This window comes from Scyliorhinus canicula, chromosome 7 (assembly GCF_902713615.1).
Source record: "Scyliorhinus canicula chromosome 7, sScyCan1.1, whole genome shotgun sequence".
In the NCBI taxonomy this organism is placed as follows: domain Eukaryota; kingdom Metazoa; phylum Chordata; class Chondrichthyes; order Carcharhiniformes; family Scyliorhinidae; genus Scyliorhinus; species Scyliorhinus canicula.
The window spans coordinates 92,881,500-93,008,507 of NC_052152.1; the positions used below are offsets into that span (position 1 = coordinate 92,881,500).

Below are 127,008 nucleotides of genomic sequence, written 5' to 3' on the forward strand. Positions count from 1 at the left end.
ATAGGCAGGAACAATGACATTATTTTCTGAGGGAATGCCCATAATGCGGCATAGTTTCCAGGGCTTGCTAACAGTTGGACACCATTTATAGAATTCCGCTCAGCTGACAAGTCAATGATGTCTCCTCTGAGGTACAGGGACTTCATCATGGGATGACCAACTTCTCAAATGGGCCTTTCTGAAGGTTCGCTTTTCATCTGCACCTGAGTCTCCCAACCTGCGCTGGGCTCGCCTCCAACTCCTCACTACTTCTGAGATAGTCCACCCCAATTCCTAATATAGCCCGCCCACCCGGGACCAAAAATCTGGCATTGTCAGATATTTTTAGCAGCCTGACTCATGGCAGCAGGAACTCTCCTGACTCCGCACGCCCAAAGCGCAGGATAAAAATCTTGGCCTCAATGTTTTATGCAATTTACTTTTCATGTGTCACACAAATACAGTGATTTCACACCATGTGAAGCATGTCAATGATGAGCCAGAAACAAAATGCCATTTTTGTGAAACTAAATACAAAATGGCGCTTCTCGAGCAGCACCAGTTTAACCCCGCACCTGCCCCTCCCCCGTGTACTATTTAAGCACAAATATTGATAACCGCCATTGGCCTTCCTGTTATTTTGATCGGGCGTTGTGGCCTAATGTTTTGCTTACGCAGTATCCAACCTTGCCGCTGATACCTGACACTAAAATGAAACTGTGTGCATGTGAAAATCGCTTATTGTCACGAGTAGACTTCAATGAAGTTACTGTGAAAAGCCCCTAGTCGCCACATTCCGGCGCCTGTCTGGGGAGGCTGGTACGGGAATTGAACCGTGCTGCTGGCCTGCTTTAAAAGCCAGCGATTTAGCCGAGTGAGCTAAACCAGCCCCTAGTAGTGACCACTTGAGATGGGAATTAGCAACTCAAAAATCAAATGAGGAGCTACATCTTTTAGTAAACAGTAATCCCTTCCCAAGTCCCTCTTAATAAGTGTCTGATTTGGGAACTCTAATGCACAATAGTCACTTGTTCCCACTAGCTTGTTTGATGTCACAAAGCAGGCATGAATCTTCCATTATAGTGTAATCTGAAAAGTCCTGGCAATTAGTGCACAAAAACTGCATGGCTCAATACAAAGGAAAGGCCATTTCTATATTTATATTCATTAACTGGTCAGTTTTACTCAATTCAAGGCAGCTGAGTGTGATGCTGAAAAATCGTTAATCAATCTTTAATGTATTTTCCCTTTGTCAATTATGAGAGATTATTCAGCCTGCCTCATTAATGGAATCTCTACCAGCAGATGGGTCATTAAGAGTTGATGTTTTCCCACTTATCTCCAGATAACCCTGAAAAGCAATGGCAATAACAAAGGAAAGAACAATCGAACCCCATCACATTAATAACGTATGCACTTATGCCAACAGACATTGTGGAAGGTTATAAAATTCAGAAAAGGGTTCTGATGTCATGGCTGTACAACAGAATTTTGCTTATTTGGCCTTAATTTCAATAAATGAAAAGAAATTGATTATTTATTGGAGTCATAAACTCTGGCTGATATTTTTCCCTATACAGCCTATAGGAGAGTGAAGCTAATTGAAGCATGCCTGCAGATCCCTGGCTAATTTCAGACAATTAAGCATTGAAAAGAGGTCAAATATATCCATCTTTACCTGTATCTCCATGTGTCACAGGTTATATACATCTTCCCCTGCATCTCCATGTGTCACAGGTTATATACATCTTCCCCTGCATCTCCATGTGTCACAGGTTATATACATCTTCCCCTGCATCTCCATGTGTCACAGGTTATATACATCTTCCCCTGCATCTCCATGTGTCACAGGTGATATACATCTTCCCCTGTATCTCCATGTGTCACAGGTTATATACATCTTCCCCTGCATCTCCATGTGTCACAGGTTATATATATCGTCATTGTTTCTCCGTGTATCACGGTTATATACATCTTCCCCTGCATCTCCATGTGTCACAGGTGATATACATCTTCCCCTGCATCTCCATGTGTCACAGGTTATATACATCTTCCCCTGCATCTCCATGTGTCACAGGTTATATACATCTTCCCCTGCATCTCCATGTGTCACAGGTGATATACATCTTCCCCTGCATCTCCATGTGTCACAGGTTATATACATCTTCCCCTGCATCTCCATGTGTCACAGGTTATATACATCTTCCCCTGCATCTCCATGTGTCACAGGTGATATACATCTTCCCCTGTATCTCCATGTGTCACAGGTTATATACATCTTCCCCTGCATCTCCATGTGTCACAGGTTATATACATCTTCCCCTGCATCTCCATGTGTCACAGTTTATATACATCTTCCCCTGCATCTCCATGTGTCACAGGTTATATACATCTTCCCCTGCATCTCCATGTGTCACAGGTTATATACATTTTCCCCTGCATCTCCATGTGTCACAGGTTATATACAATTTCCCCTGCATCTCCATGTGTCACAGTTTATATACATCTGCCCCTGCATCTCCATGTGTCACAGTTTATATACATCTTCCCCTGCATCTCCATGTGTCACAGGTTATATACATCTTTACCTGTATCCCCATGTGTCACAGGTTATATACATTTTCCCCTGCATCTCCATGTGTCACAGGTTATATACATCTTTACCTTATCTCCATGTGTCACAGGTTATATACAATTTCCCCTGCATCTCCATGTGTCACAGTTTATATACATCTTCCCCTGCATCTCCATGTGTCACAGTTTATATACATCTTTACCATATCTCCATGTGTCACAGGTTATATACAATTTCCCCTGTGTCTCCATGTGTCACAGGTGATATACATCTTCCCCTGCATCTCCATGTGTCACAGGTTATATACATCTTTGCCTGTATCCCCATGTGTCACAGGTTATATACATTTTCCCCTGTATCCCCATGTGTCACAGGTTATATACATTTTCCCCTGCATCTCCATGTGTCACAGGTTATATCCATCTTCCCCTGCATCTCCATGTGTCACAGTTTATATACATTTTCCCCTGTATCCCCATGTGTCACAGGTTATATACATTTTCCCCTGTATCCCCATGTGTCACAGGTTATATACATTTTCCCCTGCATCTCCATGTGTCACAGGTTATATACGTCTTCCCCTGCATCTCCATGTGTCACAGGTTATATACATCTTCCCCTGCATCTCCATGTGTCACAGGTTATATCCATCTTCCCCTGCATCTCCATGTGTCACAGTTTATATACATCTTCCCCTGCATCTCCATGTGTCACAGTTTATATACATCTTTACCATATCTCCATGTGTCACAGGTTAAATACATTTTCACCTGTATCTCCATGTGTCACAGGTTATATATATCGTCATTGTTTCTCCGTGTATCACGGTTACATACAACTTCACTTGTATCTCCATGTGTCACAGGTTATATACATCTTCATTGAGTCTCCATGTGTCACAGGTTATATACATCTTCATTGAGTCTCCATGTGTCACAGGTTATATACATCTTCATTGAGTCTCCATGTGTCACAGGTTATATACATCTTCATTGAGTCTCCGCGTGTCACAGGTTATATACATCTTCATTGAGTCTCCGTGTGTCACAGGTTATATACATCTTCATTGAGTCTACGTGTGTCGCAGGTTATATACATCTTCACCTGTAACCCAATCTCTCACAGGTTATATATATCTTCATTGAGTCTTCGTCTGTCACAGGTTATATACAACTTCATCTGTATCTTCATGTCTGAACAGGTTATATCCATCTTCCCCTGCTTCTCCATGTGTCACAGGTTATATACATCTTCCCCTGCATCTCCATGTGTCACAGTTTATATACATCTTCACCTGTATCTCCATATGTCATAGGTTAAATACATTTTCACCTGCATCTCCATGTGTCACAGGTTATATCCATCTTTACCTGTATCTCCATGTGTCACAGGCTATATACATTTTCACCTGCATCTCCATGTGTCACAGGTTATATCCATCTTCCCCTGCATCTCCATGTGTCACAGGCTATATACATCTTCCCCTGCATCTCCATGTGTCACAGTTTATATACATCTTTACCATATCTCCATGTGTCACAGGTTAAATACATTTTCACCTGTATCTCCATGTGTCACAGGTTATATATATCGTCATTGTTTCTCCGTGTATCACGGTTACATACAACTTCACTTGTATCTCCATGTGTCACAGGTTATATACATCTTCATTGAGTCTCCATGTGTCACAGGTTATATACATCTTCATTGAGTCTCCGTGTGTCACAGGTTATATACATCTTCATTGAGTCTCTGTGTGTCACAGGTTATATACATCTTCATTGAGTCTACGTGTGTCGCAGGTTATATACATCTTCACCTGTAACCCAATCTCTCACAGGTTATATATATCTTCATTGAGTCTTCGTCTGTCACAGGTTATATACAACTTCATCTGTATCTTCATGTCTGAACAGGTTATATCCATCTTCACCTGCTTCTCCATGTGTCACAGGTTATATACATCTTCACCTGTATCTCCATATTTCACAGGTTATATACATCTTTACCTGTATCTCCATGTGTCACAGGTTATATACATTTTCCCCTGCATCTCCATGTGTCACAGTTTATATACATCTTTACCTGTATCTTCATGTGTCACAGGTTATATACACCTTCCCCTGCATCTCCATGTGTCACAGGTTATATACACCTTCCCCTGTATCTCCATGTGTCACAGGTTATATACATCTTCCCCTGTATCTCCATGTGTCACAGGTTATATCCATCTTCCCCTGCATCTCCATATGTCACAGGTTATATACATCTTCCCCTGCATCTCCATGTGTCACAGGTTATATACATCTTCCCCTGCATCTCCATGTGTCACAGGTTATATACATCTTCCCCTGCATCTCCATGTGTCACAGTTATATACATCTTCCCCTGCATCTCCATGTGTCACAGTTTATATACATCTTTACCATATCTCCATGTGTCACAGGTTATATACAATTTCCCCTGTGTCTCCATGTGTCACAGGTGATATACATCTTCCCCTGCATCTCCATGTGTCACAGGTTATATACATCTTTGCCTGTATCCCCATGTGTCACAGGTTATATACATTTTCCCCTGTATCCCCATGTGTCACAGGTTATATACATTTTCCCCTGCATCTCCATGTGTCACAGGTTATATCCATCTTCCCCTGCATCTCCATGTGTCACAGTTTATATACATTTTCCCCTGTATCCCCATGTGTCACAGGTTATATACATTTTCCCCTGTATCCCCATGTGTCACAGGTTATATACATTTTCCCCTGCATCTCCATGTGTCACAGGTTATATACGTCTTCCCCTGCATCTCCATGTGTCACAGGTTATATACATCTTCCCCTGCATCTCCATGTGTCACAGGTTATATCCATCTTCCCCTGCATCTCCATGTGTCACAGTTTATATACATCTTCCCCTGCATCTCCATGTGTCACAGTTTATATACATCTTTACCATATCTCCATGTGTCACAGGTTAAATACATTTTCACCTGTATCTCCATGTGTCACAGGTTATATATATCGTCATTGTTTCTCCGTGTATCACGGTTACATACAACTTCACTTGTATCTCCATGTGTCACAGGTTATATACATCTTCATTGAGTCTCCATGTGTCACAGGTTATATACATCTTCATTGAGTCTCCATGTGTCACAGGTTATATACATCTTCATTGAGTCTCCATGTGTCACAGGTTATATACATCTTCATTGAGTCTCCGCGTGTCACAGGTTATATACATCTTCATTGAGTCTCCGTGTGTCACAGGTTATATACATCTTCATTGAGTCTACGTGTGTCGCAGGTTATATACATCTTCACCTGTAACCCAATCTCTCACAGGTTATATATATCTTCATTGAGTCTTCGTCTGTCACAGGTTATATACAACTTCATCTGTATCTTCATGTCTGAACAGGTTATATCCATCTTCCCCTGCTTCTCCATGTGTCACAGGTTATATACATCTTCCCCTGCATCTCCATGTGTCACAGTTTATATACATCTTCACCTGTATCTCCATATGTCACAGGTTAAATACATTTTCACCTGCATCTCCATGTGTCACAGGTTATATCCATCTTACCTGTATCTCCATGTGTCACAGGCTATATACATTTTCACCTGCATCTCCATGTGTCACAGGTTATATCCATCTTCCCCTGCATCTCCATGTGTCACAGGCTATATACATCTTCCCCTGCATCTCCATGTGTCACAGTTTATATACATCTTTACCATATCTCCATGTGTCACAGGTTAAATACATTTTCACCTGTATCTCCATGTGTCACAGGTTATATATATCGTCATTGTTTCTCCGTGTATCACGGTTACATACAACTTCACTTGTATCTCCATGTGTCACAGGTTATATACATCTTCATTGAGTCTCCATGTGTCACAGGTTATATACATCTTCATTGAGTCTCCGTGTGTCACAGGTTATATACATCTTCATTGAGTCTCCGTGTGTCACAGGTTATATACATCTTCATTGAGTCTACGTGTGTCGCAGGTTATATACATCTTCACCTGTAACCCAATCTCTCACAGGTTATATATATCTTCATTGAGTCTTCGTCTGTCACAGGTTATATACAACTTCATCTGTATCTTCATGTCTGAACAGGTTATATCCATCTTCACCTGCTTCTCCATGTGTCACAGGTTATATACATCTTCACCTGTATCTCCATATTTCACAGGTTATATACATCTTTACCTGTATCTCCATGTGTCACAGGTTATATACATTTTCCCCTGCATCTCCATGTGTCACAGTTTATATACATCTTTACCTGTATCTTCATGTGTCACAGGTTATATACACCTTCCCCTGCATCTCCATGTGTCACAGGTTATATACACCTTCCCCTGTATCTCCATGTGTCACAGGTTATATACATCTTCCCCTGTATCTCCATGTGTCACAGGTTATATCCATCTTCCCCTGCATCTCCATATGTCACAGGTTATATACATCTTCCCCTGCATCTCCATGTGTCACAGGTTATATACATCTTCCCCTGCATCTCCATGTGTCACAGGTTATATACATCTTCCCCTGTATCTCCATGTGTCACAGGTTATATCCATTTTCCCCTGCATCTCCATGTGTCACAGGTTATATACATCTTTACCTGTATCTTCATGTGTCACAGGTTATATACATCTTCCCCTGCATCTCCATGTGTCACAGGTTATATACATCTTCCCCTGCATCTCCATGTGTCACAGGTTATATACATCTTCCCCTGCATCTCCATGTGTCACAGGTTATATACATCTTCCCCTGCATCTCCATGTGTCACAGGTTATATACATCTTCCCCTGCATCTCCATGTGTCACAGTTTATATACATCTTTACCATATCTCCATGTGTCACAGGTTAAATACATTTTCACCTGTATCTCCATGTGTCACAGGTTATATATATCGTCATTGTTTCTCCGTGTATCACGGTTACATACAACTTCACTTGTATCTCCATGTGTCACAGGTTATATACATCTTCATTGAGTCTCCATGTGTCACAGGTTATATACATCTTCATTGAGTCTCCGTGTGTCACATGTTATATACATCTTCATTGAGTCTCCGTGTGTCACATGTTATATACATCTTCATTGAGTCTCCGTGTGTCACAGGTTATATACATCTTCACCTGTAACCCAATCTCTCACAGGTTATATACATCTTCATTGAGTCTCCGTGTATCACATGTTATATACAACTTCATCTGTATCTTCATGTCTGAACAGGTTATATCCATCTTCACCTGCTTCTCCGTGTGTCACAGGTTATATACATCTTCACCTGTAACCCAATCTCTCACAGGTTATATACATCTTCATTGAGTCTCCGTGTATCACATGTTATATACAACTTCATCTGTATCTTCATGTCTGAACAGGTTATATCCATCTTTACCTGCTTCTCCATGTGTCACAGGTTATATACATCTTCACCTGTAACCCAATCTCTCACAGGTTATATACATCTTCATTGAGTCTCCGTGTATCACATGTTATATACAACTTCATCTGTATCTTCATGTCTGAACAGGTTATATACATCTTCACCTGTATCTCCATGTGTAACATGCTGTATAGATCTTTACCTTTATCTCCATGTGTCACAGGTTATATACATCTTCATTGAGTCTCCATGTGTCACAGGTTATATACATCTTCATTGAGTCTCCGTGTGTCACATGTTATATACATCTTCATTGAGTCTCCGTGTGTCACATGTTATATACATCTTCATTGAGTCTCCGTGTGTCACAGGTTATATACATCTTCACCTGTAACCCAATCTCTCACAGGTTATATACATCTTCATTGAGTCTCCGTGTATCACATGTTATATACAACTTCATCTGTATCTTCATGTCTGAACAGGTTATATCCATCTTCACCTGCTTCTCCGTGTGTCACAGGTTATATACATCTTCACCTGTAACCCAATCTCTCACAGGTTATATACATCTTCATTGAGTCTCCGTGTATCACATGTTATATACAACTTCATCTGTATCTTCATGTCTGAACAGGTTATATCCATCTTTACCTGCTTCTCCATGTGTCACAGGTTATATACATCTTCACCTGTAACCCAATCTCTCACAGGTTATATACATCTTCATTGAGTCTCCGTGTATCACATGTTATATACAACTTCATCTGTATCTTCATGTCTGAACAGGTTATATACATCTTCACCTGTATCTCCATGTGTAACATGCTGTATAGATCTTTACCTTTATCTCCATGTGTCACAGGTTATATACATCTTCCCCTGCATCTCCATGCGTCATAGGTTATATACATTTTCACCTGTCTCGCCATGTGTCACAGGTTATATACATCGTCATTGTTTCTCCGTGTATCACGGTTATATACACCTTCACCTGTATCTCCATGTGTCACAGGTTATATACATCTTCCCCTGCATCTCCATGTGTCACAGGTTATATACATCTTCACCTGTATCCCCATGTGTCACAGGTTATATACATCTTCCCCTGCATCTCCATGTGTCACAGTTTATATACATCCTCACCTGGGTCTTCATGTCTCACAGGTTATATACATCTTCACCTGTAACTCCATGTGTCACATGTTATATCCTCCTCTATTCAGCCCTGTACCAATGCTACATATATAATTGTGGCAAATATTGACTGAACAAATATAAAACTTTGCCAATGGTAACAGATCTGAACAAATTATGAACTAAGCCAAAAAATATCTTTCACTAAAATAGATATGATACCATTCCTAAGGAGACCACTGCCACCCTTAACAAGGCTCTTTTGAATCCTTCAATAACCAAGTCAACCTCATGTCTTTATCTGTGTAATAATCCCCACGAGGTCCCAAGTATACCCGGATTAGTCACCCGTGGGACTGGTGGTATTTGAGCTTGGGGCTAGTTTAGCCCATTGGGCTAAACAGCTGGCTTGTAATGCAGAAGAAGGCCAGCAGCGCGCGTTCAATTCCTGTACCTGTCTTCCTGAACAGGTGCTGGAATGTGGCGACTAGGGGCTTTTCACAGTAACTTCATTGAAGCCTACTTGTGACAATAAGTGATTATTATTATTTCCCGCTAGTGGGCAGTGGCCAGTATAATATAGTATAAAGGCCGGCCAGACAGAGGCCAGAATGCTGGTTGTCCCAACATGACTTTTACTGTGTGTGTCGAGGACTGACAGAATTGATTTCTCCTGACTACCTGCAGGGCCCCAAACTTCAGCATAATTTAAAGCCTTATTTAAGCGGCTGCTTCAGATTCAACATTTTTTGACGAATTGTTGAAGTAGGCGTCTAACCATTATGACCCAAAACCGTCCATGATTATACACTGTTATCGATTTAATCCAGCTCTGCGGTCTCTGGGGGGAGTCAATTACCGATTTCTTAACTCGATGCCGAAGGCTGACTGAGCATTGCCAGTTTGGTTCACCCTTTCAAAGATGTTAAGGACCGACTGGTGTGCGGAATTAATAACATGGCCCTCTCATGTTGGTAGAGCCTACCCTTGATTTGAAGAGACCCATTGAACTAGTACTGTCCCATGAGAATGAGGAGAAGGGGGTTCAGGAACTCCAAGATTCCATGGACTACTGTCCCCCCTTGACCCCCATACTGGAATCCAGCACCCTCTCAGGGCAACGTTCGAAGGACAAGATCACCGCCAAAACAGTAACCAGCTGTGCAACACTGCGTCCGGTCTCCAAGGTCAAGGGCCACACCAGACCAGCCTCTCACCTCCCCAGAGGACAACTTGGAGTACCAACGGCATTGCCAAGCCTGCGGGTGTAGAACGCATATCAATCAAGGCTGCCAGAATGAGCAGAGAACACGCAGATATGGACAGACGATGATATTACCTCGAGCCAGGGCCCAGCATGTGGCCCACTCTGAGGAGGATGGTATAGTGCAATTGAACTGCATCACAGCACTTTAGTAGGCATCGATTTGGATCAAACTGCAGGTAAATGGATAATCCCTAGATGACACAAGGGCTGCCACCTCCATCATTGTTCAGCAGACCTTTCACTGGCTTCGCAGGAGAATCCTGACATTAACCCAGCACAATACTAAAGCCAGATTAACGATGTACACTGGGGAACCGCTGTGCATTATTGGAACCATTGTGACCCCAGTGACCCATGGGCATCAGGCAGTCTGACTGCCGCTAATAGTGGTACAGGGGCCAGGACCCAATCTATTGGCCCGTGATTGGCTGCAAACACTTTGCTTTGATTGGCAGCAGATTTTCGGTAGGCACCGGAAACCTATACAAGGTCCTAGGGAAATATCCAGAGGTATTTCAGGAAAACCTAGGCAAAATAAAATAATCCATGGTATGAATTTATGTCTACCCCGAGACCAGCCCAGGTACTTCAGAGCATGATCAGTCCCCTACACCTTACTCACAAAGGTGGACACTGAGTTACCATGCCTGAAGAATTTGGGCATTATGCGCCCAGTGTGATTTGCGGAGTGGGCCACACCAGTGGTCCCGGTGATGAAGCCAGATAAACTGACCGTAAACAGAGCATCCCACCTGGACTGCACCTGGACAATCTAGAAGAGGTCCTCAGACGATTCTCCCAAGTAAGCGTCCGCCTGAGGAGAGGCAAATGCATCTTTCAGGCAAAGGCAGTAACATACTTGAGTTGCCGCGTTGTCGAAGATGGCTTGCACCTTGAGGAGGAAAAGGTCCAGCAGATAAATTGAGCCCCAACTCCACAAAACGCAACAGAATTGAAATTGTTTTTGGGACTCAGTAATTTTACTGGAAGTTTATTCCGAATTTGGCCACCTTGCTGGCATTTCTTCACGGACTTGGTAAAAAAACAACAGTGGACTTGGGGGGCTCCACAAGAAGAGCCAGGGTGAGCCAGAGCTGTTATCCTCCAAGCTGCTGTCCCATTACGATCCTTTCTGGCTGCTCGTTCTCACGTTCGTCCTCCCCATAGGGCATCAGAGCAGTGCTATTGCGTACTTTTCCAGAAGATGCCCACATTGAAAAAGGCTAGGCTATATATACGCAGTAAATGAATCACCACAATATGTCGATGGACGCCATTTTCTCATTATCACAGACCGTAAGCCACGACTGGGTTTATTTTGATAAATTTAGAGTACCCAATTCATTTTTTCCAATTAAGGAGCAATAGCTCCTGGATTAGCGTGGCCAATCTACCTACCCTGCACATCTTTGGGTTGTGGGGGCGAAACCCACGCAAACATGGGGAGAATGTGCAAACTCCACACAGACAGTGACCCAGAGCCGGGATCAAACCTGGGGCCTCGACGCCGTGAGGCAGCAGTGCTAACCACTAGACTGTTTTTGTTTAAGGAGGACATGAGGATTCCTCCATAGCTTTGGTCCAAATTCAGTGCTGGTCTTTATTACTCGGGGTGTACGAATATACCTTTCAGCATCGCTCATGGGTACAAATAACAGATGCCGATGCCCTCAGCTGACTTCCATTGTCCGTGAGCCCTCCCTCTCCTCCAGCGGTGGATGAAGTTGTGTCGCCTTTAATTTCATGGATACTCTGCCAGTAACAGCCTTACAGATTTGAACATAGATGCAGAGAGATCCCACATTGGTGAGGCTTTGCCACATTATACTACATGGCGGATCACAGGGGACATGTCTAAACTAAAACCTTCTACACTTCAAGGGTGTGTATCCTTCTGTTCCCATTCTATTCGTATTCACTCGTTGAGATGCTTCTTAAACATCACTATCGTATCTGCTTCCATCACCTCACCCAGCAGGGCATTCCAGGCACTCACCAGCCTCTATGTAAAAAAATTGCCTTGAACATCTCCTCTAAACTTTCACCCTCGTACCTTAAACCTCTGTCCCCTAGTAGTTGACATTTTCATCCTGGGAAAAAGTGTCTGACTATCCACTCTGTCCATGCCACTCATAATTTTGTAAACCTCTATCAGGCCACCCCTCAACCTAATTCATTCCAGTGAAAACAATCTGAGTTTATCCAACCTCTCCTCATAGCTAATGCCCTCCAGACCAGTCAACCATCCTGGTAAACCGCTTCTGTCCCGTCTCCAGAGCATCCACATCCTTCTGGTAGTGTGGCAACCAGAATTGTCAGCAATATTCCAAATATGGCCTAACTAATGTTCTGTACAGCTGCAGCATGATTTGCCAATTTTTATACTGAATGCCCCGGCCAATGAAAGCAAGCTTGCCAAATGCCTTCTTGACCACCTTATCCACATGCGTTGCCACTTTCAGTGACCTGTGGACCTATACACTCAGATCTCTCTCTCTGCCTGTCAATACTCTTAAGGGTTTTACCATTTACTGTATAATTCCCACCTGTATTAGACCTTCCAAAATGCATTACTTCACATTTGTCCAGATTAAATTCCATCTGCCATTTCTCCACCAAGTTTCCACCGATCTATATCCTGCTGTATTCTCTGTCAATCCTCTTCACTATCCGTAATTCCACCAACCTTTGTGTCATCCGCAAACTTACTAATCAGTCCAGTTACAATTTGTTCCAAATCATTTTTATTTACTACGAAGAACAAAGGTCCCAGCACTGATCCCTGCGGAACACCACTAGTCACAGCCTTCCATTCAGAAAAGCACCCTTCCACCGCAACTCTCTGTTATCTATGACCGAGCCAGTTCTGTATCCATCTTGCCAGCTCTCCTCTGATCCCATGTGACTTCACATTTTGTACCAGTCAGCCATGAGGGACATTGTCAATGGCTTTATTGAAGTCCATGTAGACAACATCCACCGCCCTTCCTTCATCAATCATCTTAGTCACTTCCTCAAAAAGCTCAATCAAGTTAGGGAGACACCACCTCCCCTTAACAAACCATGCTGCCTATCACTAATATGCCCAGTTGTTTCCAAACGTGAGTCAATCCTGTCCTGAAGAATCTTTTTCAATAAGTTCCCTACCACTGACGTAAGGCTCAAAAACCTATAAATTCCTGGATTATCCCTGCTATCCTTATTAAATAAAGGAATAACATTGACTATTCTTCAATCCTCTGAGACCTCACCTGTAGCGAAGGCGAATACAAAGATTTCAGTCAAGGCCCCAGCAATTTCTTCCCTTGCCTCCCTTAATATTCTGGGGTAGATCCCATCAGGCCCTGGGGACTGATCTACTTTAATGCTTTTTAAAAAATAAATTTAGAGTACCCAATTATTTATTTTTCCAATTAAGGGGCAATTTAACATGGCCAATCCACCAAACCTGCACGTCTTTGGGTTGTAGGGATGAAACCCACGCAGACACAGGGAGAATGTGCAAACTCCACACGGACAGTGACCCAGGGCTGGGATTCAAACCCGGGTCCTCAGCGCCGTAGTCCCAGTGCTAACCACTGCGCCACCATGCTGCGCTTACCTTAATGCTTTTTAAGATGCCCAACACCTCTTCCTTTTTGATATCGACATGACCCAGAATATCTACACACCCTTCCCCTGACTCATCATACACCAAGTCTTTCTCTTTGGTGAATACTGATGCAAAGTACTCATTTAGTACCTCGGCCACTTCCTGTGGCTCCACACATAGATTCCCTCCTCTGTCCTTGAGTGGGCCAACCCTTTCCTTGGCTACCCTCTTGCTCTTTGCATACGTATAAAATGCCTTGGGATTCTCCTTACTTCGGCCTCACTTCACCCTTGGGAATGGCCAGGGCACCCCTGGGTCCCGTTACATGGTGACATTGCAGGACCTTTTATGGGGTCTATGTTTTTGATCCTTGTGGATGTCCATTCTAAGTGACTAGATGTACACAGGATGACCTCTGCCACCTCGAGAGCCACTATTTGAAAAATTGAGATGCTCATTTAGTACCCATGGAATATCAGAGGTACTGGTAACAGATAATGGGATCCCGTACACAAGTGAGGAATTATTAGTGTTTGTGTGCACAAATGGGGTAAGACACATTCGCACCACCCCATACCACACGTCCTCAAATGGTTTGGCAGAGTGAGTGGAACAAATGTTTAAGGAAGGCATGCAGAAGCAAGGCATGGCTTCCTGCACTCATGACAGATGAGATTCCTCTTTCAATATAGGGCCATGTCACGTGTCACAACAGGGGCAGCACCTGTGGAGCTGCTGATGGACCGGCACCTCTGAACCCACTTAAGCCTGACTTTCCCAAGTTTGGGAAGAAAGGTTGAACTATAACAAGATAATCAAAAGAAGCATCATGAGCCCATGAAGCCTGGGAGATGTTTTTACTTGAGGGATACTCTTTATGTCTGGAATTTTGGAGAAGTCACGCTTTGGTTAACAATGGATCGTGTTGGAGAAAACAGAGCCTGTATCCTACACGGTCAGAAATCAAGGGAAGACCTTGAGTAAACATATCCACCACCTTAAAAGAAGAATGCTCACTCCGGAGGCAGCTGCGCCAGGGATGTCGGTACCTCGACCGCCCCTTGGTTCACTCCTTAGCCAAGGCGCGCAGCCCACCAGGGTCCAAGGCCCGGACTGTCAAGATGATGAAGACTTAGGCTCGGAGATGGACACCAAAGCGTCCACGCACATGGAAATGTTGTGTCTGGAACCGAACCCCCGGCATTGTCGCTCTGGCAGTCACCTCAAAAAAGGTGATTGACAAATCGCTATTCATCACCCAACAGGCCCACCGATAACCACATGCAAAGTAGCGTGGAAAGCCACCTTATACAGTTGCAGAGGGAACTTTCTGACATGGGAAGGGGAGGGGTGTAATGACCCCCAAAAGGTCCATAGTGATACCCTAATTGATATCCCTGAGGATCCAATGGGATATGAGCTTCCCCGCTAGTGGACTTAGGCCCACCCAGCCGGGGCTGATAATAATCCAGCATAACAGCCGGCCCGGACAGGGACCGGCATGTTGGTTGTCCCAATGGGACTCTTACTGTGGGCATTTACTGCTTTAAGCAGATTTCTTATCACAGCGAATAAACCAGCGTTCAGCCTCCTGGGTCTTTATAATCGGATTGTATTTTCTAACTAGTGCTTCCACTACTGCCTGTCATTATTTACAGCACATTTTTATCCGTGTACACTTTCAGAAACCAAGACTTAACAGGAGATACAACACGATTGTTTCTTCCTCTCCCCGTCTTGTCAGCAGCCATATTGAACTGCTGAAAGCATTTGATGAGGAAGTTGGGACAAATGTAAGGTTCAAATGGATAGTTTCTCTGCGCAGTGTTGATCTTTGAAGCTGAGCCAATGGAAAGAAAATATTTAAGTTATGATCATGCTGTCAGCCAGGTTATTATAATAGTATCACTTTCTACTTCACTCGAGGGCGACATAGGGGTATAGCAGTTTCTCAGATGGATTAGTACCCTTTTGCCTGATTGGCTTGTTTTCTGGTGTTTGATCAGCATACAGCAGCGAGAGCAGACTGATGCCACCTTCAGGCGTAGTAAATGCAAGGGCATAAAAGTAAACGTATCCTGTGATTCAGCCACATTCTGTTGCATTCACATGTTGCAATGCAGTCCTCTGGTGGCAGGGTCCTCACATAACAGATAGACTAGCAAATACATAAGATAAAAGCAAACCTTTGTGTTCTTGTTGGCCACAGGTGAGATCCCAGAGGATTGGAGGATAGCCAATGTTGTACAGTTATTTATGAAGGGTTGCAGGGATAATCGGGATAATTATAGGCCAGTGAACGCGACGTCAATGATAGTGAAATTGTTGGAAAAGATTCTCAGAGATAGGGGGCGGGATTCTCCAAGCCCCCGCCGGGTCGGAGAATTGGTGGAGGGGGCGCACGCAAATCCCACCCCCGCCGCTCCGACACCAGGCCGCCAATTCTTCGGCGACCGCAGAATCGGCGGCAACCGTGCTAGCGCGGTCGCTGCGGTCACCGCGGATGCTGAAAGCGGCCCCGCCGGTGATTCTCCGGGTTCGACGGGCTGAGTGCCCGCCGAGTTCTGCCGAGTCCCGCCAGCGTCATTCACGTATGGTCCTACCAGGTGGGACCTCAGCGTTCTGGCTGTGGAGGCTGTCATGGTGGGGGGGGGGGGGGGAGCCGACTCCAGGGGGGCCGCCACGATGGCCAGGCCCGCGATCGGGGGCTACCGATCGGCGGGCACGCTCATTCCGGGGTGGGGGGCCTATGTTCCTCCATGACGGCCCCTGGGCAACATAGCGGAGCTCGACAGGGGCCCGGTGTGGAGACAGCTGTGGCACGCATGCGCGGACTCACACCTGCCGTGTAGAGCCGGCTTTCGGTGCCAGAGCTGCGCAAAGCACTCCACCGTCATTCTAGCCCCCGAGGAAGGGGAGAATGACTGGGCCTGGAGACCCGCTGACGCCAAAACTGGCGCGAGCGATGCCGGCGTCAACTGTCCTCCAGGCCCAGTCATTCTCCGGCACAACACAGAGGAGCACAGGTCACTCCCCGGAATGGGTGCGCCCGCCGATCAGTAGCCCCCAATCGCGGGCCTGGCCATCGTGGAGTCCCCCCTGGAGTCGGCTTCCCCCGCCCCCCCCCCCCACCAGGACAGCCCCGCAGCCAGAACGCCGAGGTCCCACCGGGTAGGACACTATGGGTAGGATCTATGCACATTTGGAAGTGAATGGTCTTATTAGTGACAGACAGCATGGTTTTATATGAGGGAGGTCATGTCTCACTAATTTAACTGAATTGTTTGAGGAGGTGACAAAAATGATTGACGAGAGAAGTGCTGTGGATGGGTCTACATGGACTTTAGTAAAGCATTTGATAAGATCCCTCATGGCAGGCTGAAGGGCAGCACGGTGGCCTAGTGGTTAGCACAACCGCCTCACGGCGCTGAGGTCCCAGGTTCGATCCCGGCTCTGGGTCACTGTCCGTGTGGAGTTTGCACATTCTCCCCGTGTCTGCGTGGGTTTCGCCCCCACAACCCAAAAAAAAATGTGCAGAGTAGGTGGATTGGCCACGCTAAATTGCCCCTTAATTGGAAAAAATAATTGGGTAATCTAAAATTTAAAAAAAAAAAAAAAAAAATGGCAGGCTGATGCAAAAGATTAGATCGCATGGGGTTCGGGGTAAACTAGCTGGATGGATCCAGAACTGGCTTGGCCATAGAAGACACAGGGTAGCAGTGGAAGGGTGTTTTTCCGAATGGAAGTCTATAACTAGTGGTGTTCCGCAGGGATCAGTACTGGGACCTCTGCTCTTTGTAATATATACAAATGACTTGGAAGAAAACGTATCAGGTCTGTTTAGCAAGTTTGAGGATGATACTAAGATTACAGGAGTTGCAGATAGTGATGACGATTGTCAGAGAATACAGCAGCATATAGATAGGCTGCAAAATTGGGCGGAGAAATGGCAGATGGAATTTAACCTGGACAAATGCGAGGTGATGCATTTTGGTAGATCCAATTCAGGTGGGAGCTAGAAAATAAATGGCAGAACGATCAGGAGCACAGAGACACAGAGAGATCTGGGTGTGCAGGTCCACGATCCTTAAAAGTGGCAGCACAGGTGGAAATGGTGGTAAAGAAAGCATGTGGCATGCTTGTCTTCATAGGACGGGGTATCGAGTCTAAAAGCTCAAAAATTATGTTACAGTTATATAGAACATTGGTAAGGCCACATTTGGAATATTATGTCCAATTCTGATCACCACACTTCCAGAAGGATGTGGAGGCTTTGGAGAGAGTACAGAAAAGGTTTACCAGGATGTTACCTGGTATGGAGGGTATTAGCTACGAGGAGAGATTGAATAAACTAGGATTGTTATCCCTAGAGAGAAGGAGGCTGAGGGGCGACCTGATAGTTTATTAAATTATTAGGGGTATAGACAGGGTGAACAGTTGGATGCTTTTTTCCAGGGTGAAAATGTCAATTACAAAGGGGTACAAATTCCAGATAAGGGAGGAAGGGTGGGGAGAGAAGGGAGCTAACGTTTCGAGTCTGGATGACTCTATGTCAAAGCTGGAGAGGACTGGAAATAGGGTCAGATTTATACTGTTGTGTGTGTGGCTGATAGAGGACCAGTGATAGGTGGAGATTGGGAAAGATGCCATGGACAAAAAAATAAAGGGAATGTAAATGGTTGTGATCATAGCTAAGAAGGGTGCTGATTGTGGCACATTCAGAGATCAGAATGTGTTAATGGTCAAAACAGAGGTATGCAGTGTGTCAAAGGGCAACTTGGAACAAAAACAGATTGTCCTAGTGGGGTGGGGTGGGGGAGGGGAGTCAATGATGAGTCAAAACGGACCAATGGGAGCAATGAAAATAAATTGACAGAACTAAAAATTGATTGGAAAAAATGGCATCCATTCTGCAAGGTTCCAGATGACCATGAGGATTAAAGTATGCATCTCACTTGGGAAATGCTTCAATTACTAATGCAGAACCGTTGTCAATAAAATGACATACGTCTTGTCTTTCGACTTGCCCCCTTTACTTGCCCCAAATATTTGTAAATTTTAAGGAGAAAATAACTTTCGGTGTGTCTTGTGTAAAAATAAATTGCAGCAGCTGAATACAAAGCAAACATATGTCAATTTTGGCAATATATCAAATTATCACTTTAACAACCACATAAAAAAAGGCTGCAACTACCAAATAGAGAAGAAGTAATAGCAGTACACCAATTACCTGTCAACCACCAGGCCAATGGAGTATTCCATTTGTCATAATAATTAAAGAAAAATACCCAATGACATCTGCAAATATTGAACTACAAAGAACACCTGCGAGGTTTAAAAAAAAATGGATACAAGCTAAAGAGAGCAAGAATGTAAAGTCAGTGTGGTGAACCACGTATTGCTCCTATATATATATATATTTACCGTTATTCGTCCTACTGTTATCCACCATTGTATATATGTTCACTGTTGTTCTTATTCACTGTTACTTACTGTTGTGTTGATGCTTCTGTTGGCTCTGCCTGTGGCTCCGCCCCTCGGGGGAGGTATATAATTGGCAGACCTGTGGCCAACTCTCAGTGCGGGAGCAGCAGCAGGCTGGTATACTTCTTAGCTTATTAAAACCACTGTTCTCTTCTACAACTCGACTCATGTGAATTGATGGTCCATCAGTCAGTCTCTGGCTGAATAATAATAATAATCGCTTATTGTCACAAGTAGGCTTCAATGAAGTTACTGTTAAAAGTCCCTAGTCACCACATTCCGGCGCCTTTTCGGGGAGGCTGGTACGGGAATTGAACCAGCGCTGCTGGCCTTGTTCTGCATTACAAGCCAGCTGTTTAGATACTCAGAGAGACAGTGGAACCCTGTTAGCAAACAAGGATACTTCTGAAGCATACGGATACTAATTGCCATCTCTGGTGGAGGCAATGGGACATAATGGGAGGTGAGTGTCACCTCATCAAAAAATATCCAATTTGTAATGTCCAGACGGATTTCGCCCTCCTGGGTGATCTCGTGCATGTGTGTATGTATTGTGTACCGGCTATTCATCTGTTAAAATCAGCATTACTGCAATCTCGAAACTGACTATTCACCCGTTGAAGTCAATGACATTGGAATCTCAAATCGCAATGTCCGCAACGCTCAATTATCTACTCTCCATAAATCAAGCACTGTTTTGTATACTTTAAAAAAAACTTATTTACTTTAGCCTCAATTCTCACTTCTAATCTGTATATTCATACATTTTATCATTTTCTTGACTTTAGATGTTAATAAATTCACTCTATCGCTAACTGAAGATGGCCTGGTTAAAATGGCTCCTTTTAGGCCTTCCAAGATGGCGCCGAAGCGAGGCGACTCTCTGCAAGCTCTCCCCAACAGATTCACTCTTAACTTAACTTATACTCGTTCTAATCTTTTAAAAATTAATTCTAAAGCTCCCTATTATGTATTTTCTTGTATTTTCTTGAATTGTGTTTAATTCCCTTTTCTTCCATGTACTGAATGATCTGTTGAGCTGCTTGCAGAAAAATACTTTTCACTGTACCTCGGTACACGTGACAATAAACAAATCCAATCCAATCCAATCCAATTCAAAACGTAGATAGTGGGACTGGCGGAAAGTATCCATGAAGGGAGGGTTCCTTTCGTTTTAGATTAATCTTGTGACCAGCAGAGGGGGCTGAATAAAGATAAAGAGCCAGTTCATCCTCCTCTCCCAGGGCATAAAGGTGAAAATTTGGGGAACCTCACCAGGAGACTAGTCACAACAAATTGGGGAGCTCTTCCTGCAAGGGGCAGCAAGGTAGCATAGTGCTTACCACAGTTGCTTCACAGCTCCAGGGTCCCAGGTTCGAATCCCAACTTGGGTCACTATCTGTGTGGAGTCTGCACGTTATCCCCGTGTGTGCGTGGGTTTCCCCCAGGTGCTCCGTTTTCTTCCCCCAGTCCAAAGATGTGCGGGTTAGGTGGATTGGCCATGCTAAATTGCCCTTTGTGTCCAAAAAGGTTAATTGGGGTTACTGGATTAAGGGATGGGCTGGAAGAGGTGTGTGCTTGAGTGGGGTGCTCTTTCCAAGGGACACGATGGGCTGCACTGTAAATTCTATGATTCTAATAAACTGGGGGCTGGCGATCCTGGATTTGTTCCCCCAGAGGATAGATAGATAGATAGATAGATAGATAGATAGAACAATACAGCACAGAACAGGCCCTTCGGCCCTCGATGTTGTGCCGAGCAATGATCACCCTACTCAAACTCACGTATCCACCCTATACCCGTAACCCAACAACTCCCCCTTAACCTTACGTTTTTTTAGGACACTACGGGCAATTTAGCATGGCCAATCCACCTAACCCGCACATCTTTGGACTGTGGGAGGAAACTGGAGCACCCGGAGGAAACCCACGCACACACGGGGAGGACGTGCAGACTCCGCACAGACAGTGACCCAAGCCGGAATCGAACCTGGGACCCTGGAGCTGTGAAGCATTTATGCTAACCACTATGCTACCGTGCTGCCCTATGAGTAGAATGTATATGTAGAATATGAGTAGAATTGGTAGAATATGAGTAGAAATGAGTAGTAATTAAAATGTCAGTCACACAGGCCGGGATTCTTCATCCAACATCCACTTTGCCACTTGCGAATTCACCATAGCCCCATGCATCCTGACTGACAAATTTGCAGATACTTTCAAAACTCAATTCTGCCTCTCTGCTCTCCCTCAAACCACAAGAGAGCACTTGGCCCTCTCGAGCATTCCAGCTGTGGAGAATGTGTTGACGCCTCTCAGCATGTGAAGCAGGGGGAGCTGAGCCTCCCACAAGGCTGAACTAACTCTCACAAGCTCTAGCTCAGATATTGCTGCAATATGGATTTTAGAAGCCAAATTAGAGGCCTGTGCACCAACTTGCAGAAGAAGAAAGTAAGCCACAGGTGCTAGCCTGCGATATGTAGATGTGCCTCAAGAGGGCAGCATCAGCCTGTGCTGGTGAGCAGCCATAATCATACAGATGGTTCATGATTTTAGGAATGTCATTCACCTTGGTTCCAGCCCCAAGACTATTCTTTAATTGATTCAAAGTCTGGTCGCAGCATGAGGTTTCAAAAAAAGAACACCGATCAGTCAGTGTCTGTTATTCAAATAACTAGCTTGAGACTGTCTGGGGTCACTGTGTCTGTGTTTTCTTTATAATGTCATTCTCTGATTTTCAGACAGGGCAGAGGCTTGTCTGAACCATGATTTTCAATACCTCGACTGATTTTGTAAACCTAAGTCCAAGGGATCCAGAATGGTGCTTTCATATACACACACAGAGCAATGTGTGTATGTTCAGGAAAACTCGCAACAGCAGGGCAATGGCAGATTAAGCTTTCAAATGCCTGACAGGAATATGAATAAGCACAAAATGGGGGAAGGGGGTGGTGGACATGGGTGGGTTATATTCATCCCTTTTCTTTTTCTTTAAATTCTTTTTATTGGCATTTTCCACATTATGTACATTGACGTTCATATTTATTTATTGTACAGTGTAACGCAGAAAGGCTTTGTCTTACTTAACTTTATTTTCAGATTTCTACCGTCTAGTTCGGCGTGTCCTCCCCCCACCCTGCACCCCCCCCCCCACCCCCCTTTCCCTCACCCCTCCCCGCCTCACCCTCCCACTCCCCTTGCTATCTTCCTTGGGCGATGTGGGGATTTCCCCTTCTTTTTTGGTGGATGAGTGAAGGGGGGGGGGTGGTTTGAGGTGGTTGGGGGTGGGGTTCCCCACCCTCCCCGTGTTGTCCCTCTTTGCATGTCTCTGACTCTCTACCTCCTTCCCCCCTCTCCCTCCTGGGCTGTGTGTCCCTGGTGTTGCTCCTTGTATTTTTATCCCCCTCTCTACTTCCAGTCCTCCCTCTATTCGTTGTTGCTGGCCTAAACCAGGTTTTGGAACAGGCCGATAAATTTCCCCCATGCAGTAAGGAAGTCTTCCTCCGACCCTCGGATGGTGTATTTGATCTTCTGCAGGTGGAGCAATTTCGAAAGGTCTGCTAGACAGTCTGCAGCTGTGGATGGTGCTGCTGATCGCCAGCCGAGCAGGATTCTCTGGCGTGCGATTAAGGAAGTGAAAGCTAGGGTGTCGGCCCTCTTCCCCATATGTATCTCTGGCTGCTCTGATACCCCGAAGACTGCCACTATTGGGCATGGCTTCACCCTCACCCCCACACCCATGGACATTTCCTCGGAGAAGGCTGTCCAGAACCCAGCAAGCTTGGGACAAGCCCAGAACATGTGGGTGTGGTTGGCTGGGCCCCTCTGGCACTGTTCACATTTGTCTTCCACCTCCGGGAAGAACCTGCTCATTCGGGTTCTGGTCAGGTGCACCACTTTGAACTGCATGGGGCTGAGCCTTGGGCAGGAGGAAGTGGAGTTCACCCTGCACAGTGCTTTGCTCCAGAGTCCCCAACCCACTTCTGTCCCCAGTTCGTCCTCCCATTTCCATCTGGTCTCGTCCAATGGTGTTTCAACTCTGTCCAGTATCTCTCCGTGTATTTTCCCACAGAGTCCCCCCTCCTTACTGTCTGTGGTTATCAGGTCCTCATACACCTAGTCTCCGGGACCCTGGGGTATCCTATTGTCTCTTTGTGGAGGAAATGTTTAATTTGTGAGTGTCTCATTTCCTGTCCTGTCAGCAATTCCCATTCCTCCGTAAGTTTGTTCAGCGACACTAGTCTGTGCCCTACGTAGAAGTCCCTGACTGTCAGCATTCCCCGTCCTGTCTCCATTTTAAAAACGTTGCGTCTAGCATGGCTGACAGGAACCTGTGGTTATTGCAGATGGGGGCCATGGGGATACCCCGGTTAGCCCAAAATGCTGTCTTAGTTGGCCCCACGTTGTCAGTGTGGCCATTACCACTGGGCTTGACGTGTATTTCGCCGAGGGGGATGGGGTGCTGCTTTGGCCAGGGCTCGGAAGGTCGTTGCCTTGCAAGAGGCCTCCTCCACCTGTACCCACTCTGAGTTGGGCTTGTGCACCCACCCCCTCACCCTTTCCACTGTAGCTGCCCAGTGATAGTATTGCAGGTTTGGTAGTGCCAGGTCTCCCTTAATTTTCCTCCTTTGTAGTGTTGATTAGGGGACTCTTGCATTCTACCCCCCCCCCCCCCCCCCCCCCCCCCCCCCCCCCCACCTCGGCAGCATGTTCATCTTGATCGCGTGCACTCTCCACGTGAGGGAGAGTGGGAGTGCGTCCCATCTCTGTACGTCCTTTTTGACTTCCTCCACCAGGCTGGTCAGATTCCACTTGTGGATCTGTGTCCAGTCTCTGGCTATTTGGATCCCCAATATCGGAATCTGTTTTGGGCTTTTTTGAACGGGAGTCCCTCCAGCTCTGTCCCTCCTCCGGTTGGGTTCATTGGGAATGCCTCACATTTGCCCAGGTTGGGTTAGTAACCTGAGAGGGTTCCGAACTCTTTCAGGATCCGCATGATTGCTTTCAGTCCCTCCTGTGGCTTTGAGACGTACAGGAGCAGGTCATCTACATAGAGCGAAACTCTGTGCTCTCTGTCTCCTCTTTGGTTGCCCCTCCAGCTTTTCACGTCCCGCAAGGCTATCGCCAGAGGTGCGATTGCTAGGGCGAACAGGAGCAGGGACAGAGGGCATCCCTGCCTTGTTCCTCTGTGTAGCTGGAAGTATTCAGAGCTGGTGGCGTTAGTTCGGACGCTCGCTTTTGGAGCGTTGTACAGGAGCCTCACCCAGGCAGTGATTCCCGCTCCTAGCCCAAACCGTTCCAGTACCTCGAGGAGGTACTTCCATTCGACTCTGTCGAAGGCCCTTTCTGCATCCAGGGAGACGAGCACCTCTAGTGTTCTCACCCCGGAGGGGATCATTATTACGTTCATCAGCCGCCTGATGTTCGCAGTGAGTTGCCAACCCTTGACAAAGCCTGTCTGGTCTTCAGCAACCACCTCCGGTACGGCGTTCTCCAGCCTTTTGGCCAGGACCTTTGCGAGTATTTTCACATCCACGTTCAGCAGCGAAATGGGTCTGTGTGATCCACATTCCGTCGGGTCTTTGTCTTTTTTGGGTATCAGTGAGATCGTGGCCTGCACTAGCGCTGGAGACAAAGTGCCCCTTGCCAGCCAGTCTGCGAATATGTCCCTTAGATGTGGAACAGGGCTGGTGCAAATTCTTTGTAGAAATCCGCCGGGAACCCGTTGGGTCCCGGTGCCTTCCCCGCCTGCATGGAGCAGATGTGTGTGAGGCCCTGAATTTGGTTAATCGAATATGTATCCCAGAGGATGGATGAATACTGCATATCCCCACAGGACAATAGAGTATGTGCTGTTTGTAAGGATTTGGAAGAAGTCCAGGTGGAGGACGACAAACCAGACAAGGGGACAGAACTGCCGGTGAGCATTAGAACAAGAACAAAGAGCACACAGTGCAGAAGGAGGTCATTCGGCCCATCGAGTCTGCACCGACCCACTTAAGCCCTCACTTCCACCCTATCCCCGTAACCCAATAACCCCTCCTAATATTTTTGGTCACTAAGGGCAAATTAGCATGGCCAATCCACCTAAACTGCATGTCTTTTGACTATGGGAGGACACCGGAGCACCCAGAGGAAATCCATGCAGACACAGAGAGAACGTGCAGACTCCGCACAGACAGTGACCCAGCGGGAATCAAACCTGGGACCCTGGCTCTGTGAAGCCACAGTGCTATCCACTGGTGCTACCGTGCTGCCCTGGTTAACAGTCTTGAAGAAGGTACACAGGCTCAATGGCACGATACGATAACATGACGAGCCTGTATTAAAGCATCTGCAAGATCTGAGTGTTAAATGGAAAGAGCATGGGAAGTCGTGAAGCTTCACTCTGGAGTTTAAGTTCGGGCCTAATGAATATTTCACCAATGAGGTGATTATGAAAGAATATCGGTTGGACTCATAGCCACTGACACCATCGGTTGATGAACTACAGATCAAAACATGCACAGGCTGTAAAATTGATTGGATGGACGATAAAAATGTACCGATGAGAACAATTAAAACCAAACCAAAGCATGAATATCGAGGCACTTGCAGAACAGTTACGAATACTGTACCAAATGAATCATTCTTTAATTTCTTCCGACCTCCCAAAATTCCAGTGTGGAATGTTAAGCCAAGGGTCAGTGGCAAAACTAAAGGCTGACTTTGAGCTTGGCGCCCTGTTTTGTAAGCAAATAATTCCATATGTGAAGTTATATTTTTCAGGCCACATCAGTGCAGACGATGATGCTGAATCCGATGACCACTGCCATGAATATCTGCATGAAGATGTTGAGGATGATGCAGAAAGTGATGACATGGAAGGTGAAACAGATGACAAACACTGTGAGCTGCTTGTACATTTCTTCTCCAGCAGCACAGATGAGGCTCCAGTGGCACAGCTCCGGTGGTCTGCAAGAAATGACGAGGTGGTCACAGGGGACGCCCAGACCGGGCTGGACTCTGTGGAGAGCAAGGGTTTGGAGATGGCGCATGTAAGAAATTGAAGCTGCTGATACAACCGAGGATCAGCGATATTAATAATCTTTATTATTGTCACAAGTTGGCTTACATTAACACTGCAATGAAGTTACTGTGAAAAGCCCCTAGTCACCACACTTGTTCGGGTACACAGAGGGAGAATTCAGAATGTCCAATTCACCTAACAAGCACATCTTTCGGGACTGTGGAGTGCCCAGAGGAAACCCATGCAGATAGAGGGAGAACATGTAGACTCCACACGGACAGTGACCCAAACCGGGAATCGAACCCAGGTCCCTGGCGCTGTGAAGTAACAGTGACACCCACTGTGCTATCGTGCCACCCAAGGAACAGTTGGAGAAGAAGTAGGTTTAAATGTTTCTGTGGTACATGCATATCGGTGATAATATGGAAATGTTATCACAACTGGGTAGGATGTTTATTATTGTGCTTTGTTGTGAGGTATGTCTGCCTTCAATTACCTTGGATGTCCTGGAGAGGTCAGTGAACTTTCAGTATTGAGCAGCCATGCTGTGGTTACTGGTGGTGGCACATACTGCCAAGGCTATCTCACTCTATGGAGCTGAATCAAGCCCTTTGAGGCCTTCCCTCCCTTGGGTGATAAAGCTAGCCCACCTTGGTGAGATTACAGAGGGTGACACTGCAACCAATGAGTCCCAAGATTGTGGACTCAGTGCCCTGAATAAGTGTTTACTCACATAACTCTTTGTCCCTTCAGCTGCTGCAGCAGCTTCACAAGATTTTATATCCCCACACCAGCCTGAAGTACTAGTGAGTTAGAGTCCATCATGTGCATTTAACAACATACACCAAGGAAAAGTAAGATAATGCTTGCCAACATTACGTTCAATTGTGACTCCACTTTGGCAGCTGGTACTCTCCAAGCTAACCCCCCAGTACCCACCCTGTGGTAGAATCCATGGGTGAACTGCCATCAATGGGAGAGCTGCGACAAGCAGCTGAATGAAAAACAACAAATCCTACAGTTCCTATGGTATTCTAGCTAAGGTCTTCAAAGCTGGTGGACTTTTGCCCACATCAAAGTTCTTTGACCTCACCCTATGGATTTAAGGAAAAATGAACTCCTCTCTGACTTCAGGAAGGTGACAATTGTAACGATCTTCAAGAAGGGCAGCACGGTGGCACAGAGGTTAGCATTACTATCTCACAACGCCAGAGACCCGGGTTCAATACCGGCCTTGGTGACTGTGTGGAGTTTGCACATTCTCCTCATGTTTGCGCGGGTTTCCTCCGGGTTCTCCAGTTTCCTCCCATAGTCCAAAGATGTGCAGATTAGGTAGATTGGCCATGTTAAATTGCCCTTAGTGTCTAAAGGTTAGGTGGGTTTATGATAATAGGGTAGGGTGGTGGAGCTAGGTTAGGGTGCTCTTTCAGAGGGTCGGTGCAGACTCGATGACGCAAATGGCCTCCTCCTGCACTGTTGGAATTCTATGGATTCTGGGATGGGAGATAAATCATGCTGTGGAAACTATCGGGATATTGGCCTCTATTATTAGGGAAAACCTGACATGTATCCTCCTGAAAGGCCCAATTCCTCTGTCTGAGGAAATCCTCTCAGAGACACAGTGTGGCTTTTGACCTTTCAGAGGAACCTCTGACATTGTCTTTAGGTCAGAAAAGTCCAAGAAGAATTATGAGAACAGCACAAAGACCTCTTCACTGCATTCATCAACCTGAACAAATGTTTGACTTGGTAAATCACGAGGCACTGTAGATTGTGCTCCAAAGATTTGGATGTCCAAGAAACATCATCATAATCCTAAAATTGCTTCATGATGATTTGACTTTGGTTGTCTTTAGTGAGAGATCTGAAAATGGCATCTCCAAAATCCGGACCAGTGTCAAGCAAGACTGTGTGATAGCCCCCACACTATTTACAATCTACCTGAAAGTGGCTAATAACCTCATCAAAGATCATCTGCCCTCTGGTGTATTACTAAATAATGCCTATACGGAAAATTCTTTAACCTCAGTTGTCTCTGTGCCAAATCCAAACTGACAACTATAAACTTTACAAGTTCCATAGCTTGCAGATGACTGCAGTGTCATTGCCTACTCTGCACCAGATTTATAAGCCACTCTTGATCTCTTCAATTCTGCGTGCAAGAAACTGAGCATAATCTTGCCAAAACAAATGCTGGAACAAAGCTGCGGTCACACCTCTGTGAGGCACCATTCTGCATCAGCACCTTCTGATGCCATTTAGGTTCCTTGTGCAAACCTTGATGCCATCAGAGTATCGAACATGCCACATGGCATTCGATGACCATGCTTGTTTGGTTCCAACATCTGCTGGCTGAGTTTGCTGGATAACTGGTTTGTGATGCAGAGTGAGGCTAACAACGTGGATTCAATTCCCATGTCTGCTGAGGTTATTCATCAAGGCTGCACCTTCTTAACCTTGCCCCTCGCCTGAGGTACGGTGACCGTCAGGTTGAATCACCACCAATCAGCTCTCCCCCTCAAAGCGTAAAGTAGCCTAGAGTCATCTGGGATTATGATGACTTTTACTGTGTTTAAAATAACTGCAGAGACAATCTTTGAGGAAGAATTATTGCAATGTGCGAGCGCAGTTTCTCATCCCTCTTACTAATTGACAGGAAAGAGGATACTGACCAGAACAGATAATTTACTCATCAAGATAGATTGGGGACAATTACTGGGAGCTGTGTGCCAGATTTTCTTTTCTAAATTTTGGGCACAGTGGCTGGCTCCTGAAGCTCTTTTCATTGTGCATGTGCAAATTGTCACCAATCAATCTGTCTTCAAAGCAGTTCTATTCCCATAACCATTTAACAGGCTCTAGTTACATAAAATAAAAGTCATTCTTTTCTTGTAAGAGTATTTGAATAGGACCATTTATATCCAAACTTCAAATGATTAATTTTGGCTTGTGTGCAGATGCAGCATTCCTGTTCCTATTTATCACAATGGTGACCATTGGCAGGAACGGACTGGTTGACAGGACAATTAAAGAATTAGTATGGGAGGCTGGAATCCAGCAGTCGGTTCTCTTTAGAGATAAAGTCTGTTCCTTTTATCAACTTAAATGATCAAAGACTCAATGAAAAGTCTGAGAGTACGTTTTTATGCTTTGCCTTTTCATAATTTATTTTCCATCTTATATTGCTAATCTGCTCCTTCCTCCGTCTTGAAAACATTGGGGTAGATTTCAATCTGCCTCCCTTCTCCCCAGTCACCTCCTTGCCACTCTCCCTGTGGGAGAGGGAGAGTGAAATAAGATGGTGGGGGAGGGTGTTGTTCCTCCTTCCTAGCCTGTTTCTGACCCCCCCACCCCATACACACACACACACACCTCTCACTACCATTTTAATTTCTGTGTTTGGGAGACCTACATGGAGCCAAATCCAACAGCTGAGCCATGACGCAAGCGACAGATAGTCGTAGAAGAGGCCAAGGTAAGTCCTTTCATTTAATTTATCTCTGAAATTGTTGTGGGCAGGTAAGAGCAGAAGTGTTCCCTCGGGGACCAACAAGGAGTCTTTAGGCCTCCACTCTCCTGGCCTTGCCTCTCCCTGATAGCGGCGCACTTCCTCCGTGCTAACGTTATGCTGGGGACAATTCCTTTGGGCCCCAATATCCTCAAGCTCCCAGCCTGATTTCAGCCTTCCATTATTTAAATGAAGCTTATGGAACATACTGGGCCTCATGCTGAGCTTGTGACAAGAATTTCCTCCCACCCTGAACATGTCCCAATTTAAATCAACTACAGTAAATACTTTCCAGAATACAATCCCACAGGCTCCAGTTGCTTCCTCGCAACTCAACTAATCTCCATTTACAAGCATCATTGGGCTATTTAATCATGAGTATCACAGCTGATCTTTATCCTGCCTTCACTCGGCATCTGCACTTGAGGAGGAATTGCAGGATACTGATCGGGAACAAGAAATTTGTTGGTTTATCTCCTTGCCCCCTCCCGTGCCACCATCACTCACTGACCAAGGGCCAACTCTATCTCTTCTACTCCAGTTGGTTGCTTCCAGCCAGTTCAATAGCCTTGGACTACACTTGTGGGGGGACTAGAACTAAGGGCTAGTTTAAGAATAAGGGGTCTCCCTCTCAAGGCAGCGATGAGGAGAAATCTTTTCTCTCAGAGGGTTATTAGTCAATAGCTCTTCCCAAAAAAAGCACTGAAGGCCGGGTCATTGAAGTTATTCAAAGCAGAGTTGGACAGATTTCTGGTAGACAAGGGAGTCAAGGGTTATGGGGGACAGACAGGAAAGTGGAGTTAAGGCCACAATCAGATCAGTCTTATTGATTGATGACGTAGACCCGATGGGCTGAATGGCCTACTTCTCTCCTAAGTCTTATGTCCTTATATAGGCAAAATTCTCTCTCATTCAAAACCCATTCACTTCCACAGAGTTAAGGTTGGGACATCTTGGTTCAGTCAGTCTCTGTATAAAATCCGTGAGCTTTCAGGTAAGCATCATTTTCATTTAGTTCCGTCATTGTAGCTATTTATTTTAATGCAATATCTTGGGGCGCTTGGGTGGTCTTAATGACAGATTGGATGCAGGAAATTAAGTCGAACCATAGTGAAGCAGGCTGCTGAGGCCTTGCATCCGTGGGCTTGGCTTAGATGGCAGGAAGGTGGACTAATGGAAGTCAAGGCAGCGATGGTTCTATTAATGTGAAATCATGACACATCCAAGTCTGAAGGGCAACATTTACCCTACACACCTGGAGAAAGCCAGGAGCAAGACAATTAAAAAAATTGCCAACACTCCTCTCAGTCAGGTTTGAGGTTCTTCAATATAATGAAAAGATTTTTTTAAAACTGAATTCAAATTAAGTGTGAGATTTAAACTCACATTCTTTGGATTACTAGTCCAGTAAAACGATCACTATAACTAACATATCTTATATCCTGTATTATTCATACATGAGTTAGTAACATTTATTTTCATATTTTCAACAGTTTCATGCAGCAGTTGGCAATCTCATTTTCACTAATCCATACAACTTCTAACTCCATTTCTAACCAGATATTTATTTAAGAAAGATACACCCTTAGCTGGTCGTCTACTGCACAAATCCTTGACTCATGGGACAAAGTTCCTTCTAATCCCAAGTCCCGCTTCTGGACCACATGCAGTCTACAACATTATCTGCCTTGTCAGCATTTTAAAAAAACAGATTCTATTCCCATCTAATCTTTTTTCCAATGATGACAAGTTTACTTTTCAGAGTACCTTTTCATAAATTTAAGGCCAGGGCAACTATTATGTGCAAGCTTTTTAACCAACAACTGTTACGCTTGGTGGCACACTGGTTAGCACAACTGTTTCACAGCGCCAGGGACCTGGATTCAATTGCAGCCTTGGGCGTCTGCCTGTGTTGAATTTGTACGTTCTCCCCATGTCTGCGTGTGTTTCCTCCTGCTGCTCCGGTTTCCTCCCACAGTCTAATGATGTGCAGGTTATGAGGGGTTATGGGCATAGGGTGGGAAGTTTTAGAGGGTCAGTGCAGCCTCGATGGGCCAAATGGGCTCCTTCTGCACTATACGAATTCTATGGTGGAATTGATGGCATCGTTGTGGAAAGTGGCACTTTTAGTCCCACCTCCAAGCTGACATGGTGTGAGAGGAAACATGGGCAGAGGATGTACCTATTCCCCTTCCATTGGAATGTTGGAGGCTGATTGGAAAGATCATAGATCATAGATCATAGAATTTAAAGTGCAGAAGGAGGCCATTCAGCCCACCGAGTCTGCACCGGCTCTTGGAAAGAGCACCCTACGCAAGGTCAACAACTCCACCCTATCCCCATAACCCAGTAACCCCACCCAACACTAAGGGCAATTTTGGGACACTAGGGGCAATTAGGTGGCTACTCCACCTAACCTGCACATCTTTGGACTGTGGGAGGAAACCGGAGCACCCGGAGGAAACCCACGCACACACGGGGAGGATGTGCAGACTCCGCACAGACAGTGACCCAAGCCGGAATCGAACCTGGGACCCTGGAGCTGTGAAGCAATTGTGCTATCCACAATGCTACCGTGCTCTCTTTAACAAAACCATGACAATTTCAAGCTCTACATCAGTCTGGAATTTTTAACTTCTAATACTCTGAACCTGGCTTCCCCAATGATTTACGTGCAATGGAATAACTTCACAGAATCACAGGCTGGAGACCATTCGGCTCATCAAGTCTGCACTAGCTCACTGAAAGAGCATTTTACCTAATCCCATGCCCCTCCCGTAATCTTACTTTTCGGACAGCAAGCCAATTCCCACTGGAATCCCTCGATCAAACCTGCCTCCACCACCCTCTTAGGAAGTTCCTTCCAGATCCCAACCACCCTCTGGGTGAATAAAAGTGTCCTCAGATCACGTCTACTCCTTTTGTCAATTACTTTGAACCTGTGCCCTTTAGTTTTTGATGTTCTCTGTGGGAACATTTAGTAGTCACAGAAAAGTCCGGAAAGGAGAGTCAAAATACATAGTTTATTGCCAAAGTAAAGTATATGCAAGTAACAGTCCCTGTCGGGATTACTCTGTATCTCGGCTCCTCACTGGGCCGGATTTAAGGTCTCCGCCCCTCAGCGGAGGACCTCATATTCCACAAGGTTCACGGGAAGATTAATCGGGTCATCCCCTTGGGTCTCGTAGGGGTTATAACAGAACAGTTTCTCACTATTTACCCTGTCCATACCCCTCAGGATCTTGAATACTTCAACCAAGTCTCCTTTCATCTTTCTTTTCTCCAGCGAATACAGTTCCAAACTCTCCATTTCCCCTCATTGCTCCAGTTGTTTATTTCTGGAATAATTCTTGTGTAGCTCCTTTGTATTATCTCCAATACCTTCACATCCTACCTCAATAATGGAGCCCAGAACTGGTGGAAGTACTCTAGATGAGGCCTAACTAGTGCCTCATATAGGTTCAACATGACCACCTTAAACATGCACACAATGCCCCATTAATAAAGTCTAATATACCAAATGCTTTATTAAGTCAACATGCCCTACCATCTTGAATGGCTTATTTACATATACACCAAGGTCGCTTTGTTCCTAGATCTCCTTTAGAGTTTCTCCCTTTGTTTTATATTGTCTCTCTGCATTCTTCCTGCCAAAATGAATCACCTCGCACATCTTTCATTGAACTTCATCTGCCACTTGTCTGCCCAATCTACCAGCATGTCTTTATCCTTTTGAAGTTCAAGATTATCCCCATCACAGTTGACAACATTTCCAATCTTCATATCGTCAGCAAATTTTAAAATTATGCCCTGAACACCACAGTCTCGGTCATGCATATATCAGTGAGAACAAGGATCCCACCACTGACCCTGGGGAACTTCACTACAAACCTTTCTCCAATCTGTAAAACAATCATTTATCACTGTCCTCTGTTTCCAGTTACTCAGTCAATTTCAAGTGCTTACTTTGCATTTTAATTCCATAAACTAGAATTTTGCTCACACGTCTGTGGTGTAGCACTGTATCAAATGCCTTCTGAAAATCCATATGCAGCACATCAACAATACTGTCCTTATCAACCTTCTGTTATTCTCTCAAAAAACTCCAACAAGTTAGTTAAACATGATTTTCCTTTAATGAATCCATACTGTTTTTTCTTAATCATTCTGCACCTAAGTGACTATTGATTTTGACCCAAAAGGGAGTTTCCAGAAGTTTCCCTACCATTGAGGGCAAACTGACTGGTCGGCATTATCCTTGCACCCCTTTTGAACAAGAGTGTAACATTAGCAATTCTCCAGTCCTCTGGCACCAGCCCTGTGTCTAAGGAAGATTAGACGATTATCACTAATACCACTGCAATTTTCACCCTCACTTCCCTCATTACCCTTGGACGCACCTCATCCGATCCTTTATCTTATCAATTTTAAGTAAAGATTGCATCGCTAACACCTCCTCCTTCTCAAATGTAAATTCTACCAATGTACCAGTTACCTCCTTTCTCACCTTCTCCCAACTTACCATAAAATGGCCTAGAGATATATTCCAGATAAATTAGCCTTTGTTTTGGAAAAATGCATAAGACCTCTGAAAATAAGTATGATAATAATTCAAACTGGCAACTGATGTTAGGCGGGTTGGTTTGACGTTGACTGCAACTGGATGCAGGGAAGGTAGAAACAAACGTCTAACACCAGAGATGATCCAACACTGTTTTATTTAAACTATGAACTGCTGTACATGTTGAGCTGTGGGTTGACACTCTACTAATCCTACTGACGACCTCTTACTGGCTCAACCAGACCTACTAGCTACCACATGGCAATAATGCCCACTGACTTGTGCACTCTGACTGTCTCAGTGTTTGGGTCCCGAAAAGAGCGGGAGTCTTAATGCCCTGTGAGCTTTATAGTGGTGGTGTCTTGTCTGGTGATCGGTTGTTCTGTGTTGTGTGTTCATTGGTCATCCTATGTGTCAATCATTATCTGTCTGCATCTCATTATATACATGAGTGGATATTATGACAGCAACATCCATTTTCACGGGAGGCGGTGGAGTGATGGACGGTGAGGCAGATCAATAACAGGGGCAGTTGCCCGATCAGATAATATTTTGTTTGAAGTTTACAAGTTCCGACCTCCCCTGGAACAGGCGAATAGAAATGAAATGGAATCAATGATCAAAGGGTTGGCAGCAGGGAGAGATGTTTAAAATAGTTAACATGTTGTGATTAAAATCTAAATCCCGAGACGACTCAGTCAGATCTGACTGATTTATTTTTTTGGAGAGCAGATAGTAAACATGTTTAAATTGTTGATTGAACTTAAACAGTCGCGAATCCAAAATGAACAAATCTCCTGAAGTAAATGGATTAATAAATGGACATTTTTCCCCAGGGTTTTCGTCAGCTATCCGTCAGTCTACAAAGTTAAAAGATTTTCTGCCTTCACATTAAATTTTAATGATGTGTAGACTCAGCTTGGAACATGTGCTTTCAACACAGAGAACAGAAAGGAAGATGTGTCTTTCATGACCTCCAGGCACTTTGTATATCTAAAAATCTGAAAATACCTGCCAGTTTGTTCTGGCCCTGGCATTTGATCTCAAACACCTCACTCGGTGTTTGGCAGCATGTACAAGAAAGTTGTGTCGCTGTGAAATGAAACTTGTAACGATGTGCAGGGTGGCATGCCTAAGCTGAAATATCAGCCACTCCCTGTAGCAATGCAAGGAATAACGCAAGACAAGACTTTGTCTCCTTTCCGAAGGAGGATGGGTAAATATCGGAAGACTAAAAAGACCAAGGTGGTAGAAATTCATTGAATTTGCATTTTACCCTCAGTATCTTTTAGTGCAAAGCACAAACTGCACACTTTGGTACAAATTTTCCAGTCCCCTTTCCGTGACAATTGTCGCGGTGGGGTGGAAAATTTGATGGTCAATTCATTTCCGGTATTGTGGCAGATGCGATGGAAAATCCCAACCATTGTGTTTAAACGTAGACCAGGGCCATTTCTTGGTCACAACCCCGATGGTTTCTGAGGTCTACCTACATGTGAATTCTTATCGAAGGCGACCAATTTACAGGCTCCCTCCATATTCATCATCCAACTAATAATGGGGACTGGTGTGAGGGCCAAACCCAGCGTCCTAGGATTTGTGTGGGCGGTAGGCCCAATGGGAGAGATGGGCACTGCCGATGTAGGTGGTGGTACCTGAAGGTGTCTCAAGATGGAGGCACTCTGTGGAGACTTCTGAATCTTTATAAATAAAGTGTGGCCACGGCTGCTCGGGCATCATTGTAGAGGGAGACTCCCTCCACAGAGTGGCCTGCAGCTTCAGCTGTGACCCCCTGATCCAGGAGGTTCATGGTTGAGAGACGTTTAGAGGAATCAAAGGCCACCCCACATGAAAAATGAAATGAAAATGAAAACCGCTTATTGTCACGCGTAGGTTTCAATGAAGCTACTGTGAAAAGCCCCTAGTCGCCACATTCCGGCACCTGTTCGGGGAGGCTGGTACGGGAATTGAACCGTGCTGCTGGCATGCCTTGGTCTGCTATAAAAGCCAGTGATTTAGTCCAGTGTCCTACTGTGAGGAGGTCACCTCCAGGTACTTGCCAGGCTTCTGTCCTCCATGATGCCACTTGTCTGCCATCGGGAACATTCCAGTGGGATCACCAGTTTCACCCAAGTGAGCATTTAATAGAATCCAATTGGCTACCTGCTGTGGCTAGGCGGGTAGCCAGTGCTGATAAAATGTCACATCCGGCAAGATGGCTCAGAGGCTGGGATAAATCAGGCAGCTGTCCTGAAGCATGATGGATACGGGCAGCACAGTGGCACAAGTGGATAGCACTGTGGCTTCACAGCGCCAGGGTCCCAGGTTCAATTCCCCGCTGGGTCACTGTCTGTGCGGTGTCTGCACGTTCTCCCCGTGTCTGCGTGGGTTTCTTCTGGGTGCTCCGGTGTCCTCCCACAGTCCAGAGATGTGCAGGTTAGGTGGATTGGCCATGATAAAATTGCCCTTAGTGACCAAAAAACGTTAGGAGGGGTTATTGGGTTTCGGGGTTGGGTGGAAGTGAGGGCTTAAGTGGGTCGGTGCAGACTCGATGGACCGAATGGCCTCCTTCTGCACTATATGTTCTATTTTCTATGTTCTGATCAAGCAGGCTGCTTTGTCCTGAATTGTGTTGAGCTCCTTGAGTGTTGTTGGACCTGCACTCATCCAGGCAAGTGGAGAGTATTCCATCACATTCCTGACTTCTGCCTTGTAGATGGTGGGCAGGCTTTGTGGAGTCAGTCAATGAGTTACGCACTGCAGAATTCCCAGCCTCTGACTTGCTTTTGCCGACATAGCATTTTCTGGCTGGTCCAGTTCATTTTCTGGTCAATGGTAGCCCCCAGGATGCTGTCAACTTGGGGGAATTCAGCAATGATGATGCCATTGAATGTAAAGAGGAGTTGGTTAATTTGCCACTTGTTGGAAAAAAAAAGACCCTCCCATTGGGTCTGCTTCCCACTCACATTCTTGAGCACTGGGATTGGCCCTCCTGTCTGCACATCATTCCCCATTCTTAGTTGGACGATGAATGTGGAAGGGGCCTGTAAATTGGCCACCTCTGGGAAGATTCCACATGTGAGTGGACCTCATAAACCATCAGGGCTATGATCCAAAAATGGTCCTGGCCTCCAGCTAGAGTAGGGAGTTGGCACGCCTGTCTCTGCCCTCTTAGTCTAATTGCCATGTAAAAAGACACCACCATCTCCAGCGGTCACTGTGAGACAGGGGCATTCACAGATATTTCCCATTTAAGAATAATACACTTCAGAAAGAAACTTAAAGATACAGGGGGACAGATGGACAGACAACTCTTTCTTAATAATAAGAGAAGGTAATTAGTCTCTTGATAATGTTTGAAATCGCATTTCCAAAAACAGGAAGAAGCATCAAGATTAAAAAGAATTTAGAAAATAAGCTGGACCCTCACTTGAAGCCTCACAGTCCCACATTCTATCCATTTAGTTTTCTATTTTAGTACAGTATGATGAATAGGACCATTGTGAACTCAACGCTCCAGACAACCAGAGCCATTGTCGTGACCTTTGACCAATTTAAAGAGAGAAAATAATCAAAATGCCTTTTTTACTGAATCTCCAATTAGTCAGACATGAGCTTTCTTGTTAGAATGCTCAAAGTTTTGGCTTTAACTTTTTAAGATGGCTAGGGATCAACCAACAACAAGCCTTTATATAGTGGCTTTAATGAAGAATGTCGCAAGGCACTTCACACACACATAACTTCAAGACAATTTTCAAGCAACTTGGTCAAGCTTGTGGGTTTTAAGAAGGTTCTGTTTGGAGTAGAATTTCACACATGAACTGGAGGCAGTTGAAGTCAATGATGGAACAAATAAGGAGATGCACAAAATGAAATGAAAGATTGGAGGAAGGTATAAGAGCAGAGGAGGTTATGTAGGGAGAGGCAACACCATCATGAGGGTTAAACATGAGGATAAGAATTTTAAATTTGAGGCACTGGGGTCTCAGGAGCCAATGTGGGTCAAGACAGAGAAGTATAACTTTTTTTTTAATTAAAAAAAAAAAAAATTTAGTGTACCCAATCATTTTTCCAATTAAGGGGCAATTTAGCGTGGCCAATCCACCTAGCTTGCACGTTTTTTTGGGTTGTGGGGGCGAAACCCACGCAGACACGGGGAGAATGTGCAAACTCCACACAGACAGTGACCCAGAGCCGGGATCGAACCTGGGACCTCAGCTCCGTGAGGCGGTTGTGCTAACCACTAGGCCACCGTGCTGCCCAGAGAAGTAGAACTTGATGGGGTATAGGACAATGGGAGCAGAGTTTTAGATGAGGTGAGCATCGCTTAACTTACATGGCTGGAGTATGATGTAGAATGGCGCCTATGGCGTGTGTTCAATCCCTGTACTAGCTGTGATAATTCAAGAAGACATGTCTACTCATCTTGTTCCATGTTTGCAGAATGATGCCCCTCGAGTTATTTATAATCGGCTGTCTCTTCCTAATGGAGAGAGGTATGGGGCAGCATGGTAGCATGGTGGTTAGCATCAATGCTTCACAGCTCCAGGGTCCCAGGTTCGGTTCCCGGCTGGGTCACTGTCTGTGCGGAGTCTGCACGTCCTCCCCGTGTGTGCGTGGGTTTCCTCCGGGTGCTCCGGTTTCCTCCCACAGTCCAAAGATGTGCGGGTTAGGCGGATTGGCCATGTTAAAATTGCCCGTAGTGTCCAAAAAAGTAAGGTTAAGGGGGAGTTGTTGGGTTACGGGTATAGGGTGGATACGTGAGTTTGAGTAGGGTGATCATTGCTCGGCACAACATCGAGAGCCGAAGGGCCTGTTCTGTGCTGTACTGTTCTCAATTCTAAATTCAGGTGTTGCGTGTGGTCCTTTGTTGAATATCCTGCAGCAGTTGAATCAATAGTGCTGTTAAATTGGGATAGATGTAAAGCTGGCTTCCAACTCACTATTGTCAATTTTATCCTGCTGCATAAAGTCAAAGTCTACCCCAAGGACTATTGGTTACTATATATTGGACATTCTGAATTCTCCCTCTGTGTACCCGAACAGGCGCCGGTATGTGGTGACTACTGGCTTTTCACAGTAATTTCATTGCAGTCTTAATGTAAGCCTACTGTGACAATAAAGATTGTATACTCATGTAAAAATCAAATTTTTGAGATCAATATTTTAGCCCAAATGTCATGGGGCTGTAAGCTCCTTGGGGTGGCAATCAATATCAATCAGTGCCAAATTTCTCCCGTGCATGTCTCTCTCGACCTTCCAACTTAGACAGGTAATGTTATGATTGAAAATTCTCGGCCAGAGAGTAAGTAAGTGTCTTAGATAAGTGGATTTAGGGGGTGGGTATTGAATGTTCAGGGGGTTAGTGGGGCGTGGGGGTCAGACACCGGTGGGTTGGGGGAGTGTCGGACATCCAGGCAGGCAGGATTTTGGTGGAGGTGGGTGGCATGCATGCATCCATGGGTGTAATTCAGGTCAGGTTAGGTGTGGGAGTTAGGTCATAGGGCTGCAGTCCTGCCAAGTGAGGGAGCGTGAGAGTTAGGTCATTTCAGTTCCGAGGGGCTCTAGCCAGGTTGGCCGGTTGAATTGGGAGAGGGCGTTCCGGCTGGATTAGGGGGTTGGGTCAGGGTGCGTGGGTTACCCAGTCAGGTCAGGGGTTCGGTTTGAGGTTTGACTTGGATTGGTGCCATGGGTTTGAGGGCAATGAATGAGGAATCCCATGTGGTTGGATGGTCAGGATGTTGGTGGAATACCATGGGGTCAGGGAATGGCGAATAGAGTGGTGGGGGAGGTGTGGTTATTCGAGGATAGTGGGGGGGGGGGGGGGTCCCCTGGAGGGTTGGGTGTGTGTGTGTGGGGAGGGGGGGGGTCCAGTGCCATTTAAAATAGTTACACAGGCGTTAGAAGAGTTTTAATTCTTCGCACCTTTTTGGATTAATTATTAGTGTAACCCTGACGGAACCATTCAAAGTTAGCAAAGTTAAATCACTTTGTCGGATAGTTCACAGGGCAACACAATTGTTGAGGAGAAGTTAGCACTTCTCGACAATTTCTGTGAAAATTCTAGCCTGGCAACTTCTGAGAGGGATTCCCCTGTGCGTCTTTGGGGTAGGGTACCCTCCCCCCAAATCAAACACTGAGGGGCGCAGAGCCCCAGAGAGGCGACTTTCACACATCAATTATTTTGAGAGTGTTAAGAACCTCCAAATCCTGACAGACGTCAGAGTTTTCATGATTCTGTGGACCAGGAGTGTTCTGTGCATGTGCAGTTATGTGTTTTTAAAGTTCATTACCCTGAGAATAAATCTAGCATGCCTGTGCACAACTAAAAACAGCACAAAAACCCAGATCATGTAACCGGGGGCAGCGTGCCATTTAAAAGAATAATCCCCGGCAAGGGGCAGGGAGAAGGGACACAGAGAGATCTCAATGGGAGAAGGATTATGGTGTGGCCGGAAAACAAGAATCCCAGACAGGGGACAGGGACAGGAAGAGGTCCCAATTAAGTTACAGTAAGAAGTCTTACAACACCAGGTTAAAGTCCAACAGGTTTGTTTCAAACACGAGCTTTCGGAGCACGGCTCCTTCTTCAGGTGAAGAAGGAGCCGTGCTCCGAAAGCTCGTGTTTGAAACAAACCTGTTGGACTTTAACCTGGTGTTGTAAGACTTCTTACTGTGCTCACCCCAGTCCAACGCCGGCATCTCCACATCATGGCCAATTAAGTTAAGAAGAGAGGAGCAGAGAAAGAGGCTACAAGCAGGCAAAGGATTGCAGTTCGCAGATTTTGTGTGAACAGTGCTCAGGAGAAGCTTTGGCAATCAAGGTGTGCTCAGCCCAAGCTGTAAAGATCCAAAATATCAGCAAAAAGGTTGGTGACTCCATGCTATTGGGACTATTAGACTATTGGGGCAAAGATATCCCATTGGATTATTAATGTTCTGCACGGTATGGCTGAAGAGCTGAAGTTGCGCTTGTGAGTTGGTACTTGAGTGCTTACTTAAGAATCCAGGAGAATGGAATCGCTGGAGATAAGATTGAAACCCGACTAAGTGGGTCATCTTTGATTCCGTCTGTGTTGGAGGTATATTTGGAGAAAGTTACCAGGTTAGGTCTTCAAAGGTGAAGACTGGAATCACTCGGGAGCGAGACGGAGTTTCAATGAGATTGGTTGACTCACAGTGTTTACTGATGTCTGGATGGATTATTGAGAAATCCATGGACTCTACCTTGGTTACATTTGGCAATTATTGTGCAGTGTGTTGTGTTCGCCCGCAGTTTGCCTGTTAATTCTCATGCACCTCAGATTAATGCTATATGCCTGTCTGTGTGTAGTTTGCACATTCTCCCCATATCTGCGTGGGTTTCACTCCCACAAGCCAAAGATGTGCAGGGTAGGTGGATTGGGCACGCTAAATTACCTCTTAATTGGAAAAAAATAAATTGGGTACTTTAAATATAAAAAAATCATTCAGAATCTGATCACTTGAACAAATAAAAACAAAACTTAAATGTATAAATGTTTAAGCATTTATTTATGAATATTAATTTTCATTAGTATTTAGAAGTTTACAATTTAAAAGTTGAACATCTTTAGGATTATACCTTGGTCCTGAAACCTTTGGGCTTTGATCGCTGAAACACTAACTTTTACAAAAGGCACATGAAAAATATTTTAGGCTAAGTATCAAGGGGTTGATTTTGCACATGAGATGGACTTTTACATGAGTATGTATACTATTTCTTGATGACATGTAGTGCTTACATAAAGGTCCTGCTGTCTTTCACATAAAATTATCACACATCAAAAGGAAAACAATGGGCGGGATTCTCGGCTGTTCACTGGTGGCGGCATTCTATCTTCTCGCCTCTTGTCAATGGAATTTCCTGTTATAACCACCCCACACCGCCAGGAAACCCACGGGTGGGAATGTGCCGCCAGCGGGAAAAGTGAATCGGAAAAACGTGACCGGAGAATTCCAGCCAATTCAATTATTATCGAAAAAGTGACATTAACTCGACAAGGCCACTCGTTGAATTCCACAGGCGGGCATGAAAAAAACCTGCACCAGACTGGAGTGGACCGCTGTCAGTTTGAGCTTTGACAAAGAGTCATCCAGACTCGAAACATTAGCTCCCTTCTCTCTCCACAGATGCCGTCAGACCTGCTGAGATTTTCCAGTCTTTCCTGTTTTTGTTTCAGATTGCAGCATCCGCAGTAATTTGCTTTTACCTATGGGTTGGAGTTGGACGGGGTAGCGCCATGTGCTCAAACTCAACTCTTGTGGATTCAGGGAAGCACTTGGGCTTTTTTACATTTCATAGCTGCTGACAAATTCAGAGTAAATTAAAAGACTTCCAAAAATAATTTCCTTATATTTTTGGGAGATGTGCGTGGAAAGTTTTTTACGCAGAGGGTGTTGGGTGCCTGGAATGCTTTGCCAGCGGAGGTGGTAGAGGCGGGTATGATAGTATCATTTAAGATGCATCTGGACAGATATATGAACGGGTAGGGAACAGAGAGAAGTACCTTGGAAAATAGGCAACAGGTTTAGATAAAGGATCTGGATCAGCGCAGGCTGGGAGGGCCGAAGGGCCTGTTCCTGTGCTGTAATTTTCTTTGTTCTTTGTTCTTTGTTATAAGTAAAATACACATTTCCCCTTTCTGAATAATTCTGCATTTAAAAGCATGGTGGGTGGCCTGTCCTGTTCAGGTAATATAATGTTACTTGTTATAATATTTTCATCTGGAGTTTGTGTGCTCGAGCACAAAGACTGAAAACAGATTTCCAAAAGAAAAAAGATTTCTCTTGGGAATACTGGGCTTCATGTTTCATGCCCACTTTGGGTATTTGAAATCAAAGTAGGTGCATTATTACAGTGAATGTAGCAATGGTTATCACCAGGCTCAGACAGTACACATGGCCACAGTAAAATAGACCTCTATTGTTCACTGTATGTAAATCTCAGCCACACGGGCTGACATGGTTTATGTTCAGCTTTCAGCATTTGTGCAGAAGATTGTAGCAGTCTGGTTCAATGCCAGTTGGTTTGTACTCTCCAGGGTAGTGTGAAGTATAAATGCCTTTTCTACCTGTAATCAAAGTCTCACATCAAAACAAAGTTTGGAATGAAATGTGCTACTGAGGAGCGAAGCCATGCTTGGCTGTTGAGGGTTCTATGACCTTAACCATACCTCCCACCCCCCACTACTCCTCCCAACCCCAGCAAGGGTTGCCTTATTGATAGGTTAAAATCACAACTAAAACAAATTTCTAGGTATTAAAGGAGCTTTGTCTTAGACTGGCTAGACTAGATAAAAAGACTTCTCCCCTAGGAGTCTCCAAGTTCACAACGTTTTCTTGGGATGGGACATATATTGAGGCATGTCGTAGTACACTAAACTTCTGTGAAAGTTTACTGGCCCTGAGGAGTATAATTCAGAGTTACATGAATATGTGGGTCTTCAAAATAATATATACTTGAGTCTACAACTCCTTGTTGTGCTTCATTAATACATGCACTTTATTGAAGCCAATTATAGATCACGTTTATACGTAAGGTTATAGATAGTAACTAAAACTAATCGTAACATATCATTAATCCAGCAAATCGTGGAACTTCAAACAAATATTACAAGAAAATTTAACTCACAAATCCAATAGATTTTGATGTATCCCTGTCTTCGCCCAGAGAGAACTCAACAAGGAACTCATCCCCTTTGTGTCCAAAGATGGCCGGCTCACCACGTATCCTCAGATACATGTCATTTTAATAAAAATTTCAGCTGAATTATAAAACAACATTGACGACTTATCTGAGGAGTGACGTAAATTCATTAATGCCTCATTCATAAAGCTTTAGACTGTAGACAGGCTAATCTGGCTGCTTCCCAATGTTCACAATCCAAAGGATGTTTTATTTACTTTATTCATATTGGCAATATTTCAAGTTGGCAGACATTTTTAAGTCAATCTTTTATATCAAGCTGCCATTTTATACTGCTAACTTGGGATTAACACCATAAAATGTTAAGTTCCCCATCAGATGAGTGAGTTTTTGAACAAGTCCCAAAAGACGTGCTGTTAGGTGAATTGGACATACTGAATTCTCCCCCTGTGTATCTAAACAGTCGGCAGAATGTGGTGACTAGGAGATTTTCACAGTAACTTCATTGCGGTGTTAATGTAAGACTACTTGTGACAATAAAGATTATTAACATTTTTAAAAATAGCCATTCCAAATGAACTGTTTGGATGCATGGAGCTTGCTGGTATCGCTGGTTTAGCTCACACGGCTAAATCGCTGGCTGTTAAAGCAGACCAAGCAGGTCAGCAGCACGGTTCGATTCCTGTACCAGCCTCCCCGAACAGGCGCCAGAATGTGGCGACTAGTGACTTTTCACAGTAACTTCATTGAAGCCTACTCGTGACAATAAGCAATTTTCATTTCATTTCACTGGGACTGAGTCAGCTCAAAATAATTTTAGATAGCTGAAATCATGCTTTGTTCCAGAACTTGTCGCGCTCCAACTTGTCGAGTCTGTATGTGGAACGTCCTTACTATTAAATTCCTGACCGGATTTTATCGATTTGTTCAGGGAAGTGGCTGGGGGTGGGATTCTCCGTGTGCCGACGCCAAAGTCGGGAAAGGCGACTGGGCAGAGAATCGGTTGTGAAGCCGGTGCTGGGTGCACGCCAGAATGCCATGCTCTGGTGCCTCGACAGTGGCGCTAATGCTATCTACTCCTCACATCCAGTAAACACCATTCGCATATCATTAGAGGGCCTCATCTGGTATTCTCCAGGGCGGTGCCTCCGCGATGATCCACCTCCGCCGGGAGGGATTACCATTGGCGAGTTTCACTCGTGGTTTTAAAAATCGGGAAACAGGCGCCATAGCCCTCAAGAGGGAGGAGGTAAGACGTGGAGAGGCTGCCGGTCCTGCCACTGGCAGGGCTGGCGGCGCATGGGGGGGGGGGGGAGCTGGGTGTCCTCCACCAGGTCAGGGGTGGCAGCATGGGAATGACAGGAGGTGACCAGGGGATGGGTCGTGGGGGAGGGGACCATGCATGGGACTGGAGCGTCCAGGCACGGATCGCCATTACCTGGGCCTGCAAGGCAGCCATCTTGCTGCACACCCCACTGACTGCTCTCTGTTTGTACTTCTCAAACCTTGCAGTTTGGATGAATAGTTTGTGGTAACTTGTACCAACATGCTTTAGCTTCAATATTTAACACATCACGCAAAATGTGTTAAAGGGATGCATATGAGTACCAGCCCATGACAGGCTGATCTACATGAACCAAAAGGGAAGAACCTGCAGCTGCTATGTGACCGCGAGCTGCGCATCATGTACGCCTGCGCCCGATACCCGGGCAGAATTCAAGACGCCTTCAACCTGGCACACTCGACATTTCCTGACCTCTTTGAGGCACCACCCCTAGCTGAGCGGTTGGCTCTTTGGCGACAGGGGTTACCCGCTGCGGCCTTGGCTGATGACACCTATCCAGAGGCCCAGACCGAAGCAGAGACCGCTACAGTGACACCCATGCAGCAATGAGAAGCTTGATCAAGCAGTGCTTTGGCATCCTGAAGATGCGATTCAGGTGCTTGGACCATTCTGGAGGAACATGGTAGCAGTTGTACTTGAGAAGTTCTGTTAGTTAGAGATAGCATAGTTTAATACAGAAACCTTCTACTTCAGGCGTGTGAACAGTTAGTACTGTAATAGATATATAGGGCGCGATTCTCCGCACCCCACGACGGGTCAGAGAATAGCGGGAGGGCCTTCCCGACATTTGTCCCGACCTCCCGCTATTCTTCCCCCCCTCCACGGCCGCCCCACGACACGAATCGCTGCTCGCCATTTTTATACGGCGAGCAGCAATTCCCCCCTATCTGATGGGCCGATTTCCCAGGCCTTTACGGCCGTTTTCACGAACTCCAACACACCTGCTATCACAGTTCGTGAAAACGGCCGCAAAGTGCCGTTCTCGAGAACCATGGCACCGATTGGCACGGCCGCACCACGACCCGTGGATAGGCCCAGCTGCTGCCCGGGTGTCCCAGGTGGTGTGGTGCCACCCTGTTCTGCCTGCTGCCCACCAGATACGCAAGGAACTGGAGAGGGTTGTCCAAAGTGCTGTGCTGTTCCGGCACCGCCCCGTTGGGAGTCACCAGCATGGGCCCCATCACCTCCTCTTCCCTTGGGGCGCCCAATGGCCCATCGGCTACTCCATGGGATGGCGGAGCTATCCCCTGAGGCTCCACGCAACCTGGCGCTGTCAGTCCTGGAGGCCCATGCCCGCCCCGACCAGGGTTTCCATCTCGCGGCCATGGAGCACAGGGCGTGGACCACCTCCCTCAGGGACTGTGCCACATCACGCTGCGTCTGTGCCACCACCTTCTGGGTCTGTGTCACATCAGCCAGTGACTGCGTCGTCTCCTTCTGGGACTGGGCCAGCACCCGGGCAGTGCTGCTGATGCCCTCAACCATGACCCGCTGTGACTGGGCCAAGCTGTGGAGCACCACTGCAATGTCCAGGTTGGCCCTGGCACATGACTGTCTGATAGAGGGCAGCCCTGTCTTCGGCCTCAGCCACCAGCCGCACAGAGAGCTCCATGCTTTGGACATTCTGATCCATGATTGAAACCTTCAACCCCAAGGCCTCCACCGTGCAAGCTACCCATGCGGTGTTGGCCTGGGTGACATGCATGGTCGGCAGCACCTCCTGCTCCTGCAGGAGGTTTGACTCCTCCAGCTACACCTACAGGCGCTGGATGGTTGCCGACACCCCCTCATGTCGCAGCACGGTAGCATTGTGGATAGCATAATTGCTTCTCAGCTCCAGGGTCCCAGGTTTGATTCCTGCTTGAGTCACTGTCTGTGCGGAGTCTGCACATCCTCCCCGTGTGTGCGTGGGTTTCCTCCGGGTGCTCCGGTTTCCTCCCACAGTCCAAAGATGTGCAGGTTAGGTGGATTCCCCATTCTGTATTGCTCTTAGTGTCCAAAATTGCTCTTAGTGTTGGGTGGGGTTACTGGGTTATGGGGAGAGGGTGGAGGTGTTGACCTTGGGTAGGGTGCCCTTTCCAAGAGCCGGTGCAGACTCGATGGGCCGAATGGCCTCCTTCTGCACTGTAAATTCTATGAAATGTCTTCCCTGGCTCTGATATTGCCCTTTCCAAAAGCCTGAAATCTGTCCAGTTGGCAGCTAATCCCGAGGGTCGGGCAGCCCTCCAATCGTCTGCCTCTCGGGGGTTCCTACCTCCACCTGCTATGCCGCAACACATGTGTGGTGTGCAACAGATAGTGTCCCAGGAGCCTCTTCACTAACATGTCCAATCAGGTTGAGTCTCTCTGGGATAGAGGAGGATTTTGGAGACAGCTGTGACGGAAGGTCAGTGTTTTCCATGGTCTGGTGCTCCGGGGTGTTGCGGGATGCGTGTCAAGAGCTCCTGTCCATGTTTGCATCCCCCTCCTCCTCTCTGCTCTCCTCCTGGATTTAGGGTTTTGGTTGGAGTCGGGGAAGGGGGGACATCAAAGGGGCCTGCGGCATTGGAAGGTGATCCTGCAAGACACGATATATGCTGCTTGATTGGATAGCGGTTAGGGGTGGCAGTTGGAGGGGGCAGTGGGGGGGGCTGTAGAGGTGGTGGTGCTGGAGAGGGCAGTGTGGGGGGGTGGTTAGTGGTGGGGGAGGTGGTGTGGTGGATGTAGGGGTGGTGTGGATGTCTGGGGGGGCTGTAGAGGTGGTGGTGCTGGAGAGGGCAGTGTGCGGGGGGTGATTAGTGGTGGGGGAGGTGGTGTGGGGGTGGTGGTGGATGTAGGGGTGGTGTGGATGTCTGGGGGGGGTGGAGTGGTGGTGGTAGGTGTGGGGGTGGGCCTGTTGTCACACATGCCATGGGGAACCTCAATTCAGTGGGGTCTCACTTGCTCGTCTGATGCCGACCTCTGCCTTGGTTGCTGCACCCTTGCCAGGCCAAGCAATCAGGTCCAGTGCCCTCTGCTCAGCCGAGGTGAGGGGTCGGAGGTCCGGCTGTCCCCTTCTGGTTTTCTCCCTCTCTCAGCGGCTATGCGCCACCTTCTCCTGGGGGGGATGGAGGTTGGCGGAGAAGGGTGGAGACAGAAAATGCACAGTGCTAGACAGTCAGACATATGCAGCACAGGAGGTGGGTAGGAGGTTAGTGCCCAGGGCTCAATGCTGCCTTCTCACCCTGGTCACCCTGAGGAGATCATGCAGTTTCTTCCTGCCCTGCTGGCCGTTCCTGGCGGTGTTGTCCGTGGCGCTCATGATCTCTGCCATCTGCGCCCAGGCCCAGTGCACGGTGGCAGGTGGCAACCGCCTTGCACCTGGGGTAAAGGGTGGCCCGTCTCTCCTCCACTGCGTTGAGCATGATCTCCAGTTCAGCATCCGTGAATCGCGTTGCCGCTCTACTTGCTGTCATCTTGTTGGCTGAGATGAATGTGTGTGGGGTGCATCACAGCTGCAGTCCCGTTTCCCTGCAAGGCCCCACATGTGCCGATTTGCTGCACAAAGGTCTTGGCCAGTGAGGAAATGGTTGAGGAGTTTCAATGTTGGCGTGGCAGGTTGAAGCCGGGTGTTCTGGCTGTGGGATCTGTGTTGAGAAAGTGTTTTTTTAATGATGGTGCGTTGCTTCCAATTATGCTGCCATGGGACCTCTGCAATTATTCCTTGGCACAGTGATCTTAGCCATATAGGCTGACATGTTGGGAAGCGAGCAGCTGGTGGATTGGTCATGTCCTTGTGTAGCGGCAGGCTTGGGTTGAGGTAAATCTTCTTCAGGAGCTTTCTTGTTGCCATCCCCCTCCTTATGCGAGGGGGCGGGACATTGATATGGTCTGGGAGCCAGGAGAGTCGAGTTGATTGGAGGGTATTCGAGATGATATGCATGGTGTTGGATGTGTAGTACCATATTGGTGCACATTTAACTCTGCAGTCAAATAGACAATGGCAAGAGCTGAGATCCTTAAGGTTTGAGCATCTGCACCTCATGAAGAGCCAGCAGGTTTACTGAGGAGGTTGTTTCACAATTTGATCTTTGATGCTTTCTTGCTCAGATGTTTTTTGTATTTCAGGGTTTGCTCAAGGGTAACACCAAGTTAAGCAGATTGTTTGGATTTGGTTTGGATTTGATTTATTGTCACATCTACCGAGGTACACTGAAAAGTATTGTTCTGTGGGCAGTCCAGATAGGTTGTTCCATACATGAAGTGTCTTGCCATTCAAGGAGATGTTAAGTTCCCTCTTGGCGCTTGTATTGTGGAGATGGAATATGTCTGAGACTCTTTTGATGCTGTTGGTCTCACAGCAGTTGGTCAGCTTTGCGACATTGTTTTTTTAAAGTTGCCTCTAGTTTCGACAATGGTCGGAATACTCCGGTCATTGCGATTCACTTTTCCCGCTGGTAACGCATCCCCGCCAATGGGTTTCCCGGCAGTGTGTGCTGGTTACAATGGGAAATCCCATTGACACGCGGAGGGAAGATGGACTGGCAGCAAATGGCACACTGCCAAGAAACACGTGGCTGAGGGACCGGAGAATCTTGCCTAATATCTTAAATTGATAGAAATGTAATCAGATAATGGTACAGGGAAGCCAATGGGACTATACTGAATACAGCACTAACATGCTTCTCCTTCGCAAAGATTTAAGATTTGAGAATGAACGGAGAAAAACGATTAATCACATCAGATACAGAAAGAGAAATAAAGAGAGGAAAAGAAAGATTGGATTAAGAGAGAGAGAATCGGCGCTGACGTCCCAGGTTCGATCCCGGCTTTGGGTCACTGTCTGTGTGGAATTTGCACATTCTCCCCGTGTTTGCTTGGGTCCCACCCCCACAACCCAAAGATCCTGGGCCTCACGGTAGCATGGTGGTTAGCATCAATGCTTCACAGCTCCAGGGTCCCAGGTTCGATTCCCGGCTGGGTCACTGTCTGTGTGGAGTCTGCACGTCCTCCCTGTGTGTGCGTGGGTTTCCTCCGGGTGCTCCGGTTTCCTTCCACAGTCCAAAGATGTGCGGGTTAGGTGGATTGGCCATTCTAAATTGCCTGTAGTGTAAGGTTAATGGGGGGATTGTTGGGATATGGGTTACGTGGGTTTAAGTAGGGTGATCATTGCTCGGCACAACATCGAGGGCCGAAGGGCCTGTTCTGTGCTGTACTGTTCTATGTTCTATGTGCAGAGTAAGTGGATTGGCCATGCTAAATTGTCCCTTAATTGGAAAAAATTAATTGGATACTCTAAATTTATTTAAAAAAAGAGAGAGAAAAAAATTAAGAGACAGAAGAACAAGTAAGAAAAATATTTAAAATTTTGAAATTTAAACCTTTTAAAATCTCTAACAACAATTTACTTACAATGAGCAGGAATGAAACTCAATCATTTAAATTGTTCCCATTTCCAGGCCAAAGAGGTTGATTGGTATTGTATTAACATTAATCACATTGTTAAAAAGTACTTACCCTGCTAATTATGAGGCCTAATATTCCAGGGAGCATTTATGGGACAATTAATCTGCAGGCCCCAAATGTATTAACAGTAAAAAAGAGGCTAAGGGTGAGATGCTGTTTGTGCAGAACAAATGGAAGAATAAATCAACTGACCATTTCTGAGATTCACAATTTCATCCTTTGAATTACCTGGTCATAAACTCATCGTTAATTTTCCAGGAAGATTTGGTCCAAAGTGTTATAATGAGGTTATCATTTGGGGAAAATTGTAACAAATAATCTTTTCCTATTCATTCATCATGCGTTGAAAGTATTGAAAATGTTTGTATGTCAAAGAGTTATTATTGAACATTAAGTTTTGTAAAATGTTAAGAACATATGTGTGTGTTTTGTAATGCAATCGGGAAAGGTCAAGGACAAAAGTAATGGGACATATGGTTCATATATTTGTCTGCAGTAATTCACGGATTGAGCAAAGCTGCTGAGTAACCATAACATTTAAAATTTATTAAAGGCTCAAGTGGCGCTGGCAATAGTTTTAAAGCACGATACAGCAACAATATAGATCTTTCTCCTTCTCGAGCTCCCAGCTGGTTAAAGTCTCACAGACTGACTCCCTGCAGTGGCACAGGTTGGAGTGACAGACTTGTAACATTGTGCACATAGTGGATACTCCCAATTCAGTCCTCCAATGAGCAACGGAAAACTTTAATAATTGTGGTGAGAGGAGGGCATGGACAAGGGCAAGAAAGCAGATCAGCAAAGGGCATGCCCAATAAAAGAAATTTCATTTGACCTTGAACCATCTTTAAAGGGATGGTCCAATTTAAGATAGAGAGTGTAATGATATATAATCATATAGAACATAGAACATTACAGCACAGAACAGGCCCTTCGGCCCTCGATGTTGTGCCGAACAATGATCACCCCACTTAAACTCACGTAACCCGTATACCCGGAACCCAACAATCCCCCCATTAACCTTACACTACGGGCAATTTAGCATGGCCAATCCACCTAACCCGCACATCTTTGGACTGTGGGAGGAAACCGGAGCACCCGGAGGAAACCCACGCGCACACGGGGAGGACGTGCAGACTCCACACAGACAGGGACCCAGCCGGGAATCGAACCTGGGACCCTGGAGCTGTGAAGCATTGATGCTAACCACCATGCTACCGTGAGGCCCCAATGTGTGTATGTGTATCTAACATGTGTATCTATGTGTAGATATGTGTATCTAACATAATAACCAAACTGTATATAAACATGAGTGCCTGCATGCATTGATTACAATTGTAGCATCCGACCACAGGTGGCAGGGCGACAGGAGAATGTCACTGGAAGACACCCACGTGTGAGAGATAGCATTGAGATAACTCAGTGAGCAGGATTCAAGATCACACAGTTCAATTTTCTCTTGGGAGTCATTTTCTCTAATTCAACTGGGCTATGGTGTACGAAAAGAAACCTTGCCCACAGGTCTTAACCTGCTGGAGATTAGAAACACCCAGTGAAGGAGCAGACATAAAGTACCAGTAAAGGGGAAATTGTGATGGAGATGGAAAACATAAGAAATTGATCACAATTGCACAGTAGAGGCACGTAGGCCGCACAGCCCACTTTGACTCTCAAGATTTGGAGGTTCTGCTGAAGGAAATTCATTATAGAGATTGTCCCCATTTGAGGCTGAAGGCTGCTGTGCAGGAGAAGCAAAGAAACAACCCCCTTTGAGGGAGGCTATTGATGAAGGCTTTGCATCTACCCAGCTCCCCTTTCAACTATAGCTGTTAAGAACCCTGCTGATGTTACCTGCGATAGTCTCTCAAAACCCCGAGGGATAACTTGAAACACTAGTTCTCAGTGGTGTATTTTTGTTTGGAATAATGTAGAATCATGGAATTTACAGTGCAGAAGGAGGCCATTCGGCCCATCGAATCTGCATCAGCTCTTGGAAAGAGTGCCCTACTTAAAGCCACCCCTGCACCCTACCCCCGTAACCCAGCAACCCCCGTGAGGAACCAGTCCAGTCATTATCTAAACAATTAATTAAGAATATTTATTAAAGCAAAAGAGAAGGAAAAACACATGACAAAGGACTAATTAACACTATGACACTTAAGTATGTGAATAATGAAACACACCGTGTTATCTGAAGTTACCTTTTGTTCCCAAAATAAATCCAAGTTTCATGAACCTACTTGAGACACCCCTTTTCCCAAACAACATCCATTTTTAGCAACTTTATAGTTGACACAAAATACTGCTTCGATGACCAAGTCTGGGAAAGTGTTTCTTCCTGATTTAGTGAAGGATCAAAACTGCGTCTTTTAGAGGAGAATATCTGAAATCTGCTGTGGATGGATATTCTAGCTAGAAAAGAACTATGTGCTCAGAACACAGATGGAATGGCCTTCCTGCTTTCTGGATGGAAAACTATCCTGCCACTTCAAAGAGGGGTCCAACAGTTATACTGCTCAATCACTTTGATATTCCCTCCGTGGATTCTGCTGTTGACCTCGTTCAAATTCATTGCTTTGAGAAGTTACCATTTGTATAGCCTCATTGATGTCTGGCAAACAATGGGCCCGATTCTCCCAAAACATTTCTAAATTTATTTGTGGCGTGTTTTTCAGGGAGTTTTCCGTCGGTTCTGCCGGCGACTTCCCCGCCGCTATTCAATGATACTTAGTCGCTTCTTTGGGCCCTGGGGAGTTCCTGGGGAGTTTCTCACCGGTTTAGCCCACACTTAGACATTTTTTTAGCACAGGGGAGCTGAACTCAGAGATTGGGCTGCAATTTTGAAAGGGTGCCCCTATCTCGAAGTGAGCTTGTGGTTCCCCCACCCATTACACTCCCAGAGGCCCCTACTTACCTGTCCTGCACTCCCCCACTCTTCAAACCCCCATCCTCCACCCTGATGTCATGGGTATGGCTCCCCTCGCCCCTGACCCTTGGCAGTGCCATCCTGGCACTCTTACACTTGGGCATCCTGGCACCCAGGCAGTGTTCCTGCTGGCTTGACAGTGCCATCTGGGTACCTTGGCAGCGCCAGGTTGATACTGCCAAGGTGCCTGCATTCCAGGGGTCTCCGATCGCCCGGGAGACCAGTCGAGTGCCGTTCCGCCTGGTCCTTTGTGTGACGAGCATTGATTGGTGCCCGGCTGCAGCCTCCCTGGGGAGGCCGAAGAATCGAGGGAGGTCGGGTTACCCCAAGTGAGTGGGTCATAAGTAGGTTTACATACTTCTAAGAGCGCATTTTGTCACGCCCATTAAAGGTGGGGTTCTGACTCCGACATCTCGTGGGACTTATCTCACGAGGGGCAGAAACTGTCGGGAGGCACTCTGGAGGGATTTCCCGGGATTTTCCGGCCGTGTTATGCTGTCACTTGAGCCCAACGCACCGAAGAATCATGCCCAATGTTTCTGAAATGGCCATTCACACCTCAATTTCTCTAAACTCCTACTAATCTTGTTATTTGTTTGTTACTTTATTTTCATCTCAAATTCACTGTTAATCTCATTAACTTTCCACATTCTTGACTCAGCAAATGAGGAAGATCTTTTCTGGGAACAGGAGGAAGTGCCCACCACTATTTGCAGTTAGATCTCGTACTTGGGGTGAATGGGAATCAAAGGATATGGGGGGATGGTGGAATCAGGCTATAGGAGTTGGATGGCCAGCTATGATCATAATGAATGGCAGAGCAGGCTCGAATTGTCGAATGGCCTCCTCCTGCTTCTATTATGGACCGAGCCTCGTCGCCAGGTGATCCTACAAGACAAAAGACAAGACGTGGAGGTGGTGGGGTGAGTGCTGCAATTGCCATCGGGTCATCTCTATTTATGGCGGGCTGACTTGAATTTCCGGTGCCAACCCCCGCCTCTATGACTGCACTATTGGCCGGTCCTGGAGGTGAGGCCCACGGCGCTGACAGCCTCTGCCACCTGCGCCCACGCCTGGTTGACATCCGCGAGTGGCAAGCTCCTTCCCGCCTCAAGGAACAAGGTGTGCCGCCTTTCCTTCACGGCATCCAAATGTGTCTCGAGCTCAGCATCAGCGAACCACGGTGCTGCTGTTCGGGGTGGCATCTTCTTGGCTGTAATGAGTGTGTGTCGGGAGTGGAGTGTTTATTTGTGGCTTCTACTTGTCAGGCTCTCGAGTGGCAATCCCGACCCCGGCAAATCACATGCCAGCGTTCGTTGGAATTGCACTAGTTCCAGGTGGCGCCAGTGCTAGCCCGTTAGGATGCCTTGAATCGCTGCGGGATCAGCACCGCTTTCGAGGCCATGTGACGCTCACGATTCAGCCATGGCATCAGCATTTAGTCTCTGAAACGGAGAATCCCACCCACAGCTGGATGGGCTCAAAGCAACGATAGGCAGTGAAATATCTATAGGGCAACAGGTAAAAACTATTGAGAGTTCCCGAGGTATCCCTTTTCTCGAGAGCAATTCCAACATTGAAAAGAGACAACACAACAGCTAAAACTTACTCCACCAGTTCACAGTGACAAAGAACTAAACATATTAATTTAAAAATATTCCTACTCAGCTATTTTACAATTCTCCCATTCCGTTCCCAACTGTTTCATAATGTACTTGATAATCCTCAATCCTTTTGCAGCAATGCATTTTGCACTATCGTACTACAATTTGTTCCTTTAATATAGTTTGTTAATGCATTTTAAAGAACCCTTTCCACATGAATTCCACATCTTTTATTTAATTAATAAATTTACAACATGTAGAACCCCACCGGGAGAGACAACAGGAACACACGGTAGGGTAGAAATGAATGACTGGTTTATTACAGTATCCACAGAAATAGAAAAACTACCACTCCTCTCCATGAAAGGCCACCCTGCCTGATCTGCATTCAGATCAGGGTTTTTATCCAGAGTAGTTTCCCCTTGATAAGGGAATACCCCGCCCCCAATTACCCAGAGAGTTCATACACAGCGGTGTAAGGGGGAAATCAAATGGAACACAGTTCTTGGCCCACAAAGGGGTCATAACAGTTACCAAACCTCACCAAATTATACTGCATCTGCCATTCATTTGCCCACTCACTCAATTTGTCCAAAAAACACTGAAGGATCTCTGCATTCTCCTCAGAGTTCAACATCCCACCCAGCTTTGTATTCAATCCCTCATCATTTTGAACACCTCTATCACATCTAAAACAGAAGAATCAAGATGCTTTATCTTCTCTGGGCACATTTGAAGATATCTGTAGACATAGCTACGATAGCGATAGGAGCAGTTAGAACGTCTCAGACCTCATTGCAACAGTTCTGGGGCTGGATTTTCCGCTGTAGGGATTCTCCGTTGCGCTGGCAGCACACACCGTCCGGTATTTCATGACGGCGTGGGGCTGCCCACAATGGGAAAACCCATTGGCCGGCTGGCAGGATTGAGAATCCCGCTGCCGGCGGGGATGTGCCGCACCAGAAAACTGATGCGACGGGACGGAGAATCCCGCCCCCTATATCCCACTGCGATCACCCAACTTCCCATTCTGGCCTCCATGTTCACCAAGATTACAAACTTTCTCTTCAAGCGTTAGCCATCTCTCTTTTAAATCTGCTTTCATCACCCCTCTCCTCATAAAACCAACTCAACCTCCCCCTCCATCCTTACAAACTACCACCCCATCTCAAGCCTCCCTTTTCCCTCCAAATTTCATGAGTGTGTTGCGAGTTGTCACCTCCCAAATCCTTTCCCACCTTTCCTGGAACGCCATGTTGGAAGCCCTCCAATCAGACTTCCACATTGCCACAGTACCAAAACACATATAATCAGTCACAAATGACTTCTATGGGAGAGATTCCCCGGGCTCCGAGCCATATGTTTTGCAGTGGCGGGAGGCAGCGCTGTTCGCTTGTGGCAGGACTCTCTTCCCTTTATTGTCAATAGAATTCCCATTGAAGGCTCTCCGTGCGGCCTATGTGACTGTGACAAACCTAAAGTTTCCATCCTCATCTTTCTCAACCTGTCTGCAGCCTTTGACGCATATGACCACATCATCTTCCTCCAACACCTCTCCACTGTTGTCAAGCTGGGCGGAATGGTTCATACCTCGTTCCATTCTCATCTACCCAATTATAGCCAGGGAACCATCCAGTACTGGATGAACAGAAATTTCCTCCCATTAAATATTGGAAATATTAGATTCATGTTTCCTAACTCCATCCCTCTCCCTAAAAACAGTCTGAGATTAAGTGCGATAAAGAGCATCCTATCCAGCTGCATCACAGCCTGGTATGGCAACTGCTCGGTCCAAGATCGCAAGAAACTGTAGACTGTGGTGAACTCAGCACAAAGCATCACACAAACTTGCCACCCCCACATTCATTCTGTATACACCTCCCGCTGCCTCAGGAAGGCAGACAGCATTATCAGAGACCCCACCCACCCAGGCTTTGCCCTCTTCCAGACCCTTCCATCAGGCAGAAGATACAGAAGTCTGAAGACTCGCACATCCAGACATATGAACAGCTTCTTCCCCACAGCTACAAGACTCCTCAACAACTTCCCCTCGGACTGATTTGTTCACTGTAAGAACACTATTCACGACGCCCTATGCTGCCCTTGTGTTTTTTGGTCCCTTGTTCCTCACTGTAACCAATCACTATTTGTCGATGTACCATTTGTCAATGTTGCCTGTTGATTATTCTTTTGTCTGCTATGTACGTACTGTGTATGTTCCCTTGGCCGCAGAAAAATACTTTTCACTGTACTTCGGAACATGTGACAATAAATCAAATCAAAATCAAATCAAATCAAATCAAGTCATCTGTTCACAACCTTTATGTCACATTTGATCCTCAAATGGACTTCTGACCTCATATTCACGCCATTAGTAAGAATGCCTATTTCCACTTCTGTAACATTGTCCAACTTCACCCCTGTCTCAGCTGTTGAGATTCTCATCCAATTCTTAGTTACCTCTAGCCTGAATTATTCCAATAAACTCCTGGCTGGTCTCTCATATTCTACCCACTGTAAACTTAAAGACATCCAAAACTCTGCTGACAATGTTTCAATACACAGCAAGTCTGGTTCCCCCTATCGCTCTTGTGCTCATTGAGCTACATGGGCTCCTGGTCAACAAACATTTCACAATTCTCATCCTTGTTTTCAAATCCCTTCAAGGCCTTGCCCCATGTATATCTGTAATCTACTTTAACACCATGGTGGTATCTTCATTGCTCTAATTCTGGGCTTGTGTGCATTCCCAATCCTACTTCATCGAATCCCTACAGTGAGAAGGAGGCCTTTCGGCTCATCGTGTCTGTACTGATCCTTCAAAAGTGCACTCTACTCATTTCCACTCCACTCTGCCCCCGTAGCCTCATAATCTAACGTGAACATCCCTGGGCACTAACGGGCAATTTAGTATGGCCAATCCACCTAACCTGCACATCTTTGGATGACTTGCCCACTATTGGTGGCCACACCTTCAGTTGTCTAGGCTCTATGCTCTGGAATGCCTCCTTGACAGCTTTACAGCTTGCTCGCTCCTTTAACACACTTCTTATAACCTACCCCTTTGACCAAGCTTTTGGTCATCTGTCCTAATTGTGCCTTGATGTCATACTCTGTTTTATAATACTCGTGTGAAGCATCTTAGGTCATTCCTCCACACTAAAGGCACTATATAAATTTAAGTTGTTGTTATTGTAGGGAACAGAGGAACAGGAGTAAGCCTTCAGCCCCTCAAACCTGTTCTGTCAATCAATTAGATCATGCTTGATCTTATCTCAATGCCATTTATCTGTCTTTGTTCTATAATCCCTTGATACATTTGTCAGACACAATCTACAGGTGCTGGTTTCTCTCTTTTCTTCCCTTTGTAACTAATGCTTGCCATTCTCCAATTCAAATCCACAATTCCTGAATCTAGGGGTTTTTGAAAGTTATGACTATCACAGTTGCCATTTCCTCACCTATTTATTTTAATATCTTGGGGTAGAAACCATTAGGCTTCGGAGATCTTCCATCATAAGTTCCATTCTTTGCTCCATTAACATTAAAAAAAACGTATATTAGATCTACTATGTCTCTCTCTCTTAACTTACTTTTATGTTGTCTTGTACCATTGCTATTTTTCCTTTTTTTTCACTGTGAAAACAGATACAAACTATTCAGTTAAGTAGCCATGTTCTTTTTGACCATTATAGTCTCACCTACATCCAGTTTTAAAGAGCCCACGTTTCCCTGTAACACTCTCTTGGCAGAGATGAAGTGAGTAGTCGAACAGCATTCCATAGCATAGCAGGGTGAATATGTGGAAAAATTACACTGGCGTTCTTGAGGCTCTGTTGTAACAAGGAGTCACCTACTCATTTGCAAGAGAAAATTGGACATGCAGGTCAAAGTAGCAACAGCAATGTGGTTAGAATAGATTTTTATTTCCACACAGCCTGGAAGAAGTAGAGGAAGCCAGTACACATATAGGGGCTGGTTTAGCACAAGGCTGAAGAGCTGGCTTTTAAAGCAGACCAAGGCAGGCCAGCAGCACGGTTCAATTCTCATACCAGCCTCCCCAAACAGGTGCCGGAATGTGGTGACTAGGGGCTTTTCACAGTGACTTCATTTGAAGCCTACTTGTGACAATAACTGATTTTCATTTCATTTCATTTCATTTCATACCTCTAAAAGGCATAGATTCTGCTTAGTTAAGCAATTGTGGTCAATAAATGAAGCAAGAAGCATATAGGGTTACAAAAATTTTTTTTTTTTATAAATGTTTTTATTCAGTTTTCATATTTTATATTGAACAAATTACAAATTGTTAGGAGAGAAAAAGAACAAAAAAAAACAAACAAACACGCAAAAATTAACATACATATTTACAGGTAAGCATCTTCGTAGTAGTAACTGCGCCCGCCCCCCCCCCCCCCCCCCTCAACATGTTTATTTAGTTTGGTTTTGGGCCTTAGCTAGCCATCGAACCCCCGTACCGAACCTGTAGCCCCCCCCCCCCCCTCCCGCTACCTTCCCCCGACTATTCTTCCTCTTGTACATTGGCCACAAATAGGTCCCGGAACAGTTGCATGAATGGCTCCCACGTTCTGTGGAAGCCGTCGTCCGACCCTCGGATGGCAAATTTGATTTTCTCCATTTGGAGAGATTCCGAGAGGTCGGACAGCCAGTCCGCAGCTCTGGGCGGTGCTGCTGACCGCCAGCCAAACAGGATTCTACGGCGGGCGATCAGGGAGGCAAAGGCAAGGGCGTCAGCCCTCCTCCCCAGGAATAGATCTGGCTGTTCTGAAACCCCGAAGACCGCCACTATCGGGCATGGCTCCACCCTCACTCCCACCACTTTGGACATAACCTCGAAGAAGGCTGTCCAGTACTCCACGAGTCTGGGGCAAGACCAGAACATGTGGGCGTGGTTGGCCGGGCCTCTTTGGCACCGTTCACATCTGTCTTCCACCTCCGGGAAGAACCTACTCATACGGGTTCTTGTTAAGTGGGCTCTATGTACCACTTTTAGTTGCGTCAGGCTGAGCCTTGCGCACGTGGAGGTGGAGTTGACCCTATGCAGTGCTTCGCTCCAGAGTCCCCACCCTATCTCCATCCCCAGGTCGTCCTCCCATTTCCTTCTTGTTGCGTCCAGTACGGTGTCGTCCCTATCTACCAGTCGGTCATACATGTCACTACAGTTCCCTTTCTCTAGGATACTTGCGTCCAGTAGGTCTTCCAGTAGTGTCTGTCGTGGCGGTTGTGGGTACGTCCTTGTCTCCTTTCGTAGGAAGTTTTTGAGCTGCAGGTACCGTAGCTCGTTCCCCCCAGCTAGCTGAAATTTCTCTGTCAGTTCGTCCAGTGTTGCGATCCTGTCGTCCGTGTATAGGTCCCTGACTGTCAGTGTCCCCCCGTCCTGCCTCCACCTTTTGAAGGTGGCGTCAGTCAGTGCTGGTGTGAACCTATGGTTGTTGCAGATGGGAGCCCTGTTCGACATTTTGGTCAGGCCAAGTTGCTGCCGCAGTTGGTTCCAGGATTGGAGGGTGGCTGTCACCACTGGGCTGCTGGAGTGTTTTTTGGGTGGGGATGGGAGTGCTGCCGTGGCGAGGGCCCGGAGGGAGGTTCCCATGCAGGAGGCCTCCTCCGCACGCACCCACTCAGCCTCTGGCTCCTGGATCCATCCCCTTACTCGCTCGGCTGTTGCTGCCCAGTGGTAGAATTGTAGATTCGGGAGGGCTAGCCCTCCCCTGGTTTTTGTTTTTTGTAAGACCTTCTTTGGGATCCTAGCATTTTTACCCCCCCATACGAACGCCATGATGAGTTTGTCCAGCGCTTTGAAAAAGGCCTTGGGGATGTAGATCGGAATGGATCTAAACAGGAAGAGGAACCTGGGCAGTACGTTCATTTTGATCGTCTGAACTCTCCCCGCGAGGGAGAGCGGGAGTGTGTTCCATCTTTGCAGGTCCTTTTTAACTTCCTCCGTCAGGCTGGTGAGGTTCCATTTGTGGATCCCTTTCCAGTCATGGGCTATTTGGATCCCCAGGTAGCGGAATTTATGTCGGGCTTGATTGAACGGCAGCCCCTTTAGTGCTGCCCCCCCCCCCCCCCCCCCCCCCCCCCCCCCCTTGCGGGTGTACTGGGAAGATCTCACTTTTGCTCATGTTGAGTTTGTAGCCCGAGAAGGCTCCAAACTCTTTCAGGAGCGCGATGATTCCGTCCATGCTGCTTTGTGGGTCCGAGATATAGAGGAGCAGATCATCCGCATAGAGTGAGACTCTGTGCTCTCTACCTCCCCTTCGGATCCCCCTCCAATTTTTTGCTGCCCTGAGCGCGATTGCTAGCGGTTCAATTGCTAGTGCGAACAGCAGCGGGGACAGTGGGCATCCTTGTCTGGTGCCCCTGTGCAGCTGGAAGTATTGGGAGTTGGTATTGTTGGTCTGTACACTCGCCATGGGAGCGTTGTACAGGAGCTTTACCCAAGCGGTGAACCCTGTTCCAAGCCCGAACCGCTCCAGTACCTCTATGAGGTATTTCCACTCGACTCTGTCGAAGGCCTTTTCTGCGTCCAGGGAGACGATCACCTCTTGTGTTCTCTCCCCGGAGGGGGTCATTATCACGTTCAGCAGGCGCCTGATGTTCGCGGTAAGCTGTCTACCTTTGACAAAGCCCGTCTGGTCCTCTGTGACCACCTCAGGTACACAGTCTTCTAGCCTCTTGGCTAGGATTTTGGCCAGTATTTTGGCGTCTGCATTCAGCAGAGATATGGGTCTGTATGACCCACATTCCGTTGGGTCTTTGTCTTTCGGGTTACAAAAATGAAGGAAAAGTGGAAATTCAGCAGGACTGGGAAAGTGCTGAAAAGCAACAAAGGGATACAAAAATATAAGAAACGGAAAGAGAGAACATGAAAATAAACTTACAAGGGATATGAAAGTTATAACTTTTAATAAAAATATTAAGAGTGTTGAGAGAGTGTTACAGGGAAAAGTGGGCTTCTTAAAAGTGGATGTAGGTGGTCACAATGAGATATGTTGGGGACATCAGGGATCTGAACCTGCTGCATGCTGGGAGTGCAGAAATGGAAGCGAGCCAGCATCTAAACTATTGCAATACACACTTAAAAGGAACAAACAGTACAGTTACAATTTTCCGGCTCAGTCATCAGCGGGCCTCATCACAGACGGGAGGGGAAAATTCCACTCCCATCCACAATGATGCCCACCAGTATTAGGGCTGGAAAATCCCAGTCTAAGTTTCCATAAACATACTAATTTATAATTTAGCAATTCTTAACAGAGTCGTACCGAGCACAAAGGAAGGTAGTTGTAGTTTCTGGAGGTCTTAGTCCCAGAATATTACAGCAGGAGTTCCTCAGGATCCGAGGCCCAACCGTCTTCAGCTGCTTCATCAATGACCTTCCCCTCATCATAAGGTTAGAAGTGGGGTTGTTCATGGATGATTGCACAATGTTAAGCACCATTTGTGAATCCTCCATACTGAAGCAGTCCAGGTCCATTTGCAGCACAACCTGGACAGCATTCTGGCTTAGGCTGACAGATGGAAAAAAACATTCACGGTCTCCAACAAGAATGAATCCAACCATCGCCCCTTGACATTCAATGGCATTACCATTGCTGAATCCTCCATTATCAACATCCTGGGGTTACCATTGACCAGAAACTGAATTGAACTATCTGTATAAATACAGGTTCAATTCCGGTGACTGTGGGTGACTGTGTGGAGTTTGTGTGTTCTCCACGCATCTGCATGTGTTTCCCCCGGGTGCTCCAGTTTCCTGCCACAGTTCAGAGATATGCAGGTTAGGTGGATTGGCCATGCTAAATTGCCCCTTAGTGTCCACATGTGCAGGTTAGGTGGGGTTACCGGGATAGGGAGGGGGAGTGGGCAAAGGTAGGGTACTCTTTTGCAAGGTCGGTGTAGGTTTTGTGGGCCAAACCCACCTGCACTGTAGGGATTCTACATCTACCTGCAAGTTCCCCTCTAAATGACGCTCCATCCTGAACTATTGTCATCCCTTCCCTGTCACTGGTTAAAATCCTGGAACTCCTTTCTGAACAGCACTGTGAGTGTACCTATACCACATGGACTGCAAAGGCTCAGGAAGTTGCCTCACCACCATCTTCCTAAGGGCAATTCAGGATGGGTAGCAAATGCTAGCCCAGCCAGTGATGCCCACATCCCATTTAAAAAAAATGTTTTAAATAACGTGGCAATGATAAAAGTCTGTGGATGGAATTTTACAGCCTTGTTGCAGTGAAGGCAGAGATGTGGAGTCTGCACGTCCTCCCCCTGTGTGCGTGGGTTTCCTCCGGGTGCTCCGGTTTCCTCCCACAGTCCAAAGATGTGTGGGTTAGGTGGATTGGCCATGCTAAATTGCCCGTAGTGTCCTAATAAAAGTAAGGTTAAGGGGGGGGTTGTTGGGTTACGGATATAGGGTGGATACGTGGGTTTGAGTAGGGTGATCATGGCTCGGCACAACATTGAGGGCCGAAGGGCCTGTTCTGTGCTGTACTGTTCTATGTTCTATGTAAAATGCAGCGAGCTGTTCAAACGTCCATTGACTTTAACTGGACTGCGGCCGTAAAATTCCACCCTTTAACAAATGTTTGATATTAATGTAGGGTATCTATTTTCCTGGCCATTAACTTATATGGGTTTTACTGCGGGTCTATTTCAACATTTAACTGCAATAATGCTATCTCTGATTTATGACAACACCCACATTAGTTGAACATCTTCTTTATTATTATTACAGAATTTATATCCAATGCCCCCAAATTGAAGTGGTGGCATAGGATTGTCACTGGACTAATATCCAGAGACCCAGGAAAAAGCTCTGGGGACCTGGATTTGAATCCCACCACGGCTGATGGTGAAGTTTGGACTCGATAAAAACCTGTACTTGAAAATAGAATGATGAATATGAAACGATTGTTGTAAAAACTCACCTGGTTCACTCCTCTGCCATCCTTATCTGGTCTGCCCTACAGGTGTCTCCACATCCACAGCAGCACAAGGGCAATTGGGGACGGGCAACAAGTGCAGACCCTGCCTACGAATGAGTAGAAAAAAAATGTAATCTCTTTTCTAAGTATTGAGCTTATCACTTTTATTCAGGAGTTAGGACATGGCTCCGCTATTTATTGTATAATATTGGTTCTAATTGCTAATCCAAATCGTATACATTAATGGGACCCGCAGCAATAGATGCTGTGACAGAAAGCGAAAGCAAACAGGAGCATGTTGTGCAATGATTTACAACTCCATTAAGTGGTTTTCCTTACCTTCTCCAGTGGGTACACATTTCAGAAATATTTCTAAATATCTGGCGCACTCCACATGAAGAATTGTTCCTCTTGTATCGTTAAATATTCACAAGCCTTCTGCTAAACTCTTCAACTGAATAATGTTAGAACGGATAACGCAGTCTGGGGGAAAAAAAAAGAAGGAAAGAAAAAGAATCGACTTGCATTCATTTATATTGCGTTTTATGTGACATGAAGAAACCCCAAATCATTTTACTTCTGAAGTCCAGTCATTTGTAATGTAGAAAATGTGGCAGCCAATTTCCACACACAAATCTCCCATGATCAGCAGTGAGCAAACAATCAGGTAACATAATGGCAATTCATCTTGGGAAGTAGCACATAATGGGTGTATCGGATGGGGCAGCACGGTAGCACAGTGGGTAGCCCTGTTGCTTCATAGCTCCAGGGTCCCTGGTTTATTCCCGGCCTAGGTCACTGTCTGTGTGGACTCTGCACATTCTCCCCGTGTCTGCGTGGGTTTCCTCCAAGTGCTCCTGTTTCCTCCCATAAGTCCTGAAAGACGTACTTATTAGGTGAATTGGACATTCTGAATTCTCCCTCAGTGTACCCGAACAGGTGTTGGAGTGTGGCGACGAGAGGTTACAGTTACATCATTGCAGTGTTAATGTATGCTTACTTGTGATAATAAAGATTATTATTATTATAGTGCTTTGTATTCAGTTCCTGGGCAGTCTAAGGAACTAAATATTAGGCGCTGTGTATAGCAAGCAGCCAGTCTGATTCCATTCATTTTGTGCTATCGCCTGAGATAAATTCCTACCCCAATCTGTTTTCATCATGTTAGTCAAATGTAATAGCATGGCCCCTTTAAAAGGCAACCTTTCTCGGGCCACATGACCTGCCCAGAACGTATTGTAGTGGAGTGTGTAAACTTGGGCCTATCAGGTATCATGTTTCATTAGTCGCGGTGCACAGGAGCAACCGAATGGAGTGCAGGGCGTCGAGAAGGACCTCCTGCCAGCGGGAGGCCGGCAGATTTCTGGACCGTAGGGCCAGCTGGACAGCCCTCCAGACCGTCCCATTCTCCCTCTCCACCTGCCCGTTTCCCCGGGGGTTATAGCTAGTCATCCTGCTCGAGGCAATGCCCCTGTTGAGCAGGAACTGGCGCAGCTCATCGCTCATGAATGAGGATCCCTTGTCGTTGTGGAGGTAGGCGGGGAAGCCGAACAGAGCGAAGATGGTGTTGAGGGATTTGATGACGGTGGCAGACGTCATGTTGGAGCATGGGACGGCGAAGGGGAATCGGGAATATTCATCGACCACACTGAGGAAGTATGTGTTCCAGTCAGTAGAGGGGAGGGGCCCTTTGAAGTCCATGTTGAGGCATTCAAAGGGGCGGGAGGCCTTCACCAGGCGCGCGTGGTCTGGCCGGTAGAAGTGTGGTTTACACTCCGCACACACCTGGCAGTCTCTGGTGATAGCTCTGACTTCCTTGATGGAGTAGGGCAGGTGGCGGGCCTTGATGAAATGGTAAAAACGTGTGACCTCCGGGTGACAGAAGTTGTCGTGCAGAGTCCGGAGTCAGTCCACTTGTGCCAGTGGCGTGCAGAGGTCTGGTGATGCCCGGGGCAAATCTTGATTGTGTGCCCCAAAGACTCAAGTATAAGGCCTAATATACTGAGAAATATTATGAGAAAGGAAAACATTTTGAATATATAAACACAGATGAAACATGAAATAAACGCTTTATTCGATTTTAATATAAATCAATCAAATTTATTAAGTTCTTTTCCCCAAATGATACCTCCTGTCACAAAACACCTGAACTACTTCACTTTTTACATCAGCTGTGAGAAATTCTTTTTCAATGCTTATTAAAGCCAGGTTGGTCAGTCGCTCCTGTGACATAGAAGACCTCAGATATGTTTTTATTAATTTCAGTTTTGAAAATGACCTTTCACAGCTTGCGACTGAAAATGCGATTGTAAGCAGTAATCTGTATGAAACACACAGCGTCGGAAAGACATCCCTCCCATACTGCAGTAAAGACTCCAGAGCATCTTTAGGATCAGGGGGAACTCTATTCCCTCCAGCTCGAAGGAGCATCACAAAATCAATAATTTTGTCATATAACTGAATTGCAACCACATCATTGTCATAATAATTTGCAAAGTCTGAACATTCCTTTTTTAATTTCTCTCTTTCTTGTTCATCTTCAATCACTCCTGAATTCAAGTTCAGAAGAAAAGAAAATGGGTCACTGAGTCTTTGAAGACGGACAGTGCGGTCTTCAATTTCAGTTTTTAATCTGTTCACAATCTCTACCATTACTCTATTCATTTCTTCTTGTGCCGTCAGTCCACTATCTCTTGCTGACTCTCCAGGCATTATTCTTCTTCTCCTTGTTCGTGCAATTGGTATTCCCCAATTTTGACAATATTCATTGGCTAAATCTATTGCATTGTGGATAATTTTGTCATTCTTCAAATTCAAGATATGAATAAGTCCGCTCAGATCACAAGAAGCTTCATGGAACCCCATTTTCGGATCCTGCAAACGTTTTGAGACTTTATCCACTGATGATAAAACTGAGTATCAAAAATTTAATAAAGCTATAAACGGGAACTGTTGAATAGAGTTCAGTAGCGATCCTGCATCAGATTTAGTTTCCCTTGAAAATTCTCCTTCCAGCAGGTGTTGAAGGCTTGCAATAACGTTGTCACACTCTTCGTGGATTACTTGCACAGCATCATGGCTGGAACTCCATCTTGTGTCACACTGTCTTTTCACAGTCCGAGTGACAAATGATTTTAACACTTCCCAACGAGAAGTAGATGAAGAAAAAAAAGTAGAGTTTTTCTAGAATGCCAAAAAATGTAACAACAACAGGTTGCACCTCACTTGCATGGACACAGGACAAATTGAGGCTGTGGTTCTCGCAGTTCACAAACACAGCTTTTGGGTTAACTTTAAGAATTTTTTGTTGAACACCTCCTCTCACTCCAGCCATAACTGCTGTGTTATCATATGCTTGACCACGACAGTCATTCATGGAAATTTTGTCTTCTTCCAATTTTTCCTGAATTTTATTTACCAGGCTGACTGCATCTTTCTTGTTGACTTGAAAAAATCCCAGAAATGTCTCCTTTATTTCTACTTTTCTGTTTTCATCAATATGAACGTAACGCAGAATTTCAGAAACCTGATCTTCATGGGCAATATCTGGAGTTGAATCCAGCATTATGCTAAAATATTTTGCGTCCTTAATTTCGGAAATTATATTTTTCTTGACAGTTTCACCAAGAAGATTGATTATTTCGTTTTGAATTCTGTTGGACAAGTAGGTGACACTTTTTGGTTTCTCTTTCCCTCTCTGCAAGTGTTTTGCTAAGATGTCATCATATTTGGCCAAAAGTCTGATTGTTGCTAGAAAGTTTCCTGTATTTTCACTGACTGTCTCCCCTGGCTCTGATAACCCAGATATTCCTTCTCCTCGATGTCCACGATAGGCCAGATTCTGTTTTGCCAGAAAGGATATAACCTCGACAATCCGTTCAGTTATAGCTTTCCATCTTTTCTTTTCAGCAGACATTTGCTGTTGAAGGTCAGCATCTATCGTAGTTGAATGATGGAGTCGAACTACAAGGTTCAGGTATTCCCTCATGTGAGCTCTATGAGAAGGGCTTTTCTCATGGTCAGGTATTGTTGGATTTAATTTTCTCCAAGTGGAGAAACCGTCTTCCTTTCCAAAGTTTGACACAGACGACAAATGCTCCTTTGAAAACAAAAAGCAAACAAAACAGTAGCATGCTTTCCGATATGGAGAGTATAACAACCATTTTCTCTCCACAATTTCTCCGTTTGTGGAAACTTTATCAAACCACTGTTTGGAAAATGATCTCCCATCCTTCTCAGCAAATGGACCACTTTTATTCTGATATCTTTCAGGGCCATGTTGTAATATTGTCATCTTCAAATGATCTGGAATCGGTTTCTTCAAACAGCCAAAATCGCTTCTTTGCAAAAATATGCAAATATCTTCTTTATTTTCTTCACATGGATCATCATCCTGACAACGAGACTGAGGAGAGAGAGTATTATGTTCTGACCGAGCTGAATCCGTATCAGAAAAATCCTTCTCTGCACCCACATCATCTTTTACTTCTCCAGGTCCTCCTACTTCTTCTTTACTTCTTTTTATCCATGCATCTAATCCCCCTCTTTGATGGGACTCTTCTTCGACTCTGGCCCCCTTTTTTTTCCTGTTCTGTGCTTCACTCGGTTGTACACGAAATACTCGTAGCATTTCATTTTCTATCTCAAAAACCGTAAGACGCATGAGAAAATGAGAAGAAAATGGTAAACAATCGGTCAGTTGCAGACGGATAAACCATATTTCATTTCTTTGTTCCTTCGTATCAAATTATTTCACACTGATTCTCCACTGATAATTTTGTGCAATTTATATCATAGACTTGCAAATTAGTGGTATCTGTATTCGAATATTAGCATGTTAAGGAATAAATGTCTCCTATTCCGAGATTAAATGCCATAGCAGTCCTCTGATCATCCAGGCTTCACTCTTACTACATCCCACGTAAATATTTCATTAAATATCACCAAAAAACCTATAAAAACCGTAGTTGCACCTGTTCTAGAGCTATTCACTGACCTGAGTAGGTAAAATAACTAATCTAGATGCACAAAAAGCTGAAGAAAAGACGAGTTATGACTCGAGGAAACGCAGGAACGAACAGCCATGTCTGCTTGTTGCTTTTGATGGTTGCACCACGTACATCATGCACATGCGTGTGGGGGGGATGGGGAGAAGGACCATTTTCTCTAGACAGAAAGGGTACACCATGTTAAAGGAATAAAGGGCTAACAACTGCCTCTGCAGTGTGGTGAGCCTCCAAAAATTGATTTATCACCGCTGAAATTTTAAAATTACTATCTTATTTCCTTCTCTGGGGCAGCACGTTGGCACAACCGCCTCACGGCGCTGAGGTCCCAGGTTCGATCCCGGCTCTGAGTCAATGTCCGTGTGGAGTTTGCACATTCTCCCCGTGTCTGCGTTGGTTTCGCCCCCACAACCCAAAAAATGTGCAGAGTAGGTGGATTGGCCACGCTAAATTGCCCCTTAATTGAAAAACATAATTGGGTAATCTAAATTTTTTTAAAAATTAAAAAAAAAAAATTTTTTTTTTTTTTCCTTCTCTGATTGGATGCCCCCATCAAATGGATGCCCGGGGCCAATGCACCGTCGGCCCCCCCCCTCTGCACGCCACTGACTTGTGCGTTGGCAAATGTACCTCGGGACAGGGCATCGGGGGGCTCGTTGAGTTTACCGGGGCGATACAAAATCTCGTAGTTATAGGTGGAGAGCTCGATCCTCCACCTCAAGATTTTATCGTTTTTAATCTTGCTCCGCTGTGTGTTATTAAACCTGAAGGCAACCGACCGTTGGTCACTGAGGAAAGTGAATCTCCTGCCAGCCAGGTAATGCTTCCAATGCCGCACAGCTTCAACGATGGCTTGGGCCTCTTTTTCGATGGAGGAATGCCGAATTTCAGAGGCGTGTAGGGTTCGTGAGAAAAATGCCACGGGCCTACCTGGTTGAGGATGGCGGCTAGAGCGACGTCTGATGCGTCGCTCTCGACTTGAAATGGTAACGTCTCGTCGACTGCGTGCATCCCGGCCTTGGCGATGTCAGCCTTAATACGGTTGAAGGCCTGGTGAGCCTCGGCCGTCAGGGGAAACAGAGTCGATTGAATGAGTGAGCGGGCCTTGTCCACATAGTTTGGGACCCACTGGGCGTAATAAGAGAAGAACCCCAGGCATCATTTGAGGGCCTTGGAGCAGTGGGGGAGGGGGAGTTCCATGAGGGGGTGCATGCGGTCGGGATCGGGCCCCAGAACTCCGTTCTGGACCACAGAGACGAGGATGGCTAAGCGGTTCGTGCTGAATATGCACTTCTCCTTGTTATAAGTTAGGTTGAGGAGAGTGGCGGTGTGGAGAAATCTGGCAAGGTTGGCGTCGCAGTCCTGCTGATCGTGGCCACAGATGATGAAATTGTCCAGGTACAGGAAGGTGGCCCGCAGTACGTACCGGTCAACCATTCGGTCCATTTCCCGTTAGAAAACCGAGACCTCGTTGGTGACGTCAAAGGGAACCCTGAGAAAGTGGTAAAGGCAGCCATCTGCTTCGAACGCAGTGTATGGGCGGTCCGCCTTATGGATGGGGAGCTGGTGGTAGGCAGATTCCAGGTCCACAGTTGAGAAGACCCGGTACTGTGCAATCTGATTGACCATATCAGATATGTATGGGAGGGGGTACGCGTCGAGCTGCGTGTACCGGTTGATGGTCTGACTATAGTCCACAACCATCCTGTGTTTCTCCCCAGTTTTCACCACGACCACTTGGGCTCTCCAGGAGCTGTTGCTGACCTCGATAATGCCTTCCTGAAGCAGTCGCTGGACCTCGGACCTGATGAAGGCCCTGTCCTGGGTGCTGTACCATCTGCTCCTGGTGGCGACGGGTTTGCAATCCGGAGTTAAGTTTTTAAATAGGGAAGGTGGGTCGACCTTTAGGGTCGCGAGGCCGCACACAGTAAGGGGTGGTAGGGGTCTGCCGAATTTCAGTGTTAGGCTTTGTGGAGGTTGCACTGGAAGTCCAGGCCGAGTAGCAAGGCAGCGCAGAGGTTGGGGAGGACGTAGAGGCGGAAGCCGCTGAACTCCACACCCTGGATGGTGAGAGTGGCGATGCAGTACCCCCGGATCACCACGGAGTGGGACCCGGAGGCCAGGGAGATTCTCTGGTTGGCGGGGTGTACCGCGAGGGAGCAGCGCCTTACCATATCGGGGTGGATGAAGCTCTCAGTGCTCCCGGAGTCCAGCAGACAGGAGATCTCGTGCCCATCGATTTTCACATTGGTGGAAGCAGTTGACAGGTTGTGTGGGCGAGACTAGTCAATCGTGACTGAGGTGAGACGCAGCTGGTCATCGATGGTGGCAGGCGATGAGGTGCCCGGGGGGCATGGGTCCTGGTAAAATGGCGGCGCCCACGGGCCGCACGTGTCGTGAGGAAGACAAGATGGCGGCGCCCGATGATCCTGGGGATAACAAGATGGTGGCGCCCACTGGACGCACGTGGGGAGAGTTGGAACAATAGCGGCGACTGCGCTGGCCTGGCACAACGCAGCAAAGTGTCCCTCTTTGCCGCAGGCCTTGGAAAGGGCGCTCCGAGCCGGGCAGCGCTGTCGGGGGTGTTTAGGCTGCCCACAGAAGTAACATTTGGGACCCCCAGGGCTGGTTGGCTGCCGTGCGGCACAGGCGTGGGGTTGGCTGAGGGGGATCGCTGGTGTGATCCATGATGGGGCGGCCGTCTGTGGAGTCCACAATGTGCAGAAGGGTGGGCCACGCTGCCAGGGGCGTAGGCCTGGATGTTACGCAAAGCGACCGTAAGCGAGAGTGCTAGCTTTTTAGTCTACGCGAGGTCGAGCGTGGCCCCTTCTAAGAGGTACTGTCGGATGTAATCGGACCCTATCCCTGTGACAAAAGCGTCTCTCATGAGCAAGTTCGAGTGTTCCATGGCCGTGACGGCCTGACCGTCACAGTCTCCAACCAGGGGAATCGGCACGCCAGAAATCTTCCACTGACTCACCGGGAAGTTGACGATGAGTGGAGAGGATGTGCCTGGCGCAGAGCGTGTTAGTCCGCTGAGCGGAGTTTTCTTTCAGTAGCGTCATGGCTTCTGCGTAGGTCGGCGCATCCTGGATAAGCGGGAAAATGTCGGAGCTCAGCCGCGTGTAGAGGATCTGAATCTTCTGAGCTTCAGGAATTGAGTCTGGGGCAGACCCGATGTCTGCTTCGAAACAGGCTAGCCAATGTTTTCTTTGGCCTCAAGTCCTTTTTGGCGTTGTCTGATTGCGGATCCAGCTGCAGGCGATCCGGTTTGATGCGGAGGTCCATCTTCTGAAAAATTAGTGCAATAAATTGGCGCACGATCAATTACACAAAGACCAGAGTTGGATGCAATTGAGGCTTTATTACACTAAGATGTGTGGCCTCCTACAGCAGCTGGCGAAATGGCTGCTGTACTGGGAGCACACATATATACTGGGCGGAGCCAGCAGGCAGGGAACTACCCCCGTACCTGTAGTACAGGGCCTTACCACAAAACACCTACACCGACATCCTCTATATATAATATATACATCAGTGGTGACTACCACAATCATGTTGAGCCACTTCACACAAATCTGTCGTCATCTTGGCTACATTGGTCGCCGATAGACTTGACTGAACCAACCTGTCATATCATGTATACTTTTTCATCCGACGCATCTGCTGATATCTCTCCCATGGCCATGTATAAAGGCTTTGATGTGACCATCAATTCACTCGAGACACAATAGGAAGTAAACTGTGGCTTTAATAGACTTACAACTGAGTCTGCCTGCGACCAGAAGAACTGAGGGCAGACTCACAAGGCTGCATCACTTTATACTTCCGGTAGTGGGAGGGGCCATGGGCGGAGCCATGGGCGGAGCTAAGGGTGGAGCCCTGTACAAGCTCCTCATCTCCCCCTGTGGGCAGAGCCGCGCAACGGCTCACAGATAGAGCCCTCAAGGACACAATGCTATACAGTGTGAACACAATACTATACAGTGTGATTTACATGATGTACATTCACCACAGGCTTGTTTTGTTTCTTACCAGCCAAACACTTGTGCATGATATGATTCCGCTTCTTGCCGTTTGAATATTGTTTTCCTCACTCTGGACAATCCTTCTTTTCCTGTGCATGCTGTCCTCTGCAGTTCTGACTGTTGTCTGCAATTGTTCCACTCTTTCAGCTTGAACTGACTCTCACAATAATGTATCTCTTGGTCTGCACTGCCATACATATGCTCTAGCTGACTTTTCACAGCTTCCGCTTTTCGAAACATGTCTATTGTATCAGTTTCTCATCTTTCAGTAGATGTGTTCGCACTTTGGCGGTCTTTCACACCTAAAGACTAGTCTCTTTAGTCAGCCCATCTTTTAGCTGTCCGAATTCACATGACTCTGCCAGCTGCGTTACTGCAGTTACATACCGTTCACTAGTCTCATTTCCACCCTGAACTCTAATGTTAAATACATGCTGTTTAAATGTAACATTCACTCTGAGTTCAAAATATGTGTTCAAGGCATTAAAATGTCTGCTGTCTGTTTTCTCTGCTTGTCCATTAGATTTAGGGTGGTATACACTTTAGAGCAGTCCCGCCCCAGCAGTTTGAAAAGTGTAGCCAAAGTGAGAACACGTCTTATCTTTTCAGAATTGTTCAACAAGTCATGCAAGTGGAAAACTGCCAGTTTGTCCAAGAATCGCCATTCATTTCCACTGGAAATGGGAGTGCCAAATTTACTACATCCACTTTTACTCACTCAACAATTGACTTGCAGCCTTTGTTTACATTCTTATTGTCCTTCTATCTTTTATTTTGTTCTTTTGCTGTATCTGTCTGCAGATTGGATCTTTTTGGTGTGCCTTTCTCTGTAGCCAGAAGGATGTAAATTGCAAGCAGTTCGGAGAAGGTTTACAGACTAATACCTGGAATGGATAACTGTCTTCTGAGGAAAGGTTGGAAAGGCTTGGCTTGTATCCACTCAGGTTTCGAAGAGTAAAAGGCAACTTGATTGAGTAGTTTTGACAGGTTGGATGTGGAGAGGATGTTTCCTCTTGTTGATAAAACTAGAACTAAGGGTCACTGTTTAAAAATTAAGGGCGCGATTCTCCCAGACAGGGAGAAATCGTAAGGCTGGCGTCATATCCGGGCGGAGACTCCCCCCTCCGTCTCCCCCACTCCCCCCTCCGTCTCCCCCCTCAGTCTCCCCCACTCGCCCCTCCGTCTCCCCCACTCCCCCCTCCGTCTCCCCCCTCCGTCTCCCCCACTCCCCCCTCCGTCTCCCCCCTCCGTCTCCCACACTCCCCCCTCAGTCTCCCCCACTCACCCCCGCTCTGGACCCCCCTCCCGTTCTCAGGGATGCCTTCCCCGTTGTGGCCAGACTCCAGCAGTGCGCTGAGCGGTGCGCTGAGCAGTGCGCTGAGCTGTGCGCTGAGCGGTGCGCTCACCTCCTCAAAGCTCTCGTCAGCCAGCACGACTGGTTGACGAACTTGAAAAGCAGGTGTGTTGGCCGGCGTGAAAACAGTGCGTGATGACGTCGGGACTTCGGCCCATCCGGGCCGGAGAATAGCGGGGGGCCAATAAGTAGCGATTCTGGTCGTGTCAGGGGGGCTTTCGAGGCCTTTGCCAGGAATGCCGACGTGTAGTTTGTGCGGGGTTCGGAGAATAGCGGGAGGGCGTCGGACCAGCGTCGCTGTGAAAATTTGCGCGGCCCGCTATTCTCCGAACCGGCGTGGGTGCGGAGAATCGCGCCCTTAGGGCTCAATTCTCCGCACTTACGACGGTGCGGAGAATAGCGGGGTTCGTAAAATTTTACGGCCACGCTAGTCTGACGCCCTCCCGCTATTCTCCCCACGCCCGACTCCCGATACGAATCGCTGCCGCCGTTTTTTTACGGCCAGCAGCGATTCTCAGCTGGCCGATGGGCCGAGTTCCAAGCCCTTTACGGCTGTTTTTACGAACGGCAAACACACCTGGTCTGGCCGTTCGTAAAAACGGCCGTAAAGTGCCGATTTTGAAAACCATGGCACCGATTGGCACGGCAGTACCACGGCCGTGCCAAGGGTGCCATGGGCCCGTGATCGGTGGGCACCGATCGCGGGCAGCGGGTCCGATACCCGCGCACTCTTTGTCCTTCCGCCGCCCCGCTGTATCACTTCGCGGGGCGGCTGAGGGGCATCCCGGCCCGCGCATGCGCATTTGCGTGATGACGTCATCCGCGCATGCGCGGGTCATGTGACGCGTCAGCCGGCGCAAACTCTGGCAAGCGGGCTTAACGAAATTCGTTAAGCCCGCGATGCCGGAGTTCACGGCTGCGGCGTTCTAGCCCCGACCGGGGACCAGAATCGGTTCCCAGTCGGGGAGGGGGGAGACGGAGGGGGGAGTGGGGGAGACGGAGGGGGGAGACGGAGGGGGGAGTGGGGGAGACGGAGGGGGGAGTGGGGGAGACTGAGGGGGGAGACGGAGGGGGGAGTGGTGGAGACGGAGGGGGGAGTGGGGGAGATGGAGGGGGAGACGGAGGGGGGAGTGGGGGAGACGGAGGGGGGAGACGGAGGGGGGAGTGGGGGGAGACAGAGGGGGGGACGGAGGGGGCGAGTGGGGGGCGACGGGGGGGAGTGGGGGAGACGGAGGGGAGAGTGGGGGAGACTGAGGGGGGAGTGGTGGAGACGGAGGGGGGAGTGGGGAGATGGAGGGGGGAGACGGAGGGGGGAGTGGGGGAGACGGAGGGGGGAGACGGAGGGGGGGGTGGGGGAGACAGAGGGGGGGACGGAGGGGCGAGTGGGGGAGACGGGGGGGGGGAGTGGGGGAGACGGAGAGGAGAGTGGGGGATACGGAGGGGGAGACGGAGGGGGAGTGGGGGAGACGGAGGGGGGAGTGGGGGAGATGGAGGGGGTGAGTGGGAGTGGGGGGGGGGTAGGGAGAGAGTGAGCGATTACCCCGGTTACAAAATGTCTGCCAGCGTGCCATGGTGTGCCGGTCACGAGGACACGGCCGCTGGTTGCCCTGTGGCTTACGGCCACAGGCCACTGACACACCCGTGAGGAGGACATAGTTTACTGGCCGTTGGATGCAGAAAGTGACCAGGGGTTAGGCTGCCCGCGTGTCAGCAGCGTGACCAGGCCGCCGGGACACACAGGTATCCCGTGGCAGGCGGCTGCCGAGTTGTCGACTAACCTCCGTCTAACATGTCCCGTTTCTCTGCCCCCCACCACCCTTCTGTAGGTTAGCACAATGTCTGCGAACAGAACGGCTATGTTCTGTGCAGTGATTGGGGCCGCTGCACTGCATTTGGAGATGCAGCAGCATCCACAGCCACAACCCGCAGTGGATGCAGGGCCAGCTGCAGCAGCAGAGGGAAGGGCCGAGGAGTTGCCAGTTGTCGAGCAGCATGGGGGGCGATGAGGGGGAGGAGGAGAGAGTGAGGGTGCAGCCACGGTGCCAGAGGTGACGACCAAAGCCGAGGGTGTACCGTGTCCGGGTCTCTTTCCTAACAATGACGGACATCACCTGCAGGAGGAGACTCCGGCTGCGTAGTTGGACGGTGATACATATCTGTCACCTCGTGGCGCACCTCGCCCCACGTGGAACGGGGGGAGGGCACGCGATCCCGGTTGCCATCAAGGTGACTGTCGCTCTTAACTGCTACGTGACCGGCTCCTTCCAGTCTCCGAGCGGGGACCTCTCCGGGATCTCCCAGTCATCGGTCCACAGGTGTATCTGGGATGTGACCGACGCCCTCTATGCCATCGCCGATCGCTACATCACCTTTCCCGAGGACCGAACAAGTCAAGACTCACAAGCTCGTGGATTTGCCAGCGTGGCCGGGATACCGATGGTGCAGGGGGCAATCGATTGTGTTCACGTCCCCATGCGCCCGCCTGCAGGGGACAGGGAGGTGTTCACAAACAGAAGGGGGACATATTCCATGAATATCCAGGTGGTATGTGACCCCCACATGAGGATCATGAACGTCTGTGCAAGGTTCCCAGGGAGTGTGCATGACTCCTACATACTGGCGCAGTCGTACATCCCTGCGATGTTTGAGGGACGTCCCCCCCCGGCTGAGGGGCTGGTTGCTAGGCGACAGGGGTTATCCACTGAGGTCTTGGCTGATGATGCCTATACGGAGGCCTCAGACCAATGCGGAAACACGATACAACGAGGCCCATGCAGCAACCAGGGGTGTGGTGGAGCGCTGCCTTGGCCTCCTGAAGGTGAGATTCAGGTGCCTGGACCGCTCTGGAGGGGCCGTACAGTACCAGCCCGACAGGGTCGCTCGCATTGTTGTGGTCTGCTGTGCGCTGCACAACATCGCGATGCAGAGGGGAGATGACCTGCTGCAGGAGGCGGAGGGAGAAGCCAGTGGCAGTGGTTCCAGCACAGAGGAGGAGGAGGAGGAGGAGGAGGAGGAGGAGGAGGAGGAGGAGGAGGAGGAGGAGGAGGAGGCTGGCGGAGTGGCAGGCGCAGCACGCAGACACGACCCAGGTGCTGGTGATGTCCAGGAGGTGGCATGATGGACCCGGCGGGCACGCGACGCCTTGGTGGCAGCACGTTTCACGCGTCGCATGTGACGTCCCCGCTGAACACCAAACCACCACCTGCATTGCTAGTCGTGCAGAGGGTCAACACACAACTGCCACCACCACAGCCCCCCCCCCCCCACCCCCCCCACCCCCTCTCAGTGTACACTGCTCCACTTAGACATCACCCTTACCACTGGGTCCAGACGGTATGGCACAACATTGATGGCTGTGTCAGCGGGTGTGATCAGTGCCATGTGGAATGATGACAGCCCGCTCTGCGAAGAGCTGTGAGCTCAGAATCGTTAGAGAGAGTCTGACCCATGGCAATAGCTGAACCATCCACCTTGGTGGCCGCTGAGATCGTCACGGACACTCTATCACGTGCCGGCGAGGGCTAGCTGTGGGAGGGGGTGGGGGGGGGGGGGGAAGGGACTGCACACCCGGCACCGAAGTTTCATCGCTCGTCAACCCCAGCGACACTCGGTCACCATCACGAATCCTGTGGCTGTGGAACAATCACACGGTATTACAAGTAAGGTGGAACAGTGCGTTTAATGTGAACAAAAATTTACAGGTGCCCTAGCCCCTACAACTAAACTGTGCCCTTTACCTGTGCCAACTTACTCAGTGTCTATCTTTATTGCCTTACAGGCCCTACCACTACGTCTAAGTGATTCCCCAGATGATACAGCAGGAGTGGAGGAGGACTGCTGCGAATCGCCCCCTTCGACTTGTTTCTCCTTCGGCAAGCGTTTCCTGGGGCGACCCGGCCTTGATGGGCCAGGCTGCTCTGCGGGCGTCTCGGGTGACATTGTGCCACCCTGCTCTGCCTGCTGCCCACCCGATGCACCAAGGATGGGACGGGGGGAGGCCGAGAATTCCGGGACGTCCGTGATGGAGTTAATGGGACGGGCCCCAAAACCTCCTCCTCCCTCGGGGAGCCCGGTGCCCCCGGGCCTCACTTTGGGACAGAGGTGCGAGCGGGGAGGTGCCCTGTCGCGCCACCGACACCTGGCGCTACCAGTCCTGGAGGCCTGCAACGGAATCCACCAGGATCCGAAGGTTTGCAGAGACGGAGTCCAGGGAGTTAGACATTCCCGCCAGGGACTGTGCGACCTCAACCTGTGAGTGCACGACGCCATCCAGCACGTGTGTCAGGCGGTTGATGCTCTCCGCGACTGACTGCTGGGACTGTGCCATGGCCTGCTGAGACTCGGCCAAGGCCCGCAGCTCGCCGGCAATGTCGTTTTGGCTCTGGCGCATTGCTGCCTGTGAGAGGGCAACCCTGTCCAGGGCCAAGGATGACGCCTGCACGTGAAGCCCAACGTCTTGCATAACCTGACCTGGCCGAAACCGTTTCACCCATTGCCTCCACCGCGGATGCCACCCGTGCGGTGTAGGCCTTGGTTTCTGCCATGAGCAGCACTACTCCCTGCTCGCGGACGCGGTTCGACTCCTCTAACAGCGTCTGCAGAGTCTGGAAGACGGCCCTCATCCCATCATTGTGTCCCTGGGTTTCTTGAGGCATCGGCTGTGTGGGTGGGTTGAGAAAGTCCAGGAACTCTGAAAACGTCTGGGAGCCAGCTGCATGCTGGGCCTGGCCTGGCCTCCGCCAGTCCGGGCCCTCATCTGCTCCGACCTCCACCTGCTGCACCTGCTCAGCTGTGATGTGCGAACCAGACTGTGACCCAGGAGCCTCATCACTAAATAGGCCAGCCGGGGTGAGTGTCTCTGGGATGGTGGATGGTGCGGGAGAAAGCTGTGCCGCAATAGAAAATAGAACATAGAACAGTACAGCACAGAACAGGTGTCGTCTTGGGTGGACACCTCCTCGATGTCATCGGCCCGCTGAGAGGCCGCAGGGCGTTCGCAGGCCATTTCTTTATCTAGCGGTGTCGCCGCCCTCTGGGCGTCCTGCTCCACAGATTCGGTTGGGGAGGATGGGACTCCCCGCTGATCAGGCACCCTCTGTCGTGCGGCCCCGGGTGAGGTGGGGGCAGATGCCTGTGTCCGTCTGGAGCCAGACGGCCCTGGTCGTTCGGCATCACGTCCTAGGGAAGAGAATGAAACGGGTTATTTAGAGACGCTCGGCCGGGCGCTGGACGGTCCCAGTGGGCAGAGTGTGAAGGGACAGAGGATGGGGGAGGTGTTCCAGTGGGCAGGGTGTGTGAAGGGACAGAGGATGGGGGAGGTGTCCCAGTGGGCAGGGTGTGTGAAGGGACAGAGGATGGGGAGGTGTCCCAGTGGGCAGGGTGTGTGAAGGGACAGAGGATGGGGAGGTGTCCCAGTGGGCAGGGTGTGTGATGGGACAGAGGATGGGGGAGGTGTTCCAGTGGGCAGGGTGTGTGAAGGGACAGAGGATGGGGGAGGTATCCCAGTGGGCAGGGTGTGTGATGGGACAGAGGATGGGGGAGGTGTCCCAGTGGGCAGGGTGTGTGAAGGGACAGAGGATGGGGGAGGTATCCCAGTGGGCAGGGTGTGTGATGGGACAGAGGATGGGGAGGTGTCCAAGTGGGCAGGGTGTGTGAAGGGACAGAAGATGGGGAGGTGTCCCAGTGGGCAGGGTGTGTGAAGGGACAGAGGATGGGGAGGTGTCCCAGTGGGCAGGGTGTGTGATGGGACAGAGGATGGGGGAGGTATCCCAGTGGGCAGGGTGTGTGAAGGGACAGAGGATGGGGGAGGTGTCCAAGTGGGCAGGGTGTGTGAAGGGACAGAGGATGGGGGAGGGGGGGGGGGTGTTTGTCATGCAGGGTTGTCTCACTTGTTGCAGCTCCGCCAACCTCGCATTGCGCGATCTCCCGAGTAGCAGATCCGCCAACAAGGTCCAGGGCCCTCTGCTCAAAAGTGGTGAGGGGCCGCAGGATGGGCGAACCCCCTCCCGTCTTGTTCCGCTCACGGGTGTTGTGAGCGGTCTTGTCCTGTTGGGGGAGGGGGCATAGGTAGATTATTACCATACGGCAGGTATCAGCAGTCCGTTCAGATACTGGTACAGTTTGGGGGTCAAGTTGTAATAAGACGATTGCATCTCTCCATGGGGGCCAGAGCGCTGGGTCTGTGACAACTTTGTGAACCACCCTCAACTCACTCTGCCACAATCCCCCTCCACCCCCCGTGCCAGGGGGGGAGGTGGGTGATTAAGTAAAGGAGGGGGGGGGGAGGGATGGTTGTGACCCGGGGGCACCCTCTTGGCACTTATCCTGCCAGCCCTGGTGAGGTCGTGCATCTTCTTCCGACACTGGTCAGCTGAACGAGGGGTCTGCCCCACAGCACTGACGGCAGCAGCAACCTCACGGCAGGCCTGGCGCACCGCGCTGGCAGGGTGGCGATGCCCTCTACGTGGGCAGATGATGCCCCTCCTCTGCTCGATGGAATCGAGCAACATCTCCACATCAGCCTCCACAAATCGCGGGTCTGCTCTCCTCAGCTCCGACATCTTGGCCTACAGTTTCGGTGCTCGCCCGCGCCTTTTTACGGTGTCGGGCGGCGTCACGTGGGCGTGTCCGTAGTGTCGTCGCGTTCCGGCATCATCGCGCACGTGATTGACGCGGCCCCGTTCCTAGCCCATTTCCCGGACGTGAATACCTCAGGAAATGGGTCGTGTCGGGCCGTCGCAAAACTCGGCCGTTTTCACGGCCAACTTCGCGGTTTTCCGCGGGTGCGGAGAATCGCGCCCTAAGAGTCACCAATTTAAAACTGAGATGAAGCAATTTTTTCTCTCTCAGAGAATGGTGAGTATTTGGAACTCTCTTCCTGAAAAGGTGGTGGAAGCAGAGTCTCTGAACATTTTCAAGGCAGAAGTGGATAGATTCTTTGCAAGCAAAGGGGTTGATAGGTCATCGGGGGGTAGGTGGGATACAGATTTAAGGTTACTGTCTAGTCAGCCATGATCTTATTAAATGGTGGAACAGGTTCGAGGGGCTGAATGGCTGAATGGCTACTCCTTGTTCATATGTTTTGTATGTAATAAGGCCAATTTTGTGACTGACGCTTTTTGCTTGTTGAAAGGGCATTTTGGAAATTTTGGTATTTGCTGCAGACAATTTCCCAACAATGAATTCAAAAATTGCCTGAACATCTAACACACGCTCCCAGCAGACAAGGCTCCCTACCACGAATGTATTGTCGGAATATTGCTTCTCGGGATTCTCCGTAGCCTAACACCGAAATCGGGATCAGCAATTGGGTGGAGAATGTATTCTGCCGCCGAATCCGGGGCAGGCGCTGATTTGAGGCCGGTTTGCGATGCTCCGCCTCTCCAAACCGCTGTCATCGGGCCACGTGCAGTTGAAAGGCCGTTGACACGTCATCGGCTGGCCCACCCACGATGCTCCACCCTTGATGGGCCGAGTTCCCGACAGCGCAGACCACATGTGGTCTCTGTTGTCGGGAACTCGGCGTGCTGGCTGCGGATAGTGTCCAGTGCCACCACCCATCCGGAATCCATGCCGCTGGCCATGGGCTTCTGCTAGGGCTGGGAGGAGTGGTGGGGGGTGAACAGGGGGTGGGCTGTGGGGTCGGGGGGGGCGGGTTAGGGTTCGAGCATGGCCGGCGCCATCAGGGTACCCTTTGGGGCAGCAGGGTAGCATGGTGGTTAGCATAAATGCTTCACAGCTCCAGGGTCCCAGGTTCGATTCCCGGCTGGGTCACTGTCTGTGTGGAGTCTGCACGTCCTCCCCCTGTGTGCGTGGGTTTCCTCCGGGTGCTCCGGTTTCCTCCCACAGTCCAAAGATGTGCGGGTTAGGTGGATTGGCCATGCTAAATTGCCCGTAGTGTCCTAATAAAAAGTAAGGTTAAGGGGGGGGGGTTGTTGGGTTACGGGTATAGGGTAGATACGTGGGTTTGAGTAGGGTGATCATGGCTCGGCACAACATTGAGGGCCGAAGGGCCTGTTCTGTGCTGTACTGTTCTATGTTCTATGTTCTATGTTCTATCATTTCTGGTGCGAGTGGAGCCGGCCGCAAGCCCAGCACATGCGCTGCTTGGGACACAACCATTCTCCGGCCGTTTCACGCGCCATCCGCGGGTGTTTCACGCTGCGCCGGTGCTCGCCCCTCACCGGACCCGGAATCGGTGAGGGGTCCGTGCTGATTCTGCTGTCCTGGACCACCCATGGATTCTCTGTTGCCGCTGTCATAATATACACCAGTATATCATGGTGCAGACACACACTGATGGACACACACAGGGACCAATGTACAAAACCGCAGCCAATCACCAGTTAGAATACACACACTATAAAGGCAGAGGGCACCGCGGTTCCCGTTCATTCCGGGTGCTGCCTCTCAGTGTAACAAGAACTCATCCAGCCCAGCACAGACTCACACCACGTGCTGAGAGAATCAACTGGTTCGGACAAGGCTTAGGTCTCTAGTTTAAGTTTGCATCATTTAGACCCACATTCATTGTGTGTTAGTTAGTTAGAAGTTAGTTAATAAAATTGAGTTGAACCTGCATCAGTGTTGGAAGTGTCTGTTCATCTCTCAAGTCTACACTAGCCAACACATCATGATACCAGGAGTTGAGGAATGCTCGCACTTCTGAGACCTACCTTTCAGTGATCTGCCTTCCACCAGTCGCACGCCATCCTACAGAATGGACTCCGTTCGCCCGTCGCCGCCTCTCCGCATTGCTGGGAATCTGGGCTCGAACTGGAAACTTTTCAAACAGCGCTTCCAGCTGTACCTCGAAGCCAGGGATCTGGAAGCTGCCTCGGACGCACGGAAGATTGCTCTCTTCCTCTTCACAGCCAGGGACCACGCTCTGAACATTTTCAACTCGCTCACCTTCGCTGAGGGGAAGGACAAATCGAAGTTCAAGACCGTAATTCTAAAGTTTGACAGCCACTGCGCGGTTGAGGTCAACGAGAGCTTCGAGAGATACATGTTTCAGCAGCGAATTCAGGGTAAGGACGAGCCTTTCCAGTCCTTTGATACCCACCTCCGCGTCCTTGCGCAGTCCTGCAACTACGGGTCCACCTCTGCCTCCATGCTCTGTGACCAGATTGTTTTTGGTGTTCAATCTGAGCCCCTGCGCCAGCAGCTACTGAAAGTAAAGCAGCTCACTCTCTCCACGGCTATTGAGACCTGTGTACTTCATGAACATGCTTCCACGCGCTACTCATGCATCCAGGCTGCTGAAACGGCGCGGCAAACCCCTTACGAGGCAGAATGGGTCCAAACGATTAAATCTTTTCTGGCTCTGGATCTGAACAATGGCGGCCATTTCGCGCGCTTTTCGCGGAGTCCCGCGCTTACACGCAGCGACCGTACTGATGTCACGGACCGCTTCGCGCTACGCTGGATTGCCCCCGCATGCACGGTGGCACGACGAACGTCCCGACGCTCCGGCGTGCGGCAACTGCAGCTCCGCCCACTTAAAGCGGCAATGTCCCGCGAAGTCCCGACGCTGCCTGCAGTGTGGCAAACGAGGCCACTACGCTGATATGTGCAGATCTTCCCTGCCTGCTGTTTTTAGGAGGTCCACCCAGCCCCACAGAGACATCAGGGCTATCCAGCCTGCCATCAATGAATCTACTCTACACCTTGATTCCGACTGTGCCTGCGATGACCCACAGGTCCCGTTCCAAATCGGCATCGTTACCACGAACAGGATGTCCCCCAAGCGTGGCACTGAACCCGTCCACGTCCACAGCGTCGGCCAGGATGATGAGTGGTGTGCCACCCTTATGGTTAACCGGTCCCCTGTCAGGTTCCGCCTGGACACTGGCGCTTCTGCCAATCTCATCGCGTCGTCTGATTTGCGCAAGCTCTGCGTACAGCCTGCTGTCCTGCCATCTGCCTGTAAATTGCTGGACTACAATGGCAATGCCATCGCCGCCAGTGGCTCCTGCCGCCTTGAGGTGACACATCGTGCTCACACAGTCATTCTCCCGTTCGAGATTGTTGCTGCCTCAAAAGCCTCCTTGCTTGGTGCGCAGGCATGCAAGCTGCTCCACTTAGTGCAGAGAGTACACTCTCTCTCTTCAAGCGATGTGTCTGCATCCTCTGACACAGACTTCAGGGCAAAACTCGACTCCATCATCCAGCAATACCATGATGTCTTCGAAGGCATGGGCACGCTCCCGTACAAAATCTTACTCAAGCCCAACGCTACGCCTGTTGTTCACGCAACTCGCAGAGTCCCAGTGCCCCTTAAGGACCGCCTCAAGCAACAGCTCCAAGACGTCCAGGACCAAGGAGTCATCTCTAGGGTCACGGAACCCACAGACTGGGTAAGCTCCATGGTCTGTGTCAAGAAGCCGTCCGGTGAGCTGCGGATCTGTGTTGATCCTGAAGATTTAAATCAGAATATCATGCAGGAGCACTACCCGATTCCGAAACGTGAGGAGCTCACGTCCGAGATGGCCCTCGCCAAACTCTTCTCAAAACTGGATGTCTCGAAGGGTTTTCTGGCAGATCCAACTAGATGAGTCAAGCAGGAAGCTATGTACGTTCAACACATCCTTTGGCAGGTTCTGCTGGATGCCAGTCGGCATCATCTCTGCGTCCGAAGTTTTCCAGATGATGGAGGGGATCGACGGCGTCCGAGTATACGTCGACGACATTATTATCTGGTCAACCACCCCGCAGGAACACATTGCCCGCCTTAAGCGTGTTTTCAGGCGCATCCACGAACACGGCCTCTGCCTCAATAGGGCCAAATGCTCCTTCGGCCAGTCAAGTATCAAGTTTCTGGGGGATCACATCTCCCACCAGGGGGTGCATCCGGACGAGGACAAGATTGCAGCAATCACATCCATGAAGATGCCCGAGGACAAGAAAGCGGTCCTCCGGTTCCTGGGTATGGTGACTTTCCTCGGGAAGTTCATCCCGAATCTTGCCTCATACACCACGGCCCTCAGAGACCTGATTCGCGAAACCATAGATTTCCGATGGCTCCCTGCTCACGAGCGTGAATGGCGGGAGCTGAAGGCCAAGCTTTCCACGGCCCCAGTGTTGGCCTTTTCGACCTGACCAAAGAGACCAAAATCTCGACTGATGCCTGTCAGTCAGAGATTGGTGCCGTGCTCCTGCAACGAGACGAGGCCTCGTCATGGGCCCCCGTTGCATATGCGTCGCAGGCGATGACCCCCACAGAGCAGCGCTATGCGCAAATTGAGAAAGAGTGTCTCGGTGTCTCGGCCTTCTCACAGGAGTCGTGAAATTCCACGACTATGTCTATGTTCTTCCGCAGTTCACAGTTGAAACCGACCACCGCCCGCTTGTAAATATTATCAAAAAGGACTTGAATGACATGACGCCTCGCCTCCAGCGTATCCTACTCAAGCTGCGCAGGTACGATTTTCAACTGGTCTATACCCCTGACAAGGACCTTGCCATTGCCGATGCCCTCTCAAGGTCGATCACAACTCCGTGTGACCACGACGGCTTCGTCTGTCAAATAGATGCTCAAGTTCAGCACGACTGATGCAAATTTGCCGCGAGACAGCGGCTGATCCACTTCTGCAGCGGGTGATGAGTCTGATGTCAGACGGGTGGCTCAAGGGCCAATGCCCGCAATTTTACAACGTCCGCGATGACCTGCCAGTTGTCGACGGGGTGCTCCTGAAATTGGATCGCATCGTCATTCCACAAAGCATGCGCCAGCTAGTGTTGGAGCAACTCCATGAAGGCCATTTAGGAATCGAGAAGTGCCGCCGCAGGGCCAGAGAAGCCGTCTACTGGCCGGGCATCAATGATGACATCGCCAATGTGGTGCTCAACTGCTCTACCTGCCAGCGTTTTCAGCCCACCCAACCACGGGAGACCCTGATGCCCCATGAGCTCGTCACATCGCCTTGGACCAAAGTGGGCATCGACTCGTTCCATGCATTGGGCAGGGACTACGTCATCATCATCATCGACTACTTCTCCAGTTACCTGGAGGTCATCAGGCTGCACGATCTCACATCCTCGGCTGTGATCAGGGTGTGTAAGGAGACATTTGCCCGACATGGCATTCCGCTGATGGTCATGTCAGACAATGGCCCCTGTTTCGCGAGCCAGGAATGGGCTGGCTTCGCCCGGCACTACAACTACGAGCACGTTACGTCCAGTCCCCTATACCCACAATAAAATGGTAAAGCGGAAAGGGGGTCCACATCGTTAAGCCGACGCTGGCTCATATTTCCATCTTGCTCTGCTAGCCTATCGCTCCGCCCCGTTCTCCACCGGCCTGTCGCCTGCTCAGCTGCTAATGAACCGCACCCTCAGAACGACGGTGCCATCAATTCCCGCTCCCAACCTCGATTATGTCCCCGTGCTCCACCGCATGCACATGTCTCAACTGCAGCAGAAAACTTCCTACGACTCACGGGCTGCTGACCTTCCCGACATCCATCCATGCGACAAGGTTCGCATCCACCTCCCAGATGGTGGCTGGTCTGCGCCTGCTGTCGTTCTAAGGCAGGTGGCCCCCCGCTCCTTCCTGGTCCGCTTACCGGATGGATCAATTCGGCGCCACAACAGGCGTGCTCTTCGCCTGGTTCCAGGGTCGTCACGGGATCCTCCGACCAGCTCTTCTACTGATCCTGCCATGGACTGTGTGGCACTTCCGGTCATTCTGCCTGCCCCTGACTGTGCTGCAGCACTCCCGGCTCCTGAGGCGCCAGCCATTGCCCCACCCTTGAGGCGGTCAACCAGAGTTCATCGCCCACCTCAGAGACTGAACTTATGAACTCTGACACATGTGGACTTTCTGAAATGTTTTTTTAAATATATATCCTTCCTTGTTGCATTCGTTCTCCAGTGATTTGTAAATAGATTCGTTGGTTGTTCCAGTTCATGGTAGCCATCTGCACCAGGCACCTTCCTCTGTAAATAGTCTTGTTCCCTGTATATAGCTTTGTACATATGTCTTTGCACCTCACACATTCTCCACACACCCACACTATTTATTATCACATGCCAATATCAACATTTTTTTATAAAACGGGGGTGTCATAATATACACCAGTATATCATGGTGCAGACACACACTGATCGACACACACAGGGACCAATCAACATGTACAAACACTGCAGCCAATCACCAGTTAGAATACACACACTATAAAGGCAGAGGGCACCACGGTTCCCGCTCATTCTGGGTGCTGCCTCTGAGTGTAACAAGAACTCATCCAGCCCAGCCCAGCACAGACTTACACCACGTGCTGAGAGAATCAACTGGTTCGGACAAGGCTTAGGTCTCTAGTTTAAGTTAGCATCATTTGGACCCACAGTCATCGTGTGTTAGTTAGTTAGAAGTTAGTTAATAAAATTGAGTTGAACCTTCATCAGTGTTGGAAGTGTCTGTTCATCTCTCAAGTCTACACTACCCAACACTTCAGCCTTTTGTTAAGATAACTTAAGCTGTAAAGTTCTATGTACAGGAGACAGTACTCCAAAAATCATAGCCCATGTTTCAGCATATCAAGAGTAAATCAAATCAAGGTTCTGATCAGCATCGCCCCGTGTTGACAGGTCTTGGAAATTGCTTGAGGATATTCACCCAGAAGAAAGTCAGGTAGCGATTGATTGTCCTGTAAGTTCACATACTAGAATATCTAGAACAGTACAGCACAGAACAGGCCCTTTGGCCCTCAATGTTGTGCCAAGCCATGATCACCCTACTCAAACCTACGTATCCACCCTATACCCGTAACCCAACAACCCCCCCCCCCCCTTAACCTTACTTTTATTAGGACACTACGGGCAATTTAGCATGGCCAATCCACCTAACCCGCACATCTTTGGACTGTGGGAGGAAACCGGAGCACCCGGAGGAAACCCACGCACTCAGGGGGAGGACGTGCAGACTCCACACAGACAGTGACCCAGCCGGGAATCGAACCTGGGACCCTGGAGCTGTGAAGCATTTATGCTAACCACCATGCTACCCTGCTGCCCATACGATGGAAGATCCGATCCCTCCAGCCCCTCCGCCAGGCCCAGGATCCTCAAATTCTTTTGCCTCATGTGAACATCCAGCTCCTCCAAGCGGTCTTGCCACTTTTTGTGAAGTGCCTCGTGAAACTCCACTTTCCAACGTGTTTCGACATTTGCAGGTGAAGGCATTTGCTAGCCGCCAGGTGGAAGGGTTCCCCTTGCTCCCCAGCAGGGGGGCGAGCGATAGGGTGCTCTCGGGGGTCTGGGTCGGAGGGGGGAGGATATCGGACATATACAAAGTAATGCAGGAGGCTGAGGAGGCATCAGTAGAGGAGTTGAAAGCCAAGTGGGAGGGGGAGCTGGGAGAGCAGATAGAGGATGGGACATGGCCTGATGCCCTGGAGAGGGTTAATTCTTCCTCCTCGTGTGCAAGGCTTAGCCTCATTCAATTTAAGGTGCTACATAGAGCCCATATGACGGGGACAAGGATGAGTCGGTTCTTTGGGGGTGAGGACAGATGTGTCAGGTGTTCGGGAAATCCAGCGAACCATGTCCATATGTTTTGGGCATGTCCGGCACTGGAGGAGTTCTGGAAGGGGGTGGCAAGGACGGTGTCGAGGGTGGTGGGATCCAGGGTCAAACCAGGATGGGGACTAGCGATCTTTGGGGTTGGGGTGGAGCCGGGGGTACAGGAGGCGAGAGAGGCCAGAATACTGGCCTTTGCGTCCCTAGTTGCACGAAGAAGGATACTGATACAGTGGAAGGACGCGAGGCCTCCAAGCGTGGAAACTTGGATTAATGACATGGCAAGCTTTATCCAGTTGGAAAGGGTCAAATTCGCCCTGAGAGGGTCGGTACAAGGGTTCTTCAGGCGGTGGCAGCCTTTCCTCGACTTTTTGGCTCAAAGATAGGGAGCAGAGGTCCCAGCAGCAGCAACCCGGGGGGGGGGGGGGGGGGAGGGGGGGGGGGGGGGGGAGGGGGGGGGGTGGCAACAACGGGGATGGTGGGTTACTTAAGGTTGTAATGCGGACAAATTTGTACGCAGTTCATATTTAATGTTAATTGTTGCTTTGTTTGTTTTTGGGGGGGGGGGGAGGGGGGGAGGGACAGCGCGCGCAGGGGGTCGGGCGGGGGGGGATATCTGTTAAGAGGGAATATTGTGTATTAGTCTATGGTTAGGGGGGGTAAGTATTTTCATGTAAAAAATCTCTTCAATAAAAATTATTTTAAAAAGAAACTCCACTTTCCCCACGAGGACCACGGCCTCCTCCTCCCACTCAGCGGCCTGCTGCTGCAATTCCCGAATGGACACCTCCTGGGCCGCCTGGGTCTCAAGCAGCCTGTTGGTAGTCGCATTCAGGGAGTCCAGCAATTCAGCCTTCAGCTCCGCAAAACAGCGAAGAAGAGACGCTTGCTGCTCCTGCGCCCACTTCCACCAGTCCTCGGGTGTTCCGCCGGCCGCCATTTTGTCCTTCTTGCAGCTTTTTCCTTTGCCCCACTCCGGGTGAGCACCATAAATTGCGGGGAATGGTCCTCCATACACCGTCCCCCACCGGGATTTGTCGGAACAGCGCCGTTTGGGGCCCTCAAATAGGCCCAAAAGTCCTTAAGTAGCGGGAGCTGCAGAACGTGCGGCTTAGCTCCGGATAGCCGCAACCGGAAGTCCCGATTGTCCTGTAAATTGATAGTGAAAATTCCGGACATGAGCATCTGGAAAGTAAGTATTTCTGTCTGTCCAGGTTTAGATCCAACAGTTTGGTACTTGAGTGGATTGTCTGGATGTTTTAAAATAAACTCCTGACATAAAATAAGAACATTTCCATTACATTCCATGGACTATAATATGGAAGCATTAATTAATTCTCAAGATTATTAAGATTTTCAACACACTTTCTAAAACAGCAAAGCAATATAGGAATTAAGACCATGTGATCTGCTTCTTCACCCAACCTACTGGAAGGAGAATTGAAAAAGATGGAAATTTTAGGATGATGGGATATCTTTTTAGAAGAAATAAAGTGTTAAAGCAAGGCCTTGTGTAAAAGATGACTTGACTTTTATTTATTTTTTGCTTAGTGTTTTAGTTCTTTCCCCTCAGTTACTTCTTAACTTCCTTTTCCAGCCCCTTACTGTGGTACGGTGCAACTCCCTTGGAATTGTGTACAGACAGGGAACTGTATTCATTGCTCCGGACTGATTAATCCTGCACATTGAAAATGTAAACACTCTGATACTCTAAACATTCGACATGGTGGCACAGTGGTTAGCACTGCTGCCTCACAGCTCCAGGGACCTGGGATCAAATCTGGCCTTGGGGGATTGTCTGTGTGTAGTTTGCACTTTCTCCCCGTGTCTGTGTGGGTTTCCTCCGGGTGCTCTGGTCCTCCCACAATCCAAAGATGTAGAGGTTAGGTGGGTTGACCATGCTAAATTGTCCCTTGGTGTCCAAAGGTTAGGTGGGGATTACAGGATTACAGGATCAGTGCGTCGGACACGGTGGGATGCTCTTTCGGAGGTTCAGTGCAGACTTGATGGGCTGAATGGCCTCTTTCCACACTATTGATTCTAATCTCATCATATCAGTGTGGTTTTTCTTTATGATTTTACTCGATGAAGCGGTGAGTCACTCAAAAGGGAATTAGACTGTCACCTGGAAAGGAAGAGTTTTCAGAGTAATGGGGTGAAGGTAGGAGAATGGCACAAGTTGAGTTACTCATTCGGAGAGCTGATAAAGACATCCTGGGCTGAATTGATTTATTTTGCACTGTAACAATTCTCCAATTTTGTTACAGGGAGAAGTCAGGGAAATGACACGAGGTGAGTTACTCATTCAGAGAGCTGGTGAAGACACCCTTGGCTGAATTGCCTCATTTTGCACTTTCACAATTCTATGATTTTGTGATTCGGTATGCATGTAAACTACAACTTGTTTCTCTGTTTAACGTTCTTGTTTAGAGAATGACCCTGTTTGTTTCTTTGCTTATATGTCTTGAATATGGATGAATTACTATTGACCTATATTGAAATTATGATTCTCTCTTACTGGAACTTTTGTTTTATGGGTTAAAATTACAAAATTTAATAAATGTAACTAGGGGAATTTGAATATTTCTCAATGGATTAACCCTTTCATCAGATCAGCATAGAAAATCAAATCCTACCCATCTGTGAACACGCTTACTACTAACAGCACAAGTGGATAGCACTGTGGCTTCACAGCGCCAGGGTCCCAGGTTCGATTCCCTGCTGGGTCACTGTCTGTGCGGAGTCTGCACATTCTCCCCGTGTCTGCGTGGGTTTCCTCCGGGTGCTCCGGTTTCCCCCCACAGTCCAAAGATGTGCAGGTTAGGTGGATTGACCATGATAAATTGCCCTTAGTGACCAAAAAGGTTAGGAGGGGATATTGGGTTACGGGGATAGGGTGGAATGGCCTCCTTTTGCACTGTATGTTCTATGTTCTAAAGCAACATCAGACCGAGTACCACACATGCTCAGAGACCAGGAGCAGCAACAAGTACAGCATGCGAGCAGATCGACAGTCAGGCTTTTTAAATGGGCTTGTGTGACCTGGGGGGCAGGAGGTGGACATGGGTGAAGAAGGGAGATTATAATAACAGGTTGCATGCTCCTCTGACACACAGTGTACATTTCAGACCTTATTGTGAGTCAATCAAGCCACAGAGAGACTAAAGAGGAATCAAATGCCCTCTCTGGGGCTTCTGGAATTTACAGGTTTTAATATTTGCCTGGAGAGAGATAAATTGCATCCCGACCTAGAATGTCCCAGTTGGCAAATAGGAAAAAAAGCTTTAATGGATGCAGAACAGCTGTGATCTGTCTGGCTGTGTAACATCTCAAAGTACTGTCACGTTATTCAAAATGAAAAGGGAATATACACAAGACTCCAGAACCATGGATTCAGCTGGCAACGTATCATACAGGAGGGGAGTATTTGCTTCACTTACAATGTGCTGAGTTCAAATACAAAATAAATCCCTAAGAGTTTATCTCTTAAAATCTTAAAAACATCTTCAGTTTTGACCATGTTCGGGGGTGGGGAGGTATTTTTGTTCCACTGTTAGGTGAAGGACCAATGGCACTGACAAATTAGGAAAGTCAAGGTCACTTCTTTAAACTACATCAAATGTGCCGTTTATTAAATTCAATTAGAAGGAAAAATACAAGGTGAGAATTAAGGATAATTCTAAACCCAGCCAGAGTGATTAAAATTGTTCTTGAGACAAGTTTTAAAAAGTGTTTTAAAAACAAATGCAATCATTACTACTAATCTAAACACAATAGTTAATGACTGATTTCAAGAAGTGCTCATAACAAAATAAGGAATCATTCATACATCACGGGAAGATCAAATAACTATTCATACTCGTGTTAATTATTTAAATAATTATTCCTTGTGGATGCAAAATAAAGAATCACTAAATAATAAGCAAAAATACTATAATATGAAATTATAATTAACACATTCGATGCATTTTCTTAATGCTTGACAAGAATTGCAATAATTAATAGCTGCACTTAGTTAATTAATTAACATCTCTATATGCAGATAATTATGATCCTGTTGGGGAACTGCAAACCACAATGACTACATTTTCTAAATGACCCCCAAAGAAGAAATCACCAACAAGATTTAAATTCTTGCAATATTTATTTTGACATGAATCCAAATCAACATAAATTAAAAATGAATAGACAGAAAAATGATGCTTAACAATGTAAATTTTGCTTTAAGTAACTGATAAAATAAAGACACATCTTATGTAATCACAAGCATTTGCATCAATCCTTGGACAAAGCACCACATAGCTAAACAGTCCCAATACACTGTTCTTTATTCACGTAGAGTAGGTCAGGGATCCTTTCTGTCAATAACTTTCACCTTCGAGTTTCACAGGTATGATTTTCATCAGCAAGGCAGGCTTTTTGATGAACCCTCTCTCCCTCAGGTCACAACAGTACCGAGGGTGTAGCTTTCTGGACTTCCAATTCAACCGACAAATCAATAACACCTTGCCTGCCGCCACCCCCGAAACCTCGTGTCCAGCCCCACCGGTGCAAATCTATAGTTATCACAGATTGGCGTCCACACCGGGGCATCCTCCAGCCCCAGATACTGCCACCACTGCCCCACACCCTGATGACCGACACCACCACTGGGCCCACGGAGTATCTGGCTGGCAGGAACGATAAAGGCACCAACAACAAAGCCCTGCATGATGCTGCCTCCGTCTGTTCCACACCGACCCCACCCCCACAGCCCATTTCCTAACCATTGCAATATTCACCGCCCAGTAATAGTTCATCATATTTGGCAATGCCAGCACCAGTCCCCCCACCCCCCCCCCCCCCCCCCCCCCCCCCCCCCTTCAAGAAAGCCCAGCTAACCTGCGGGGTCTTCGTCGACCACACAAGTGCAGAGACCAGCACATTGACTTCCCTAAAGAAAACACTTGGGGACAAAGAACGGGAGGTTCTGACATACAAACAGGAACCTTGGCAGCACCGTCATTTTTATTATCTGCACCCACCCTGTCAGGGACAGCGGCCAGCACATCCCACCTCTTAAAGTCCGCCCTCATCCACTCCACCAACTGAGCCGGGTTCAGTTTATGCAACAGCACCCAACTCCACACCACCTGAGTAGCTAAATACTTAAAATTCGCCCCACCTCCCTAAATGGTAGCTCCCCTAGTCTCCTTTCCTGCCCTCTGGCCTCAATCAGTAACTCCTCGTTTTTTTCCTATATTCAATTTGTATCCTGCCCACCGGGTCCGAAAGATACAGGAACAGATCGCCAGCTTGCAATGAGACCCTGTGTTCAACGCCCCCTGCTCAATCCCTCTCCAACCCCGAGGTACCATTGCCAGCGGCTCTATTGCCAAGGCGAAAAACAACGGGGAGAGCAGGCACCCCAACCTCGTCCCACAATGCAGCTCGAAGTACCCTGAACTCACTCGGCTCATCCGCACATTCGCGACTGGCGCCTTATATAACAGCCGGACCCAATCCACAAACCTCTGCCCGAACCTGAACCACCTAGCACCTCCAAAAATGATGCCCACTCCACCAATCAAACACCTTCTCCGCGTCTCAGCCTGCACACACACACACACCCCCCCCCCCCCCCCCAGGCATGATACATGATAATTACATTGAGTAGCCTTCTCACATTCGCCGACAGCTGCCTCCACATCACAAACCTGTTTGATTTTCACTTATCGCCCCCCGGGACACAGTCCTCAATTCGCGAGCCAACACCGTCGCTAATAACTTGGCAGCCATCGAGTCTTACGACCCACTTTGCTCCGGATCCTTATCCTTCTTTAACATCGGAAAGATGGGGGCCTGCAACAATGTAGGGGGGTGATCTCCCCTCTCTCTTGCTTCATGTTATGCCCTCACCAACAGTAGCCCCAGGTCCTGTCCCGGAGACTTCCTGCCTGCATCATCCCCATATTATCCATCACCTTCTTCAGTCCAATTTGGACCCCCAGTCCCTGAACCAGCCCGTTCTCCACTTTGGGAAACTCTAACCTATCCTGGAACCACTGATCCCCTCTTCCCCGGCCGGGGAAGGCTTCTATAAAACCCCTCGAACACGCCATTCACCCCCTCTGGGTCCATCACCACCTTGCCCTTATCATCCCTTACTCTGCCAATCTCCCTCGCTGCCTCTTGCTTTCTCAACTGATGGGCCAACACCCTGCTCGCATTTCCTCCATACTCATACACTGCCCCTCTGGCCCTCTACAGCTGTCTCTCCACAGTTACCCCACCGCCTTCACTGTAGAAAGTAACCCAAACTCCATCTGGAGCCTCTGCCTCTCCTTCAACAGCCCTGCCTCCGGCGCCTCCGAATAACTCCTGCCGACCCTAAAAAACTTGTCCACCAGTTTTGCCCTCTCCTCCTGCTTCATTTTCTCCCTATACGCCCGAAATCTCCCCTTACTACCGCCTTGAGTGCCTGCCACAGTGTGGCAGCCGTGACCTCCCCCGTGTCGTTACGTGCACGTAGCCCCGAATAGCAGCCCTCACCAGTTCACACACCTCCTCATCCGCCAACAGTCCTGTGGTGAATGTGTGACTGGTAATTCACACTGTACCTTACTGATGTCCCTGTGGGCCCCATCTGTGAGCCACTGTGTGGCTCTGCCCACAGGGGGAGATGAGGAGCATGTACAGGGCTCCGCCCTAGGCTCCGCCCCTTTTAGGGAGTATAAGTGCTGCGGTCCTGCGAGACCGCCCTCAGTATCGTGCAGTCGCAGGCAGGCTCAGTTGTAAGCCGATTAAAGCCACAGATTACTCCAACTCGTGTCTCAGAGTGAATTGATGATCGCATCAATTTAATCGGCTTAAAGAACTACTATGGAATCAGCCCTCAAACCTGACCGGCTGGAACTCGATCCACAGGCCGCAGAGGCAAAGGAATTTTTTTTGCATTGGCTTCGGGACTTCAAGGCCTACCTGGCCGCGTCGACAACTTCCTCCATTACAGATGAACAGAAACTAAGTCTTCTCCACGCACGGACGAGCCATCGTATTCTACTCAACTTGACAAGCTAACTCTTATACTGAGGCCCTCGCGATACTCGAACGTCTGTACGTGCGGCCCGTGAACGAAGTCTACGCGCGATACATCTTCACAACTCGCCGTCAGCGCCCTGGGGAGTCGCTAGATGACTATCTGTGCGACCGCAAAGCCCTAGCACGCAACTGTAACTACCAGGCTGTGACAGCCACTCAGCACATGGAACTCGCTGTCCGAGACATGTACGTTGCGGGGGTCCGATCAAATTATGTGCAGCAGCGTCTCCTTGAAAAAGGGGCCCAGGACCTGGACGACACGGTAAAACTGCCGACCTCGTTGGAGGTCGCTTTCCAAAGCCTAACTGCGTTCCCGGCCGATCACGCGACCTCTTCGTGGACCCCCGACCAAAGACTGCCCGAGGCCTGCGCCGCGCGGCCACCCGCCCATCATGGAGGACTATCATGCCATTTTTGCGGTCAGCCCCAACATCCCCGGCAGCAATGCCCGGCCCGCAACGCGAACTGCAGCAGCTGCGGGAAAAAAGGACAGTTCGCTAAGGTCTGCCTCGCCAAATCAAAAAAACTCAAACCCTAACTCGAACATCCAACTCTCAGGCCTGCAGACCCCGCAATGTGGCAGCGTGCCTGACGACTCCACCTCCACACAACATGTGCAACTCACGGGGGCCGCCATCTTGGCCACCCTCCCCCACGCGGCCGGCCATGTGCGTTCCATGGGGTGGCCATCTTGGATGCCATCTTCCTCGCCGCCCGCCACGTGCGATCAAAGGGGGCCGCCATCTTGGCCATCACCCGCTACGCCACTCGAAGATTACGACCTTCGCGGACAGTCATCGTGGGGCCGATCCAGCACCGCCGACTACTCTCAACTCAGCGCAGTCGCCTTGGACCAGTCACGGTCCAAGCACCTCAAGAGCTCCATGATGTCCGTCCGGATCAACGGATACGAGACTCCATGCGTGTTTGACTCCGAGAGCACTGAGAGCTCCGTTCACCCGGATCTGGTAAGGCGCTTTTCACTCCCGATATTCCCGACACAGCAAACAATCTCCCTCACCTCAGGGTCGCACTCAGTTCAAATACAGGGGTGCACTACTGCGACTCTGACAATGCAGGGCGCCGATTACACTAATTTCCAATTGTATGTGCTCCCAGACCTCTGCGCCCCCCCTCCCCTCCTCCTCGGACTGGATTTCCAGTGCAATCTCAGGAGCTTAACACTCAGCTTTGGTGGACCCCTGCCCCCACTCACTATATGCAGCCTAGCAACTCTGAAAACCGACCCCCCTCCACTCTTCGCTAATCTCACTGCCAACTGCAAACCAGTGGCCACTCGCAGCAGGAGGTATAGTCTGCAGGACAGGGTGTTTATCAGATCCGAAGTCCGGCGCCTTTTGCGTGAAGGAGTCATAGAAGCCAGTAATAGCCCCTGGAAAGCTCAGGTGGTGGTTGTCAAAACCGGGGAAAAGTTCCGGATGGTGGTTGATTACAGCCAGACCATTAACCGGTTCACGCACCTTGATGCGTACCCCCTCCCCCGGATTGCAGACATGGTGAATCAGATCGCCCAGTACCGCGTTCTCCACGGGTGGATCTGAAGTCTGCATACCACCAGCTCCAATCCGCCGGAGGACCGCCACTACATGGCGTTTGAGGCCGATGGCCGCCTCTTCCATTTCCTCCAGGTCCCCTTTGGCGTCACGAACGGAGTTTCGGTGTTCCAACGAGCAATGGATCGAATGGTGGACCAGTACGGGCTGCGGGCCACTTTTCCATACTTGGATGTCACCATCTGCGGCCATGACCAACAGGACCACGACGCCAACCTCAACCGATTTCTCCAGACCGCCCAAAGACTCAATCTCACCTATAATAAGGAGACATGCGTTTTCCGCATTACCAGGCTAGCCATCCTCGGCTACGTCGCGGAAAACGGGGTCCGAGGACCCGACTCTGACTGTATGCGCCCCCTCTTACAACTCCCTCTCCCTCACTGTCCCAAGGCCCTCAAGAGGTGCCTCAGATTTTTTCATACTATGCCAAGTGGGTCCCCCAGTATGCGGACAAAGCCTGCCCACTATTTAATGCCATACTCTTCCCACTGTCAACCGAGGCTCGCCAGGCCTTCAACTGCATTAAGGCGGACATCGCCAAAGCCGCCATGCGTGTGGTTGACGAGTCCGTCCCATTCCAGGTGGAGAGCGAAGAATCAGAGGTCGCTCTCGCTGCCACCCTTAACCAAGGAGGCAGGCCGGTAGCATTCTTTTCCTGAACCCTCTCCGCTTCGGAACTTCGCCACTCCTCAGTCGAAAAGGAAGCCCAAGCCATTGTGGAAGCCGTACGGCACTGGAGGCACTACCTCGCGGGTAGGAGGTTTATCCTCAACACCGACCAAACATCGGTTGCCTTTATGTTTGACAACTCGCAGCGGGGCAAGATCAAGAATGACAAAATCTTGCGGTGGAGGGTTGAACTCTCCAGCTATAATTACGATATAGTATATCGTCCTGGGAAGCTCAATGAGCCCCCAGATGCCCTGTCCCGCGGCACATGCACCAGCACGCAAGACGACCGACTACAAGCTATCCACAATGACCTCTGCCATCCGTGGGTCACCCAGCTCTCCCATTACATCAAGGCCCGCAACCTGCCCTTCTTCACCGAGGAGGTCAAAGCCATAACCAGGAATTGCCCGATCTGCGCTCAGTGTAAACCGCACTTCTATAGACCAGACAAGGCCCACCTGGTGAAGGCATCCCGTCCCTTTGAACTCCTGAGTATTGATTTCAAAGGGTCCCTCCCTTCTAACAACCGTAACACCTACTTTCTCAACATTATAGATGAGTTGTCCCGTTTCCCTTTTGCCATCCCATGGCCCGATATGACCACCCCCACGGTTATCAGAGCCCTGCACAGCATCTTCACCCTGTTCGGTTTCCCCAACTATGTCCACAGTGACCGGGGTTCGTCCTTCATGAGCGACGAGCTGCGTCAGTACCTGCTCAGCAAGGGCATCGCCTCAAGCAGGATTACCAGCTATAACCCCAGGGGGAACGTGCAGGTGGAGAGGGAGAACGCGACGGTCTGGAAGGCCGTCCTACTGACCCTACGGTCCAGGAATCTCCCAATCTCCCACTGGCAGGAGGTCCTCCCCGATGCGCTCCATGCTATTAGGTCCCTCCTTTGTCAGGCCACAAATCAGACTCCTCATGGTCGCTTATTTATTTTCCCTCGGGGAACTACCACGGGGGACTCGCTTCCGTCCTGGTTGAGGACACCGGGCCCTGTCCTCCTTCGGAAACACGTTCGGACACATAAGACCGACCCCCTGGTAGAGAGGGTCCAGCTCCTGCACTCGAACCCCCACAATGCGTATGTTGAACACCCCGATGGCCGGCAAGACACCGTTTCCCTCCGGGACCTGGAACCCGGAAGGCTCTACCACCACTACCGCCAATACACCCCCCACACTACACCCCACTCGACCTCCCACGCCCTATGCACCCGCACCTATTTGCTCCCCACGCTCCCTTCTACCCGGCACACCAGTCCGCAGGAACAAAGCTCAGGAAGAGCCACCTCCGGAGTCCACTCCCGGACCCGCACCGAACATCCTTCCATAGCCATCCGAAACGGCTGCAACACCAGTGCTTCATCGGTCGCAACGCACGATCCGGGCGCCGGACCGACTGAACTTGTAAACCAGTCACCCCTGCCGGACTTAACAGGGGGTGAATGTGGTGAATGTGTAACTGGTAATTCACACTGTACCTTACTGTTGTCCCTGTGGGCCCCATCTGTGAGCCACTGTGCGGTTCTGCCCACAGGGGGAGATGAGGAGCATGTACAGGGCTCTGCCCTAGGCTCCGCCCCCTTTAGGGAGTATAAGTGCTGCAGTCCTGCGAGACTGCCCTCAGTATCGTGCAGTCGCAGGCAGGCTCAGTTGTAAGCCGATTAAAGCCACAGTTTACTCCAACTCGTGTCTCAGAGTGAATTGATGGTCGCATCAAGTCCCACATCCAGCCTCCACTGCGGGCACTGGGCCCCCACTGGGCCACACGCAAATCCACCTAGTGCTGTGCACGGTCACAAACCACAATCGCTGAATACCCCGAGTAGGCCACCACTGCCAGCAACGAATGTCCAGCACAAAAAAATCAATATGGGAATAAACCCGGTGCACATGGGAGAAGAACAAAAACCCCTTCTCACTCGGCCTCCCGAACCTCCAAGGGGCCACCTCCTCCCCCCCGTGCGCTCCATAAACCCACTCAGCTCCTTTGCCACTGACGACACCCTTGATGACTTGGGACTCGACCGGTCGAAGCTCGGATCTAAGATCATTTTAAAATCCGCCCCCCATATTCAACCAATGTGAGTCCAAATCTGGAATCTTCCCTCACACCTGTCTCAGAAAGTCCACATCATCCCAATTCAGCACATAGACATTTACCAGAACTACCGTCGTCCCCTCCAACTGCCCTCAACGAAGCTATTAGTACCGGACTCCCTGAGTATCTCCCAGGGCCGCCGGGAGTGGTGCTGTCACTGGTGCCTTCAATCCCAACCCCCTACATAAACTCTCCTCCATTCTGACCCTTTGGGAGTCAACCCCTCTGACCCAGCTCCGTACCTTCTCCACATTCGCCGCCCAGTAATAATACATCAGGTTCGGAAGACCCAGACCCCCTGCCTCTCTTCCTCTCTGTCGTAGCGCCTTTTTAATTCTGCCCAGCTTTCCTCCCCATATGAGCGAGGTAATCATCCCTTCAATCTCTCTAAAAAATACCATTGGCAGGAAAATCGGCAGGTATTGAAAAATAAACAGGAATCGTGGCAGCACATTCATTTTTTTTATTTTTTTATTTTTTTTAAAATTTAGATTACCCAATTATTTTTTCTATTAAGGGGCAATTTAGCGTGGCCAATCCACCTACTCGGCACATTTTTGGGTTGTAGGGGCGAAACCCACGCAGACACGGGGAGAATGTGCAAACTCCACACGGACAGTGACCCAGAGCCGGGATCGAACCTGGGACCTCAGCGCCGTGAGGCGGTTGTGCTAACCACTAGGCCACCGTGCTGCCCTTCAGCTCATTCATTTTAACCGCCTGTGCCCGACCCACCAGTGACAGAGGGAGACCATCCAACCTTGCCAGATCAGCTTTCACTCTCCCCACCAAACTAGAAATGTTGCACCTACAGAGCCCCTCCAAATCCCGAGCAATCTGCACCCCCAGGTATCTAAAGTGAGTCCCTGCCTTAGGGAATGACAACCCCACCATCCCTGCCCCGACCCCTAGCCAATTTACCACAAAATATTCACTCTTGTCTAGATTTAATTTGTACCCTGAGAAAGACCCAAACACCCGGAGCAGCTACAGTATTCGCCCTGTTGACACACTTGGTTCCGACACGCATAATAATAAGTCATCGGCATAAAAAGACACCATATGCTCTACCCCCCCCCCCCCCCCCGCACTATCCCTTTCCATACTTCTTAATGCGATGACCAATGGTTCAATCGCGAGTGCAAACAGCAGGGGGGACACAGGACATCCCTGCCTCGTCCCACGGTGGAGAGGAAAGTATTCTGAGCTGATGTTATTTGAGCGGGCACTGGCCCTCGGTAAATGCTTTACCCAGTCTACAAATCTGGGTCCAATTCCAAACCGCTCTAGAACTGCCATCAAGTACCCCCATTCTACCTGGTCAAATGCTTTCTCGGCATCCAATATCACAACCACCTCTGTATCCTTCCCCTCTGCCGGTGCCATAACAACGTTCAATACCCTCCTAATGTTTGAAAAGAGCTGCCTCCCTCTCACAAACCCCATCTGATATTCACCTATCACCATCGGGAGACACTCCTCTCGCCTACCTTCCAGTACCTTCGCCAATATCTTTGCGTCCACGTTTAAAAGTGATATGGGCCTATATGACCCACACTCCGTTGGATCCTTATCTTTCTCAAGTAACAGGGAAATCGATGCATGCCCCAAAGTTTGTGGTAACACCCCCTTCCCTATCGCCTCCTCAAATATCCCCACCATCAGCGGTACCAGCTTATTTTTGAATTTTTTATAATATTCCACCACAAACCCATCCGGCCCTGCCACCTTCCCCGACTGCATCCTCCCAATCACATCTTTTATCTCCTGCTCCACTTTTGCCCCCTCTAATGTAACCCTGTTCCCCTCCCCTAACCTCGGGTACTCCAGCCGATCTAGAAATTCCTGCAGCTCCTGGCCTCCCCCAGGTGCCTGTGACCTGTACAACCTCTCATAGAATTCCTTAAAGACCTTGTTAATCTGATCTGGGGCTACCACAAACTTCCCTGCCCTGTCCCACACCTGGACAATTTCCCTTGCCGCAGCCTCCCTAATGAGCTGACCTGCCCTCTCTCTATGCTCGTAAACTGCCCCCCCTTGCTCGCCTCAATTGGCGTACCGCCTTCCTGGCAGATATCAATACAAACTCTTAACAGTCCTTTTCAAACATGCTTAAAAACAAATGCAGATTCCACAGATATTTTAAAGAAATTTCAAATTTGCTTCATTATACTGATTCCAAGTCAAGTGTCCTCACAAAATGAAATAATTAATAATTATTGTTAATAATGATGAATAATTGTAAGAATATGAATTGAACATGAATTTCACTCCTCACATATCAAGAATATGCCTTAAGAGTCATTTTACAAGGCCGACATAGGTGAAATATTCAGCGGGAAAGACCAAAGGTTGTTAGAATCCTGAAAACCAAGTGGTTAAGTTTAGAACTAGAGCCAACATTAGACACTTCTATAAACGCTTATTTACAGAGTTACATATTATAAACAAATATCTCCTAATCCAACAGTCACAGTTTCAGTCTGTTCCTATTTATAATGGCAGCAGTGAATCCTAGCTAATGCCCAACACCTGTATGCAATTAAATATAATTGACAAAGTCTTTCGTCAAATCAACAGCAGGTATTAATTCAAGTACAGTAACTGAGACTATTTGTAATACAAGACACTTTATAAACTTTCAATAAGTGAATGCATTTAATCCATTTGTAAATATGTAAAATGATATTTAGATTCTCGAAGTAAGCTTTTCATTCTTTGAAAACAAATAAATAAAGAGCTGGGACAAACACAGAATCTAACAATTTGTGTTTCTCTATTATTAAGTCCATGCAAGGATCCACTCAAGTTATATTTACCCTGTCCTGCCTTCAGTTCAAGCTGGTATCCTTCATGTTCCTGATATGTTAACCATCAGCCCTACTCTGTATTTGAATGCTTCACCTGAATCCACACTAACCATGCCTGGGGGGATCTATTTCCATCCTTAAAAATTGACAGTAAGAAGTCTTACAACACCAGGTTAAAATCCAACAGGTTTGTTTGGAATCACTAGCTTTCAGAAGGCAGCTCCTTCATCAGGTCAGACTCTTAACCTGGTGTTGTAAAACATCTGACTGTGCCCGTCCCAGTCCAACGCCGACATCTCCACATCTTAAAAATTGACATAACCCTTAAGGTAGGTTTAGTTCAGAGTATTGAAAACTTTATAATCGTGTTCCTTTATGGTTCTTGCATCTATTGCTTCCGTATTAGTTCTTGTAGGCATTATACATAGAAATACACAGAAGTTACAACACGGAAACAGGATAAAGATTTATCTTGGGAAGTGATGTTGAAGAAGGCCATATCAGGAGATGCGTTCATAAAAGGATACAGTGTTTCATGATATAAAGACACATTTGACCTTGGACAGTTCCAGCATAGAGCATTCTTACACTGCAAGAATGAATGGTGGTGAAAGAAGATTTAGAGGAATGAAGATATGAAATGAATAGAAGTTATAGCATGTAAACAGGCCATTTGGCCCAACAACATGATCTCACCAAATATACATCTTAATAACTACGTTTTTGTTATGTTCATTTTTGATAGTGGGCATTGTAGGCAAATAAATTATTGTCCTTTCTGGTTGTTTCCAGTTGTCCTCGGGAAGGTGGTGATGGACCTTCTTCTTGAACTGTTGCAGTCTATATCGTGAAGAGGGGGCCCCACAGTGCTGTTAGGTCAGAAGGTGTAAGAGTTTGATCCAACACATGAAGGACTAATGATATGTCCCAAAGTCAGGATGGTGTGTGTCTCAGAGATGTTCTTAGCGATTCTTAGTGGTATTCCCATACATTTGCTGCCCTAGTCCTACTAGGTTTGGAGGTCATGGCTTGGAAAGGCACTGTGGATGTAGCCTTGGTGAGTTTTGGCAGAGTGTTGAGTAGGCAGGATAATCTGGAGCCACAAAATACAGATGGTGGAGTGAATGGATACTCAGGTTTGGCAGATTGAAGTGACTATCAGACTCGGGCAGGGATTTTGTGCAAAACATTTATGAAGCAGAGAGACCCTCCAAGGTAACCCCAAGGCTGTCCTTTGTGGGACCAAGAGGAGCAGGATGCTACCAAAACCCACACCCCCCCCCCCTCACTTACCTGCAAGATGACAGCAGCCAAATGCTACTCGATATTTTCTTGATGAAAATTAAACTATGTCCTCTTCCAACCCATTGGTGAGAGGTGAACTGACAGCACTTAAAGGAGAACCAGGAATTATAATTATAAGAAGTTTTAATTGCATTTTGCCTACCCTTTGACTACCTGAAACTTACCATGGGGTTACAATCAACCCCATGTTTTCTTTCTGAGGTTGAATGTACCTTGTCAGCTATGAAGCTCACTCAGCAGTATCTTGAAATCGGGCTGGTATAAATGATTCACAGCCCCACAGACTAACAAACTGCAGCCATCAGGTAAAAGATATTACTGTGCTCTACAGCCCCCAGGAGACCTAAAATAACCAAAGGCAATCCACAGGTTATTCTCTGGCAGATGCTGTGATAAATCTCCACACAGCTTGTTTTATATTACGATGGATGAGATGGACTAATGATGGAAACTGATGGCTGACGCCATTGCTTCTCAAAAGTTTCTCACAGTCACTTGATCTGTCAAAAATATTGAAGTACATTCTCACCATACACAGGGGAGTGTACTGAATATGTAATGCCAAGTGTAAACCTACTGCGTATTTATCACTGTTTTTTCAGTTGCACATTTAAAGTATAATTAAGTTCACTTGACTGTGAATGACAGGGATTAAGTTTCTAATATAAAGACTGACTCACAGACAGATTGAACATTAGCTCCGGAAAGTTTGTTCGCAGATATTAGTTTCCCTTTAACTTCCTCTTTGTGAAAGAAAGATCATAGATCATAGAATTTACAGTGCAGAAGGAGGTCATTCGGCCCACCGAGTCTGCACCGGCCCTTGCAAAGAGCACCCTACTGATGCCCACGTATCTACTCTATCCCTGTAACCCAGTAATCCTCACTTAACATTTTGTGGACACTAAGGGCAATTTAGCATGGCCAATCCACCTAACCCGCACATCTTTGGACTGTGGGAGGAAACCGGAACACCCGGAGAAAACCCACACAGACATGGGGAGAACGTGCAGATTCTGTACAGACAGTGACCCAGCCAGGAATCGAACCTGGGACCCTGGAGCTGTGAAGCAATTGTGCTAACCACTATGCTACCGTGCTGCCAAATGGAATGAAAGGAGCTATCAGATCTCAGCTAAATCCAAGCTAACTAATCAGCTCAATAATAAATGTTACACACAGCAAGTTGGATTATGTTTTACACACTCACCGAAATGAGAAATGAGCTATTTTTAAATCAGGCTTCAATAAAAGATTGAAGGAATATATTTTCAGAGAGGATATTACTTTTTGCATATGTGTCATGAAGTGGATCCTCACAACTTCAAATAAGTTGTTGTCAACAGAGATGAAAATTGGGATAGATGTATAATGTGCAGTGATATCGGCCATGTTACAATATCATCCAAAGTCACAATGTCCCCTGTTGCGCCCCACATTTATCTCCGTCTCTGACATGGGACACTGAGAGGGGAATTCAAAGTGAGAAAAGAATTCAGTATTTATATTGCTTTAGACCAAGTCTAAGCATGAAGCTGTCAATCAACATCAACATTGGACAGCCTGGATAAGGTGTCCACTGCAACACGGTCGGAACCTACCATGGGTCAATCTCCCAGCCGGGCAGCTACGTCAAGTCCTCAACACTTATAAAGATTTTTAAACAATGGACAGAAAGAAGATGAACAGCTCTGGGACAGCTCTTGACCCCTTAACTGTTTCAATCAATACATCAAACAGCTTGGTTTGTTTGTTGAAGATCTTCTCTTCAGCAGCAAGGCAGGAGAGCATCACTTCCCATAACCATTCTATGCCCATGCATGTTTCCCTCAAATGTAATCAAAAACATCAGAGGAACATAGGGATTCAAAGTCACACCACTTGTACAGTTCATGGTCTAAATAATGTGTTTCAACCATGCAGAAACCATTTGAAATAATCACTATACAGGGCATAAACAAATGCTGAGAAAGAAATACTAAAAAAATGTAAGGTTATATCTTGTGAATCGCACAGCATGGGACCTCCATAGCTAAGATTGCCGATCTCATAGGCACAACAAGAGGCCACGCCGCACATTGTACCTGCACCAGCTCTTTGAAGGTGCTCGTCCAGTGAAATGAAATGAAAATCACTCATTGTCACAAGTAGGCTTCAAATGAAGTTACTGTGAAAAGCCCCTAGTCGGCACATTCCGGCGCCTGTTCGGGGAGGCTGGTATGGGAATTGAACCGCGCTGCTGGTCTGCCTTGGTCGGCTTTAAAAGCCAGCTATTTAGCCCTGTGCTCAAGTGGTGGGCAACCTGCAGCCCAGGGACCACATCTGGCCCATTTTGGTTCAGAGTGAGGCCCACGAAACATGTTGTTGACCGTTGCCCACATGCAGAGTTGCCACATTCCACTGATTTCTGTCGGGATAGATTATTTTGCTGAAGCGATACGCACCTAAAGCAAGGTCAAGTGAAGTGAGGTGCATGCTGATTGTGCACAACATTGACTGTGAGAGCCGTGCGCTCCTTCTGCATCCAAAGTGTAAATATTTATTTTGTTTTTACCATTTGAGGTTGATGATAGTTTTATCAATATTTAGCATTTACTGTACCTCTTTATGAAATATTTAGCATGCATTAAATATACTTTATCTTATTCATGGAGCTATGGTTAGTGAACATGCCTGATTTCAATCTTGTGACCCACTGAGATGAAGGAGGGCCACTCATGCAGCCCACTCACTGGCCTAGGTTGTCCATCGTTGAGATAGTTCTATTTTCCCACTCGGTTCCCATCGTCCTACTTTTTTTCTTTTCAAGTGTATATTTAATTCCCTTCAGAAAGTTTCTATTGAATGTGCTTCCACCACCTTTTCTGGCAGTGTATTGTAAATATGTCGTTGTGTAAAAAAACAAAATTTTCCTCATCTCACTCCTCGTTCTGTTGCCAATTACCTGAAATGTGTATCCCCTGGTTATCGACCCTACTGCAGCAGAAAGAGGTTCTCCCATTTACTCTAAGAAAACACGTCATAATTTTGAACGCCTCTACTAAATCTCTCTTTAACCTTCTCTATGCTCAGGAGAACAGTGGGAAGAATTGGCCACAGATGTTAGCGCACTTGAATTATACAGATCCCAAAATTCAAAACAGTAACCTTAGTTATATCAACTGTGCAGAAAATTCACAGCGCCGAGGTTCCAGGTTCGATCCCGGCTCTGGGTCACTGTCCGTGTGGAGTTTTCACATTCTCCCCGTGTTTGCGTGGGTTTTGCCCCCACAACCCAAAGATGTGCAGGCTAGGTGGATTGGCCACGTTAAATTGCCCCTTAATTGGAAAAAAATAATTGGGTACTCTAAATTTATAAAAAGAAACCTGTGCAGAAAATTACAAGCACCACAAATCAGACCTTTGATCAGTGCCACTGGTGAGTGAGGTCCTATGCTGGGCATGCATGGAGTTTCAGTCCGTTTTCTCTACCACGTCTTTTCTGATTTGCAACAGGGCAGATTTCCGAACCAGGGAAGAATCGCCCTCAAAATGTTCCTTTGCCTTTAAGTGTAATGCCAGGAGTAAATAGGAATAACTGGGAATTCTGGTATGTGCACATTTACTGTCTGAAGAGACACTGTTAGAACTGCTGCAAAATCGGCAGGCAGCATGGTGATTAGCCTTGCTGCCTCATGGCGCCATGGTCCCAGGTTCGACCCTGGCTGTGGGTCATTATCCATGTGGATAGCACATTCTTTCCATGCTTGTGTGGGTTTCGCCCCCACAACCCAAAGATGTGCAGGGTCGGTGGATAAAAGCAAATTACTGCGGATGCTGGAATCTGAAACGAAAGGGAAAATGCTGGAGAATCTCAGCAAGTCTGGCAGCATCTGTAGGGAGAGAAAAGAGCTAACGTTTCGAGTCCGATGACTCTTTGTCAAAGCTAACAGACAGAGAGAGTGGGAAATGTTTATACTGTGGAGTGAGAATGAAAGATGAGTCATAGCCACAGAAACCCAGGGAAACCGGGTGCTAATGGCCATAGAAACCAAGGGGAAAGAGTGTTAACGGCAGTCCCCAGAGAGGACAAAAGATGTGAAAGGTCAAAGAGCAGGGACACTAACATCAGAGGATGAACTGTAGGTGTGGGGGGAGGGGAAGGGGGACGCAAAGAGGAGAAAGGTGAAGGAAAGGTGCAGGAAAGAAAGAAATGGTAAAAGACAGTTAAAATGAAATGAAAACAAATGGGTTGAGGTGGGGCTGATCATCTGAAATTGTTGAATTCGATGTTCAGGCCGGAAGGCTGTAGCGTGCCTAACCGGAAGATGAGATGTTGTTCCTCCAGTTTGTGTTGCGCTTCACTGGAACATTGCAGCAGGCCAAGAACAGAAATGTGGGCATGGGAGCAGAGTCTTTTGTTAAAATGGCAAGCAACAGGAAGGTCAGGATCCTGAATGCGCACAGACCGAAGATGCTCAGCAAAGCAATCACCCAGTCTGCGTTTGGTCTCTCCGATATAGAGGAGACCACATTAGGAGCAGCGAATGCAATAGACCAGATTGAAAGAGGGGCAAGTGAAATGCTGCTTAACCTGGAATGAGTGTTTTGGGGCTGGGATGTTAAGCATGGAAGAGGTAAAGGGGCAGGTGTTACACCTTCTGCGATTGCATGGGAAGGTGCTATGGGTGATGGGAGAGGTACTGGGTATGGTGGAGGAGTGGACTAGATTGTCTCAGAGGGAACGGTCTCTGCGGAATGCTGACAGAGGGAGTGAAGGGAAGATGTGTTTGGTGGTGGCTTCACGCTGGAGTTGGCGAAAATGGCGGAGGATTATGCTTTGCATACAGAGGCTGCTAGGGTGAAATGTGAGAACAAGGGGGACTCTATCCTTGTTTTGGGAGGGAGTGGAGGGGGTGAGGGTAGTGGCATGGGAGATGGACCGCACACTGTTGAGGGCCCTGTCCACAACTGTAGGTGGGAAATCACGGTCGAGGAAGAAGGAACACATTTTCGAAGCACCATTGTGGAAAGTGGCATCGTCGGAACAAATGCGACGGAGGCGAAGGAGTTGAGAGAAAGGGATGGAGTCCTTATAGGGTGTAGGGTGTGAAGAGCTGTAGTCCAGATAGCTGTGGGAGTCAGTGGGCTTGTAGTGGAGATTGGTAGATAGTCTATTGCCGGAAATGGAGACAGAAAGATCAAGGAAAGGAAGGGAAGTGTCTGAGATTGTCCAGGTGAAAGTGATGGAGGGGTGGAAACTGGAAGCGAAGTTGATGAATTTTTCCAGGTCCGGGCGAGAGCATGACGCGGCACCAAAATAGTCATCAATGTATCGGTAAAGGAGTTGTGGCAGGGGGCCCAAATAGGTCTGGAACAAGGAATGTTCCACATACCCCATAAAAAGGCAAGCGTAGCTCGGACCCATGCGGGTACCCATTGCTACACCTTTGATTTGGAGAAAGTGAGATGAGTTAAAGGAGAAGTTATTGAGAGACAGAACGAGTTCAGTCAGGCGGAGGAGAGTGGTGGTGGATGGGAATTGTCCGGGTCTCTTTTCGAGAAAGAAGCGAAGAGCTCTCAGGCCATCCTGGTGTGGGATGGAGGTGTAGAGGGATTGCACATCCATGGTGAATAGAATGTGTTTCAGGCCCGCAAACTGGAAGCTGTCAATATGACGCAGTGCATCAGAGGAATCCCGGATATAGGTGGGGAGGGAATGGACCAGAGGAGTGAGGATGGAGTCAAGATAAGAGGAAATGGGTTCGGTGGGGCAAGAGCATGCTGACACAATGGGCCTGCCGGGACAGTCCTTTTTGTGGATTTTGGGAAGTAGGTAAAAGCGGGCTGTCCTGGGCTGGAAGTCTATGAGGTTGGAAGCCGTAGGGGGAAGGCATCCATAGGAAATGAGGTCACTAACGGTGTTGGAGATAATGGTTTGATGTTCAGTGGTCTGGTCATGGTCCAGGGGGAGGTAAGAGGAAGTATCAGAGAGTTGGCGCTCAGTCTCTGCGAGGTAGACGTCAGTGCGCCAGACGACAACAGCACCCCCTTTGTCGGCAGGCTTGATGACAAAGTCGGGGTTAGACCTGACGGAGTGAAGAGCAGAAAGTTCAGAAGGAGAGAGATTGGAATGGGTGAGGGGGGCAGAAAAATTAAGATGGCCAACGTCCCATCAACAGTTCTCGATGAAAAGATCAAGGGCAGGTAATTGTCCTGGCTGGGGGGTCATTTTGGAGGCAGAATGTTGGAGGCACATGAAAGGATCAGTGGAACGGGGGGAGGATTCTTGGTAGGTGGATTGGCCACCCTAAATTGCCCCTTAATTGGAAAAAATTAATTGGGTACTCTAAATCTATTTTTAAAAAGCTGCTGCAAAATCCACCACACATCTGAAGAGTTACATCAAGGAAAGAGTCTCTGGACGCCTTTTTACCGGTCTTCAAACCTGTCTTCTACGGTTTAAGATCAGTGAATCTAATGCTGGCCACATCATTGCTGAGTCTCAATAAATTGGAATTCTGAAAATACTCCCATTTCTAGCACCCAGTAATAAATCTACACTTCACAATAATACAAAGGTCAAATTATTGCTCCAATATGGTGGTGAACATCTGGGTGGGCAAAGGTTAGAAGAGTAGTTACTGATAAATCAGGCAAGGTACAGCAATCATTTTCCACAATAAAGCAACTACATACACCACAATACTGAGTCTAATATTCCTCAATTTACAAGGAGAAATAAGGTTTGAAAGATGTAATAATGAACAGCTGTAGTGCCTCATTTTCCTCAATGACAACTGTGACATATGGAACTATTGAAAAGTCTGAGGGAGTGAAATCTGATAGCCCGTAAAATTCTGCTAATGGATAGCAATGTGCAATTAATCCCGCTGTTCACTAGCTGGACACATCAGCAGGGGGCTCAACATTGTAACTTGCTAGCATCAGTTAAAGCTAGCTTGCACTGCTCAAAGCTAGCCTGCACCTCTTAAAGAGAAGGTGCACTGCGTTTGGAGCAAATGCTGGCAGTCGTGCAGGAAGTGAATCCAACCTGGCGCAACACTGGAGAGGATGGGCTCTAACGTTTTCTGACACTGTACTGGAAATCTTGGCCAAGGAGATGGAAAGTAATTGAGGTGCCCTGCGTCCATCTGGGGCCAAGGGACCCACCTGCCACAGGCTGGAAAAGCAGTGGAAACAGGTAACTTTGGAGTTCAATACCAGGAGGCAAGCTCTGAAGATCTGCGTCCAGTGCTACAAGAAGCATTGTTTTCTCTTGCTTTATCACATTGTACGCAGCAGCATAGTTTTCATTGTGTCATGTTGTGCATTGGCTGACCAATAGATTCATTACCATGCTATCAGCAAATAATCCTTTTTGCCCAATAGTTTAAGATGCTTGATCGCTGGGCAGACGCATTGGGCCGAAGGCTGTGCTGTAAATCTCTATGACTCGATGAGCTACCCTCTGGTTTTCCCTGATGATTGAAATGTAGCTGGCATAGTGAATTGCCATGGAATGGAAATATCATGCATGTTACCAGGATACGGGGCATGGACCTGCATGATTCCCTGCCTTTGATTGCGCACAATATGGCCTTTGAGGGATTGCAATTCTTTTTTGTTCACGTGTCGGGCAGAGTTGACATGAGACACCTGCAATATCCCCGGCATCATGCAAAGACAGCAAACTTAGTCAAGTCACTTGCTTACTCTATCTGCTGGTTTCTGACAAGAGAGAATGAAATGAAATTTGCTATTAATGAATAGAGAGTTTCAGTGGATGGCAAACTAAAAGTTGTTGCAAATATCTCCCAAATATAGCCTGGAATGGAGCCAGGAAAATAAAAGTACATCACCTGGGTCACTTTCACAGCCACTGACAATGTGGTCATTTCCTTGCTCTGAGCTTGCAGATATCATTACTGAAGCGAAGAGGTATCACATATTGTTCCTCACTGAGGTTCAGTTAGGAGAATTACTCCCAGAATACCCTGATGAATATGGCCTCCAGTGGAGAGCCTTTACACCCCTCCTCCTCTTCCTCTTCCTGCAGCCGGTTCTGTTCTATGGGCCTCTGTCCATTCTTCAAAGAATGCAACAGGGTTGTGCAGGAACACTTAAGTCGACAAAATCTCTTCACCACCAATCCCTGTAGACCGTAGCAACTTGAAATAACTGTGGGAAGCACGCAACACTTACAGAATGGCAGGAACAGTCAGAAGAAATCGATCAGCATACTAACCTGTAAGGAATTGATGGTGCCTGAAAATAGTACTGATGAAGGAGGTTCTTTCTGTTGCTGAACACATGTTCAGATGTGTGAGTTTAAAGAAAAAACTAAAATGAAAATCGCTTATTGTCATAAGTAGGCTTTAAATTAAGTTACTGTGAAAAGCCCCTAGTCACCACATTCTGGCGCCTATTTGGGCAGGCTGTTACGGGAATCGAACCGTGCTTCTGGCCTACCTTGGTTTACTTTCAAAACCAGCAATTTAGCCCTGTGCTAAACAAGCAGTGGACGTGGGAACACTGACCTCTTCTATCACAGGTATAGCCATGGCTGTGATATTATGCTACAATCATCATTCTCCTCACCTGTAATGCCCAGTTATACCAAATACAAATCTCTATTGAATACTCACTTTTCAATATACCCCATAGATACATTAGCACAATGGCCCCACTGGTGTAAAATCAGCTTTGTAAATTGATTGATAGGGCGGCATGTGGTGCAGTAGTTAGCACTGGGACTGCGGTGCTGAGGACCCGGGTTCGAATCCTGGCCCTGGGTCATTGTCCACGTGGAGTTTGCACATTCTCCCCATGTCACCCCCACAACCCAAAGATATGCAGGTTAATACTAATAATAATAATCACTTATTGTCACAAGTTGGTCTCAATGAAGTTACTGTGAAAAGCCCCTAGTTGCCACATTCCGGCAACTGTTTGGGGAGGCTGGTACGGGAATTGAACCCGGCTGCTGCATTGTTCTGCATTACAAGCCAGCTGTTTAGCCCACTATGCTAAACCAGCCCCTGGTTAGAATCATAGAATCATAGAATTTACAGTGCAGAAGGAGGCCATTCGGCCCATCGAGTATGCACCGGCCGTGGGAAAGAGCACCCTACTTAAGTACACACCTCCACCCTATCCCCGTAACCCCACAGTGGATTGGCCACGCTAAATTGCCCCTTAATTGAAAAAAAAATAATTGGGTAAATTGATTGACATCATGATCTGCTTGCTATGCATACTTCCACTGAGGTGTGCTAACCCCCTCACCAACATGGCATAGGTATGCATGAATACCACAGGCACCCTTCTGGAGTTCTAAGGGCACTAACAATGCCCAAACGAATTGGTGCTAGTGAATTCAATTTCTCAGCCGCAGATTGGGGAACAACGTCCAACCAGCCACACCTCTCATGCATCAGCCACTAAGCCTGCAGTGACTTATTGAAGGAGATCTGGTGAGTATGAGTTAATAGGGAGCTCAGACTCTACAGTACTTGAGCAGATGATGTGGAGATGTCGGTGTAGGACTGGGGTGGGCACAGTAAGAAGTCTTACAACACAGGTTAAAGTCCAACATGTTTGTTTCGAATCACTAGCTTTTGGAGCACAGCTCCTTCCTCAGGTGAATGAAGAGGTGGGTTCCAGAAACATATATATAAACAAAGACAATGATGCAAGACGATAATTTGAATGTGAGTCTTTGCAGGTAATTAAGTCTTTACAGGTCCAGACAGAGCAATTGGAGAGAGGGATAATCACAGGTTACTTGAGCAGTACATTGCAAAGTAATATATCGATGGAAACCAGAAATGCCTTTGACCGTGTTTGACTGTTTTCTGCAGGACTTTGTGCACCAGATCGTTATCACACATACCTGGTGGGACAGAGCTTGCTAAGATAATTCTCCTCTGTACTGAGCTACTGATGCAATGATAGAAGATCTGCTTTCTGGTCAAGCAAGAGTTTATGAGACTTCCATAACCTTAGCAATTCTGGACCTTCCTTTTCACCCCTTCTACCACAGAACATGTAGTAATGGCTGTGCCATATAGTCATTATTCTCCCATAATCATTATTTTTCTGAATTGTAAAATTCAGTTATAACATGTACGAATTTCCAGGGAATAATCACCTTTCAATATGCCCCGTTCTACATTAGTGTTCATGCATTGGCTTCAGTGACATCTTAACAAATTCAGTTGGCCTTTTTCTAGTACTTTTTCAAATGGTCAATGCACAGTTGTTACGTGTCAGGGTGGCCTGAGGTAACCACAGCCCCCTTCTGGTCTATTGTAAAAAGAATATGGCAGAAGTCAATAGAACTAAAAATGCAGAGAAGTAAGAGACATAACCAATTAATTATCATCCATTTTATATTACCGCACAAAATCAAAATCCACCTCATCTACACTTTACTAATGGATACTTTCATCATTCAAAACTACCCATGTGCACCTCATCCATGGGCAATCTACTTTCTACCTACTTTCCTAAACCACAGGAATACAACTTTTAAAACAACAACATCCCATAGATTTTAAAACAATGAGCCAATCGAGGGTGGGCCTGGAGGGTCGCGTGACACGGACTGGGGACTGGCCCAAAAAGGGAAATAATTGATCGGCAGAGGAGGGGGTGGGGAGTCCCCAACTAGGCGGTCACATGGAATGCGAAAGGGCTGAATGGGCCGGTCAAACGGTCACGTGTGTTCGTGCACCTGAGGAGGCTGAAAGCGGATGTGCCTTTTTTACAAGAGACGCATTTAATGACAGGGGACCAGACAATGTTGAGGAAATGATGGGTAGAACAGGTGTTCCATTTGGGTCTGGACATGAAGATGAGGGGAGTGGTGGTGCTGGTGAATAAGCAGGTGGTGTTCGAGGTGGGGAATATTGTGGCCTATTCGGGGGTGGGTGGGGAGGAGATTTCTGATGCTGAGTGGGAAGCTGGAGGGGATGTCGGTGGTCCTGTTAAACGTCTATGCAACGAAATGGGATGATGTAGATTTTATGAGGTGGGTGCTGGGGAACATCCCTGACCTGGACGTGCACCAGTTTATCATGGAGGGGGGGGGGGGGGGGGGGGGGTGTTTCAACACTGTAATTGGGACAAGTTTCATCAGGTCGAGCCCAATGTCGGCGAAGGTGTCCGTGGTGGTGGGGAAGGAGGTGGGGGGGTGGATCTCTGGAGGTTTGGGAGGCCAAGGGCAAAGGAATTTTCAAATTTCTCCCATGTGTGCACAGGGTGTACTCCCGGATTGACTTTTTTGTGGTAGATAAGGCGGGCGAGATTCTCCGCAAATGCGGAGAATAGTAAAGGCTGCCGTGGGACAGGCCAGCTGACGCGGCCGATGACGTCTGCCGCGCATGCGCAGGTTGAACAACGCCAACCTGTGCATGCGCAGTTGGCATCTTTTCCCTCAGCCGCCCCGCAAGACGTGGCTGCTTGATCTTGCGGGATGGCGGAGGGAAAAGAGTGCGTCCGTTACGGATGCACGGCCCCGTTTCGCACGCATCTGGCGCCCATTTCACGACGGCAGCAAGCAGGTGTGTTTGCTGCCGTGTTGAAACGGGCGTGAAGGCCCGGCCGCTCGGCCCATCGGCCTTGGAGAATCGCCGCTCGCCGTTTTTTACGGCGAGCAGCGATTCGTGGCGTGGGTCGGGCGTGGGGGGGGGGGGAGAATAGCGTGAGGGCGTGAAAAATGTCGGGAGGCCCTCCCGCTCGTCTCCCACCTGGCGTGGGGGGCGGAGAATCGCATTTCTGGCAGGGATGGTCAAATTGGAATATTCGGCAATTGTGGTCTCAAACCAATGCCGCACTAGATGGATTTGCAAGTGAACTGGGGGGAGGGGGCAGCGCCGCAGTGGAGGCTGGATGTGGGGCTGTTCGCGGATGAGGAGGTGTGCGAGTTAGTGACTGCCATTCTGGGGTACTGAACGATACAGGGGAGATCACGGCCACCACATTGTGGGAGGCACTCAAGGCGGTGGTTTGGAGGAAGTTTATTTTGATTCGGGCACATAGGGCGAAGGCAGATTGGGCAAAGATGGCATGGTTGGTGGGAGATCCTGAGAGTGGACAGAGGTATTCGGAAGCCCTGGAGGCAGGATTGTTGAGGGAGAGACAGAGGCTCCAGATGGATTTTGGGCTGGTGTCCACGGGGAAGGCGGTGGGGCAGTTGCGGAGGGCCAGGGGGGCAATATATGACTATGGAGAGAAGGCGAGCAGGATGTTGGCCGAGTCTTTGCATCGGTCTGTAGCCTCCAGATAGGCATCAACAGCCATGACTGCAGTGGATAACCCCTGTCACCCATAGCCAACCCCAAATCTGGGAGTGCACCTTGAAGGAGTCAGGAACCATCGAGTGTGCCACGATGAAGGCGCTGTGCACACTGCCCGGGTATCGAGCGCAGAATTGCATGATGTACATCTTGTGGTTACACAACAGCTGTATGTTCTTCAAGGGAAACCCATTTCAGTTTGTGAAGACCGACCTGTCATGCACCGGTGCTCTTGGGGAATTCATCCTGCCAATCACCCCCTGGACCTGGGACATCTTGGCAATGACAATGAAACCTGCTGCTCGGGCATCCTGGTGAGCTCAGTCCACATTGAAACTTGATATATTGCGCTGACCAGGCATATAAGGCCTCCATGATGGTGTGGGTGCAGTCCGAGGTCTGTGAGATTTTGGAGAGGTTCCCACTCGGCGCCTGGAAGGACCCATGGCATAAACATTCAGGACAACAGTCACCTTGACAGCCACTGGCAGCAAGTGTCCTCCCCCATATTCCCGCAGTGCCAGGCATGCCATATCCAGCATATATGTTGCACTGAGCCCCTGCTCAGACACAGTCTTCAACGGTATGTTGTCTGGCAGGTCGTCGAATGACAGCCACTGCCAGTACATAGGAGGCCTCATGCGAAGCCTCCTTCCCACCTCCTCCTCCTCAGCCATTAGCCAGACGGCTCTCCATCCTCACCGACTGGCTCCTGTTCTCCTGCGGCAGGCTCCGCTGCTGCAGGGTCCTCCCCAAGCAGCACCTGCTCGTACAACTTCAGTGCATCTCCCAGGGCGATGTCGGCTTGGATGAAGGCCACCACTCCTGGTTGAATTCTGATGTCCATTGTTTTCAGGGGGTGAAAGGTTGATATGTTAGCATGGAGCGCACCCTCATACCCAACCAGGTCCACCGGACTGCACGGTGGCCCCGGCCTTCACTGCAGCCCCTGCCACCGCATGCCCCCCTATCCCTCCCTCTCCCCATCCCCACACCCATCCCTGGCTGTACCACCTGGCACTCTGCCCTCCACAGCGCACCCCTGGCCCCTTCGGTGCCTGGCACCCATCCCTACCGGAAGGGGTACCAGTGGCTGGCGCTACCCATGCCAGCGGGAAGCACTGCGGCCCCCATCATCCGCTCTCCTTTAGGGTTATCGTGGGCGTTGCCCTTGAGTAGGCCAAGTGATGCCCCACCCGCAGGTGGCATCTGGTTATGGGGGAGGGGGGCGCATTAGAATGACACAGTAGCACAGTGGTTAGCACTGTTGCTTCACAGCACCAGGGACCCGGGTGCTCTGATTTCCTCCCACAAGTCCCGAAAGACGTGCTTGTGAAGTGAATTGGACATTCTGAATTCTCCCTCAGTGTACCCAACAGGTGCCGGAATGTGGCGACTAAGGTTTTCCATAGTAACTTCACTACAGCGTTAATGTAAGCCTACTTGCGACACTAATAAAGATTATTATTATTAGTAGTAGTATTAAGGACAGCACGGTGGCGCAGTGGGTAGCACTGCAGCCTCACGGCGCCGAGGTTCCAGGTTCAATCCCGGCTCTGGGTCACTGTCCATGTAGAGTTTTCACATTCTACCCATGTTTGCTTGGGATTCGCCCCCACAACCCAAAGATGTGCCGGCTAGGTGGAATGGCCACAGTAAATTGCCCCTTAATTGAAAGAATAAATTGGGTACTGTAAATTAAAAAATATATACATTATTATTAGTGGGGTGGAGGGAGTGATGGAGGCACCATATAGCTGGTGTCACAGGCTGCGATGGGCGGTCAGTGAGGTGCGCAGCAAAATGGCTGCCTTGCAGGCTGCAGCAGTGACAGTCCATGCCTGGACATCTGGGTCCCGGGGGGTCACCCCATCCCCATGGCCTGTCCCCCTGGCCACCACCCCCACTACCCCACTCACCCTGCCCCCCCCCCCCCCCCCCCCCCCCCCCCCCACCCCAGCCAACCTTGCCAATGGCAGGACTGGTCGTGCCTCTGGGAACATGTCCTACCTCCCCTCTCTCCATCAGCAGCCAGGATGTCTGTTTCCCATTGATAATTCCTCCTGGTGGTGGAGGTGCAGTTTCGCTGGAGCCCCGGAGAATACCTGGTCGGGCCTGTTACTGATTGCCAATGGAGTAGAATGCATTCACGCCGCTATCGAGGCACCAAAGCATTGCATTCTGTCGAGTACCTGGTGCCGGCACTTTTCTCCGCCCAATCGTGTTTCCCAATTCCACCTTCGCGGGACAGAGAATCCCGCCCAAAGTATCTGATACAGACTTAACTTGTTCTTGAGGAGTTGAAGGAATGTTACAGCCGTTGTGATTCATAATTCGAGTCGTGATGACTTCAGCAGGTGAATAGTCGGTTTTGAGATTCAGATGTTTAGCTGACTTGGTTTCCTCAACAATCAGTGAGAGAGAGAGTACCTGCACACTTTTGCAGGAATCCTTTTGCTTGTGTCACAGGCTGACATGCCCAGCACCAATCAACCTTGACCAAGCTTCACAGCTAGTTTTTATCCCAGTCTTTGAATGTTCTTGGAAAGCGAAGTTGCCAAGTCCACCTGGGGCATGGCTCATAAAATCATTCTTTGGCTTCCATTTTTTAAATCGACAGGTGTCACTTAAAGTTCAATAAATGGTGCAGAATTTGGGTGTTTTCCTCATCATTGTCACATCAGTGGATGTCTAGAAAGTCCTTGTGTGGATTATACTCAGTTCCAAGAGAGACTGTCACATACTGTATTTTGAAAGAAAGCAGTTTCTGGGCGAAAGGCATTTTTGATTTTCTACCTTCCAGGAAAACACAAGAAAAGGGGTGTTGTGTTATCTATCTTGCTTCACCTGGATGGCTTGGATGCGTAGTGTTGAATAAAGAGCACAAAGCTTTGTTAACAAACAAAACTATAAATTTATTACACTATTAAGATTAATTCACAATGCTAAAGTAGAAGGTTACTGCATTAAACTATGTTATCTCTAACTGCAGAACTCTCAAGTACACAACTGCTCTCTTCATACCCAACCTTCTGTCTCTTCTTTCTTCTTCTATCTGACTGACTCACAAGGCGTAGCCCCATCCCTTATATACTTGTGGGACTAGCTCCCTCTAGGGGCTGTCTGTATACATTTCATTAACTCTTGCATTGCCTTCATTTATGATAATACCAAATCCCCCTTTCTTTCTAAAGAAAAATGATTACACTTTGTTTAAGACATTTTTCTTTGATTATTATCTGATGAAGTATTAATCATAAATGCATTATCCTGTTCTATTACTAATGATGATACATGTCATTCTATCCCCTTTTTGTCCTGTTTCTTGTCTGCAAGATAATTGGAGATTGTTACAAACATATATCAAAATCATTGTCTGTTCATCACAAGCAATTGAGTATCAGCTAACAACTGTTTAAACTGTTCAAACTTTTTTTTTTGAGTCCACAAATTTCAATATGCACTCATTCATTACTGTGGTAGTGTGTTACAGTACCAACAAGTCATCGGTCCAAATTGATCAAGTGTTCAACTGGTTGAACCATGTTTGTTGTCTGATGTGTTTCTCTGTGCTTGTGATGTTGCTTTCGTGTTTCCATTGCCTTCAAAATCTGTTTGCTTTCTGGTCTTTGAGCAAATATCAACTCATTGAATTCATTGGCATGACTTCTTTTTTGTCTAAACAATGTCCTGCTCTTCCTGACATTGGCGCCATTTTGCGTGAGTTTTGTATTGTTTACAACACACATTTGTTTGTTCTACTTCAACCTGTAGCTGTGTTTCACACACTGTCCTGTAGATCCTTGCTCTGTTGCTATCTGGATTGCTTTCCATGCTGTATGGTCTGTCAAGAGTGATTGCAAGTTTCAATATTTCTTGTCATTGCATTGGACTGTTCTGTTCAGTTGTTCTTCAGTTTCACAATCGTACCTTTGTGTACAGTTGTTTGTTCCATAGTCACTCTTTGTGTGCTCAAAATCCATTCCTTCCGACTTGTTTGATTTGTTTTCAACCTTTATACTGTCAGTATCCTTTATATTATCTGATGTTTCACTGCACTTCATTATCTCAGGTTCCTGTAGATGATCTGATGCATTGTTGAGCTTTGTGACATCATTCCCTTCTGGATGAGCTGATATATCCTTGAACTCCTCACCAACAGACTGCAATCTGACAGAATAGGCAACAGCATCTTCTTCACAATAGTCTCAACGCCGGGGCCCCGCAAGGATGTGTGCTCATTCCTCTACTGTACTCCCTATACACACATGACTGTGTGGCAAGATTTAACTCCAACTCAATCTATAAGTTTGGGGATGATACGACTGTGGTGCGTCGTATCTCAAACAAAGACGAATCAGACTACCGGAGGGAGATAAATCACTTGGTTGCATGGGTACCGAAAACAACCTCTTCTAAATATCGGAAAGACCAAGGAACTGATCATCAACTTCAGGAAGCTTAGCATGACACACACTCCCATCTGCATCAATGGCTCCAAAATGGAGATGATCGATAGCTTTAAGTTCCTGGGAGTCACAATCACGAACAGTCTGTCCTGGTCCACTCACGTTGATGCAACAGTAAAGAAATCCCAACAACGTCTCTACTTCCTACGGAAGCTAAAGAAATTCGGCATGTTTGCATCGACTCTCACAAACTTCTACAGATGTGCCATAGAGAGCATCCTATCCGGCTGCAGCACAGCCTGGTATGGCAACTACTCAGCCCAAGATCGCAAGAAACTGCAGAGTGTAGTGAACTCAGCCCAAAGGATCACACAAGCTTGCCTCCCGCCCAGTGATTCTGTATACACCTCCCGCTGCCTCAGGAAGGCAGACAGCATTATCAGAGACCACTCCATCAGGCAGAAGATACAGAAGTCTGAAGACCCGCACAATCAGACATAGGAACAGCTTCTTCCCCACAGCTACAAGACTGCTCAATGACTCCCCCTTGGACTGATCTGTTCCCTGTAAGAACACTATTCACGATGCCCTATTCTTGCTCATGTATTTGCTTTGTTTGGCCCCTTGTTCTGCACTGTAATCAGTTGTTTACAAATCACTGTTTGTCGATGTACCATTTGTCAATGTTGTCTGTTGATTATTCTTTTTGTCCACTATATTCGTACTGTGTACGTTCCCTCGGCTGCAGAAAAAAACTTTTCACTGTACTTCAGTACATGTGACAATAAATCAAATCAATCAATGAATCTGTGATTTTTTGGTGCTTCTCATCTGGCATCGACTTTTCTAAGATGTCATTTTCTTGGAGGCTGTTCACAATTGATGTACAGTAAGAAGTCATCTAACACGAGGTTAAAGTCCAACATGTATTCACCTAAGGAAGGAGCAGTGCTCCGAATGCTAGTGTTTGAAACAAATATGTTAGACTTTAACCTGGTGTTGTAAGGCTTCTTACTGTGCTCACCCCAGTCCAACGCCGGCATTATTGTATTGCTCTTTTTCTGGAGTCTTCTATTGCACTCTTTCTGAGGTATTCTATTGCTCTCTTTTTGGGGTATTTTATTGCTCTCTTCATGGGGTATTGTAGTGCTCTCTTTCTGGGGTATTTTATTGCTCTCTTTCTGGAGAATTTTATTGCTCTCTTTCTGGGGTATTTTATTGCCCTCTTTCTGGAGTATTTTATTGCTCTCTTTCTGGAGTATTTTGTTGCTCCCTTTCTGGAGTATTTTGTTGCTCTCTTTCTGGGGTCTTTAATTGCTCTCCTTCTGGGGTATTTTATTGCTCTCTTTCTGGAGTATTTCTGGCTCACTTTCTGGAGTATTTTATTGCTCTCTTTCTGGGCTATTTTATTGCTCTTTTACTGGAGTATTTTATTGCTCTCTTTCTGGAGTATTTTGTTGCTCTCTTTCTGGAGTATTTTGTTGCTCTCTTTCTGGAGTCTTTTATTGCTCTCTTTTGGGGTATTTTATTGCTCTCCTTCTGGGGTATTTTATTGCTGTCTTTCTGGGGTATTTTATTGCTCTCTTTCTGGAGTATTTCTGGCTCACGTTCTGGAGTATTTTATTGCTCTCTGTCTGGGCTATTTTATTGCTCTCTTTCTGCAGTATTTTTGGATCACTTTCTGGAGTATTTTATTGCTCTCTTTCTGGAGTGTTATATTGCTCTCTTTCTGGAGTATTTTATTGCTGTCTTTCTGGAGTATTTTATTGCTCTCTTTCTGGAATATTTTATTGCTGTCTTTCTGGAGTATTTTATTGTTCTCTTTCTGGGGTATTTTATTGCCCTCTTTCTGGAGTATTTTATTGCTCTCTTTCTGGAGTATTTTGTTGCTCTCTTTCTGGGGTCTTTTATTGCTCTCCTTCTGGGGTATTTTATTGCTGTCTTTCTGGGGTATTTTATTGCTCTCTTTCTGGAGTATTTCTGGCTCACTTTCTGGAGTATTTTATTGCTCTCTTTCTGGGCTATTTTATTGCTCTTTTACTGGAGTATTTTATTGCTCTCTTTCTGGAGTATTTTATTGTTCCCTTTCTGGGGTATTTTATTGCTCTCTTTCTGGAGTATTTTATTGCTCTCTTTCTGTAGTATTTTATTGTTCTCTGTCTGGAGTATTTTATTGCTCTCTTTCTGGGGTATTTTATTGCTGTATTTCTGCAGTATTTTATTGCTCTCTTTCTGGGGTATTTTATTGCTCTCTTTCGGGAGTATTTTATTGCTCTCTTTCTGGAGTAGTTTATTGCTTCCTTTCTGAGGTATTTTATTGCTGTCTTTCTGGGCTATTTTATTGCTCTCTTTCTGGAGTATTTTATTGCTATCTGGGCTATTTTATTGCTCTTTTTCTGGAGTATTTTATCGCTCTCTTTCTGAAGTATTTAATGGCTCTCTTTCTGGGGTATTTTATTGCTCTCTTTCTGGAGTATTTTATTGCTCTCTTTCTGGAATATTTTATTGCTCTCTTTCTGGAATATTTTATTGCTCTCCTTCTGGAGTATATTATAGCTGTCTTTCTGGGGTATTTTATTGCTCTCTTTCTGGAGTATTTTATTGCTCTCTTTCTGGGGTATTTTATTGCTCTCTTTCTGGGGTATTTTATTGCTCCTTTTTGGAGTATTTTATTGCTCTCTTTCTGGAGTATTTTATTGTTCTCTTTCTGGAGTATTTTATTGCTCACTTCCTGGGGTATTCTATTGCTGTCTTTCTGGAGTATTGTATTGCTCTCTTTCTGGTGTATTTTATTGCTCTCTTTAGGGAGTATTTTATTGCTCTCCTTCTGGTGTATTTTATTGCTGTCTTTCTGGGGTATTTTATTGCTGCCTTTCTGGGGTATTTTATTGCTGTCTTTCTGGAGTATTTTATTGCTCTCTTTCTGGAGTCTTTTATTGCTCTCTTTCTGGGGTATTCTATTGCTCTCTTTCTGGGGTATTTTATTGCTGTATTTCTGCAGTATTTTATTGCTCTCTTTCTGGAGTATTTTTGGCTCACTTTCTGGAGTATTTTATTGTTCTCTTTCTGGAGTATTTTATTGCTTCCTTTCTGGGATATTTTATTGCTCCCTTTCTGGGGTATTTTATTGCTCTCTTTCTGGTGTATTTTATTGCTCCCATTCTGGAGTATTTTATTGCTCTCTTTCTGGGGTATTTTATTGCTCTCTTTCTGGGGTGTTTTATTGCTCTCTTTCTGGGGGGTTTTATTGCTCTCTTTCTGGTGTATTTTATTGCTCTCTGGAGTATTTTATTGCTCTCTTTCTGGGGTATTTTATTGCTGTCTTTCTGGGGTATTTTATTGCTGTCTTTCTGGGGCATTTAATTGCTGTCTTTCTGGAGTATTTTATTGCTCTCTTTCTGGGGAATTTTATTGCTCTCTTTCTGGGGTATTTTATTGCTGTCTTTCTGGAGTATTTTATTCCTCTCTTTCTGGGGTATTTTATTGCTCTCTTTTGGGAGTATTTTATTGCTCTCTTTCTGGAGTATTTTATTGCTCTCTTTCTGGAGTATTTTATTGGTCACTTCTGGAGTATTGTATTTTTCTCTTTCTGGGTTATTTTATTGCTGTGTTTCTGTGATATTTTGTTGCTCTCTTTCTGGTGTATTTTATTGCTCTCTGGGGTATTTTATTGCTCTCTTTCTGGGGTATTTTATTGCTGTCTTTCTGGGGTATTTTATTGCTGTCTTTCTGGGGCATTTAATTGCTGTCTTTCTGGAGTATTTTATTGCTCTCTTTCTGGAGTAATTTATTGCTCTCTTTCTGGGGAATTTTATTGCTCTCTTTCTGGGGTATTTTATTGCTGTCTTTCTGGAGTATTTTATTCCTCACTTTCTGGGGTATTTTATTGCTCTCTTTTGGGAGTATTTTATTGCTCTCTTTCTGGAGTATTTTATTGCAATTCTGGAGTATTTTATTGGTCACTTCTGGAGTATTGTATTGCTCTCTTTCTGGGTTATTTTATTGCTCTCTTTCTGGAATATTTTATTGCTCTCTTTCTGGAATATTTTATTGCTCTCCTTCTGGAGTATATTATAGCTGTATTTCTGGGGTATTTTATTGCTCTCTTTCTGGAGTATTTTATTGCTCTCTTTCTGGGGTATTTTATTGCTCCTTTTTGGAGTATTTTATTGCTCTCTTTCTGGAGTATTTTATTGTTCTCTTTCTGGAGTATTTTATTGCTCACTTCCTGGGGTATTCTATTGCTGTCTTTCTGGAGTATTGTATTGCTCTCTTTCTGGTGTATTTTATTGCTCTCTTTAGGGAGTATTTTATTGCTCTCCTTCTGGTGTATTTTATTGCTGTCTTTCTGGGGTATTTTATTGCTGCCTTTCTGGGGTATTTTATTGCTGTCTTTCTGGAGTATTTTATTGCTCTCTTTCTGGAGTCTTTTATTGCTCTCTTTCTGGGGTATTCTATTGCTCTCTTTCTGGGGTATTTTATTGCTGTATTTCTGCAGTATTTTATTGCTCTCTTTCTGGGGTATTTTATTGCTCTCTTTCTGGAGTATTTTATTGCTCTCTTTCTGGAGTATTTTTGGCTCACTTTCTGGAGTATTTTATTGTTCTCTTTCTGGAGTATTTTATTGCTTCCTTTCTGGGATATTTTATTGCTCCCTTTCTGGGGTATTTTATTGCTCTCTTTCTGGGGTATTTTATTGCTCCCATTCTGGAGTATTTTATTGCTCTCTTTCTGGGGTACTTTATTGCTCTCTTTCTGGGGTGTTTTATTGCTCTCTTTCTGGGGGGTTTTATTGCTCTCTTTCTGGTGTATTTTATTGCTCTCTGGGGTATTTTATTGCTCTCTTTCTGGGGTATTTTATTGCTGTCTTTCTGGGGTATTTATTGCTGTCTTTCTGGGGCATTTAATTGCTGTCTTTCTGGAGTATTTTATTGCTCTCTTTCTGGGGAATTTTATTGCTCTCTTTCTGGGGTCTTTTATTGCTGTCTTTTCTGGAGTATTTTATTCCTCTCTTTCTGGGGTATTTTATTGCTCTCTTTTGGGAGTATTTTATTGCTCTCTTTCTGGAGTATTTTATTGCTCTCTTTCTGGAGTATTTTATTGGTCACTTCTGGAGTATTGTATTTTTCTCTTTCTGGGTTATTTTATTGCTGTGTTTCTGTGATATTTTGTTGCTCTCTTTCTTGTGTATTTTATTGCTCTCTGGGGTATTTTATTGCTCTCTTTCTGGGGTATTTTATTGCTGTCTTTCTGGGGTATTTTATTGCTGTCTTTCTGGGGCATTTAATTGCTGTCTTTCTGGAGTATTTTATTGCTCTCTTTCTGGAGTAATTTATTGCTCTCTTTCTGGGGAATTTTATTGCTCTCTTTCTGGAGTATATTATAGCTGTCTTTCTGGGGTATTTTAT

At 47.6% G+C, this 127,008-nt stretch overlaps 1 long non-coding RNA gene across 1 annotated transcript; it reads left to right on the forward strand.

The window, feature by feature from the left end:
• The first annotated feature begins 29,821 nt into the window (after window positions 1–29,821).
• On the forward strand, window positions 29,822–121,527 carry LOC119968625. The gene is made up of 3 exons (XR_005461155.1): window positions 29,822–29,947; window positions 91,628–91,652; window positions 121,264–121,527. It is a non-coding gene; the product is annotated as an uncharacterized LOC119968625 (long non-coding RNA).
• The last annotated feature ends 5,481 nt before the right edge of the window (window positions 121,528–127,008 follow it).